Source organism: Paroedura picta, chromosome 1 (genome assembly GCF_049243985.1).
Source record: "Paroedura picta isolate Pp20150507F chromosome 1, Ppicta_v3.0, whole genome shotgun sequence".
Classification (NCBI taxonomy): domain Eukaryota; kingdom Metazoa; phylum Chordata; class Lepidosauria; order Squamata; family Gekkonidae; genus Paroedura; species Paroedura picta.
The window spans coordinates 135,950,008-136,094,186 of record NC_135369.1 but is presented as its reverse complement, the minus strand read 5'-3'; the positions used below and the strand labels follow the sequence as shown (position 1 = coordinate 136,094,186).

The 144,179-nt window shown below is 42.3% G+C and overlaps 2 protein-coding genes across 3 annotated transcripts; one reads left to right on the top strand and one right to left on the bottom strand.

Moving 5' to 3' along the window:
• Positions 1-3,622: 3,622 nt before the first annotated feature.
• On the top strand, positions 3,623-36,670 carry SPACA1 (sperm acrosome associated 1). Its single transcript, XM_077349890.1, has 7 exons — positions 3,623-3,860; positions 8,161-8,217; positions 12,730-12,831; positions 13,803-13,909; positions 16,622-16,757; positions 34,006-34,126; positions 36,194-36,670. The coding sequence occupies exons 1-7, from the start codon at positions 3,704-3,706 to the stop codon at positions 36,387-36,389; spliced, it is 876 nt and encodes a 291-aa protein (XP_077206005.1). The 5' UTR covers positions 3,623-3,703; the 3' UTR covers positions 36,390-36,670.
• Positions 36,671-86,060: 49,390 nt separating this feature from the next.
• CNR1 (cannabinoid receptor 1) lies at positions 86,061-128,000 on the bottom strand. 2 transcript variants are annotated; one of them, XM_077304756.1, is made up of 2 exons: positions 127,372-128,000; positions 86,061-94,561 (listed from the first exon to the last, which is right to left on the bottom strand). In XM_077304756.1, the coding sequence occupies exon 2, from the start codon at positions 94,508-94,510 to the stop codon at positions 93,089-93,091; it is 1,422 nt and encodes a 473-aa protein (XP_077160871.1). In that variant the 5' UTR covers positions 94,511-94,561; positions 127,372-128,000; the 3' UTR covers positions 86,061-93,088. The 2 variants fall into 2 exon arrangements, with proteins under 2 accessions (XP_077160871.1, XP_077160878.1); XM_077304763.1 differs by lacking the exon at positions 127,372-128,000 and adding an exon at positions 117,120-117,250.
• Positions 128,001-144,179: the final 16,179 nt, after the last annotated feature.

Sequence of the window (144,179 nt, the reverse complement as noted above, 5' to 3'; positions counted from 1 at the left end):
CCTCCTAGATGAGAATTGCAACCCCACTTTCCCATCCTCTTATTCAGGATTGATGAAGGACCATGTAACCTGGAGGAGTTAACTGAATGAAAGAGACCACCTCATCAGAGCATACCCAGGTTTCAGTCAGGCAAGCTAGATCAAAGCACTCTGCAGTATAACATCACAGAGGGAGGCAGCCATATTCTTAATTGATCTGGAATTGCACAACATCAGTGACAAAATAGAGGGAATCAAAGGAACCTGTATACCATCATTCCTATATGTAGAACAGCCTACAAAAGCTCATGTCACAATAAACCAATTAACTCCAAGATACAGCATTTTTTTTTCTTAATAAGAGTCTGGTTCTCTTACTGAATGCATTTATCATCTCCTGCTAGCTATTCAAGCACCTCTTGATGAGTTTTTAAATATGCCATAATCGTTCTCTTCTTCATTTCCTGCAGGAAAAATGTGTTCAGTTTTCAGAGGTGTTTGTTTATGTCAGTGAGATGGAGCTTTGCTTGCTCTTGTGTGGGAGAAATTACTGACAGGAAATTAAGTTAAAGAAATTAGCTTTGCATTCTATAGAGAGGTCTGTGTTCCTTCCCATCTCCCACTGGAGAGAGTTGTCTCGTCTTGATCCAGCTTTCAGTCAATGTCCTGTCCTTTGTAGTCAGTGATCCCTTTCTATTGGTTGACATTTAACTACTCCAGAGGACAATACCTGATGTGGCTATTGAAAGAGATTATAGATTGCTAGTTGCAAAGGATTATGCCTTCGTAGGGATTAGATTTATCAGCCAGGAGACTTCAGAACAGGATTCTGAATTCAAAAGAGAAACAGTGATGAGAAAGGAATACATGGGCTTCATTATCCTGAACATTTTACAGCACCTCTAAATTTTATGCCAGTAGCTGGAAATTTTTCCCACACAAGGAGTGTACCAACTCCTTATAAACTGTTTTTCTCCTATGATTTCAACTGTACATTATTCTCCTCCTGCGCCAAAGACTGCAGCATTCATCATAATAACAGACCTTTAAAACTTGTGAGAGCATTCACAATGTAAGTGCCTTATCAAGGTGACAGAAGAATTAGAACCTGTTTACAAGATATTATGTCTGTCATAGGGAGATTACTTTAAACTGCATTAGGTGGTAACTGTTACCACAAAGTCGCATGCAGCATTGCTCTCTATATAATTGGGGCAATTTCTGTTATGCAAGCAAAAGAAAAAGAATTTGTGATAGTGTGGAGAAAACCATTGCAATGCAAGGTAAATTATTGCCACACACACACAAAAAATATAAAGCCTCCCCATAGCAGACATAATAAAAGTAACGTTTGGCTGTGAGGAAGAGAAGTTAAGAGACTAATTGTAGAAGCAAAATGCTTGGTGTTTGCCACATTAATGAATAAATCTTAAATCCAAAGTTATTAAACTCAACATCGGTAGGAATATGTGAGTGTGGGGAAGAGGGCAGTTTGCCCATTTCTTTGCACTTGCCTGCTGAGCAGTGGCTGTGAATGTGCACTTGCTACAAAGAGCTCCTGTCCCTCAACGCAGCACTGCAGAGTTGTATGGATTAAGGAACAGGCACCTGTCCAAGATATTCAGGAGCAGTGTGGATCGGTCCTGTCCCTTGTGCTATAGAAGAGAGTGTGGCGTCTTAGATTAATATGAGAAGTAGGAGAAATGGATTTAGAAGCAAACTGCCTAGGATGTTAAGTCTTCTGTATCTTCTTTTCCTCTGCTCAGAGCTAGTACATTATAATAAAGAGAGGGTGACCAGCTTGTGTGCTGCTGCTATTGACAGTATTAACACTGAAAGGCTGGAACTGCATCATTCTGACCTTTTCAAAACTTTTGGTATGGATTTGAGCCTTGGTTGCATTCAAAACAACCTGGTGGAGTTCTGAGGACTCTGTGAGTGAAGCTAGAGAATGGTGTTTCTGAAGGCTTTCAAGACAAATGATAGGGCATTTAAGGAGAAAGGCATAGAAGTGGGGTGTTTTACAGATTAATGCACAGTGGGTTATTTTTGTTGTTGCTGTCAGCTATTCAGTCATGTCTGACTCTTGGCAATCCCAAGGCACAGCTGTCACCACAATCCCCGATCCCGCACTACCTCCATCAGCCATGCATTGTTCTGGCCAGTGTCCACTAGCCATGCATATCTGAGCATGCCGGAAACAAGCCCAGGTAAATGGGGAGGGTTGAGGAAAGACGTGGCAAACTTGTCTTTTAATTTTTTTTGCCAAGAAAGTCCTAGGGTATAGCTCTCAAATGATTATCTATTTACTTCATTTATATCCTGCTTTTCTCTACAATGGGAATCATTTGTCACTCCTCACAACCCTGAGGTATGTAAAACTGAGTCAGACTGGCCCAAGGTTAGCCAGCAAGCTTCCTTGGCAGACCAGGTCTCTTAATCTGACAGACTCAACCACTACAGTACAGTACAGTGGATGAATTATCAGACTCTTGGACATCCAGACAAAGAGCAAACTTGCCTATACAGATCCAAAGGGTAGCTCTGAAAAGTTCTCTAAAGATAGGGCTGCCAAATCTGAACTGGGAGATGTGGAGGATGGAGCCTAGAGGGGACAGGGTTTGGCGAGGGGAGGGGAGGGCCATCACCAACAGCAGAGAATGCCATAGAGGCCACTTCCCAAGGCAGCCATTTTCTCCATTTTCTTGGTAATCTGGATAACAACTGTAAGGGCAGGAGATCTCCAGATACCACCTGGAGGCTGGCAACCCTACCTAAAGAGACAATGTCGTGGAAAGACATCTTAAGAAAAATCTGGGGCTAACTGGGGCTAGTGGGATTATTACAAAATGCTTCTCTGGAGAAGATCCAGGAGGGGTGTTGAGATGGTCAGGGGATTTTTTTGTTTGTTTTTGCTGTCAAGTCACAGCTGCCTTATGGAGATCCCATTGGGTTTTCAAGGCAAGAGGCATTCAAGAGGTGGTTTGCCATTGCCTGCCCTTGCATCACAACTCTCCTCTCCCTTCAAGTTCTCCCATCCAAATACTAGCCAGAGCTGCTCCTGCTCAGCTTCTAAGATCGAACTATATCAGGCTGGCTGGGGCTATCCAAGTCAGATACACCCAAAGAAAAAGAAAAAAAAAGGGAATCTTCTTGCACTTTGAAGGCTAACTCAAGTGGACCATAAGGTTTCAAGGGCCCAAGCTGATGTCTTTGGATACACTGAGTGAATTCTCAGTCAGGAAGATTTTTATCCACAGATGAGGAAAACATTATGAATAATAGTGTAGGTCCTGAAATGTCCATGTAAAGCGCAAAATTCTACCAATTAGCACAGTGATCACTCGTAACAACTATAACCATGAGAATACAGTCTCCTTTGCCACGCGAAGCGATTTAACACCTATGGACTCAGACGAGGAGAAATCCTTTGAGGTGCTCCACCGAAGGGGTGGCTGAGGGGTCTGGGAGAGCCAACCGATCGTGGTGACCGGCGAACGGGCCCTGTTTGCCCGGACGCCAGTCTTGCAGGCAAGGCGTGTGGGAGACGCCTGGCGGAGGAAAGCCCTTGGTGAAAGCGGCGCTGGTTTGCGCTGCCCGCCGGCCCTCGAATTCTGAGCGGGCTTCATTGTGACGCCTCAATGGTCGCCGCGGGTTCCACTCGGCGGCCTCCGCGGAGGCTGGGCTCAGGAAAGGGCCGCAGCAGGCTCGGGGCGCGGCTGAGATGGGGCTTCGAGAGGCCGGCGGTGTGGGGAAGCTCCCTCTCTTCCTGGGGCTGCTCCTCTACCTGCTGGCCGAGAAGCCCGCCAGCTCCATTAACGACAGCGCCTCTCCTGCGGAGGATGCCGGGAGTGAGCCGGTGGTGAAGCTCGTGGACGCGGGTGAGGGATTACAAAGGGGCTGCGGTGCAAGGCCGAGGGGTGGGCGGCTCGTAAAGGTCAACCCTAGAGCGCGAGAAAGCCGCCCCCCCCCCTCAAAAAAAGAAGTCTGCTAAACTCATTGCGGGTACCAGTCCTAAACTGTTACTGAGAGACGGGCTTCATTGAACTCCGAGGGGCTTACTTCGGAGTAAATCTGTTTAGAATTGCGCTTTCGCCCTCAGCTGCTACCGCACTCAGCGCCAGAAGCAAAAAACAGAAGAACGTGCAGCCTCTCCCCTCGTCTATTTTGCAAACGACTCTCCGGCCCGCTTGAAATTTGCAGCCTCCTTTGCAAAACATGGGACTAAAATCCCCCAAAGTGAACAGCCTGGCAGAGATGAGGCTCCGGAGAGCCCACCCCATCATATCCGATCCGCTTTTCCCATCCAAATTCTAATGAATGTTCACTGTCTCTTGTTGTAGTGCCCAGCTGTTCCTTGCATATTATGGCAATCCTCATTCACACTGTCTTTTCCTAATATTTCACTTGGAAGCTGAAGCGTGTTTGGTCAGTGCCATCGGATAGGCTAAGAAGCCCCGTGTGTTAGACCAGATATTTACAAGGCTGAACAAGAGTCGTGACTGTTGAGCAAGAGCTAATCATCACCTGGATGTAATGAATGTGTTTTTTTAAAACCTCCCTTCCTCAATTTGATTTGTTTTCACTGGGAAGGAAGCCAACTTAGATATGAAGTCAGAGAAAGCTTGAAAAGCTCCATGTGGCCATTGCAGTTGGCAAATGTGGATGAAGGAAATGTACTGCATGCCTTTTAATTCTCTTTCTTACTTTGAGAGTCATGCTTCAGATGCTGTGCATCAGAACAAAAACGTGATTTGGGCAGAGGTTTCCACAGGTCTGATAGATGAGGCACATGCCCCCTCCATTTGAAATGAGAACTGTGCTTCATCTTTGGAAGGGTTTTCATTTATAGGCTTACTGGCCCTCAGGAGTTTTGCCTCTATGTTTCTACAAAAATGGTGACTAGTGTACAGGGTCAAACTGAACGTGAAGCAGAGTTGGTTTTTAGAGCCTGATTTTCACTACCTGAAGACGTCTCAAAGCATCTTACAATCGCCCTTCCTTCCTCTCCCCACAACAGACATCCTGTGAGGTAGGTGGTGCTGAGAGAGCTCTGACAGGACTGCTTTGTGATGACAGCTCTAACAGGGCTCTGACTAGCCCAAGGTCACCCAGCTGGCTGCATGTGAAGGAGTGGGGAATTAAACCCAGCTCACCAGATTAGAAACCACCACCCTTAACCACTACACCAAGCAGGCTGTGGCAGTGGAAAATGAGCAGGCCTCCTATGACTTTTCACAGAATGTAAATAGAAGCTGCAGGGCCATTTGTACTGGGATGTGTTACAGAATGAGGAGCGGCGAGCACTTAACCTTTTCCTTGTGTCAGTCATAAACACACAGTTACTATTTGCTTTGCGAGGGAACAATATACAAGTGCTCATGGGGGTTTGTGCACATTTTCCCTCACAGACTCCATAGTTGTTCATGGAGGACATGTCTGTGGCTGGCTACAAGCCATGGTGAATAAAGGGAGCCTCTAGGTGCACAGACAGTAAGCCTCTGAGTGCCAGTGCCAGGAGGCAGCATCAGGGGTAGGCCTCCAGGCTTGTAGCCACAGTGTTCAAAAGGAGTCAGGTCCAGTCCATCATTTGTCTTGTCCCTAGGGGTCGGTGTGAAATCTGCTAGAAGTCTTTCGGGTGTGAATCCCTATGTACAAAGGAAGATGTTGAGGTAAAAAATGTGAATCCTGTCATAAATTCAGAGCTGAACATTCTAGGAGAGAAAAAGATTAAGGAATAAAGGAGTAAAAAGGTGTTGTGGCAGGCTTGGAATTGCTTACAGCATTGTTTTCTTTTTTGTAATTGTATTTATACATTGCATGACATAGTATGTCTGATACCTTTTGTACTTTTCTAATTTTTGTGATCCTCATCCTGCTGCAGTGCTTATTAGGTTTGTCGTGCTATTTGATTACAATGTTTTATGCCATGTAATCCACCTTGGGTCTCAAGTAGAAAACTGCAAAATAAATATTAAAGTTAGTGGATTATGATGGGATGACCAATGCTGTACTCATTTCTGCCCCTGCCCCCCAATAATTTTTTTCTGGCTATGGTCTCCGCCTCTATTCCCTGTTGTTGATCTCCAGAGATTAGCTACTGTGTGAGACAGGAATCAAAACTAGCTGGACCATTGGTCTGATCCAGTGTGCTGTCTTTAACAGTGCTACCTTCTCTTCCATTTGGTCTCATGAAATAAACAATTGTTTAATATAATGCTAATGTAATGTAAACACATGTCATTTAAAATAATTATTCTGTACTCTACACACATGCATTTGGTGTATTCACAGCATAGTCCTAAACAGAGTTACCCCCTTCTAGGCCCACTGATGTCAAGAGGTTTAGAATGGTATAACTTTCCTTGTTGCATACTTGGGTTTACAATAAAAGGGCCTCAGCTTGGAAAAATCAGCCCTTAGTAGTGCATAGCCATGTTGTTTTAGCTCTGTTGCCTTTGAAAAAGAGTTATCACAGCTCTGTCACTACCAACCACAATGAAGGAAAGGGTACCTATCAAGGTAAAGGTCTTTGGAATTGCTGAGAGGGAAAGAGAATCCCCCTCCACTCATTTTCATTCAAGAAGTCTGTGGTACATTTTGGAATCCAATTTGCACTCATTACCATGTAATCCACTGAAGTCTGTGTTACCTCCTGGTCTGTGGTATAAGTATATTAAAAAGTGGAGACAGACCTTGGAGTCACCCATCATGTCAAAACATGTTTTTGTAACATCCATCCTGGGGAACTTGAAAGGTTGTTTAATTATTCTATGATATTTTGGCTGACTTTCATAGAAAAGTGTTACACTGCAGCTTTCCCACTCTCAAACTGATCAATACAACTGTGCACAATTTGGATACTAATTTTCCCTGTTCTTCTGTTTGAATCAACAGTAGTTATCATTGGCATAGTGGTTAAGAGCAGCGGCTTCTTATCTGGTGGCTAGGTTTCATTCCCTGTTCCTCCACATGCAGCCAGCTGGATAACCATGGCCTAGTCACAGTCTTGATAGTGCTGTCCTCACAGAGCAGTCCTGTCAGAGCTCTCTCAGCCTCACCTACCTCACAGGTTGTCTGTTGTGGGGAGAGGAACGGAAAGCAATTGTAACCCACTTAGAGACTCCTTTGGGTAATGAAAAGCAAGGTATAAAAAACAACTCTAATGATTAAAACTTCCATCTGTGTGATCTCTGAAAATAGACTTGAGGACAAATTCCCCTGGCCCAATTGGCTAGATGGAGTGGGATTCATTACAAGTTTAAACATGGCTGTGAACCAGTTAGTTGTGCACTTAGCTTGCAGTTCACTCTGTGTTTTGCCATATGCTCCATATTGTTTGTCTGTTGTGCCATTTGCAAAGATTCTGCATCATGTTAAGAGCCGGAATGCACATTAACTCTGTTGCATCAGCTCTTCTTCTGCACATGTCCTCCAGCACCCCAGCTCACCCATGCTAGGATATGCTAGCATGGGAGGGGGGTGGTCTTGGAAAATAATAATTTTAGCATGATGGTAGCTGTAAAACCTTGTACTGTGCAGAATTGATATGTAAATAACTCATCTTTGAAAAATCTGTACTTTGACATATCTTTGATATATTTTTAGACTTACTGTTTTACTTACTCAGTTTATTTTATCATATTTTTGCTGTCTAAGAATGCAACATTGGTTTATAGACCAGAAAAATAGTAAATATATAAATAGAAACATAATCTTACAATATAGCAGTGATCACATCTTTGGTATGTGCTTCTAAAAACAGCTTTGCCCTGCTAAACAGAATCTTAAAATGTAGTTGTGTGAAAAATGCTACCAGACAGAACAGGAAGGAAACGAGCTATATTACCTGTTCATATTCATAATATGCTCTATTATCTAACAGAGAAACTGTTAGAATAAAGATAATTCTGTTTTTTAAATTTACCTACTGGACTATATAAAATAAGTTATTTGTGCAGGCTGGAATGTAAACTGATTTTTAAAATCATCACCTTAATTTAAAAAGAGTCAGGTTCATCATACTGGATTTATTTGAATATGATATGTTACCTAGAAAAGGCCAGTTGTGTCCATATTATCCTCAATGTTACAAATTTTGTTTTATGTTTCAAATGAAAGGTTTGAAATGCTGACTCATTTTACATGTTGTGATCACTTTTGGCAACTTTCTTGTTTCAGATGAAAATGCGACAGAAACCAAGGAGGTAGAATATGGACCATGCACAGTTACATGCGGTAAGAAGAAAAGAAGATAAATAAAATGTAATTTGGTCGGTAAAAAAAAACTTTAAGATTAATCTGCTAACGTTAACTGTTCAGCTGTGATGATGTATACATCCTGGTTCAACTCTCATTGATTTCAGTTGTTGGTAAAGACAATTAAGAAAAATAATCTCCTTAGCTAGCACAGTTCCTCAGGAACTGCAAAATGGAACACTCTTGGTTGAGGCTAGTGAACTGAGAACACCTATTGGACACTCAAGAACCCCTTCCCACAAGATATGCCCACGGGTCACAATTCCAATCTAACCACTCTACTGGGTTAGTGGCTAAATAGTTAGTGGCTAAATAGTAAATAATTAAATGTTTCAATCCTGTTGATGCTGTTGTTGAGTTCATGTACATCTGTTTTATTGGATTTGAAGCTCCTTGTTAAACGCTCTGAGCTGCAAGGGGGGTGGTATAAAATGAAATAAATAAATAAATAAGAAATTCAGCTTTTAAAAAAAATGTAACAGTCCTTCAACTCCTTTTTTAAAAAGCCCTCTTCTCTTATTTATTGGTTCATAAGAGCCTCTTGTGGCGCAGAGTGGTAAGGCAGCCGTCTGAAAGTTTTGCCCATAAGGCTGGGAGTTCAATCCCAGCAGCCGGCTCAAGGTTGACTCAGCCTTCCATCCTTCCGAGGTCGGTAAAATGAGTACCCAGCTTGCTGGGGGGTAAACGGTAATGACTGGGGAAGGCACTGGCAAACCACCCCGTATTGAGTCTGCCATGAAAACACTGGAGGGCGTCACCCCAAGGGTCAGACATGACTCGGTGCTTGCACAGGGGATATCTTTACCTCTTTTATCTTTAAGCTGCCTTCACCAATCCATTTTTTCTTGTTTGTGAACATCTGTGAAGCTTCCAGAAGCTAAAAAACCTTCTGATATATTTCACAGGTGATTTCTCACATACAATATTGCTAGCTAAGTTAAACCGCTACCCTGCAACAGTCTCTTCTGTATTCAACCCTTCATACAATTTCTTTTAACGATAAGATCTCACTGAAAAGTGAAAAAACTGTTCAGTAGTGGTAAAGTGACCATTGTTTAGTAGCAAATGCCTTTTTAAATGACTACCAAATGGCCCTGAGGTACAGCATGGGTGACTCTCTCTGCTGCTGCCAGTGGAGTAGGAGGTAGTCTGCAGTGGCTGACAAAGCCCTCAGATCACCACCAATAGGTTTACAAGCCACCCCTCGATGCATGTCTGTTGGCTGACTGGCCATGACCCATCCTACAGCTACCAGCCACAGTAGCTGCCCCCTGAGCCTCCATGAGGCCCTACAAACACTGCTGATCCTGGACCACACTCACTTCAGATCACAAGCTGTTCCCTCTTGATTGCTGCCAACATGAGTGACAGCATGGGAGACATGCAGGCCAGCGGTTCCAGACCCTGGCTGCTACACCTGACACACAACTGTTCATCTTGGGAGTTGCTAGTACCCAAGGTCTGGAGGACAACTGTCCTGGCCTCCATGTCTGTTGTGAAGGAGTGAGGACATGAAGATGCTCCATGCCTCCAGCATAGAAGGTCATTGCAAATGAGCCTAAGGGTGACAGTGCTCAAAATTGTAGATGTGCTGAATCCTAAACCCTTCTAACTGAGAGCCAGTTTGGTGTAGTGGTTAGGCGTGCGGACTTCTAATCTGGCATGCTGGGTTCGATTCTGCACTCCCCCACATGCAGCCAGCTGGGTGACCTTGGGCTTGTTCACGGCACTGATAAAACTGTTCTGACCGAGCAGTAATATTAGTGCTCTCTCAGCCTCACCCACCTCACAGGGTGTCTGTTTGGGGAGAAGATAGGGAAGGCGACTGTAAGCTGCTTTGAGCCTCCTTCAGGTAGAGAAAAGTGGCATATAAGAACCAACTCCTCCTCCTCCTCTTCTTCTTCAGTGTGCTTAGAAGATTATAACTTTGCTTAAGATTGCACTGCTAGGGGACTTTCTTCAGAACTGTTCTTGTTTGAATTAACAAACATCCTCTCCACAATCAGATCTGGGTTTATTCTACTGCCCCCCCCTCAGGCCCCACCTTGATTTAGGACTAAGATTTCCTTTTGAGTTCAGGTCTGGAGTCAGAAACAGGAATAGAAGTTTATATAAGTTAGTGTTAAAATTCAGTGGAAGGGGTTGGTCCAGTATAACACTATCACCCTTTCACTGATCACTTGGGCCTTAGAAGAGTATGCATCACCATTGTATCTCCCTTCTGCCATCCTGGTAGACTTCCTTTTTTCTTATTCCCTTCTTTTTTAATCATAAAATTTCTGTACCCTTTATGTCTGTTGAAAAAACAACAACCCTCAACCTCCAAAGCGAGAGAAATGTCTTTAATAAAAGTGTCATTTCATTGCCATGTAGACCTCTGTTTTCTTCATCTTTGAAATGAGATGTTCTCAGCAGTGGAGCATGATCCTTGTTTTATGACAGATCCAGCAAGAGTTTCCTGCTTACCTCTGTCACTTAGAGTAATCTTTTGCTAGTTATATGTCACTGAAGAAATATTACAAAATCTGGTTGTATTATAGGAATTTTAAATGCAAAATACCTCATCACAAAGTGTGTTTTTTTATATGCTTAGTGTTTAATTTAATATTCAACAGTCTTTGTTGTGTTTATCTCTGGGTCACAGGAGATTTTTTTCCTGAACTCGCTCTTTTCTCCCTTCCTCTGCTGTTCAGTAAAACAAAAATATTTCTTTAACGGATGGCAATCTATCCTGTGTTTACTGGGACTAAACATACTATTCTCTCCTCCCTCGCATCCTATGCCATTTGAATGAGCTGGGTACACAGTGTTTGGCAGAAGAAAAGGAGAAAAGCAAAAGAAACACAGCAGTTGTGTTGAATATGTTTATATTTTTGAAAAAGGCATGAGGTTTCTAAGTGGAATGCTAGTGTCTGAAATTCAGTACGGTTATCTAATTTGAATTACACATGGTAGCTCTTGTTTTCTTTTGGCTGCAAGCCTCTGTGCAGTTATTAGGAAGGAGTACGGTTGGACTCAGTGGGGCTAGCTTCTGAGGAAATATGCATCACAACAGTACCTGAGACTTGTACAGTGCAGTGTCCTTTAGTCTCATGGTTTGGAACAGATGAATAACATTTGAATAAAGTAAAGACTGGTTATACTGCAGTGAAGTGTGTCATTAGCATGAAGCTAGTCTACAGTAATGCACCAGAATTCAGACATGGAGAACAGTTATTGACTTTGGATAATGGTGATTCAGTGATATGGGTTCTTTCTAGTATTTCCTTCTTCCAGCTGTATCTTTTATTGAGCATTGCACATTGCTCAGGAACTTCCACTGATACATGTCAGACATTAACGATGGTTGCCTTGGAAAAAGAGCAGCACCCGTCATCATCATCACAGAATATAAAAACAAGGCCAAGGCCGATGGTGCAAAATCAGATAAAAATATTTCATTACTCAGTTTACGTCTCCAAAAATTCCCTATGCATTTTGACAAAAGGCTCTGTAGTATTATATTCAAAGTTAAAATATCAGTAACGTATAAAACTATTTGAGCTTATTCTGTCCTTGAAAGAAGTTAAAAATTAATGGTTTACATTATGTAATGTTAATCACACCTATGTGACCTCTGTATTGTTAGTATATCATATTAAAGATTTCTCTGAAACACGTGGGGAATTTTTGGATATGTAAGCTGAGTAATAAAATATTTTTATCTGATTTTGCACCATTGGCCTTGGCTTAAAAAAAAAAAAACCCTGGTCGGGCTTACATTCTAAGTAAGATTCCTACGACAGAGGCTCATGGTGTGCATATCTTTTTGCAGTGCATTAAAAGGGTTATCACAGTGAACATGTTGGACCAGGAACTTGTACACGTGCATGTGTTTTCAACCATGGTGGAAATAATCTCCAGAAGAGTTTATTTGATGAGGGTTGCTTAGAAAGGATGTGCAACTCAGTTTCTGGAGACTTCTTTTTTTAACAACTAAGAATGGTTACCATCTTCTGGAAATTCCTGGGTTCTGGGACGTGTTCAGCACTGTAATTTTCCATTAGTATTGATAGAGTGAAGGATCCTCAGCACCTGACTGTAATGAGCTCATCAGAGCAAGAATCCTCCCGGCACCAGATGGCAGAGGCGTTGAAAGGCCAGGTTCACCAAGTCTGCAAGCTAGCGTTGATATTTAAATTTTAATTAACTTGTTTGTTGTTAGCAGTGGGGGAAAAATGAAAATGCATATTGTATTTGTCTAAAAGGAAAGTGTTAAGAATGATTTTCACCCTGTTGATGGTGGGGCTAAGAACCGGAGAGATCTTCAGACATCTCGGCAATTGCCTGAAATTAGATTGGTAGTGCTTCTTAAATTTGGTAGTGCTTCTTAAATTTGGGGCAAGAAATGAAGGTTGTTAATAGCATCTGCTTCAGTGGATTATAAAAGATAAACTAGAAGAATATTATTCAAGTAAAAATACACATTTACTTTTTATATTTTAATTAAAGGTATTGGCATCCGAGAAGTTATATTAACCAGTGGATGTCCTGGCGGTGAATCAAAGTGTATTGTTCGTGTTGAGGAATGCAGAGGACCAACAGACTGTGGCTGTAAGTAGAACCCATTAAAAATGCAGAGTATGTCTGAGTTAGCCTTAGTAGATATTCTGGTAACAATTTATGCACCATTGCTATGATGATATTTAGACTTATAAAAAAAGCTAAAAGGGATGGGCTTCTGTACTACTTTTTAGATTATAGATTCCTTATATGAATTTTAAATATCAAACAACCAGGATGCAATTTTTAATTATTCTGATACTAGGAGAAAAACCCATTAAAAAATGGGCATTAGAAGGCACCTCCAGAGGTGGCTAGCTGGCCCACTAAGGGCTCTCGCCATGGCAAAAGCCCTTTGCAGGCTAAGCAGGGGGGGAAAGCCTCCTCCCACCAGCGGTGCTCCTTGGGAGCTGCCACTTGGCCCGTGAAGGGCTCTCTCTGCGGCAAAAGCCCTTCACGGGCCAAGCAGGGAGGGAAAGCCCCCTCCTGCCGCCGGCAGGATCTGCTGCTTGGGCCACAAAGGGCTCTAGCCACGTCTGTGATGCAGTGAGAGCCCTTTGTGGGCCAAGCAGTGTCAGGACATCTTCCCCCACTAGCTGTGCACCTCCAAAGCTGGCAGTTGGCCCACGCTAGTTGTTGACGGTGGGTCTGAGGCTCCAGGAAGGGTGCAAGCCGTCAAAGCAGCCTCCTTGCCAGCCAGGAACCTCTGGTCTGTGAGGCTGGGCAAGAGGCTCATGCTCAGTTCATGGAGGAGGGTGTGCCAGGGGCCAAGCCAATCCGGACGTGGAGTGGAAGAGCTGACTGGCCTGGTGGTTCCAGTGTCCTGGACGGGGTCCAGACACCATGTGGATAGGGCTGCCCAGATGGATCTTTCAGAATTATAAAGAGGAACTTATGTTAAGGATGAATCATAATTTTCAAAGTCCTAGTCTGCAATTCTGAGCATTATGAGGTATACTGTAATTTAAAAAACAAAACAAAATGAAACAATGTGAAATTACAATTAATGCTGTCTTCTCTAGGGGGAAAACCAATTTCTGAAAGTCTTGCTAGTGTGAAAATACCCTGCATTTTTGTACCTCCGGAAGACCGATTTACATATACTTGGAAAATGTTGATTCCAGACCAGGTAAATAATTGTGTTCCATTCTGTGCAGATGTATATTTAATGGATGTATTAAATCTTTACCAATTTCATAAACACATACATTCACCTATACGAAAGAAGAAGAGAAGCAAAGGAGGGAGAGAGACAGAACTTTGGGTTAGTAATACTAATTAGACCTAGACACTTTGGTATAGCCATCTCGGTGTAGTAGTTAGGAGCATAGCCTTCTAATCTGGTGAGGTGGGTTTGATTCCCTGCCCCCCACATGCACCCAGCCCAGCTGGGTGACCTTGAGCTCACCACAGTACTGATAAAGCTGTTCTGACTGAGCAGTAATATCAGGGCTCTCACTGCCTCACCTACCTCTGTTGTGGGAAGAGGGAAAGGAAGGTGATAGTAAGCTGCTTTGAAACTCCTTCTGGTAAAGAAAGGTGGCATATAAGAACCAACTCTTCTTCTTCTACAATATGTATCCAGAGCACCTATGTGTATCATAAATAAAGCCGGACACAGATGGTGGGAGGAGTTGAGACTTATTGCGTACCTGATTGGGGCCTTGGGGAATCACTCACCCTGGAGTACCAATCAGGCAGGGGATGGTTTGCCCCTAACTCACTCCAACTCCCTGATTGGCCTTTAGGGCCAATCAGGTAGGGGACACATCCCTCAGAGGGCCAATCAGGTAGGGGACACATCCCTGACTGCCTCATCCTTCACCTTCCAGCCACGCTAAGAGGTGGCAGTCAGGTAAAGCCTGGCGAGGCCTTGGCAGGGCTGCCTGGGTAGTTGGTGGTGGAGGCCAGGAGCACCTGCCTGAGCTTGCCCCACCCCAACCAGCCTTGCCACAGCCTGGCGAGACATCGGCAGTGCCACCTGAGTGGGTTGTGGGGGAGATTGGGAGTGCCCACCAGATCTTGTCCCTGCCCCAACCATCCTCACCGCAGCCTGGCGAGGCCTTGGCAGAGCTGCTGGGGGGGGGGGGGGAGTTGGACACTAGAGCCCATTGTACTTTTTATACAATGGGCTTTTCTGCTCATAACCAAAAAGGAGAAAGAGAAATTATTCAAAGCATGTAATTCAAAACACATGTAAAAATAAAATGAAACCAATGAAAAAACAAAACTATTCTCAATCTTTGTTCATTGCCCTGCTGGCTTAGATAACATTCTCTTTGCACCTGTTCCCAATCTGTGTGGAGCTAAAGCTGTTTTGCCTTGCAGGGGGAAAGAGCCGCACCTCAATAAAGACACTGAAGCTTTTCTTTGGCATGAATATGGCCACAGCCGTTTATTAACCTAAAGAGGTGGCCCCCCAAGCATGGAAGCGGATCTTGCCATCTTGTGATCATCCGATCGCAAGGCAGCCCCAAACTTTAGCAGATCCCTCAACGGGTGACTTGTTGGAATCCTGCACCCGGCAGTTCTGCTAATATGCGGGAGGTGGCATGCCATGCAAAACCCTCTGGGCGTTTTGCCTCTGGTGAGTTTTGCCTGCCACCCGGAAATGCGAGCCTTTTAACTGGCTCCGCATCCACTCGGCCCCTTATAGGGGCCCCCATCCAACAGGTAGGCCAGCGCGCAAGCTTGGCCCCTTCTACCAAATTCCGCTTCCAGCGTACCATCCGCCGACTGTGACAAATTATTTTAACCATAAATTCCATAAACCACAACCAGAACATTCCGGCTTTTTTTTTTTTTAATACAATAGCCAACCAAATGGGGAGGGAGGGTGGGTGCCGCTTCAGGCGCCGAGGGGAAAAGAGGCCAGGGCTCTTCCCACGGCTCCTTTTACTGAGCCGCTCCTGGCCCCTCCCCTCGCCGCCGTCGCTGCTGCGCCGCCCCGGGGAAGCTGGGAAACGTAGTCCCCAGCTCCCGGCAGCGTCTTCTTCGCCGCGTCTTCCCCCGCCGCGGCAAAGGCCCCTTCGCCCAGACTCAGGTGCTCTTCTAACCCAACAAACACCTCCATATAAACAGATCTATCTGCCATTAAACATCTTACCTCATGCTGGAAGAATATAGATTGATTACCACTCCTTTAAGTTCATACTGAGACTCAATTTTTTTCAATAAATATATTAACCAAGGAAGGCAAGAAAGGGGAAGGAATAATAAATATAAAATTCTAAAATGGCCTTGTTTTTTTGTCAGTTTCCTGGAGCAGTTTGGTGGCTACCTCTTACATTTTCAGATCCCCAGTCTTCCTTATTGGATTAAAACAAACAGTGATGTGAAAATGGGCTTTCGATAACATTGGAAATTATATGAATAGAATGTTGATTTTGAAGAAAGAATATGGAACACTTGTCTGAGCAGGGTTTCCAACCTGCAGGTGGTGGCTAGAGGTCTCCTGGGATTACAACAGATTTCCATGTGACACAGATCAGTTCACCTGGAGAAAATGGTGGACTCTATGACCTCATGGCCCCAATAAATCCCTCCCCTCCACAAACTTTTCCATCCTCAGACTCCATCTCCTAACCGAGAGTAGGCAACCCTGTTTATCAAATTTGTGATTCGTTTTACATTTCTTATTCAGAGGAAACCTGAGGCTAAACCATAAATAGTTTTACATTTTAATCAAATAAGGAAGATTGCCAGTTTAAAGAGTATTACTGATACAAAACATCGTAAGAGGACCCTGTAAGTAAAAATGTTTTAAAAACTCATTTTGGTCTAGTGATTTCCTCATTATGAGATAATACAATTTTTCTTCTGATCACTTTTTAATTTATAGCAATCACTCATTCTTCCTAATGATTCAGCTATTCTGGAGGTACACAGAGATACACACCCAGTTGCCTTCCAGTGTGATACATCCGAAAATGATGATTTGATAGCATCTGTAAAATATACAGTGTATACAACAGCTGGTAAGTCCATAGAAAGTTTATAAATGTTTTGCTAGATATTGCTTATGTTAAGAAGATTTTTATAAGATTGCCTCTGATATACTATTTGCTGAATGATGCACAAGCATGTGTTGATAGGCTATCGAAAGAGCAATCCATTAGATCCTGTTGTTGCTTCTCCTCTGAGGTTTGGGATGCTCCTGTTAAATGTATGCTAAAAATGAATGAATGCACCAACACTGAATGGATTGCATTCCAAGAAAGCAAAAACTTATTGTATCTGCAGGGCAACTGATCAAATGTTAATTGCAAAACACGCACGAATAAATATTTTAATTTAATAGCGTTTCTTCCTTATCTGTTAATTAGCTTCTGCACTGCATTCAAACTACATATATTTAGAGTTTTTTCTTCTCACTGATATCAAAAGACAGGAAGATCAGGTCGCTTAACAGAAGCAGCTGTTGACACCTTGTTCCGTTCTCCCCAGGCCCTCTGTTATAATCTTGCCATGCTGTGTAGTAAGTATTTTGCTGATGTACTGCCTACAGCTGTCAACTTGAATGTTGCTACTCAGGCTGGATGCCCGTTTGCAGGCTTCAAAACAAGCCTGAAATCAACATAAAAACACTGCAGTTCCCCCACCTCTCTCTGGCAGCATTTGTCTTCCCTGTGTGAGGCAGCAATGGTCACAAGAGAGCACTCCTGAACATTTTCCTTTGTGCTTAAAATCCTAACAGCTCAAGGAAGGTTTAGATATCTGTCTGCTTGCAAGAATGACATGAAGATGGTGCACTGAACCACTCCTGGAGTAGCACGTTTTAGAAAGTCCATGTGTCCCCTACATGATTTTTCTACAGTTTTAATTCCCAGGTGTTCAAGGGTGCAATTCAGATGTGGTTTTATGGTACATAAGGAGAAGGGGGCTTAGTTTTTCCCCTGCACTGCTTTCCTGTCCTGAATTGGCTTGGGGATCTGCTCTTTCCCCATTGGAGAAACTTGCATGTACTCATAGTTATGTGTAAGTTTGCCCTGTGGGACAAAGAGTGACTCCCTGGAGCCATTTCAGGTCAGGAAAATACTGCAGGGAAGAAGGCTGAATAGAGCCCTTCTTGACTGCTCTGGCCCCAGTCCAAACCAGGTCTGGACATGCCTGGGAACTGAGTTCCCAACATAGAAGTCTAGGACTATGTCTGACCCAAAGTTCATGAGATATAGTGGCCATGTGGATTTTATAATGTGTGGATGGATCAGCCCTTATAGAAACACACCCATACCTGAAAACTGCTAAGTTGGAAACAGACCAGAGGCTACTAAACCAGAATTTAAAAGAATGAAGCATTTTCTTTGAGGAGAGACAGTGACTGATTAAATTAAGTTATGGTGTTACTGCTAGAGGTATTGTTTTTCTGTTACAAGGTTTTATTGCTATTTTATTTTGGTTTTATGATTGTACTATTAAGGGGCTTTTTATTCACAGGGGATTTTTGTTTGTTTGCTGTGTTCTAAACATGGGCTATAGGTTGGCTCCAGACAATTGCAAGCAAAGCAGAACTCATCAAAAGGATCTTTGCTGTATTCTTTCTTCTCCTGCTCCCTAAAAAAGCTACTTCCAAGGGTTGAGAAAACCTCAGGAATACCATGGAATAATGCACTGGAGCTGAAGAGAGGAGGGAGAATTGGCCAGGCTCATGACCCTGAAGCTTTTATGCAAGCTCCTGCTTTCTTTTCATTAGAGGTTTTTTTTTGGGGGGGGGGATTTCCACTGATTGGCCCTCCCTGTAAGAAAGAAGTGAAAACTGAAAAGGCAGACATGATGCCAGAATTGAGAGGGGTGGAAATATTTCTCTATCATAAGGCATTGTCCTTACCCAAGTATAAAGATGTCTGGGGGTGTTTTTCCACTTTCATTGATTTTAAAGACATTTAATTGGATCCTTTTGTTCTTTTTCAAGTTTCCAGCACAAAGGTAATGTTTCCCCATACTCTACTAAAAAGAACTAGACTCAGAATATCAGTGGCTGTTAGTTTGATAAATTGTCATGAATTTTCATGTTCATGTTCTTGATGGGAACTAGGAGTTAGATGCAAGGAATGACTTCCTCTGTTATTGCCTGATGCTATTAGGTAAATGGCCACTGTCAAGAGACTACGTTCCGTCAATTTCTATTAGCAGTGTAGCCTAGGAATTTTTGTCTTTGCTTTTTATTGTTGAATGAAACAGTAATCACAGAAAGAAGAAGGATATATATATATAAGATTGCTATTTGGTATCTTGTGATCTTTGTAAACATTTACCAACACCCCAATCTTATTCCAGTGCATTAGTTCGTCTGCATGTGAGATTAGAGTAATATCATTGCAACTGTTATATGGGGTATTCAACTGTCATAGGTGCGATCCATCTTAAGCACTTACAGGTAGAAACGGTAAAACTTAGAATCAGGCAGTATATGATGGAGGTTACTATCTGGGTTTTGGATGATACCATGTGCAATGAGAACAACTTTAAAAAAATAAAATTATTTGGGAGTAAGAAAGCTGTGTCAAGAGAATCTGCTTTCTTTTCCCCAAATCTCCCAAATGTCTCTAGGCTTTCTATTACTTTTTAGCTTTCTAGCATTAGGACTCCTATACTATCTTGGAGACTTAAAGGGTCCATCTGGGTATGCTTCTTGCTTAGTTTATAAGCAGAATTTCCTCAGTAGGACAAGAACAGCAGTCAGTTCAGGTATTGTGTTGCAGCTATGGAAGTGAACTGTGACCCAAGTTAAATTTTGCTTCTGCCACAAACCCATTAGGTTAGTGCACCTCTGCCTTAGGCATCCCTCCCCCATATGCAATAGGGGAAGGATAATACTGACCCTACTTTACAGAGGTGTTATAAGGGTTAAATACAATAATATGTGTGAAGAATGATTTCTTCAGGATAATATGTGGTTCAAAGTCTGAAAGCCTTGTATAGGTGGCATTATTATGATCAGTTCAGTTGAGGGTCACCTGATATTAAAAACTGTAGATAAAAGGAAGGAGAAATAATAGGCTTCCTAGAGAAGTAATGGAATTGCTTCATGAGGCTGTCTGTAACAATATTATTTTCTCTAGATAGGACTTTGTCCCTGCAAAAATGTAACAGCTTTCTGGCTCAAAATGTTCTCTGTCAGAGTTTTTCACTGGTAGGGATGAGTGATGGGAGAATGAGAACATGGAAGACATGTATGTTTCAAAAGAGTAGAAACAAATCCTCATGAGTATAGTAGCTGTGTTAACTAAAATATACTCATAGGAAATATTTTCCACACGGTCACCATTTGCCTAACTAATATTCAGTTGATTACTTATAGTGGCTGTCAAACTTTTTGAAGGGGGGCTGATTTCGAACTGTACTGTGCTTTTGAGCAGCCTCTTGAAAAGTAACTTTATGCTGCTTCCCCCCCCCCCTCACTGACATTAAATGCTAGAGTATGACATCAGTCTGCACTGAACAAGTGTATATTTTTTATTTCAGGTTTCGTATAAATAAATACATAGCACTATTTGATACATTTATGTAGAGGCATGTCCAAAATTGCCACTGAGTCTCTTAGCTCTCGCCCTATTTTTCTGCTTCCTCATGGCCTTGCAGCTTACCTTCATGAGAATCATAGCCCCCTTTTGGGTCCTGACCCACAGTTTTAGAACCACTGTCTTTCACGTGATGTAGGGTTTAGAGTGCTGAATTAGGCTCTGGGAGACCCAGGTTCGAATCCACTCTGTCATACCAAGTACTGGGTGAATTGGGGCCACTCACTCATTTTCAGCCTAATCTACCTTATAGAGTTGTTGTGAGGATAAGTTAGAAGATGGGGAAAAGAACAGGGCATATGTTTTTAAAAAGCCCTAGTAAATACAAACTCTCCATAAATGGGATTTCTTCTATGAATTTTCAACAAACAGATCCTGTTTCTCATGTGTGTGTGTTTTACATGCCATCAAGTTGCTTCTAACTTACTGCAGACCTATGTATTAGTGCCCTCCATAACATTAGCAGCTTACAAACGAAAGGCCATGGCTTCCTTTGCTGAGTCTCCTGTGCAGAGACTGAAAGCACATTTTCCTCTTTTTTCTTCAGTTAATTCCTGGTCACTGCAAGGAAAATCCCCTACTCGTTAATCATTGCATTCTGCACCTGCCCTTTCTAGTGCACCAGAGCTCTTTTCCATACTCCAGCCTATTTTGGTTCTTGACTTGCTTTTGCTAAACCCAGTGACATAAGGCCGTTTATTCATGTTTTCTGATAATAGTTCTGCGGGGGAAGGAGTGTGTTGTAAGTGAAAGGGATGATTCTTCTCCTCTTGCCATGTGAAGACAGAGCCAGACAAGATCCAGAGTGTGCTTCTTGTTCTGTCACCCGTGTGAGTGAGTGTGCTGGCAACAACAGGAGAGGAGGTGGAGGCAGCAGCTGGCCAGTTTTCAGAAATGGCAATGAACACTAGACAGTTGGCTGGGCTGAGGCAATGCTGCAGTGGCGGTTTCATTAATTCAGCTTGTTTCCTTTGTAGGCAGAGGCTGTTGCATTGCAAATCGTTTCCCTGTAAAGTGCATGTGACACATTAGCTGTTTTCACTGCCTGCTATGGAATAAGAAATGTCAGTGGTAGTGACTGCTGTTTAGAGTGTAGAGCAGGGGTCCCCAACCCCCAGTCCGGAGACCGGTACTGGTCTGTTGATCAGTTGGTACCAGGCCGCAGCTCCTCCTCATCCTCCTCCCTGGCTGCTGCCTCAGGGGCTTCCCTGCCACTCTACTGCTGGCTCACCTTAGAATCATAGAATCATAGAGTTGGAAGGGGCCATACAGGCCATCTAGACCAACCCCCTGCTCAACACAGGATCAGCCCTAAAGCATCCTAAAGCATCCAAGAAAAGTGTGTATCCAGCCTTTGCTTGAAGACTGCCACCTTTGGTGCTCTCTGGCGGCCGCCATATCTGGGGCTCCCCTACGGCGTGGCACTGAGTGAGCAGCTGCAGCTTGCAGTGCTGCCCAGTGGGCGGCGGGAAGTTAAGGGTGTCGGCAGGAAAGCAAGCAGAGCAGGGGCTCAGGCAGCAGTGGCGACATCCCTCGGCAAAAGACTACCCCCCCCCTCCAGGCCTCTGTAAAATTGTCAAGCGTTGACCAGTACCCAGTGATAAAAAGGTTGGAGGTCACTGCTGTAGAGGATTCACCCACTTTGCTGATGATGAGGAGAGACTAAACACTCCCACAACTTCCTGCCATCCTCAGATAGCAATTCTATGCTAGGACATCTTATCTTTCCCAGGAAACCCTTTTTTAATCTTTGTTTCCACAAATCTGGCATACTGATGGACATCTCTTTTTCCTATGATGGGGGAAAGCAAGAGACCCAGGAGACTGGAACATAGCCTTCTTCTCTTGACCCAGGAACTAGTCAAAATTGGGTTTTCCTACAGATGATGAAAACCATTCCTCCACCAGCTGCTTTTGGACCACATACTATGATTGTTTGTGTTGGAGAAGTGAAAACCCAGTGGCCAATTTCACTCCAGACTTATTCCCCTCCATTAGAATGTATTCATAGATCCTTGTATAGGCAAGGGTACATTGATACATTCATGGAAACTGGATATACATTCCAATGGACACGAGGATAAACATGGAGTTGGCAGCCACAATCTCCCTTTCTACTGATAATATGTTAATTTTAGATTGTCTGAACATGGCCACTGTTACAGGCAAGAAATAGGGGGGAGAGATGACAGTGAGTCAGGGCTGGATTTTCCTATAGGCTAACTAGGCTTCAGCCTAGGGCCTCAATATCAAGAGGGGCCTATATTCCACATTTTTATAAAGGTTAGTACCAATCACAACATGTTTCATTTAACATATTGATATATAACACAGTAATGATGTATTTTATTATCTCTCATGTAATTTACAAACTTAAAAATGCAAAGTGAAAGGGCCACATAAGTTGAATAGCCTAGGGCCTCTTTTCATGTAAATCCGGCCCTGCAGTGAGTAATGCAGAAATCTGTCAGAATGGCTCCTGGTCTGGTGGAGACCAAAAAGGAGAAAGAAAGGGTGCCACTCTTCTGGAGTGACCGTTGGAATCCCCCCTGATCCAGGGCTATGCTACTACTGATCAAAGCAGCAGCAGCTGTCAGTGCTCTGCCTCCATGACTGAGGTTGGTAATAAAATGATAAGCTAGGAGGAGCTTCTTTCAAATGCTGAGGGGAGGGGTAACCTATTTGCTTCAGCAGCAAAAGGAGCCTTATAGCCAAAAAAGAGAAATGCAGCTCCTTAAAGAAGAATAGCTGTTTTTTTAATGCTCTGTTTTTACTACCCAGAGGAGTCCCAAAGTAGCTTACAAACACCTTTCCCTTCCTCTCCTCACAACAGACACTCTGTGAGGTAGGTGGGGCTGAGAGAGCTCTGACAGAAGTATTTTGCGAGAACAGCCCTAAGAAAACTGAGACTAGTCCAAGGTCACCAAGCTGGCTGCACGTGAAGGGGGGGCGAATCAACCCCAGTTCTCCAGATTAGCATCCACCACTCTTAACCACTGCACTGCATTGGCTCTTCGACTGATGTATTGTGGCATAAGCTGTCATGGATGAGACGCACATCATCAGATATATGAAGTATGTCCACAATTGGCATACTTACATATACATGGTCATCCAAATAAATTGTACACAGTGAGGTCAAAGGGCAATAAAAAGCAGTATAATAATAATAATAATAATAATAATAATAATAATAATAATAATAATAATAATAATAATAAATTAAATTTATTTCCCGCCACTCCCTGTAGGCTCGTGGCGGGTCACAATAGTCTTATCCCCATTAAAATACCCATTAAAAGACTTTAAAAACAATCCCAACATGGCGGAAGCTCTCATTATTCCCATCCCCTGCTATCAGAGCGGCAGGGAGGGTGGGGAGGAGATCTAACTTACTAGGTCCGGGGGGGGGGGATGCTGGCATTCGCTGACCCCAGCCTCAACCAAAAACCTGGCGGAAGAGCTCCATCTTGCAGGCCCTGTGGAAAGCTGGTAAATCCTGCAGGGCCCGCAGCTCACCCGGGAGCTCATCCCACCAGGTAGGGGCCAGGACCGAAAAGGCCCTGGCCCTGGTTGAGGCCAGGCACACTTTTCTAGGGCCAGGAACGATCAGGAGATTCTCCCCCGCTGAGCGTAAAGCCCTGCGGGGGATAAGGACAGTTAACAGAGTTTTTGAGTGTGTGAAGGGTTACCCTTGCATGCCTCTATGTTCTCTGTATTTATTTATTTATTTATTTGGAAGCTTTCTAGGTTGTCTCTCCAGACCTGCTTAAAGAGATATGACCAGGACCCTGCATTTGCAAGGGTGCCAGATTGATTGATTGATTTGATGTCAACCATGCGGTCACAGTTGTGTAACTTCTTATTCACAAGTTATAGCAAATGTATGCTGAAGTAAGAGTGAGGCCAGCTAGTGCAACCCCATTCTCCCCCTAAGCACATTCACTCTTCCTAGGCTGTAACTTTTGACAATCTTAAAGCTGACTATGACATTTCTATGCCAGTCCAGTTGTACCGAAGGGAAACACTGTGACATTTCACAACAGCGGTGTTTGGTGGTAACATTCCTGGACCCACTAAGCTAATTTAACACCTGTAGTTTGATAGGAAATCATTGTCTTTATAGAGTCCTGATGAGATAGTGGCATGCTCCCTGATGGTTTCTAATAGACCCGTTTCATGCTGGAGTCTCCCTTTCAAGTTCTTTTGCTGAAGAATGGCAGCTCTCAGGTCAGTCATCATTCCTCAACAAAGGAATTTCAAAGGGAGACTCCAGCATGATACTGTTCAATTAGTGTCAAGTTCCTTGATTAATTCTGTCTTACCAGACTTCAATAAAGACAATGGTTGCTGTTCTGCCATATACATTAAATTAAACTTGGCAAGTCATTGAAATTTATTGCTGCTGTTGTGAAATTCTGCTATGCTTTTCTAGTGTACAATAGAATCTTGCATAAATATGTCATAGATACACATCTTACAATTTATTGCCTTTGCCTCTACTGTTTTAACCCCCCCCCCCTATTTTTTCCCTTATGCCCATTTATCTCCCAACTGAAGGCCTACCTCCTGCATCTGATGAAGTGGCTCTCCTCAATGAAAGCTTATTTAAAGAATACAATAGGAAGAAGCATTTTGTTTTTCAGTGTATTTATGCAAGCTATTCAATCTGTTCACTCTTAGCATTGGCTTGAAGGCTACTTTAAACAATCGGGAATGAAAAGCCATCAAAACTGGAAACTGGAGAGATAAGCACTTTGGCAGTTGGATGAAAAAAATTAATCCCCAAGAGCATTACAGTCTAGTGATCAGAATGTGCTTAGGGTCCCAGCCTTAAAGAAATAAAACACACCTCAACCAGGACCAGGGCTTTTTTGGCTCTGGCCCTGTTCTGGTGGAACACTCTGCTGAATAACATTAGAGCCCCAGAGGACCCTACATTATTCTGCAGGGATTTCAAGACAGAACTATTCCACCAGGCTTATGGTTGAAGTAGGCAGGGACCATCAAATTGCTGGCCTCCCTAACCAAGAACCCACCTCTTTAGAACATTGCTGGAAGGGCATATGAGCTCCTTCTTCCACCCCCAGAACAGAGATGAAGCATGCAGCAACTGGGATTTTAGAATTTGTAATTTTAATATTTTTTCATAATTGATGATGATGATGATGATGGTTTTCATCTGTAAGCCACCCTGTGTCATTGGGAAAGGGCATTATAGAAATGAAATAAATAATCATAATGGCTAAAGAAAGATGGAGGAAGCTCCATCGAGGAAGCTCAAAGTGGAAAATGTGGGGCATATACTCAGGCCTCAGCAACTGATGCTGATGGCCTATATCCAAGGGTTCTTAGGGAATTCAAATGTGAAATTGTTAGTCTGTTAACCAACATGTGTAAATTGTCACGGTAGAAAATGTTACACCAATTTTTAAAAGGAGATCCAGAGGGAACCAGGAAATTATAGGCCAGTTAGCCTAACATCTGTCCCAGGCAAATTAGTAGAATGAATTATTAAAGAGAGAATTATTAGGCTCACAGAGGAACCAAACCTACTTAGGGGTTATCATCATGGCTTCTGCAAAGGGAAGTCCTGCTCACTAACCTTTTGGAGTTCTTTGAGAAAATGAACAAGCGTAGATAAAGGTGATCTGATAGTCTTCATGCACTTGGACTTCCAAAAGCCCTTTTGAAAAGGTACTTCACCAAAAAATTCCTAAGTAAGTTCAACAGTCATCAGATAAGAGGAGAGGTCTCTTATGGATTAAAAATAGATTTAATGATAAGAAGCAAAGGGCAGGAATAAATTGACAGTTCTCTCAATGGAGGGAAGTGAGCAGTGGACTTCCATAAGAATTAGTATTGGAGCTGGTGTGGTTTAATTTATTCATAAATGATCTGGAACTAGAAGTGAGCAGAGTTGTAGCTAAGTTTGTATATGACACAAAATAATCAGGACAGTGAAAACCAAGGCCAACTGTGAAGAGCTCCAGGAAGCTCTCCACAAATTGGCTGAGCGAGCAACAATGTGGCAAATTAAGTTCCTTGTAGTTAAGTGTAAGGTGATGCACATTGTAACAGAAAATCCCAGCTTTAAGTATATGCTGAATTTGCTGAGAATGAGAAGAACCTTGGGGTCCTAGTGGAGAGCTCAATGAAAATGTTTCCAAAGTGTGCTGCAGCTATGAGAAGGCAAGCTGTTTGCTGGAAGTTCTTAGTAAAGGGACTGAAAATAAAACAGGGACAAAAAAACCCAGAAAGCAGTATTTCTTTACTGAACACGTGACTAAAATGTACAACTTGCTGCCTGAGGTTGTAGCAATGGTCACAGGCATAGATGGGTTTTTTAAAGCAATTAAACAGATTCATGGAGGATATGCCTATCAGTGGCTATGAGCCATGGTTGACTAAAGGGAACGTCTACATTTAGCAGCAGTAAACTTTTGAATACCAGTCAAAAACTGGGAAAGGCATTGTCCTCTATGCTCTGTGGTTGGCTCTACAGATAACAGACTGGCAACCATGTGAGACAGAATGCTAGACTAGATGGACCACTGGTCTGACCCAGCAGGGCTCTTTCTGTGTTCTTACATTTAAAGGCCAATAAAACCCTAAGGCCAAGAGAAAAAGCAGAGTATAAATATTTTAATAAACATAAGGAAAATTTGAGAGCAAAACTAGAAACAGAAGTAAAACCATTTGGTACAAAGCCTTTAAATAATTTAGAACAGATACAGAAACCAAAGCCCAAGAAACCAAGCAGTTCAATAAGATGGGTTCTCATATTGGTTTGTTTGTTTCCATTCAAGAGAATGGAAGAAGGAGAGGAGGCTTTTATACTGTTGCCTTTCTTTGCCTTAAGGAGCCTCTAAGCAGAGAGAGTTCTGAGAGAATTGTGGCTGGCCCAAGGTCACCCAGCAGGCTTCATGTGAAATAGTGGAGAAACAATCCTGGTTGTCCAGGTTAGAGCCCGCCACTCTTGACCACTGAATTAAACAAAGATGCTAGCATGGCATCTTTGTTTAATTCATCAGTGGTTTGGGGGTTAACTATGTTGGCAAGTTTAACGACCGTGTATAAGCTGAGTTTTTCAGCACAGTATTCACACTGAAAAAGTCCTCCTCGGCTTATACGCAGGTATATACGGTAATTGAAATAACAGCCTGCTCCCAGCCAGCCAATCGTTACATTGCTTTGCAAACCTCTTGCAAGCTGAAGGTTGCTCTGGCTGCTTTTAGGATAGCAAAGGTTTGACTGAGGGACTCTGATCTTTTTTTCCTTTTGCCTTCCCTTCTTCCAAACTTATCTTTTGGTATCTGTGGGTGGGGAGGGGTCGTGTGGGTTTTGAGGGTGCTTTGTGATTTACTGTTTCTCCTAGTGTTTATTTCCTCTTTTCTTCTGAGGGGCAGCATTGTTTGCCTTTCCTTCTTGGGGTTGCGTTTCTTTTAAAAGTTGATTTTTACAGTTCTTTCAGTGTTGAGTTTTACAGCTCTTTATTTCAGTGTTTTGTTCTGGCAGGGAGGCACTACAGTTGTAGCTAGAGTAGTCCATTCTCCCAGTTTGGTAGCTGTTGTAGTTGTAGGAGGTTGCCAACTTTGGGTATTGTTCTGCTCTGGTTTGCTGGCCCTCTTTTGCACTTACAAAGCTAGTTTACTGTTTTTCTTTGAAATAAATATTCAAAAACATTTAACCTACTGGTGCCTCAATTAATGTAAATTTACCATTAACTGCTGCATTTTCCACCCTCGGCTTATATGCGAGTCAATACGTTGGCCCAGATTTTGTGGTAAAATTAGGTGCCTCGGTTTATATGCAGGTCGGCTTATATGCGAGTATATACAGTATGTTTTCCATTGCTAAGGAAGTTCTATGTAGGATATTTTTTACCGTACTGGTCTCTTTTGAATACATGAATACATGATGATTTCAGGAGATGGCAACATGAGCACTATCAACTAAATTTCACTTGAAACAACTATATATCCTTTGTCATTGTTCTATTGTCTAGGTGTATTTGATAACGTGCATGTTGCAGTATTTATGTTGTATTCTAGGAGAGAGTTCTTGAAACATTTAGTGAAACAGTTGTTGTAAGCTATGGAAGCTTGACTTTAGCCTCCAGCTAAAATAATGAGATGGTGATACAGTGTGGTTTTTACTGCCTATCCCTCCTAATCTTCAATATGAGGACATTATCAATGAATTACATTACGTGATTATAAACTATTACCTTTTGGCTTCCCATCCCCAAATGTTCAATATATGTGCAATATATCACAGGATTATTATGAAGTCATATCATGGGTGTCAATCTCAGACTCCCCACACCCCCAAATCTACAGTGGGGGGAATAATACTGACCATGGTAATAACATGGCAGTGTTGTCAAAGCTATACTTTCTCACTGTCATTCCCTGATGTCCAGCATAATATTGTTCAGCTTTATGCCCTAATGACCTGAAATAGGAGGGAAACGATATTTGGTTGTTTACTTCTCCCTTTTTAGTAAGAGAATGCTTTAGATTAAAAAAAAATTATAGGAAGTAAATTAATGATAATAAATTAACATTTTTTCACAACACACATATTTAAAAATGAACTTTTCTGTTGAGTTTATGTTGGGGAGAGCGGAGGTTGATGTTGTGATTCATCTGATACACCATTGAAGAAGAAGAAGAAGAGTTGGTTCTTATATGCCGCTTTTCCCTACCCGAAGGAGGCTCAAAGCGGCTTACAGTTGCCTTCCCATTCCTCTCCCCACAACAGACACCCTGTGAGGTGGGTGAGGCTGAGAGAGCCCTGATATTACTGCTTGGTCAGAACAGTTTTATCAGTGCCGTGGCGAGCCCAAGGTCACCCAGCTGGCTGCATGTGGGGGAGCGCAGAATCAAACCCAGCATGCCAGATTAGAAGTCCGCACTCCTAACCACTACACCAAACTGGCTCTCTGTCATTGTTATTTCTTGCTTAGAACATCCTGAACACGTAAATATTTTAGGTTGTGGCCTCTTTTTGGGTGATAAAGTGACTGCTGAGAACTATTGTTCTTGAAATGAAGTTATCTGCAGAGCAAGGGAGCAGAGGGACACGGCATCTTTATTGGGAATTCTTTCTAGGCTTTATTTTACTGTTCTGTTACTTTTTGCCTTTCTACTATTAGGACCGTATGCCATGTTGGAAAACTGAATGCTCAGTCTGGATGTTAGAAGCACATGATTTCCCCTAGCAGTGAAAAATTCCAATAGTATCTAGAAGAAGAGTTGCTTTTTAATATGTCACTTTTGTCTACCGGGAGTCTCAAAGCAGCATAGTATCGCCTTCCCTTTCCTCTCCCCACAACAGACACCCTGTGAGGGAGGTGAGGCTGAGAGAGCCTTGATATCGCTGCTCGGTCAGAACAGCTCTATCAGTGCTGTGATGAGCCCAAGGTCACCCAGCTGGCTGCATGTGGAAGAGCAGGGAATCAAACCCAGCTGGCCAGGTTAGATGCCACTGCTCTTAACCACTAAATCAACTGGCTTTACCCCAGTTGGTTCCCTTTGGAGGTGGAATGTATTAGGTATGTGAGTTCATAAACCAGAACACTGGGGGTTCATTTCAGCTCTTTATTGTGACCCCAACTTGATGGTACAAAGAGGCAAAAACTGAACCAATGAAACCCACAACCAACCCTAACTGACATACAAAAGCCCCACAATAGATCTTCCCGCCAGTGTGCGCTATTGATCAGTTTCACTTTAAACTAACTGGATCCAGCAGATGAGATCTAGCCGTGCATTCGTCAGTTATTGCAGGCTTCTGAACCTGCCTTGGACCTCAAGCTTCGTCCCCAGCAGAACTACAAACAGAATGTAGGGGATTTTTGTTTTGTCTATTTACAAATATACGAGTGTTGCATAGGTGGAAGCTAGAAAGGCACTTCTACAAGGCAGCAGATCTGCCTCCCCATATAAGTCTCTAAATCTTGTAGTCCTGGATCTGTCAGCTACCTCCAGCAGTAGCTGTCTGCTTCTTCTTCTTTCAGCATTCCTTCTAACATCTAAATTGTGCTTCTTTTGTGCACAGGCATACATCAGTTTCTTTCTTCCAAGTTAGGGGGGGGGGATTAGCTTTTCCAAATGCTCCTAGGCACTGGAACAAAAGTATTTCTTGACACTCAGGGCTCATCAACAAGATATCTGTGGTTGTTAAGTCCCTTTTTGTCATTTAGGATAAATTGATCCACAGAGGCTGAGAATATGACGTGGGCATACTTGCTATTTTTCCATGTAGCAATTCTGGTATGGATATTATCTGAACTTGTCATGTGACAGCCAGTATTTAGTGTATGTGCAGCTGTCCAGTGGGGGAAGTAGCAACTTCTGAGACCACTAGTAACCCAGTAGGGGAAATAGTGCCCCCTGGGGCCATTTTTTATAGCCCACAGACAAATCTTCCCATATACTAGATAGTCTTTGGAAGAATCAAGTGCTGGTTTCACAGATCTCCAAAACCCCATTTACCATTTAATCTTTATAACACATTAAGTGGGTAGTGGTTGTTTCCTAAAGAAACAACTTTTGAAGAATTCATACTGCACAGCATTATAGTATTATGGACAAGAGTAAAGGTGCCCTGCATCCTACCAAACAATGGCCCACCCCAGCTGAAGAACATCCTGTCATCTTTTGGTAAACAGCTCATATTTGGACTCCCGCCTCCCGTTGTTTGATAGTTACACCCTTGGATCATTTGGTGAATCAGAAGGTGGATGGTGCCAGATCTTGCATTAATCACTGAGGCAAAACTCCTACTGACTGAAGCTTCCTTTAAGTGGCAAGCACAGGATTCCTTTTCACAGTTTTCTGGTATCTTGTTCTCTGGAGTAAAATGGTGTGTAATCACAATGCATTATGGCAAATACCAGCTTAACAGGGCTGCTGCACAGAATCACATTTCATTGAGGGGGAGGTTTTGTCACTGGTTCTTCTGGGTCCTGCTGCTGGACTAGCCTTGCAGAAATCCTCCCCTCATTTTCACTGCAGAGATTTATTGGGACATTCTGCTGGGCTCGTGCTGCTCCCCCAATGGAGACAATGGAGGATGAAAGCACCTTCTTTGGGTACTCTCATGTCTAAATTGGACCCCTGTGTCTAATGTTTTCAATCTTGTAAGTTCTTTTGAGGAGAGGCTCTAGCAGCTCTCTACCTCAGACCCCACCCTCACCAGATCACTTAATGGATTGAGGTTAGAGTTGCCTTTGACTGTAATGGCCTCAAAGGCGATAATAGAGCCAAAGTATTCTCAAATATTTTGGGGAGGGGGTTGCATTGACTATATTGATACTGAACACAGATTACAGATTTCCGTCCCCCCCCTCTTTCTCAGGCATTGTCAGAGATAGCAGGGGGAGGTATTCAAAGGGCCTGCCAAGTAGCTGATGTGGCGGGCCCTTTAAATCCTCCCATGGCCAGCCTTCTCTGGCAGCGGAGAACCTCTCCACTGGTGGAGAAAGCGGGGGGAGAGGCATTTAAAGGGCCTGCCAAACAGCCGATGCTATCATATAAGCTGTTGGGCGTACCACTCTCTCCCCACCGCCCAAGGTCACCCAGCTGGCTGCATGTGGGGGAGTGCAGAATCGAACCTGGCATGCCAGATTAGAAGTCCACACTCCTAACCACTACACCAAACTGGCTCTGAAATGATTAGAGATGGCAACAACTGAAATGATTAGAGATGGCATTCTAAGATTGTCTGCCAAATTAAACCAAGTCTCCTGGGTTCCTAAGGAATTCAAATTTATTGACCTCTTAACCGGTATATGTAACGTCACTAAAATAGACCTCTGTTTTGGATTATTGGAAAATATCAATCAGTATATAAGGGAAACCAGGAAATTACAGGCCAGTTAGCCTTACATCTGCTCCAGGTAAATCAGTAGAAAAACTGTTACTAAAAATAGAATTATTAAGCAAAAATACAACTTGTTGAGGGGAAAATTGGCATGACTTCTCCAAAGGGAAGTCTTGCCTCACCAATTTGTGGATTTCTTTGAGAAGCTTAACGAGGGTGTAGATAAGGGTGATCTAGTAGAAACGTTACATTATTGTCAAACTCATGTAATTGCAATTTGTTTGCATTCATACATCTGCATTAATAATTATGCAGTTAAGTAGTTAGAATAGGCAATTGTAACCTCATATTGCTTGGCATGTCTGCTTTTTGTAATGTAGAGTTCACTGAGGGTTCAGGCCCCTTAGGTGTTTGAGAACAGTCAGACCTTGGAGCCAGAGGCAATGCTGAGGCTAACTCACTTCCGTTGAAGGCGGTGGGAGAATGGAGGTTTTTAGAAAGTGGGCGGGGCCCTCGTCAACTAGGACTTTTAAATGAGTGGCTATGCAAATTAAAATAATATTGTTTCCATGGCACCTGCCACCACAATATTTGTTTTACTTTTCCAGTTGTTTTGGATGAAGTGGTTTGTAATTTTTTCATATACGGTATTTGTGAGCCATCTTGTATGCATACCTATAATAGAAATGCAGGATATAAATATTCCAAATAAATAAATATCTTAATGTAGATCTCCAAACCTAAAAGAATGTTTCAAAAGGTGACAAGTGCCCAATGTAGCCAGGTGTATTTAGCCATATGGAATAAGTGTGGTAAATGAAAACATCTCTTGATGGTTTATCTAGTTTCACGTGTCAAGTAGCTGACACATGAGTGTAATATTTTTAATGTGTTCCACCTGCTGGTGGGCCTCTTGATGGCACCTGAGTTTTGGCCACTGTGTGACTCAGCATGTTGGACTGCGTGGGCCATTGGCTTCTCTTATGTTCTTATAGTCCTTTGCTTTCTTTTTACCCCATTAAAGTTATTTTCTGGTTGTCTAAGTATCTTTAAATTCTACTACTTTTCTGTGCTCCAGTTTTATTATTCCCTGCCTTTATTAAGGTCAGTTTCCTTAACTATTTCCTTAACTATACACATTCAAATGCTGTATTATTGCTATTGTTTGAAAAAAAGGATAGTGTTTTTAAGAAGTAGTACCACTGTTGTAAGTGCTTATGCATGTTCACTTGTTTGATCCCCCCCAGGTCAGTCCTTTAATGATTTATTCCTGGTATGTTGCAGCCTTTTTTCCCGGCTGTACATATAAAACGATATTCAGAACTCTCAGCTCAGTTTAAGCTGGATTTACAGAAAAGGAGAGCCTGCTTTGTGACTGATCTGCCTATTAAAATAATGCTTCTTTACACTGTTCAAAATGACTTTGATATTCTTTTCGTGAGAGAATTGCTCACCTTTAATCTAGTTTCCTTTTCCCTATGAAACTTCTAAAACTTGATTTAATAGTGGTGATAGTGATAAAGAAGAACTTACCCACGCATTCAACCTCTTGTTTGAGCAGGGCTGTCAAGTAGTACATGTGCAAAGTTAGCATACTAGAGAAGTAGCTTGCATGCTATTGTACACATGGTGGCTGCCATGTGTAGTGTTCCAGTTTAAATGAGACAAGGAGTATGTGAAAATGTTCATGTGTAAGTATGTATACCTGCTAGTGTCATGTTTATTTCTGGCCTTAGTCAGACTCTGGTGTAGCATTCTTCGGTATAGCTATATATATCGCTATATATATCGCTATATATATATATATATATATATATATATATAATAAAAGGTTAATAAGAATGCCATTAAAACTATTATTGTTTTTCTTTAGAACTGGAAACAAGAAGGTTAAAGAAGCCAGCTACCGATATCGTACTGGTGTTTGTACTTATAACTGGAGTTATTGTTTGTGTTGGCGTGCTCTTTGCCATAGTGTTCATCATTCTTAACTGGTAAGTAGATAGCATCAATTACGTTACCCAGTTGTAAGTTCTAACTTTTACCTTATTTATTTGTTCAGGGAATTTTTATGCCCTCTCTCCAGAGACCTGCTTGAGGCGGGGGAGTAAAAATGATACCATAAAATCATAAAAATGTCCATATTTAAACCAAGCCATTCAATATTCTGATTGACCCCAGAATTGTAGCACTAATCAAGACAAGGCATGGCATGATGTCTAAATGTGCTGGCTCAGGCTTGAAGTGTCAGATCCCAGCAAGAGAAGCTGGCTTGTCAGAGCAGTGATGGTCTGGAAGAACCAGGGTCAGAGAAAGCTGTCAAAAGCCAGGAGGGTCAAAGTAGGCAGGCAGAGCAATCCAAGAATCAAAGACTAACAGGCCCGATCCAAAGTCAGAAGTTCCAGGCATCAAGTCAGGCAGGCATCTAGCAAGGCAGGAATCAAGGAAGGCCTGTGGCAGCAAGCACTATTCACAGTTGCATCCACATCTATCTGCCATCCCAGCTATGCTTAAATAGTTATTTGCATAGATGTTATCCTGAGATGACTCATCAGTCTCAAGCAGGCAGTGATGGGCCAATAACTGTGCACTGTGCCTTTTAGTTTGCAGCTTACTTCTAAGACATTACCTGCATTGTTCTGTGGGTGTCTCTGGTAAACTGACAGGCTATGGAGCCTCGGCTGGTTCCAGGCTGGAAGGCTGGGGTGAGCTGCAAGGCTGAGGGGCTTCAGCAGGCATTTACAGCTGTGAGTCTTGAGCAGCTTGCCCTTCCATCTCACTCTGTTGGGATCCTGCCTGTGCCAAACTCTCCCTGCTCATCTCTTCTTCCGAGGAGTCTGCACTGACCTGAGGCTAGCCCATGACACTAGATGGCAAAAGATTTCTGCAGTATGTCCAAGTACAAAAATGGAGGAAGGGGCCTGTTAACATAGATAGCTTCTAGATATGGAGGGAGATAATAGGATATATAAAACAACATGTCCATATTAAAACCAAGCCATTCAACATTCTGATCGACACCAGAATTGTAGCACTAATCAAGACAAGGCATAGCATGAAGTCTAAATGTGCTGGCTCAGGCTTGAAGTGTCAGATCCCAGCAAGAAAATTATGTTTTAATGGGTTTTTATGGGATTTTATTTTTTTATGAATTTCTGTAAACCGCCGTGAGACTTTGGAGAGCAGCGGTATATAAATATAAAAATAAATACCTAAAAGTGCCAGTCATAGACATATTTTACACCTTAGGTAAGAAGTTAAAGTGAAACACATGAACCTATGTTTACCATTTGAATGACTCATTCAGAGAGCAGTGTCCTTTCTGGAACTTATCATTCAAAACAATGGCTTCACATCATTTCATGATTAAGGATGGCTCTGCACTTTAAGATGTGGGAAGATATGGTTTAATTGGTCACAGGCAATAAAGGTATCCTGAATCCATGGAAGTCTAGGAAAGGCAATTGAAGGGAGGAGAGGAAATGGTATGATGACACTCTGCGAAGTTAGGAGAAGGAAACTGATCCATGTACAAGGAACAACATGGCAAAAAGCACATGGGGCTGTAATAGACTCTTGCTATTGACAGATTCACTCCTTGCACTTTGAGGCCTGTGTCCAACCATATGATGTGGTTAACCCTGAGCACACAACCCCTTTCCCTCTGGCAGCTCACTTCATATATATTAGTGTGAATTCCAGTCCTAATGCATTAAAACAACACAAAGAGGGAGCTGGATATTACAAAGCAAGACCAGTTGAAAAAAGCTTCAGTGGAGTTAGTTCAGTGTCAGCATAAAATACTTAGAACATCTGTTAGAGAGGCTAAATGTGCATGCAAACAAAAGCTTATACCCTGAATAAAACGTTTTTTGGTCTTAAAGGTGCCACAGGACGCAAACTTTGATATAAAAATTTAGTTCAGTATGAACTGAGAGGACATGATAGATAGAAACAAACAGGGGGTGCCTCTTTCAGCGCTTAGAATCTATTTCGGGCTCTAGGCTTAGTAAAAACTACCCCAGATATGATTCTGATTTGGTTCTGATTTGCCTTTGCAGGGAAGCAGTAAAAAACTTCTGGCAAACAAAAATTTGGAAGAGCAAAGAAGAAGTATTACACACCTCATACGCTTCAACAAGATCTACAGAAGACTCAGGGCAAATTCCTACATCACAGAATTCTCAGATATCACAAGTAGAAAATTTTCAGGAACGGGGTACCTACCAGGAATGGAATGCAGAAGGAGAGAATTAGAAGGGAGAAGAAAGAGATTATTTTTAAAAAGGAGATTGTATTAAAGTATGCCAAAAATATTAAGAAAACCATTTCTGAGAAGTGTTTTTGCAAATCTGGTGAAATCTTGTTTATGAACAAGGTTGGTGGGAAACTGCAGCAACTATATTTAAATATTTATTTCAGTTGTTGTTGTGGCAGCGTCCTGGGGGACTCTTCTGCTCTGTGCTCTTGGAAACCAGGAATGAGATTTGTCATGAGGTGTTTACCAAACTCACAAAATAAATACAGTGGAACTCTGATTCCTGACATTCATGCTGCTGCATCTGTCTGTGAGGTATTTCTTGCTTTGAGATTGTGATGCTGTTGTTACAGACCTGCAGTGTCCTAAAAACAGTCATACTAGTGCAATGAACACACAGCTGTGCACCCTAAGCTTGTTAAAAATTAGTGGCCTTGTATGCTTAACTTTGTATTGGATTGCAGGGATGAATGTTTCATGGTCTGCATAAAGAATATCGTTTATTTTTTTGCATAGTTCAACTGTATCACCAATCTGTCTTACGGAGAACCAAAGTGATGTAACATAAGGGTAGCATGTCTACCTGTATGCTAGGATGAACAAATAACTTTTCTCCCTCCTGTAAATGTCAACTCCAGTTGCATTTGCAATCACAAAAAGATGTCCTTGAGAATAATAGTGCTTATGCTTTTATCGTTACATATGTACCTAATTTAGTTGAATAAGTGCCTCTTCTTTATAGCATTTTTTGATAGATCAGGTGGAACACCGATTCGAATATTTGCTCCCCAGAATAATGAATAGTGCTAATGTTTTAATTCTTACAGCAGAACATCTGAAAAAACATTAGGCTGTAAAAAGTAGAAGCTATTAAAGCTTAAAGGATTTGAAGTAATTCTGGAATTAATAGCCTTACTATAAAAGTTTATTTCAAAAACTCATGCCAAATATACAACAGTATAGATAAAATTGTTTCTCAGTAACCATAAAACTCTCCACTAAACAACTGTTAATTTAAAAAGACCCAAGAAATTTATCCATGGAATCAGACTTTATTAGTTATTCCAAATTCAGCTATTGGTACAGATGTTCTCGTTGTTCTCCTCCTACTCTTTAAAACAATTTATCAACAGTTTTAATGATACCAATTCCTTTTTAGAGAAGACAAACGAACACTAAACATCATAATCGTCATCATTATACATCGAACCGCATTTTTAAACGGCATATACACCTAATTAATCTCTGGGAGATTAAATCTGGTGACTGGAGCTGTGAATAGGCAAGATCAGGGGTCCTCAAACCTTTTGGCACATGGGGGGCTGCATTAGCGTGCCCAGTGCCTAAATCTTAAACCAAAATGAAACAAAATTATTAACTGACTTATTTAGATTCAAGGTAAGCATTCAAATGTAATGAAGACCTGTTAACTTCAATGCAATCCATTTTGTAACAATACTTTACTGTGGAATCCTTTTATTTAGCTACACATGCCTACCTAAGTGTGATTTTGTGGCTGTTTTCTGATAGCCAACGCACTGATGGCTTAAGTCAAGGTTTGTGAGAGACACTCTTAAAATGTCATGCAAATGTTAATCTGTAAGCCTTGACCTATACTTCAATTTCACAATTTTCGTCTTGGAAAATGTTTGTTCACAGATATATGTGGTGCCAAAGACTGTGAACATGCCCGCAGCAAGTTTCTTTCTTTCTTTCTTTCTTTCTTTCTTTCTTTCTTCCTTCCTTCCTTCCTTCCTTCCTTCCTTCCTTCCTTCCTTCCTTCCTTCCTTCCTTCCTTCCTTCCTTCCTTCCTTCCTTCCTTCCTTCCTTCCTTCCTTCCTTCCTTCCTTCCTTCCTTCCTTCCTTCCTTCCTTCCTTCCTTCCTTCCTTCCTTCCTTCCTTCCTTCCTTCCTTCCTTCCTTCCTTCCTTCCTTCCTTCCTTCCTTCCTTCCTTCCTTCCTTCCTTCCTTCCTGGTTTTATACAAAATAATAAAAGTTATGTAAAAATAAAACACAATTTGGTAGATTTCACTTCACCAAAGTAAATAAATTGAAATGGAAAAGGGAATGGCTGAAGAAGAAAAGGCAGAGCCAAAAAGAAGGGGATGTTTTTAGGGAGAAAGGTGCCATGCCAAAAGGAAAAGGGCCTCCAGTTTATCGCTCAGGGCCCATGCAAACCTGGAACCAGCCCTGACTTGTGGTTACTTGCTTGTTAAATCTGTAGGTGCTTCTATTATTATTCATTACATATTTCAGAATTTTCTGCAAACCTGGAGCTTTTCTCAGGTTTGTAAAAAGACTTGTATGTCTATGACTCCAATCTCTGGATTTCAGTATCCACATAAATGGATCATGCTGAGAATTAAATGTATTAGAAGATATATTGATGATGATTATATTTATCAGTTGTTAGCCATCTTGTTGCAAAATTTAGGCTCAAATTGAAGAAAGTAGGGAAAAGCACTAGGCCACTCAGGTATTAACTAAATCATATCCCTGACGAATATAAAGTAGGGGTGACAAATAGATTTAAGGAATTAGATCTGATATACAGAGTGCCTGAAGAACTGTGGACGGAGGTTCACAACATTGTACAAGAGGTAGCAATTAAATCCATCCCAAAGAAAAAGAAATGCAAGAAAGCAAAATGGATGTCTGAGGAAGCTTTACAAATAGCTGAGGAGAGAAGGGAAGTAAAAGGCAAGGGAGAAAGAGAAAGATACACCAAACTGAATGCTGAATTCCAGAGAATAGCTAGAAGAGATAAGAATGCCTTCTTAAATGAACAGTGCAAACAAATAGAAGAAAACAATAGAATAGGGAGGACCAGAGATCTCTTCAAAAAAATTGGAGATGGATATGATAAAAAATTAAAATGGTACGGACCTAACAGAAGGGATTTTAAAAAGTGGCAAAATTATATAGAACTATACGAGAGTGATCTTAACATCCCTAATAACCACGAGGGGGTAGTCACTGATCTGGAGCCAGACATCCTGGAATGAGAAGTCAAATGGGCCTTAGGAAGTCTGAGCAACAATAAAGCTAGTGGAGGTGACAGCATTCCAGTTGAACTATTCAAAATCTTAAAAGACGATGCAGTAAAAGTGCTATACTCAATATGCCAGCAAATTTGGAAAACTCAACAGTGGCCACAGGATTGGAAAAGGTCAGTTTATATTCTAATCCCAAAGAAGGGCAACGGCAAAGAATGTTCAAACTACCACACCATTGCACTCATGCTAGCAAAATTATGCTCAAAATCATCCAAGTTAGGCTCCAGCAATATGTGGACCGAGAACTTCCAGAAGTACAGGCAGGATTTCGAAGAGGCAGAGGAATTAGAGATCAAATTGCCAACATACGCTGGATCATGGAGAAAGCTAGGGAGTTCCAAAAGAACATTTACTTCTGCTACATTGACTATGCTAAAGCCTTTGATTGTGTGGAGCACAACAAATTGTGGCAAATTCTTAAAGAGATGGGAATACTAGAGCATCTTATCTGTCTCTTGAGAAACCTATATGCAGGTCAAGAAGCAACGGTGAGAATCGAGCATGGAATCACTGATTGGTTCAAAATTGAGAAAGGAATTAAGCAAGGCTGTATACTGTTGCCTTGCTTATTTAACTTGTATGTGAAACACATCATGAGAAAGGTGGGGTTAGATGAGTCACAAATTGGGATCAAGATTGCAGGGAGAAATATCAACAACCTCAGATATGCAGATGATATCACCCTAATGGCAGAAAGCGAAGAGGAACTAAAGAGCCTTTTGATGCGGGTAAAGGAGGAGAGTGCAAAAGTTGGCTTGAAACTCAACATCAAGAAAACAAAGATCATGGCATCCGGCCCTCTCAATTCCTGGCAAATAGATGGGGAAGAAATGGAGATAGTGACAGATTTTATTTTCCTGGCCTCCAAGATCACTGCAGATGGGGACTGCAGCAAAGAAATTAAAAGACGCTCCTGGGGAGGAAAGCTATGGCAAATCTAGACAGCATCCTAAAAAAAGCAGAGACATCAGCCTGCCAACGAAAGTGCATCTAGTTAAGGCTATGGTCTTCCCAGTTGCAATGTATGGCTGTGAAAGTTGGACCATAAGGAAGGCCGAGTGTCAAAGAATTGAGGCTTTTGAACTCTGGTGCTGGAGAAGACTCTTGCGAGTCCCTTGGACAGCAAAGCGAACAAGCTGGTCAGTCTTAGAGGAGATCAGCCCTGACTGCTCTTTAGAAGGCCAGATCCTGAAGGTGAAACTCAAATACTTTGGCCACCTCATGAGAAGGAAGGACTCCCTGGAGAAGAGCCTAATGCTGGGAGCGATTGAGCGCAAAAGAAGAAGGGGACGACAGAGAATGAGGTGGCTGGATGGAGTCACTGAAGCTGTAGGTGCAAACTTAAATGGACTTTGAGGAAGACCTGGAGGATCATTGTCCATGGGGTCATGATGGGTCGGACACGACTTCGCACCTAACAACAACAGCAAGCCATCTTGAGGGCTTCTTGTGGAGCAAAAAGGAACCGTTAACTAAAACAAAATACTTGTTTGTAAATAATGGAAGTTTTTCCTGTTTTAAGGATAAGGTTCCTAAGGAGATTTAGCTTTCTGCTAGAGAGTGGTTGAACTTTTTGTTCATGAGTTAAGTTTCCCTTTCTTGCGTCTTTTTTATGCTAAACAGCATATTATCAGGAGGCATTTTATTTACCCCATAATCAGTTCTTATGGTATCTGTAAATTGCAACTCCTAAATCCATACATGTGTTACTATTTTGCTGTATTTTTACTACTGATTGTAAGATTTTATAAATGGATTGACAGGTCCTCTGAGGCCAGGACAACCAGTTTGTGGGAGTGATTGAGTCTTTTAAACAATCCCTACTTTATCCTGGATTTCTGCCACAACAAGATGAAGGCTGGAAGTAGAAAGGTAACATGCTTCTCTGCTAGAAAAAAATGACTGGAAAAAATGCTGGAAAGTTCAGTAAAATGTTAATGTTAGCATCTTTCTGTGATGGAGGCAGCCATTTCCAAATGTGTATTCCATGAAAACATAAAGATGATATATTCTGGGCTCTTCTGAAGCACTTTGTTTACCAGTGGACTAGAAGAAAGCCAGGATGGGCTCTTTGTGTTGGGAAAGAATTGCTATGGGGAAGAAGCAAGGTGATTCCAGGAAACACTTTGACAAGCACTATGGTATTTATGGACACAGAATTGGGGATGGGCATGAACTGGGAAAATGTGGTTCATTGCATGCCTGGTTCGTAAGCCACAAACTGTCGTAAACTTAGAAAAGCTAAACAAACTGGTTCAGTTCAAGAGCTCTGTGATGTGGTAGAGTTGCCCCTCAGCATGCTAGAGACATCGAACTCATATTTGTAAGTCCAACAAAACAAGTGCGGTATACTAGAGCTCAGCAGAATCTAGTGTCATTGTAGCAATGCCAACTCAACAGGACTGATGTCTAGCACAGAATTACACTCCAAGAAATGAGAGGCGAGCTCAGCAGAACCAGTGCTAGTGCCCAGCCAAATCCAGGACCAATGTGGTAATGCCAGCTCAATCACAATCCAAACAAGGGGGGATTTTTGCAAGACCAGCAGAATGAGTGCAAGATGCAATACCAGTGCAATCACAGACTGCCCAGCAGGACCCAGTTCCATTGGCAATGCAAGCTTAAAAGAACTGATCTCGAAGCACAGAGTCACAAAGACCATTTATGCACTAGAGGTTTCATGCTGGGCTGCAGGCTGGAGTTTTAGTTGTGGCAGGTTGCCCCACCTCTGCCTGCACCAACATGGGGGAGCATTTGGCCTGGTGCACCTCATCCGCCCCCGATCTGTGCTCCTGACAGGGGGGTAGGGCAGTGAAGTTCCCAGTGCATAAACGGTCAAATCTAAGCAAGGTTCTTGGGATTTTGCAAACCCTATGCCAGAAAATGGGGAGTTGAATGCAAAGGAACACAGCCCTCTTGAAATTGACATAACTAGTTTGACTAAAGTGTTTCCAAGGCTAGATAATTTTACCCCCTCTGTTGCTTTTAAGTTTGGTAAACATTTTGTTTGATGGAGACAATCTGTCTAGAAATGTATCCATTCACAAACCTGCAAGAGAAGTTTGTCGAAAGTTCATGCCTGTTGACCTGCCACAAATTTCAGGCCATGAACCATGAACTTGCAAAATGGCAGTTTGTACCCACTCATATACCCTGAGGTCACTGACCTATACCCCATCCAAACATTATGTGAAAGCAAGTCACTGCTTACTCATCTTCCTGGACCCCAGGGTAAATAGAGATGCCAGAATATTCTCCCCTTAATTTTCCTTCTTGGTGGTTCTCTTAATTTATTCTTGTCCCACCCTTCACCTTCTGTCTGAAGTAAGTGGTTTTTGATGCTTCATTATACATACAAAAATACTGTTTATATGCATAGTTCATCATATTTCTGCAGTGCTTATGTGGCAGACTTTCATGCTACATTGATCCCATGTCTGCCCATATACTGTGAGACCAAGCTATGGGACAAGCATAAGCTCTGCAAGTGTAAATGGTTGGCTTCCAAATGCTGGTACTATTCTTACACTTGCGCACCATACAGCTACTCTGGACTTGGACATGACAAAATTAATTCCCCCTTCCTTCCTACTCTCATTTTTTTGGATGATCTTTTAGCAATTCATAGTTCATCTGTATATGACCCACTATCTTTCTCAGGAAATTGAGGGTATATTAAAATATTTTAAAGATTATAATGTACTAGCCAGTTTCATTTAATGTGCGATCTAATAGCATAAGTGATGGAAATCATTATTTTTTCTTTGACAGTTTTATGCATCCTAACTCAAAATGAAATCTTGATGATGAATCCCAGAGATTGTCATTGTGTTTTATGACTTCATTTAGTGAAGCATATTTGACAAAATATCAAGAAGAAAGTGGATTTCCACACACACCCCCTTGGTGGTTTGTGCCATTGATTTCTTACCAGTGTGAAAAGGCAGACATTTTCAAAACCATACGCTCCCTTAAATGAATTATAAAAGGTAGTTGAAAACAGATTTAGTTCACTATGATTAGTGCTGATATTTTCTCCAGAGTATTTATGATGCAAGAGGCCAATGATCTGATTTGTAAATCAGAGAATAGTTCCAGATAAATGTTAAGTGAAATTTGCAGTATTTCATCTTTAGATGTACAATTAATTAGCGGTATAAATAACAGAAAGAAAAAGTTCTGCCCCCACCTCACATTTTTAAAATAGCCTAATTTATCAGATCTATTGGGGCATCATTATGTTTGTGGTTGTATTATTAAGTTCAACCATGTGATTAAGGGAGTCACTAGATAGCTAAGCAAGCATGGCATAGAAATGTCGCACACAGCTTTTCCATGTAGTTTACTGTAATTAGTAGTCTGCTAGGGTCTCAGAAAGAATAGATTCTGGAAACTGAGAAGTGCTAACATGTAAAAGGTGTTCTTTTGCTGAATCCTCTTCTATGTGCTTTTGGCTACTGGCCATATTTCTTTTTTATATACAGCAAACTTTGATATTTGTTAAGGTCAACTATGAAATGTCAAAGCTGCTTTTTGCACTACATAGAGCAGTCCCTGTTTAGAAAAACAGCATACTTTTGTCATGTATGCTGTGGCATGTTTTTATTTTATGCCCTTGGTAGGCACATCAGGCATTCATAACATTAATACACATAATCTATAGAGCAGCAGCTCCCATTCTGGCTTCTGGAGACCCTGGGGGGGGGCATGGAGTGATGGCAAAGGGTCTGTGCATAAAGCATTCACATTTTTTGCCATTAAGTATTTTCTCAATCCATGGATACTTATAGCACTACTACTATTGTACAGGGAGTCACCATTTATTTTTATGTCAGAAAGTGGTCCCCATACTCTAAAAGGCTGGGAACCACTGTCTCCAGGCAAACTCAAATAATGCCAATCTAGACATCAGGGATGAACATCAAATAGTTTGACTGAAAATCTCATGCATGAAAAATATTTCCAACTCAGCCCAGAAAAGCATAATTAGAAATGGTTAAATGAGGCTCTCATGCAGAACTGACTTCCTCATTAGGCACAGTGCCTAGGGCCCACAAAACTTTTAGGGAACCACAAAAATGTTTTTATTTCTTTTAAATCAAGAGGAAAAAATAAATGTTATGGTCAAGGAAGAAAAGCTGGGTTTTTTGTATCCCATTTTTTTACTACCCTAAGAGTTTCAAAGTGGCTTACAATCACGTACCCTTCCTTTCCCCACAACAGCCACCCTGTGAGGTAAGCAAAGCTGAGAGAGCTCTGAGAGAACTGTGACTAGCCCAAGGTCACCCAGCTGGCTGCATGTGTAGGAGTGGGGACTCAAACCCATTTTCCAGATTAGAGGTCACTGTGTTTAACCACTACACCAAACTGGCTCTTAGCACCAAGCTGGCTCTTGAAGAAAATATTTTAATTTTTTTTCACATCATAAAAGAAAGACATTTTAGGGCCATTTGAAAATCTATTAAATTTTACCTAAAGCAGAACATGTTGAAGTGTTTAAAGTTATATGAGAACTAACTTTTAATATCGCTATTTTTATGGTGGGAAGGGCCCACAAAGGCCTAGGGCTCACAAAAGTCGTAATGCAGTCCTGCTCTCATGGTGACACATCAGGAACTGTAAAGTTAACTTTGTCCAGTTTTCACTCCTGGATCCCATCTTGTCTTTCATCTTCGTGGACAGGAAGTTAGGGCCTGCTCTTTTAAACACTGTGTTCACTTGCTATTGGATGTCACAAAAGGACAATTAATTATTTCAAATTTACATTTCCTCCCAGACTGGCTGGCTTGTAGTGGGTTACAAGTAAAAGATCCCCACAATAAAACATAAAAAACCCGACCCTTAAGAACAACATCAGTGGCAGCAAAACCAATCTCCCTGCCCCCCCTTGCCCACTACCCAAACTCAACAGACCCCTGCCACATTCTGTGCACCCAGGAGGATAAGTAGGGAGATAGCCTGATGTTACAGCTATGGTGAAGAGGGCCCATAGATACTAGTCGCTCCAGCCTCAACCAAATACCTAGCAGGAGAGCTCCATCTTGAATGCCTTGTGGAATTCAGAAAGCTCCTGCAGGGGCCTCAGCTCTTCAGGGAGCTCATTTCACCAGGTCAGGGCCAGGAATGAAAAGGCCCTGGCCCCGGTTAAGGCCAGATGTACTTCCCTTAGGCTGGGAACCACCAATAGTTTGTACCTACAGAGCAAGGGGCATAAGGTGATAGGCAGTCTCATAGTTCAGTGGTCCCCAACCTGCGGGCCGCGGCCCGGCGCCGGGCCGCAAAGGCCATGGCGCCGGGCCGCGGCTCCCCTTCCCCGCCCCTCCCCCCCCGCAGTAAAAAACTTCCCAGGCCGCAAGCTTGCAGCCCGGGAAGCTACTTACTGCGGGAGGGCGGGGAGAGGGAATCAGCGCCCGCGCGGCCCGCGGGTGCGGCCCGATCCACGGGTGCGGCCCGCGGGCGCGGCCGGGCGCGGCTCGTGGGCGCGGCCCGATCCGCGGGTGCGGCCCGCGGGCGCGGCCGGGCGCGGCTCGCGGGCGCGGCCGGAAGCGTGGGCGTGGCCTGCGCGGTCCCTGCGGGCGCGGCCAAATGCCCTGCCGGTCCCCAGCCTAATAAAGGTTGGGGACCACTGCCATAGTTGATGTCTCAGCTTCAGGTTTCTCTCTTCCCCTCACACGGATCCATATTTTTTTAATGAACAAATATACTTATTAAAATATTTTCCCTCGCTGTTTATATGTGAATTCTCTGTTCCCACAGATAAGGTCAATTTGCAGTGTTTGAGAACAACAAGTAGAAAGCCCACTCAGAAGAACATGGAAGACAAAGCACTCAAAGATGGCCATTCTTCATTTCTGTTGTCTTTGCTCCATTATTTGATTGTTCCCTCTTCTTAAGATTATTGCTTTCCAGTCAAAGCAGCACATCTCTTTGAATATCCTCCGCATCTGAGCACAACAAGGTGGATATGTTAATTCAGCATGAGAGGAAACAAACTTTTCCAAAAGCTTTATCTGATTCAAAAGTAGCAGGCTAGATCTGGTGTCAGAGTCTTTATTTATTTATTTTTAAATCAATTCCACAGAATTAGTATCAAATATATGCACGAGGCTGAAGAATGAAAATCTTGTTTCTTAAAACACTAAACCTATGTTCTCATCAGTGTTAATTTTTCAGAACTTGTGGTAACTGCATTTGTAAAACAATGCAATTTTTAAATAGAATTGTTTGTCTCTAGTGCACTGTGTTTGCCAAATGACGTATGCCTGCTCAGGACAGACATACTATAACTTTAATATTTGGTTGTTGTGCATTTTCCGGGCCGTGTGTCTGTGGTCTGGTAGTTTTAGTCTGTGACCTTTGGCCAGTTACAGTGGCTCGCATCCAGGCCACACCTGAAGGTTGGCAACCTCCTGGTGTCTCCAAGCTGTGCAAGCTTGAGTGGTGATTCCAGAACTTCAGTCAACCCCCCCAGTCAATGGTGTCCCTCTTTACCAATCTTAAAATCTGGTCACCTTAAAGTAGTAGGAACGTAAGAGCCTGCTGGATCAGACCAGTGCATCTTATCTAGCATCCTGTTTCACACAATGGCAAGCCAGTTGCCCTAGACTAGAGGGCAAACCAAAGATAGAGGCTGAGGACCTTCCCTCCCGCTGCCTCCCAGCATTGTTATTCAGAAATCTGCTGTCTCTGGCTATGTCTCCCTCATGAATCTGTCTGTTGGGCATATTAGTAAGTATAACCCTTTGTCATGAAGGGGTTAAATTAAAATCCTCTAGCTCAGTGGTCCCCAACCTTTTTGAGGCTGGGGACCGGCAGGGCAACTGCCTGCCCGTGCATGCCGCGCATGCGCGCCAGCGCATTACACATGCTCGGACAGGCCGCGGATGCGCACATGCGCAGTGCGCAGCCAAAATCGTGCATGTGCGGCACTTTTGCGCATGCGTGCATGTGCAGCAGTGCCACGCATGTGTGATTTTGGCCGCGCATGCGCAATGCGCGGGCGCGGCCCTGATTCCCTCTCCCCCCCCCGCAGTAAGAAGCTTCCTGGGCCGCAAGCTTGCGGCCCGGGAAGTTTTTTACTGGGGGTGGTGGGGAGAGGGAGCCGCGGCCCGGCACCATGGCCTTCGCGGCCTGGCAACGGGCCGCAGGCCGCGGGTTGGGGACCACTGCTCTAGCTTAGCATAGAGTTAATTGAGCAGGGAGTCTTTCTGCTAAACGGGCACAGCCTATGGGGGAGGGCTGCTGGTCCTTTGTTCTTGAGAATTAGAGTCTAAGTTTGAATCTTGAAGAGTAAGCACAGAGAACTAGATAATAGTAGAGACAGATAGTAACAGATAGTGAGACAGATAGTGAGGCTGTTATTAGAATCATAGAATCATAGAGTTGGAAGGGGCCATACAGGCCATCTAGTTCAACCCCCTGCTCAACGCAGGATCAGCCCAAAGCATCCTAAAGCATCCAAGAAAAGTGTGTATCCAACCTTTGCTTGAAGACTGCCAGTGAGGGGGAGCTCACCACCTCCTTAGGCAGCCTATTCCACTGCTGAACTACTCTGACTGTAAAAAAACTTTTTCCTGATATCTAGCCTATATCGTTGTACTTGTAGTTTAAAGCCATTACTGCGTGTCCTTTCCTCTGCAGCCAATGGGAACAGCATTCTGCCCTCCTCCAAATGACAACCTTTCAAATACCTAGAGGGCTATCATGTCCCCTCTCAACCTCCTTTTCTCCAGGCTGAATATTCCCAAGTCCCTCAACTTATCTTCATAGGGCTTGGTCCCTTGGCCCCAGATCATCCTCGTCGCTCTCCTCTATACCCTTTCAATTTTATCTACATCCTTCTTGAAGTGAGGCCTCCAGAACTGCACACAGTACTCCAGGTGTGCTCTGACCAGTGACGTATACAATGGGACTATGACATCTTGTGATTTTGATGTGATGCCCCTATTGATACAGCCCAAAATGGCATTCGCCTTTTTTACCGCTGCATCACACTGCCTGCTGATGTTTAGTTTACAATCCACAAGTACCCCAAGGTCTTGTTCACACACAGTGTTACCTAGAAGCGTATCCCCCATCCAGTAGGCATGCTTTTCATTTTTCTGACCCAGATGCAGAACTTTACACTTCTCTTCATTAAATTGCATATTGTTCTCATTTGTCCATTTTTCCATTGTGTTCAGATCTCGTTGAACTCTGTCTCTATCTTCTGGAGTATTTGCCAGTCCTCCCAATTTGGTGTCATCTGCAAACTTGATGAGTAGTCCCTCCACCCCCTCATCTAGATCATTAATAAATATGTTAAAAAGTACCGGACCGAGCACCGAGCCCTGAGGCTCAGTTTTTCTCCTTGTAACCCTTCCCTAAGTTATTGGTTTATTGGGGGTTTAATCTGTTTTTGTGTAACCCGCCATGAGTCCATGAAGAGTGGTTGGATATAAATTGAGACAATTAATGAATGAAGTATGCATCTTTTCTTAAACACAAGTGATAGCTATATTACTAAAATTGCATTACATTTCACTCTGCTAAACCCAATTTTTTCTACACTAAAGCTATCTATACTTGTGGCCATCTGTATCTCTACTGGCAGAGAATTCTCACGGAGTAAAGAAGTAGTTCCTTTTGTCTGATCTGTACCTGTTGTCCATCCGCTTCAGTGTCTCTGAGCTCTAGTAATATGTGGGAGAGAGAAAGGGCTCCCACTGTCCACTCTCTCCACATCATGCCCAGTTTTATAAACCTCTGTCATGTCTTCCCTTACCTGTCTTTTTTCTAGACTGAAAAGTCCCAGACTCTCCACTCTTTTCCTTATAGGAAAGACACTCTAAGGCCTATTCTGCACGGGTAGAAAAGGCTGGGCCAGAATAATCCCTGCAGCCATACGACATCACCGCTGTTCCGGATTCAGGCTTCGTGCAGATCAGGACATCCATTGCTCCACAGGAAGGGAACGCAGAAGTATTCACTTGCCACATGGTTGCCTGCTTAGATCCTCTGATAGGTTTTCACAATCTGCCATACTTTTCACCATCCTGAATAATCTGCTATCAGAAAACTTAGCTACTACACTGCTCAGCCCCAATTCCAAATTATTTATGAAAAAAATTAATAGCACCATCTCTATTCTGATCCTTATGGAACTTCACTGCTCATTTACTTCCACTAAAAAAAGCTGTCCATTTATTCATACTCTCTGCTTCCTGCTGTTTAACCAATTTTTAAGCCACGAGAATACATCCTCTTAGCCCACGCTTGCTAAACTTACTCAGGAGGAGTCTTTGATGAAGTACATTGTCAAAAGCCTTTGACAGTCCCAAGTCTGTGTTTCTACTGCATCACCCTTATCCACATACTTATTAACCTGCTCAAAGAACTTAATGAGATTGGGCTTCCCTTTGCAGGCGTAGTTGATTTTCACTCAACATACTTGGTTCATCAATATGCTTAATAATTCTGTTGTTAATATCAGTTTCTATTAATTTACCTCAAACAGATATTAGATTGACTGGCCTGTAATTTCCTGGATTTGCTCTGGACTCCTTTTTTAAAAACTGAGGTGACATTTGTTATTTTCCTGTCATCTGGCACAGGGGCCAATTTTAGCAACAAGTTACAAAATTCTGGTTAGTAATTCAACAATTTCATATCTGAGTTCTTTAACAACCCTCAAGTGGGTGCCATCTGGATCTGCAAACTTACTGGTCTTATTTTGCCAAGCAGGCCTAGAATAACAGTGGCTCCAGCTTGGTATGTGTGTTGCATTTTCCACCGTGAAAAGATGCAAAACACGCATCCAGTTTCTCTGCCATCTTCCCATCTTCCTTTCCATTCCTTTGCCGTGAAAAGGGCCAACTGCTTTCCTAGCCGGTTTCCTGCCTCTGATATATTTGAAGAAATGCTTAATCATCTTCTTCCTTTCCTTTCCTTTCCTTTCCTTTCCTTTCCTTTCCTTTCCTTTCCTTTCCTTTCCTTTCCTTTCCTTTCCTTTCCTTTCCTTTCCTTTCCTTTCCTTTCTGCTTGCCTTACTGACTTATGCTCTTTTTGGTTCGCTTTGATGGCCAAATCCACTTTTAAAAAGAAGCTTTTAAAACCTTTTATGACTTCCTTGGCAAGGTTAATTGCAGGCATCCTTTTGGACTTGTTGATATCTTTCCAGATTTGAAGCATGCATTCTATCCGGACCTCAATCAGCATAGTTTTAAATAGATTCCAGGCATCATAGGGATTTGATTGTCTTAATTTCTCAGTGTTTATTCTTAGTCAGTTCATTTTATCAAATTTCCCTCTTTCAAAATCAGAAGTGATTTATTTGCTCTTCCCAATAGGTTTAACAACTTTTATATCACCCTTCAGGTTTCAAACCCTAGTCAGAACCAAGTCCAGAATTGCTGCATCTATAGGTATTCTGTGACTAAATACTCCAATGCATTTATGGTGTCTATAAACCTTGTTTCTACAGCGTAATTTGTCCAGTCAATATGATGGTAGCTGAAGTCACCCACTATTACAACAGTCGCCTCTGGAATCACTACCCTCAATTCCCCCTCCATCTTGAGGTCTGCCTCCTGGCTTTGGTCGGGAGGTCAACCATACATCTTCATTTTAAAGTATCCTCTTCAAGTCCTATATATCCACCCATCATGATTCCATGGGGGAGTTTCTTCCCCAAATCTTTACTAGCTCACAACTCCATATTGTCTTTAATATACAGAGCAATACCACTCCCCCCATCTCTCCCTGTTCTAACTGCATAGTCTGTATCTAGGGATAACAGTCCCATTGATTCTCTCTATTCCACCAAATTTCTGAAATGCCCACTGCATCTACATTGCAATTTAGTAGCAAGCACTCCAGCTCCCGGATCTTGACTTGGAGACTTATAGCATTGGCATACAGGCACCTGAACCTCGTTTCCATCTGTGAGGATCCCTGCCTTCTTCAGCCCTTTGGTTTTATCATATGGCTATCCTTTACTGGCCAAGGCTCCTTCACACTTTCTAGTCCTCTTCCATCTATATTTTCCAATAATTTACCACACCATCTTCTTGGGGGGAGTTGTTCCTATTGGTTACCCCCCCCCCCCCAATTTAGTTTAAAATGTGTTATGTCACCTTTTTAATATTAAGTGCTGGCAGCCTGATTCCATTTTGATTTACATGAAGTATATCTCTTGTTGGCCTCTCATGGTGCAGAGTAGTAAGCAGCAGACATGCTGTCTGAAGCTATGTCCATGAGGCTGGGAGTTTGATCCCAGTAGCTGGCTCAAGGTTGACTTCCGTCCTTCCGAGGTCAGTAAAATGAGTACCCAGCTTGCTGCTGGGGGGTAAAATGGTAATGACTGGGGAAGGCACTGGCAAGGCCACCTTGTATTCAGTCTGCCATGAAAACGCTGGAGGGCGTCACCCCAAGGGTCAGACATGACGCGGTGCTTGTACAGGGGATACCTTTACCTTTACCTTTATATCTCTTGTACAGGTTTAGCTTGTCCCAGAAAATTCCCCATTCTCAACAAATCTAAAGTTTTAAACTTTTCCTCCTGGTACCTCCTTCTCATCCATGCATTGAGAGCCAAAATTGTGCCTGTCTAAATGGCCCTGTGTTAGCACACATAAAAATTCTGAGAATGTTACCTTGGAGATCCTTTCACCTACTGCCTAGTAACCTAATTTCTTCCTCCTGAGCCACATGAGTGCATTTTCCAGTGTCATTGGTGCCATTGTGTACCATGACTGCTGACTTCTCTCTTGCACTGGCTATCAGCCTCTATCAGCAAGTGTGGATCATATGATCTTAATGCTCATTGCGGCTTTACCAGAAGAGGCAGTCCCATAATGAACAATAATATCTGGCTTCTAATGACCTGTGTAAGATATAAAGACTCTTTTGGCTTACTGATCTGCTCCACACTGCATTGTCTGCAAGTTAGTCTGCATACCTCAGCCTCTTTGCCCATGTAGACTGGAGGTTTGATACAAACGTTGAGGAGAAGACAGGAAAAAAGTTATTTTGTGGGAGAGGGGTCTTCTACATTTCTTGAAATCAAAATGTCAGATCATTTCTTATTAATTATGGATTAGCTCAACATGCCCCCTTTCGTAAGTGGAAGGCCACTTCTGCTCACAGAACTGGGAACAGGATATTTGATGATTCTCACTGCAGACCCCCTGTGCATTTCCTGAGGGAGGAGAGCCAGGAAGATCAACAAAGAAAGCTCTTCTCAAGGTCTTTTGGATGATTCTCTTTATCTGGACTTATGTATCAGAATATCTAGACAACTCTGGACATGATATAGAAGTGTGGATTTCAGATGTAATTATCACAGATTCTTAAAATTTCAGAAGTACTGATGTCTGTCACCTTCACATGACTGCACTGCCTCTGCATCAAGCCAGATTTTTCTAGATACGGCTCACAAAGAGTGACACTTCTTCTGTATTAAGTCAGGAAACTCTTAATGTCTTCAGAGATTTTCTAAAGCAGTGGTTCTCAACCTTCTTAATGCCGTGACCCTTTAATACAGTTCCTCATGTTGTGGTGACCCTCCAACAATAAAATTATGCATAAAATTATGCTGGAGATTTTTGGTGATCACTTAGGCATGAAATTGGGGTCACTGTGGGCAGGTAGTTGTGAGTTCCTGCATTGTGCAGGGGGTTGGACTAGATGACTCTGGAGGTACCTTCCAACTCTATGATTCTATGAAAAGTAAACAGTAAGCAATTAAGTAAGCCAGTCAGTAATTATAAATAAAAAGTGTACTTTTCTTGTTTACAATAGTCTTGTGGTTTTGATTAAGTCCATGTTATTATGTTCATTTATTCCCCCCCATGTCATTTAATTAACTGGCCCTAACCAGCTCTGACCCTGGGTATAATCACATCTCTTACTGCACAAAAGCCCCCACATGATCTTTAAATAGGACAGGGTCCTATTAAATAAAAGAGTAAGGCCACCTGGGGAGGAGTTAGGGCGGGCCCTGTCCAGGATAAAAACTCAGAGGGCCCAATCAGGAGCCGCAAAGCGGCTCCTGATTGGGCCCTCCGAGTGTCCATCCAGGGCGCGCAAAGTGCCTTCCTATTGGCCCCTCACCAGGACAGACCAAAATTCCATTCACCCAGCCCAGTCTGGCTGCCAGTCTGCTCCTGACCACCAAAGGGAGAGGAGGTCAGTAGGGCTGCCAAGGGGGATGCGAACAGAGGCTTGGACAGGCTGTGCCAGCCCTTTTCTCCCCAAGGCTGTCCTAACTGCCATGTCCAACTGTAAATTGCCTCAGAACCCTGACAGAGCTGGCAGGAGGCTGCAGAGTGCTCCCCCTCCCCCCTCCCTTCAGGCCTGCTGCGAAGGAGCCTCTGACAGGCCCTGACTGAGGGGAGGGAGGCCTTTCCAAGAGCAATGCAGGGGAGACTGAGGGCGTTCCTTTTGAAGGGGGGGGGGGACTTTCCCCTTCTGCCAAACAGTTGCCTGACAGGGAGGCCACAGAAAAGCCCCTTCTCACTTAAAATACTGCTCTGGCCGGGGGTTAGACACAGCCAAGCCATGTGTCTTTCTTCTTTGCAACTCTCTGCAGATTTGAGGCCACTGCACAGCATTATTCTGCAGAGGAAACTGGCTCTTTTGTCTCCTGTTTCATCTGCACAACAACCCTGTGCAGTAGGCCTCAAGTCTTTCAATTCAACAACAACCTGTGTGGGAGGCCTTAAATGTTTCTTCTCTACCACAACCCTGTCCAAAGTAGCCGTTTCTGCCTGGGGAGCTGATCTTTATACTCTGCAGGTGAGTTGTAATTTCAGGAGCTCTCCAGGCCACACCTGTAGGTTGGCTAACCCTGGGTTGGAAATATTCCTGGAGGTTTGGAGGTGGGACTTCAAAATCGTACAATGCCTCAGAGTCCAGCCTTCAAATGAGCCATTTTTGCCTGCAGTTGGTAGGGAGTGGTGCAGGAGTGTCCCTCCTGGCCTATGGGTTATGGCCAGCCCTTATCAGCAACTGTTTGTATTCTGGGGCGCAGACAGGCAGACCAGCATCAGTCCTGTGAGTCTGGAAAGTGCAGGAAGATCTAAATAAATATTTACAGCCTTTAGGTAGTAAGCAATAGAGTACATAAATCCGTTCTTCTAAGGAGCAACCATGAAAGAAGCATGTGGACACATAACATTTTATCAACAGTGAAAAAATGGAGAAGAAGGAACAGGGTGGACACCTGTGTACTGTGACTACCCCATGTGTATTAGGGCAGAGGGGCATTTCGGTGTCTGTGGCCTGATTCCCACAAGAAGGAAAATGACGCAGAACTGGGGGGAATTGGTTGCCATGTAATCTTCCCCTAAGAAGAGTCTCCAGTCTGATTTTCCCTTCACATATCTGAGGACATGGCTCTGGAAAGCTCATCTGTAACCACTATGCCACAATTCCCAAAGGTCAGTCCTCTCCCACAATCAACAAACATTCCACACCACAGGTTCTTGACAACCCCATGCCCTTACAGACTGGACAACTCCTCCCCTTCCTCTTCCCACTGCCAAGCTCTAGCGCCCGTTGTATTCTTGGAGACAACGGGCTTTGCCCCTAGTAAGGAAATAAAACTCTATCACCACACCAACAGAACAGCAGCTGCAGAGCTATTTGACAGTGTTTGATGCGAACAAGAGACAGGTGAACAAATCAGAGGTTTAGCTCAATGGTCATTGTAGCTGTCGAACACATACTGTTTGTCTGTTGCAAATATTAATGAGATCTCAACTGCTATTGAATGTCTGCATCAGCCTTGAATTAACTCAATATCCTGTACATGGATAGTGCTAAATAAATGTTCATTACTTTGAGTAATTCAATTACCAAAGAACTTCTCATAAGAAATTGAATTTCGTGTTGATTATCCTACAGTGACATCAAGTAATTCCTATATGTAGGAAACCACATTCATTACCTGAAAGCAGAAGCAAGAACACTGGAGGAGGATTGAAATTATTTCCCAACAATGAACCAATTACTCTTTTTTATTATTTATGTGCATATAATTCAAGATAGCAATTGATATCCAAATGAGATTTTCACATGGACTAATGAAGTTTCTACGAAGAAAAGGGATTATAAGCATGATGGGTTGCTGCTAGCAAACAGAAAGTAATCAAATTTTCAAAAGATGACAACTTAACAGTATCAAGAACCATTTCTTACATGCAAGTAGATTATGTGGAGGGGACATGGATCAGAGGTAAAACACATGCTTCACATGGTGCCACATGTTCCAGACAAAGATTTCCTTGGGACTCTCCTTGAACTGCCCAGCCATTTGTAATATAGATATTTGCTACACTAATCTTCTTCCCTTTCCCACACCAAGCTAATTCACATGCCACTGTAAATTCCATTCTACACAATCAAAATCTGCCCAGCAACTAACTGAGCTGTTTGTACTATAGTAGAACAATATCTGAACATTCAGATATGGCAAAAGAAACAAGTCCACCATTTTTCTCTCGGCTCCCCATTACTAAAAATGTTTAATGGGGACGGAATGAAGGCTCTCTGGTGAGAAGTCGTGGGCGATAGTGGAGGGTATTTTAGTGCAACCCTACCTATAATCCCACACACTGTTAAGCAGCTTGAATCCCACTGAACTCACATGCATTTAAACATGCTGAGGATTAGAGCAGACTGTGGCAGGAAGTGCTACTTGCATGAAAGCCTAAAATAAGACAAGTGCCATCTTTAAAAAAAATGACAAGGGTCACAAAGGTCTGTACAAATGCAATGTCTGCAGTGCTGTTACGATACAAGTTTAAAATTGGACACAGAAAATTCCCTTGTGATAATCCAATGACAAAACAGACCTAGATTTCAGAAACTGGGTGCCTAAAATTAGGATCCCAAGTCCCAAGTTACATACCTAAATAAGCAGAATGTTTTCCCCCCTCCAAAACTGCTGAATTGCCAGTATCTCCTCCTGACTTTGGAGACAATTACTACATAATTTTCCATTGTAGCCACAACCCAAGAGCAGTTCATTTTCTCTTTCAGTGCCTCATTGATAATTATCTACAGTGTAGCTGATATTTAATGAACTACTTCACAGACTAACAGTTTTGAGCATTACAGCATTCCCTAATGTACAGGCATGTGCCTCGCATGTTATATAGCAGATTCACACTTCCCATGTATGTTACCCAATATTTCATAACTTAGTGATTCTCAGCTGAATGTGGAAATCCTTTCTTGATGTGGTGATGAATGTGCATGTGTGAATTCACATTGTATGTTAATTTCTTTGGGATGACAGGGCAGTGGGTGTTAAAAGACCCAGAGCTCGGTTTTATCAAATTCTATATTCTTCCTGTATTTAATTGCTTGACTCTCCCCCCTCCCTCCCTCCTTTCATAAATGGTCATGGTGCCACTGGAACAACCCAGATATACTCATTATAAACCTATGGATGACAATCTACCAGTTGAAAGTCAGGATTGCCTTCCATTTTTTTGTGGACCCCAAACAAGGAACAGTCAGCATACCACCCCTAATTGATATTCACCATTCATGCACACACACAACAGAGGCAGCTGCTTGGCTGAGGCTCACTCATTTCTGCTCTTCCTTCCCCCTAATAGGATTGCCACCCTTCAAGTAGTGCCTGGAATTCTCCAGGAATCACAAGTGATCTCCAGACTACAGAAAACTGTCATATTTGTGTCCATTTATTCTTTGGCAGGAGGTTTGATCGATTTGTTCTACATAGAGAACAGGAGGGCATTGCTGGCATTTAATGGCATATACAATATTAGAAGATGAACCTGAGATAATGTAGTTGATGTTGTTAGTTACTTTGATGTGGTAACTTTGTGAACTAAGCTTGTTTTTCCTCTTTGGTTCTGGAGTCTGTTAAACATTTTCATTATGCTGTATGTTAATTTGCTGCTCACCCTCTACCTCTATGTATGGACTAACAAATTATGCATGCATATGAAAGCTTATCTCTTTGTTGGCCTTAAAGGTGTTACTGCACTCAAACTTATTTCTAGGTTTTTAGAGTGTACTTTATATTATTCTCATAGAAAGACGTTCCCATGAACAAAAGGTGCTCAAAGGTGTAGATTTTCCAAACCTTCTTTTTCCTTCAGCAGCCTTCACAAGATTACAGAATGTCACATGCAACATTTTTGCACTGGCGGCACTGTGCCAGGCTGCTGCTAGGCATTTGTGATGCAGTAGGTTGCCCTGCCTCTTTCTGGGTCTAGGCAGGGGAGAATTTTTCCCACCAGACCCAGTCCACTCTGGATTTGTGCCTCCAGAAGAATCTGTGTTCACTTGCCATGGGACAATGGAGGGCCTGAGTTGGGCTACCCCCGGGCCAGAACTGATGTCATCTGGAAGTGGGGATTAGTCCCACAACCAGATGAGTGCCAGCCTGGGGCAAATTCCCCATGTGGAAAAAGTCATGGGGGCAGCCCTGATGAGGGGGAATGAACAACTATCACCTCTTTTCATGATGGAACCTCTTGTGTCAGTGGAAACTCCCATGCCATTCAATGTATGTATGTGTGAGAGAGGTTAAAGAACACCTGGAAAATATAACACCTGAAAATACTCTTACGTAGAGCCCACAAATGCAAAGGATGTCTAAACAAAATCTAAAGAGTAGCAGAAGACAACTTAAAAATAAATGCTGGGACCCAGACTTGAGTTTCTGTGGTGCCAGGGGCATGCATTTCTCATTTCTATTCTCCCACAGCATTCTGATCCCCCCAATAAAATCCTATTCCTAGGATACAGACCTCAAAGAAACAGAATTTCAGGGGGCATTTCAGATTGCCACAGGAAGGAAGAGGTAGGAAAACTGCTCTCTGCAAGTGAAAATCCTTGGCCTTTGTGGAAGTGCCATTAAGTTACAGACGACTTATGGCAACCCCATAGGATTCCAAGGCAAGAGATGTTCAGAAATGCCATTGCCTGCCTCTTTGTAGTGACCCTGGAGTTTATTGGAGGTCTCCCATTCAAGTATAAACCAGAGACAACCCTGCTTAGCTACTGAGATCTGACGACATCAGGCAACCTGGTCTCGCACCAATGGAAGTCGTCAGAACCTTAAGAAAAACCACAACATCTATAGAAGGAAAATTAGTTGCCAAGTATAGTTTTATTACCCTTTACTTTCCAGTTTAGTGATATTTGTTGTTGTTGTGGACAATATAGTGATACTTTCATGACATATCACTTCCTTCTTCCCTTCACTGTGTAAAGATCAGGTAAGGAGGAAAAACTGTTTTCAAATTCTGGAAAACAGAGTGTGATGCTCTCAAGGAAAAGAGAAATGCCAAGAATTCAGAGAGGACAAGGTAGTTCTCAAGTGCTCTGCTACATATTGCTTTTATTTTGGAAAGCAATTCTTCCACTCAAATGTACGGTTTTCAACATAAAAGTAATTACAGTTATTTTTTTTAAGTCTTTGTACCATAAACAACTTTTGCCTTAAATACTGCAACAAGGGTACTATTTCCCAACATTATATTTCATAGATGGTTTGCACATTAACCAAATATATAATTTATAGCTGTAGGTAGCAAAAAATCATTGTTGATATTCGTTGTAGAGAGTTTGTATTTAAAAGCAGGGATGGAAACTGTAATCAGCGACTTGTGCCCAGACTTGTGCCCACTTATTTTGACTAACAGTTAATTGGGAGGAGTGTTTTCATTGTTAAAAACTTGCCTGCTGAGAGCATGTTATCAGTCTATATTCACCTTGTAAAGTCAGGCACTATATTGCTGCACTGCATAAAAATGAGGTGCTTACTCCTTCAGTTCAACAGGATGTATAAATCTGTGTGCACCTCTACTAAATTATTTTTAAAAGAAGATGTATGCCATGAAGAAGTCACATTAATAAAGGCTCCCTAGAAAGTAAACTCCCTGTGCTAGACAGCATTTGTCTGTCACCCACAACAACCATCCGAAGTCTGGGCATAATTCTGGATGCATCCCTAACTATGGAGACCCAGATCACAAAAGTTGCTCACCAGGCTTTCTACCATTTTCGCCAAGCCCAACAATTTGCATCGTACCTGTCGACAACTGATCCACACAACGGTCACCTCCAGAGAAAGACTTTTGTAACTTGCTCTACACAGGGCTGTCCTTGAAACTAATCTAGAAACTCCAGCTGGTCCTGAATGCAACAGCATGAGTCCTCACTGGGACTAAATGGAGAGCCCAAATTAGAATACTGCTTTCCCAGATTGGAGAGTAGATCAGATTTAAAGTTTTGGTGCTAACTTTTAAAGCCCTGAATGGTCTGTGACTCCAGTATTTATATATCCTCTTCCCCTATACCCCCCCCCCAAAGCACTAAGATCCTGTGACCAGCACTTGCTTAGGATCCCCAGCCCCACAGAAATAAAACTGGCCTCAAAAAGAGCCAGGGCTGTTTTGGTGCTGGCTCCAACATGATGGAATGCTCTCCCTGATGAAATCAGGGTAGTCCAGGACCTTGAACAGTTCAAGAGGGCCTGCAAGACAGAGCACTTCTGCCAGGCCTACGCTGGCCTCCCTACCAACAAAACAACAGTACACCATCCACAAGAACACCACCTCATCAAATAGAATCAAGCTTCCTCTACAAGGTTTTTAAGAAGTCAGTTTAAGAATATGTTAATATAATTTATAATCAATCATTTGAAACATTTGGGGATTGTTTTATCAATGTAAAAGTTAATTATATATGTCCTGTTCTCACCCGCCCTGAGGTAACCAGGAAGGGCGGGCTATAAGAATATTATTATTATTAATAAAAACAACTCAAGGAATTTTCAGAAACATGATTAGTATCAAGATACATAATTCTGAGTTCAAAAGACTAGAAGTAAAGCAATTAATTTGTCAAACATTCCATTTTATAATATAATATAACATTCCATTCTATTTATAATAGAAATTTCAGAGGAAATGGAAAATATTATCATAGAATCATAGAGTTGGAAGGGGACATACAGGCCATCTAGTCCAACTCCCTGTTCAACGCAGGATCAGGCCAAAGCATCCTAAAGCATCCCAGAAAAGTGTGTATCCAACCTTTGATTGAAGACTGCCAGTGAGGGGGAGCTCACCACCTCCCTAGCCAGCCTATTCCACTGCTGAACTACCCTAACTGTAAAAAACATTTTCCTGATATCTAGCCTATATCATTGTTGTTTAAATCCATTACTGCGCGTCCTTGGCCCCAGATCATCCTTGTCGCTCTCCTCTGTACCCTTTCAATTTTATCTACGTCCTTCTTGAAGTGAGGCCTCCAGAACTGCACACAGTACTCCAGGTGTGGTCTGGCCAGTGCCGTATACAATGGGACTATGACATCTTGTGATTTTGATGTGATGCCCCTGTTGATACAGCCCAAAATGGCATTTGCCTTTTTTACCGCTGCATCACACTGCCTGCTTATGTGTAGCTTACAATCCACAAGTACCCCAAGGTCTCGTTCACACACAGTGTTACCAAGAAGCGTATCCCCCATCCAGTAGGCATGCTTTTCATTTTTCGGACCCAGATGCAAAACTTTACACTTCTCTTTATTAAACTGCATCTTGTTCTCATTTGCCCATTTTTCCATTGTGTTCAGATCTTGTTGAACTCTGTCTCTATCTTCTGGAGTATTTGCCAGTCCTCCCAATTTGGTGTCATGTGCAAACTTGATGAGTAGTCCCTCCACCCCTTCATTTAGATCATTAATAAATATGTTAAAAAGTACCGAACCGAGCACCGAGCCCTGAGGTACCCCGCTTCTCACCTCCCTCCAGTCTGATGAAACACCATTGACAACAACTCTTTGAGTGCGGTTCTCTAACCAATTCCCTATCCACCTAGCTATCTGAAAATCCAGATTGCACTCCTTCAATTTATCCATCAGAACATCATGGGGAATCAAAAGCTTTACTATCAAAAGCTTTACTAAAATCCAAGTAAACAACATCAACCGAATTTCCACGATCCAGCAAACCTGTTACTTGGTCAAAAAAGGAAACCAGGTTGCTCTGACAGGACCTGTTGGAGACAAATCCATGCTGACTTCCTTGGATCACCAAATTGTCCTCCAGATGTTTGCAGATCACTCCCTTTAATATCTGCTCCATTATCTCCCCCACAACAGAGGTCAGACTCACAGGTCTGTAGTTTTCCGTGTCATTATTCCTCCTTTTTTTTGAAGATTGGAATAACGTTTGCTCTCTTCCAGTCCTCTGGGACATCTCCAGTCCTTAAAGAGGTCCCAAAGATGATGGACAAGGGTTCTGCAAGTTCTCCAGAAAGTTCTTTGAGCAGTCTTGGGTGCATTTCATCCGGCCCAGGGGATTTGAACTCATCCAGTGCAGCTAAATGCCTCTCGACAACCTCTCTGTCCATGTCAACCTGCCACCCAGACACTATCCCTTGGCTACTGCCATCTCTGGATGTGCCTAAACCCTTTGACTTGTGGGGAAAAAAACAGATGTAAAATAGGCGCTGAACCTTTCTGCTTTCTCTGCATCCTCCGTTAGAGTTTGTCCATCCGCACCCAACAGTGGGGGTATTGCCTCCTTTACTTTACGTTTGGGATGTGAGGGCAATCTGGCTGCGACATCTGTCACCCCATTGATCGCCAGGGTTGATTCAGCTGATCTGGCTTTTTAGGCAGGTGTCCCCTACCTCCCTCACCGCTCCATGTGTGTTCCTCCTGAAGGTGTGCACTCGGTGGAAAAGGACGACCATCCCAGATAGAAGGAGTATACCGTTCTTTGGTTAAGGGTATACTTTACGTTTGCTCCTCACATAACTGAAAAATCTTTTCTTGTTACAATGGGCTTCCCTGGCCAATCTTAGCTCACTCTCAGCGTTGGCCTTTCTGATGATTGATCTACAGTGCCTAGTAACCTGTAGGTACTCTTCTTTAGAGCTCTGTCCTTCCCTCCATTTCCCTCCATTTCCCTTTTCTTTCTTAGTTCCTCTTGAAGTTCTCTGTTCATCCATTATTGACCATATATGTATGCTGTTCTGATTTCCTAGAAGAAAATAATATTTTTCTAAAGACAAATTCCGTACTCTCATAGTTTGTGTCATCATGATGGACATTGCAATACAGAGAATATTTGACTGCCATTTCTCTGTTTACATTCAGAGTATATCTTTTATAACCTTTAAATAAATTCTCAAGGTCTTCTGCCCCAAAGAACTTGTCATTGATAAATAGCTTCAAACTCCCAATAGATCCTGTTGGTAAGAGCAGATTCTCAACTGGCTGTAACTGTAGAAGGTGAGTGAAAAAATCATTAACTACCATGAGTGGCCCAGTGAGTAGTAGTTGGCAGGGAACAGTCAAAGGCTGAGGTCAAAGTGGGTTTAGGCTGTTTTGGCACTAGTTGGTACATATAGGTAAAGCATGGTAGGGGAATCCATCTGTCCACTTTAATTTCCTTCCTGTTGGAAGGGGAAATGTGTGGGATTATTGAACAGATGAAGTGCACCTGTGGTGTTAGGAAGTTACTCTCTCATTTTGGTTCTAGTAGCAGAGGGATTAGGCAGGAAACTCGGCCAGGAAGTTGTAAAATAAATGTAACACACAATGTATAGTAGGAAACAGCAGATGGTGACTTGTCAACAACCAAGGGAGTTAAGTGATAGGCAGCTGGTGTATATGTGTGTGTAGTAACTGGCTGGAAGAGTTGAGAGAAGAAGGCCCCTTTCAAATCTGAACTTATTGTTATCCATTGCTGGCCCAATTCTGATTAGTTCAAACTTTACCACTTATCCCCCCTACTCCCTTGTCTTTATCTCAGCACATTCTTTTTCATCTTAAAAAAAATCTAACTTTTGCCCTAGTGTGCTAGATTAAAATAGCAATTCAGTACTATAATGACACCATTCAGCTGCTTGTCATGGTCAATTTTTGTAGAAACAATAGGTTAAAGGTGTCTCATTGGGCAATGAGTGCCCAATTTGGAGGTCTGAATTAAGTGTGAGGTGGGTAACTACAGGATCTCCGCCTATATATACCAGGTTATTCTCTTATGGTATTCTAAGACCATTTCTGTACATAGGCATAAAATACCAAATACCTCTATTTTATTTATTTATTTATTTATTTATTTATTTATTTATTTATTTATTTATTTATTTATTTATTTATTTATTTATTTATTTATTTATTTATTTATTTATTTATTTATTTATTTATTTATTTATTTATTTGGATTTTTGTACCGCCCATTCTTTACAGCTCTGGGCAGTTTACAGCTTTGGCTTCATGTCTTTGCATCTGTGGAGCTTCAGTTCCAGAAGGCCTATCACATTACATTTTATCTTGACCTCTTTATTCAGAGCCCAGAACCAAATTTCTTGCAACACTTTTAGTGAGCCTAAATTCTTCTTCAGACTCTGAGAAGCTGCTCTTTCTTCTCTCCCATGTTAATCCATTTATGTCTTATAGAGTGCCACTCTTTGCTTTAGCAGCCAAGAAAATACAGGCTAGAGCTGCAGCTAAAGAGGGCAGTGCTTTTATTTGATTAGTACTTTCTAGTAAGATTATTTTAGATTGTTTAATGTTGATGTTTGTAATTATGTTATGCTGCATGTGTCAGTTTATAATGGTTTTGGCCACATACAATAAACTTTACTGTATTGTTTCACAAAAGTATATGAAATGTATACACAGTATTATCTAAGAAAAGGCAGGGGATTGTAAGCCACAACATCTTTGGATAGTAAAAAGTTCCAAGAAAAGGTAGGGGTGAAACGGAATAATATTTGGGAAAGAAGGCATATTTACTATCATAATGTAAGGAGGGAAGTCTGCGTATTAAGCTAAATGTCCAGAGCTTTGTGTAAAAAAGGAAGAATTCCAATATGCCAATAGGCAGTGTATGCAAGGCACCCATAAAATGCACACTCTGAACACAGGTCCACATGGAAGTGGGGTGTACAGAGAGTCCCAGAACGCACACACTGATTGGCACTGGTTGCTCTATTTTTATAGGAAAAATGTAACCTCGGGCTATGGCTGACGTGGTAGCCCCTAAAATGATGTACTGTGCTTGACAAAGAACCTAGGAAACATGTGATGGGTTTGTCTGGGTGTGGACAAGGTTTGGGAGCAACCTTGAGGGATTCTATCTGTGATTCCTCTACAGGGGTAGAATTAAAGATGATAATGTTTTTGATGGCCCCTTGATTGCTGGATGGAAAACTTTCTAGATTGGGCAGTTGTTATGAATTGCTAATTGAGATAATGAGTGGAAGAGGAAGGGAGCAATTGGGAAGCTAATGAGATTGGTACCAGTTCTTTGGAGATTGGTACCAGTTCTATTGTCCCAAAGTTATGCATCTTGTTTGGGTGGAGAGAGAAAGCCATTAGTCAGTCAGCCCCTATGATCTCACAGAATCTAATCAAAAATTTATTTGATTTATTTGATTTTATGCCACCTCTGGGATCTCAGCCACCCCTGAGATCTGGCTGGTGTCATCTTGGCAAAGTCCAGGCATGTCCTGGAGATTGAGATCTGGCTGGTGTTCATGTTTTCTATGGTTGGCATCCATGTTTTCTATGATTCATGTATTCTGCCTATAAACTGCTCCTCTATGACCGTTTACACACTGTGAACTTCACTGCCCCAGCTCCCATGCAAGAGCACAAATCGGGGGTGGATGAGGTGCACTAGGCCAAATGCTCCCCCATGTGGGTGCAGGAAGAGGTGGGGCAACCTGCTATGACTAAAACTTCAACCTGCAGCCTGGCATGAAACCTCCAGTGCATAAACAGTCTATGTGAGGAGGGATCTGGCTGCTAACATGAGAGCATACAGTCCTTTCAACCACCATCCTGAAGTTATGGATGTATTCAAATTCTATCTGTGCTCACTGAACTCATGCAGAGAGCTATGCAATCTTCCCCATTACGCAGTAGTGGAACAAACAAGTGTTCATGTCCATCAGCAAGACAACAATCCTGCACCTTCAGCACTGGGGAAATCTCATAATGAGAAAATGGAGAAGGAAAAATGCAGGCTGACCAAGGGAAGCGACCCTTATCTAATCATGTGTCCTATACAGTATTTGGCCTGTTTCCACGCTTTTGAAATGTTTCCATTCCTGCTGGAACTCTCTTTTTTGTGTTCCCCTCTTTCAAGTTACATTTTTCATTAAGTAAAAATTTTAATATAGAGTATATTTTCCAAAATATTTTATAGATCTTATATTTTTCAACAGGGCATGCTACTTCTGTTTCACAGAAATAAAATCTCACTGGTGATACTACATCACTATGATCACCCATAGCATGTTGAATTCTCCCAGTGCAATCCTATGCAGAGTTACACCACTGAAAATCTTTTGAAATCAATGGGCTTTGTCTACATAGGATTTCACTGTAAAGAGGGAAAATCTTTGTTTGCACAGCTGAACTGAAAATCACATCTCAGGGAAGGCTTTTAAAAATGTCATATAAAACATGGATTGCAAAATATTAAATTTTAATGAACAACATTCATTAATAATAGAAAACTACTTATAAGAAAATATTTAAATTCAGCTATGTAGAACTCAAAGCAAAAGAATTAACGTTCTCACCCCCAACAAGTCCAGCCAGTGCCTCTCTCATGAATGTGATATCATTCAGCTTGCTGTTGATTTTTTACTTACATTTCCACATGCAAGAGTCAAATGCTGCAACTGTTGAGATAAAGGAATATATGTGTTTGTAGCTGGACAGTTTAAGCCTTCATTTACAGTACCTTCTGGCATGTTTCACTTATAGGTGATCACCATTTGTTCCTTCACTGATTGTTCCTTCACTCAATGACCTCCCACGGTTGTTCATCTGGGTAGTGGCCACTGATTGTCTTCCTGCCTGAAGTAGGGTTTTCAGTACTTAGGGGCTTTACGCACCGGGATCTTTGTTGCAAATTGGTCACTGAACGAAAAATCGCCATTTAAAATAGTGGAATTCGTCGTTATGCATACCTGCCTTTGTAGTGGAATCCAGTTGCGTTTTGTAGCGTTTCCCACAGCTTCCGGTCTCGGCAGAAAAGGAAGCGCTATTTCCAAGCTCGTCCCGCCCCTGGCCGTCAAGCAGCCAATGGGCAGCCGTTAGCATGCTCCCAAACAGCCCCTTTCCCTTTAAGAAAGGTTTTTTTTAAAAAAAACCAGACCCATTGTAACGAATCTGTGTAGATTCGTTGCAATGGAGAGACCCATCCAGCTGCCTAATGTGAGCTGTCGTTTGATCGTATGATCGTTGCCACGCTGCCTCGAGTGATAACCCCCCCCCTCTCACGGGCCCGATTTTCGGCTGAATTAATGTGTAAAAAATAAAGGGACTTTATTTCAGCAAACGGGCTTTTATGTGGTTTGTGCTTAGTGACTAAAGGTGAAGGACTGAAGCCAGGGAAGCCTCTAAACAGAAAGAGGCTCGCTGGTGCGTTTATCCCCGCTCGCTCAGAGAAAAAAAAATGGCGATCGCTTCGCCGGAAGTTTGGAGGACAGGCTCAGGAGGAGGGACTTTGAAGAAACCGCAACAATGTTAATGCACAGGTCTTTATCGCTAGTGTTGCAGATTGTTTGCAAGAGTGTAGCGCTTTCCGGAGGGTGAATCCACTTTTTGGGATTCCCCTGAAAGCGCTACAACGAAGCGCTTTTTGCTGATCGGTTTCAGGAGTGTTGCAGATTGTCTACGACGTCGTGCGTTATGGCAAATCAATAGCGTTTCCAATTGGCAACCATTGTGCGATTTTGAAGCCGTGCAAAAAGCCCCTTATACTGAATCAGACAACTGGTTCATTAAAGGCAGCCCTTCACATGCACATGCCACCAAGTTCCTAGCTTAGGAGAGGGACCCGCCAAACAGTTTCTGAAGTCTAATCAATGGTCACATTACTGAAGGGGAGATTTAGAAAAAACACCCCTTGATTTAGTACTGGAAAAAAAGGAGAAGACAGAAAAGCTTGTTGGAAAATAAGAACCCAACTCTTTACTCAGAAATGCATTTATGTTCATACACATGATTGCACATCATTACAGAAACTGATCTGTGCAATATGTTAAATGCACACAGTGTAGTCCAAAATGAAAAAAAGAGAAACTTAGGTATATCATATTCAACATTCCAATTTCATTGTCAGGCCAAACTTTTTCCTCAGGAGTTCTGCACAGCTCTTTGCTGATGATGGAAGTGGTTTAAAAAAAAGGCTTAGCCCCAGTTAGCAAAGAGGACACATGACTTTGTTTGAAATTTAAAAAAAAAATCTGTTAGCAACTGTAAGTCAAAATAGTTGTGTCTAAAATGACACCAAAAATATATGTTAGCAGTTGGTAGCTAAAACTAATGACAAAAGCTGCTTGAAAGAGGCCAAGGTTCCATGATGGAAAAGATGAGTCTCATTGAACAAGCATGAGGAAGGCTTTCTTGGCCTAACCTGTCATACAGTGTTATGAAATGAGTAATGCCTCGTGTACTGTCTTTCGCTAATCAAAATAAGGTAGAACATAAAAATTAAAAATAAAGTACAATGTTATGTGGGCAATGTTATGCAGAAGCTTCTGACATGTTATTTGGTTGACGACAATATTTGAGAAACGGATCCATGCAAGAAGCATGATCGAGGAGAGCTACATATCCTTTCCCCCCGACCGGGCCCAAAGACAACATATACAGAGCAGACAACTGGCAGCAAGGGACTCTGATGCACTTCCATTCCTGATCACAGCACTTAAATGGCAACTTTTCAGTTTTAAAACACCCACTATGATGTTCATGTATCTCCCATATAACACCAATAAAGATTATTAATTCAAAGGTTCTTTGATTGAATTCACATTTATGGCTGTACTTTGTGAGGGCACAGGGATAAGGGTACTACTGAATTCATGGCTGGGCAGTAGTCCCATAAGGAACCATTTGTTAAGACCAGGATGTCTACAGAAGGACTTTTACATGTGGCCCCTTCATATTGGGCAAGATCACATCAACTCTTTAAAGCAAACATGCCAAAACTATGAAAACACCATTTTTCACAATGGCGCTGCTAGACTATAAGCCTGAAAGTCATACCAGTATACGTCTGAGTTGTTTGTATGTGGAAAAGAGTAAATATGAACCATCTAGCCAATCTTCTGAGAAGAAGAAAAGTTTTCTCTTCCATACTTTGTCTTCCAACTAGTCAGTTTGAGTTCCCATGCACCATCCAGTCTGAAAAGAAGAGACTTGTTTGAAACAACTGAAAACAGTTGGTATTGTTGTTTGTTACCACTCATCAAAGCTTTAAGGTGTTTTATTAAGGTTTAGGAACAGAAAATGGTTATTCATTGGGGGGGAGATAACCAAACATAAGTAGGCAAACGTTTTGGCCACTAAACACAATGGGGGGGAAGGGCTGGGAGATGAGGTTGTACTTGGACAGATGCACTTGAAGTAAACCAGGCTCCTGTGGCATTGACAGGATCTCACAAGTTTTGTTTTTGACTTGGCTGGTGGTTTTACAGGTCTGTTATGATCAGCATAAGCTATGCTTGTCAGGTTCTCCTGCACTGTTGACCCTAAATGTGCTACTAGTTGCTTGGGTGAAGATCTGGCCAAGTAAAATGACCTGGTGTGCCACTGTCAGCATGAATGCAGAGGGTAGCACACTTTTATGCCAGAACCTGAGAATTGCCAGCAGCATAACACCAGTTCTGGGCTTAAGATCAAGACCGGCACGTCCAGCCCCATTCCATCATGTAGTAACATAGAAAGGTAAATAAATGATGAAAACATGTCTGAGTGTTTGAAAATGTTAATGAAGATTAGAGAAGAAAAAATATCACATGCTGATATGTCCAGCAGGTTGTTTTTATGTCTGGCAGGTTGTTTTCCCCTTAAAGAAGATGTTTACATGATCTGGAAGAATGGCAGCCTGAATTCCATTTCTTTCATAAAAATCAGATATTAAATGGTTGGTCCAGGGGAGGTGGAGAAGAAAGATCTCAAGGTAAGCAGGGTGTGAGAAAGAAGAAACTGAAATTGAAAGATTACTGGAAAAGGAGCTGGCAGCCATTGTTGGGAGTAGGAAAGAGGGATGAGATGAGGAGCAGAATAGAGAAGAGGGGGAGAATTTTGTGTGTGGTTGTTTGCAAACTTTCACAGATCTTCATTTCTCTCCGTATTAACTGTCTGATATAAATGCCATTTCCTCCTCTTGTTCTTTTAATCTTTCCTTTCTAGGACTTCACTATTACACTATATCTTCCATTACCATTAAATTTAATATAATCCATCAAGAAACCCCACTGGGGATCTCCTTCATTCTAGATTTATTTGCTAATACTCATGACAGGCGATTATGGCTCTCTATTTTGGTGAGATTATTAATTGCTAATGCCGTTTTATCACTGCAATCATCGAGTTGCCAAACATGCATTCACTTCTTTTGAAAAGCTCCAGTCTAAATTATGGCTTCATCATCCAAGTTTCCATGGGAGTTGAAAGTGCCAATATAATCTTTGGGAAATAATTGAAAGGCATAAATTTAAGCATTGTGTCTCTCCTTGTTGAATGACTCCTAGCTCTTCATTTGACACAATTCAGTTCTGAACATTTACATTCCCATTATTCTCCTTAAAGGAGAGTTCTCACAGCAAATTCTTTCCTTAGATACGAAAGCCTGAGTCCCATCAATAGAATGAGACAACTTGAAGAAAGGTTCAGTCCATGGTTGCTTTAGCTATCGGGGGCTGTCCTGGGGATGTGTCTGACACATTTGCCTTAAATGCAAGTTGATGAACGGGCACTCAACTCTATAGATTTTGTTTCCACATAAATGTTTTAGCACATTTCTACAAATGCATGCTGCATATTGGTAGGAAGTGTGCAGAACTATGGCCTTGTTGCTATAGAGATGGAATTGTGAATGTGTGCATGGCTTTGGGGGGGCAGCCTTCTGTCCATGGGGCTGCTTTCAGCAGTGTACACAGAGCCCCCCCCCCCAACACAGAATAGCTTGGCCTGTATTGCCTCAGCCACATTCTTTTAAAAATCACCCTGAAGTAGATTTACTGTGTGGATTTTATTGCAGTTTAATTTGTTTATAATAACACTTCATTTAATTGAATAATTGACCACATGCTTAATTTAAGTACATAAGCAGCCCCACTGGGAATGATCAAAATGTGCCTTATGGCTGGCAAGGAACATTCTTTATAGCATCAGCACACGCAGTTAACTTTCTTCTCACATTTTCCACTGCTGTGGCTAACCCAGTCATTCTTCCTTGTACTTCTTCCAGAATGAACACTATCTTATTGAGTGTGGGTGGACAAAACCATTTCATAAGGTAATTGTCAAATGGTTCTTCCCTTTTCCTATTATAAACACCATGCACAAATGTTTATTATTCATTAAGTGCACAACGATACATTTCCAGCTACTGTAATTTCATTCTGGTTCTGTTATGTGCTTTGAACCCAAGGAGGTCAGAAAAGCTCCCACTCTCCTGCCTTTACACAAACTGTGCAAAACAGAATAATTCAAGAGGGCAGGTGGTAGGGTTACACTGTTCAAAAGTGTTTACAAACTTCCTTGGGTGAATTATATAGTGTCTGCGACCTATACTGCTAGATATATATCATTGTAATTAGATTCCTGCTATGTAATTTTGTGCCACTTAATATTCTGGGTTAATATTATTATTATTAGATTTATTTCCCGCCGCGATCGGCAAGCTGTGTCATGGCGGGTTACACAGTAAATAGTAATAGTTATGTGATGCTTCTTTTCTTTCTGGTGGTTCCAGACTTCTAACATCCTAATGCTATTACATGTCTCATTTTGTGTAATCCCCCTTGAGTCCCTGTGAGGAAGGCAGACTACAGGTAATGTAAATAAATAAATGTTCTTCATCAGTATTAATACTGAATTAATTAACAGGCTGTCTTGCCAGTTGTTAAAAGTAGTTTACCCAAAACAATCACAACATGGTTAGCATAATTTTAAAAAGCAATTATAACAAAAGTAAAACCACTACACCTGTAACATTCACATGAAACCAAAAAGATCCCAATTTCAATAACTTTAGGGTGTCTTAAGAAATTTCACAAAGGTATTGACGGAGTATTATGGTTAAGTTGGCCAAAAGGCTGATACTTGGGGAAAATCTGTTGATCATTTGAAAATGGTTTTTCGATCCACCTTTTTTCTTTTTCTTTATTAAGAAGGGTGTGTGCCTCTGTGGAAGAGTGCTGTGTTACATGGAGGTTCCAGGTTCAATCTCTGGCACCTCCTGTACTGCAAATCTTGTATCAAATCATTTTCGTCAGAATGACTTATATGTGAATTCCTCACTTATGCACATTTATACTGTTACTAGGGGCAAAGCCTGTTGTAACCAGGAATACAATGGACACTAGAGCTTGGTGGTGGGAAGAGGAAGGGGAGGGATTGTCCAGTCTGTAAGGGCATGGGATTGAATGTCTGTGTTGTGTGGGAGTTGTGGTGGCATAGTGGCAAATGAGGGCGTGGGTGTGGAGATATGGGTGTCAAGAAGGTGTGGTTTGGAATGTTCATTGCGTGTGGGAGAGGACTGATCTTTAGGAATTGTGCCATAGTGGTTACAGATGAGCTTCAAGAGCCATGTCTTCAGATATGTGAAGGGAAAATCAGACTGGACACTATTCTTAGGGGGAAAGTACATAGCAGCCAATTCCTCCCTGTTCTGCTTTCACAACCTCATTTCCCTTCTTGTGTGAATTAGGCCACAGATACCAAAAAGTCCCCCTGCCCTAATCCTGATGGGGTAGTCGCAGTATACAGGTGTCCACTCTACTCCTTCTGTCTCCATTTTTTTTTAACGGTTGATAAATTGTTATGTGCTCACATGTTTCTTTCACTGTTTCCCCTTAGAAGCTGGAATTTGAACCTTGTTGTTCACTACCCAAAGGAGTCTTAAAGCAGTTTACAAAAATCTTTCCCCTTCCTCTCACCACAGTAGACATCCTGTGATGGATGTGCGGCTGAGAGAGCTCTGAGAGAACTGAGAATGGCCCGCAGTCACCCAGCAGGCCTCAGGTGTCTCAAAGAAGTTTCCAATTGGCTTCCCCTCCTCTCCCCATAATAGGCACCCTGTGAGGGAGGTGGGGCTGAGAGAGCTCTGATAGGACTGCTCTGTGAAAAGAACTCTTACTGGACTCACTAGCCAAGGTCACCCAGCCAGCTGCATGTGGAGCTGCGGTGAATCAGACCCAGCTCTCCAGGGCAAATACTGATTTTTATTTACCAGGTCAAGCTTGAGAAAAGTCACTTCAGTTCCCATATCTCTCCAGGCCTTTACTTTTCACCATGTATAGTTTCAGGCTGTACATATTCTTTATTTAGATCTTCCTGCACTTTCCAGACTCGCTGGACTGATGCTTGTCTGTCTGTCTGCGCCCCAGAATACAAACAGTTGCTGATAAGGGCTGGCCATAAGCCATAGCCCACACCACTCCACCCCAACCCCAGTCTGCAAGCCTCTACCATCGTCTCTAAATTGCTGCTCATCTCTAGATTAAAATGATCAGCTATGCAGGCAAAACTGGCTACATTGGAGGGTGGACTCTGAGGCATTGTACATTTTGCCAAATCTCCAGGAATATTTCCAACCCAGGTATAGCCAACATCCAGGTGGATCCTGGAATGCTCCTGGAATTACAGCTCCTTTCCAGATTATAAAGATCAGCTCCCCAGGCAAAAATGACTGCTTTGGAGGGTGGACTCTGAGACATTGTACCATTTTGAAGTTCCACTTCCAAACTTCCAGGAATATTTCCAACCCAGGGGTAGCCAACCTCCAGGTGGGGCCTGGAGAGCTCCTGGAATTACAGCTCATCTGCAGACTATCAAGATCAGCTTCCCAGGCAGAAAGGGCTGCTTTGAAGTTTTGACGGGGTTGTTGTGCGGAAGACACATGTAAGGCCTTCCTCGCAGGTTGGTGTGGAGTTGAGACACTTGAGGCCTACTGCACAGGGTGGTAACAGGAGGCAAAAGAACCTCTGCAACAGCATCCAGTTTTGTCTATACAACAACCTTGTGCAGTAGGCCTCAAATCTACAGAGGGTCACAAAGAAGAAATACACATAGTTTGGCTGTTTCTTCCCTCCAGCAGCGAGGCCAGCCACAGCAGTATTGTAAGTGAGAAGGGGTTTTTCTGTGGCCTCCCTGTCGGCCAACGGTTAGGCAGGAGGGAAAAGCTTCCCCCCTCAAAAGGAAAGCACACCCATGCCCTCAGATTCCCCTGCATAGCTCTCAGAAACGCTTCCCTCCCCTCAGTTGGGGGCTGTCAGAGGCTCCTTCACAGCAGGCCTGAAGGGAGGGAGAACATCCACCAGCCACCTGCCAGCTCAGTCAGCTGTCCTGTCTGAGGCAAAGTGAGTGAAGACGTTGGACATGACAGTTAGGGGCAGGAGATGCAGCATGATTGGGCAGGCGGCCATTTGGCGGCCAGCCACTCAGGTGGCAGGTTGACATAGACAGGAGGATTCATTGGCCCTTACATTGTGAGGCCCAAGGCAGGAGCTCATTGGCTTTTAAATTGTGAGGCCCAAAAGGTCATTAGGTCTTTTATTAGAAGTACAGATCTGGCAAATGGCAATGAACATGGATATACATTTTGCATTGCAGCTGGTGGCTGAAGAACTACAAATATGTTTTATTTATGCTCATTCTGTAATGTCCTTTATATTTAGCAAAGCTAGCATAGAAGAAGAAGAGTTGGTTCTTATATGCTGCTTTTCTCTACCAGGAGTCTCAAAGAGGCTTCCAAAGAGGCTTCCCTTTCCTCTCCCCACAACAGACACCCTGTGAGGTGGGTGAGGCTGAGAGAGCCCTGATATCACTGCTCGGTCAGAACAGCTTTATCAGTGCTGTGGCAAGCGCAAGGTCATCCAGCTGGGGTGATTTCTGGGGTGTTTTCTGCACCTGTTAAATGTAGCATCAGGCCAGTAGAATGTAGGTATTATATTCCAGCCCCTTCACATGACGTTACCCACATCCTGCATCTTGTCCAGCTGACAGCTTGCTACATCCTCCATTTTAAAGTGGAAATAGTATTGTGGATTCACCACCCTAAAAAGTGCTAGCTTATGGAAAGCAACTAGCAGGCAACCAGCAAAAGGAAGGAATGGAGGCTAAAATGTGCTAGAGTCATCTGTATCATCCCACCCTCGCACCGCCTCCCTCTCCTGGGGATGTGAATTTCTTTTAGAAAATGGCAATGTACCTGGAGCAATGAATAGGTGGACATGCGTGTAGGTGATGCCAGAAATAAAGCACCTTGAATGGAGACAGATAAGGTGGGGAAAGTAGGTGGCGGGGGGAGGGGGGCGGTCAAGCAGTGAATAAAGACAAATAAAGATTTGCTTGTGGCACAAAGTGTGGCTCTCAAAAGTGGCATTCTAAAGCACTATGCATCTACAATTCCATTCATAGGCATTGCAATAGATAAGTTTGAATTTTTAAAAAAATTAGCTGGCATCGCAAGACTTTTAAACTGCTTCAAAAATGGAGGAAGGGGATTGGTTGCCTGGATTGATTGACAGGCAGAAGCGTAATGCTATAAGTTCCGTTGCTCTCTTCTGCCTTTTCCAGCACCAGATGAGGAAGATAAGACGCATCAAAAACAGCAGACAAAGGCGAGACAAGGAAAAGGTGAGGAGGGTCTGGGAGGCACGACATAATTTTGCGCTTTGCCAGTTGATGTTGATATTGATGTTACCATGGGCGTGACGCTATTTTAGCTAATGTGTGGAAATACCCTGGATCTTCTTATACTGGTGGAAGGTAATCAGTGATAAATGATAAGTGGGTGGGGTCTAGTAGATGTCAAAGTTATATATCTCTTGGAAGAAAAATATATGTCTCTTAATCACAAATATGGTATGTTTTTATACTGCACATGCCAATTTTACTTAGAACTTAAAACATAAGCAAAAGGCTAACCTGGTAGTTAAAAGAAAAAGATACCCATTAACTTCTACAGGTTTCATAACAAGGATTTGTCAGCCATCACGACTTTCCTTTAGATCAAAAAGAATAACAAAAATTTTCATACTATGGATGTCTAGGGGATAAACACAGAACAGATTTGCCACAAGTAAATATATGGAAAGCAATGTCTACAGCCTCCCCCACAAACATGTTGTAGAAAATCAATGTGCTTCTCAAACACACTATCATAAATTTTGATTGAAATGAAAAAATCTGCTATGCCCTTTGCAAGCAAGAACCATCAACATATGGCATTTGTTTTCTCTCTTCATAAGGGAGAATCTGAATCCTTCCTGAGGTGTATTTATGTACAAAATGTGTCTTTCATTGTAACCTCAGAAATGTAAATGTGATATCAACTCACCAAGCCCAGAACAGCTATTCTCAGGATGGAATCACATGACTCCTTTTCACTTACTATATGTTAATGTGTCCAGAGGAGGGCAACGAGGATGGTGAGGGGTTTGGAGACCAAGACATATGAAGAAAGGTTGGGGGAGCTTCATCTGTTTAGCCTGGAGAGGAGATGACTGAGAGGGGATCTGATAACCATCTTCAAGTATTTAAAAGGGTGCCATATGGAGGATGGAGCAGAATTGTTCTCTCTTGCCCCAGAGGGACAGACCGGAACGAATGGGATGAAATTAATTCAAAATAAATTACATCTAAACATCCAGAAGAAGTTCCTGACAGTTAGAGCGGTTTCTCATTGGAACAGGCTTCCTCGGGAGGTGGTGGGTTCTCCATCTTTGGAAATTTTTAAACAGAGGCTAGATAGCCATCTGACGGAGACGCTGATTCTGTGAAGGCACACTGTCGATGGTTACTGTCGATGAGCGATAGGGTTGTGAGTTACTGTCGATGAGCGATAGGGTTGTGAGTTTCCTTCATAGTGCAGGAGGTTGGACTAGATGACCCATGAGGTCCCTTCCAGCTCTATTATTCTATGATTCTATGAATTTCCCCCCACTCATCCCATGGACTTTGGCTAACCACAAGCAAGCTTACTCACTGAGATAAATGGGCCTAACTTTCAAATTAAATATGGTCTTCATGTCATGAATGAGGACACTTGCCTATGGTACTTCCCTTAAGTTGGTACCTGGGACAAAATCATCTGAGGGTGTTTTTTTTTTTTTTTTACATGGCCATGATGGAAGAGGAAAGCATTTGTACTAAGAGCGGTTTGGATATAATTTAAGAAGTACAGCCACAAGGGGATCTCATGTAGGAGTGTCATTCAGAATGTAGATTTTGATTAGAAAGTTGGACATGAAGCAAGTTGGATAGAAAAGATCCATTTGTGGTGACTGAAAGCCATTTGAAAGCCATTTCATATGACCAGGGTCACTTACCTTAAGCAAGCCCTTCAGAAATAAGTAGGGCTTCCGTGCTACAACTGTTGAAATTACTTCTTATCATAACTTCTTATTCATACCATTAGATGAAAAGCTATGGAGATGCTTGTTATACCTTAATTGTCAATTCTTGACAGAAGAATAAGAAGTATGACAGTTGATTTCAATAGTCTTTGGGTAGTGAAAAGCAGGGTATAAAAACCAGCAGCTAGTCTCTTTCTTGATAGTTCTTTTTGGTGGGTGGGAGAGGCTGGAAGGGAGAGCCTGTGATGAAGGAAGCATGGATTCAGTGATTAGGCCATCCTGAGTTCCTCCGCAGGGGGAAATTAGGGTTGGTGCATGCACTGATCCTGCTGAGGAGGAGGGTGTCCATGTGATGCTATCCCCCCCAAGAGGCACCTCCCTCCTTTCCAGGGGAACTCAGGTGAGCTCTGTGTGGACTTCAGTGGGCCTCCAGTTCTCACCTGGTGGCTGACACCCAAGCATTGCTTGGGCAGACAGCCACAGCTATCCCCTGCAGTTTTGGCATGTAGTATTCCTTTTCCCCAGCAGAGGTGATGGGAATGGGAGCTGCACTCTGCATGGAGATGAGCTGCAATTCCTGTTTATTCCCATCATCTTTTGCTTGGAGAGTGGTATCTGCATGCTAAACCTAAGAGTGAGAGTGAGTCCCCTCTCTGCTTTGGCAATTTTTAGATTTCTGAAGTCTCCATGGCCTGGGGGGGGGGGGGGTTGAGTTAGAGGCTCCAAACTTTCTGTGTAGCTTCAGGAGCCTCTTTTCTGATTTTCCTCCAAGTTTCAAGAAGATTGGACCAGGGGGTCCAATTGTAGGGGCTCCCCATCCTACCTCCATTATATCCAAAGATTAGAAAAAACAGACTTTCTGTTCTCACCATTGGGAGTAATGGCCCATTATGTCCTATGGTGAATATAGAGTTTGTTTTTTCTCATCAGTGGATATAATGGAGGTAGGACAGGGCACCCCTCTTTGGGATCCCCTATAATTGGCCCCCATGGCCCAATATTCTTAAAACTTGGAGGAGAATCAGAAAAGAGGCCCCGAAGCTACACTGAAAGTTTGGAGCCTGTAACCCAACCCAACCCAACTTTAAATTCCCCATTAAATGGCCAAAGGGCTTCAGAGATGTCCAAAGCACTTCAGCCAAAGCCAGATCTGAATCAGCTGATTTGGACAGCCTTTTAACAGTCCAAATATTAGGGGGATGCACATGCATAGTGAGAATCATTCCCTTTGGAGACCAGTTGGGGAGCAACAGTATATAAATTGAAAAATAAATAAACAAACAAACAAACAAATAAATATACAGGATCTATAGTGTGCATGATTCAAAGGGATATAAAAATATCCTACAGGGGACATAAGAAAAGATGAGTATTAGCATAGTGAGATTAGGAACTTCCTGATATTTTTCAGATACTCTCCTCCTATGTCCTGATTGGCTCATTGAAGACTTCCTGTTCCCTTGAGCACACTTCCTCCCTGCTTGCATAGACAACAGAACTATTAGTTAGGTTTCTCTCTCCTCTTTCTATATAGAGTTGTTTCTTTTCTACATAAAATTATTTTACTATTTTAAGTAGTTTTGTGCTTTACCCCTCTCTTGCATATTTAAACTCAGCCAACAAGTAAATCTGCAAAGAACTGCAGTCTTAAGAGAGAGAGAGGCATAAGTCGGGATGAGGATCTGGTAACCAAAGCAGGTTGTAAGCAAATTGTGGACTCAGCCTAAACAGAGTTGATTACAGCTTCTTGTTGTATTTATATGCACACAGTACAATAATTCGTTGTGTAGCCAGACTCTTATTACTATGATCAATACATCATTTCTATACCACTTAATCATCTGCAGAAACTGGTATGATTTTCATAATTGTTTGTCTGCTTCTGAACAGTTGTTCAGGGAATTTTAGCAATGCATGTCTTTATGCTGAGAATGTTTTGCTGGATGCTCAGCCATTACGGCACTGGGCAGATGGAGTACTTCCTCCTGTTTCCGGGCCCAAGTTCCTAATTCCTCCTACTCTAAAAGGTATCATATTGTTTCACCAATAATATTAAAACAGGCTATTAAAAGTTTCAGAAACACTTTGAAACAAAGGCAGCAGGGTCAAAAAAAATTATGCGTTTAGTATAGGATGGCTGGTTACAGCTGCGATTCTAGTGTCCAAAACTGGCCATTGCACTTCAGCCACAAACAGGAAAGCAGATGGAAGAAGAGGGTGGGGAAAGGGGGAGTTCTGCCAGTAGAAGACACAAATCCTAGTGCTAAACACAGTGGCCAGTGGTCAGTTGAAGCCGGGGAGCCATGTTAATTTGTCTGTAGCAGTAGAAATGAGCAAGAGTCCAGTAGCAACTTAAAGACTAGCAGTATTTCTGGCTCATGATTATCATGAAAGCTTATAAGGTAAAGGTAAAGGTATCCCCTGTGCAAGCACTGAATCATGTCTGACCCTTGGGGTGACGCCCTCTAGCGTTTTCTTGGCAGACTCAATACGGGGTGGTTTGCCAGTGCCTTCCCCAGTCATTACCGTTTACCCCCCAGCAAGCTGGGTACTCATTTTACCGACCTTGGAAGGATGGAAGGCTGAGTCAACCTTGAGCCGGCTGCTGGGATCGAACTCCCAGCCTCATGGGCAGAGCTTCAGACTGCATGTCTGCTGCCTTACCACTCTGCGCCACAAGAGGGTCTTACATGAAAGCTTTTGCCCTGTCTCAAATTTCCTCAGTCTGTAAGGTTCTCCTAGACTTGCTCTTCTCTACTGCTACGGTTTTAGCTGGACTCATGCTGACAGATGGCTCCTCAGTTTCACTTATCTGTACATTCCCCCTCCTATTGCCATTATTTTGCTATTTTCTTATGGTTCCACTTGAACAAATAAATTCTGTAGGTTGCTGATTTTTTTAAAGCAATCCAGGGATGTTTTAAAAATATATTTTCAACCAACTCAAATTCATATTCAGCAGTAAAGAGCAAGTTTTAGACAGGGGCCAGCTGATTTAAAGACTAAGATTAGATATCACAAGCAACTATTTTAAAACCTCTCCTAATCAGCAAGAGGTGGACAGATTGGGAATTGGCAAGAACAGCAAAGGCATGTGAAAGCTAGCTTTGCCTCTCCTTTTACAGTATAAATCAGACCTTCATCATTGAGAAGGATGCTAGCCTGCTTGGTTGTTAAAGGAAGCTCTACAGATTTTAACATATGGTAATAGATAAAAAGCTTCCATCTGTGAAATGCTGATACTGTGTACCTTCAGCTTCCACTGAGAGGAACTCGGTCTTGAAGAATGAACATTCTTGTAGGAAGTCAGTATGAAAGCAACAACTTACCTTCCTTGTATCAGGTACAGTCACTGAAATGGAGGGCTGGGAGAGAGTTCTTCATCTCTCCTCTTTTTCTTTTCTTTTCTTTCATTTTCTTCTCCAAGAGGAAATGGCTCCACCAATGTATCCAATTTCTTTCAGTCTTTTGAGGTAGGCAAACCACCTCTTATTGCCCATTCATTCCATTTTTCCCTAATCGGATCCCTAATTTTCTCTCAAGCACCAGTCCTGGCACTATGTTGGCATGCTGATTCATAGAGCCACTTAGCTGCAAATTATGTCATTAGGCAGGTGAAGGGGGAAAGAGCAAGATCAGCACAGAAGGGCAGTCCTCACACCTACAAGCATTTGCAATACATTGGCAAAGTTTAAATATGCGAGAGGAGCAGAGCACTACGCTGCTTGAAAGAATAAGAGAGTTTTATTTCAAAGAGAAACAAACTTTGTATAGAAAGAGGAGCGGAGAGGGCCCTAACTAACTGTTCTGTTCTGCATTCAGTCTGTTGTGTTTGCAAGCAGGGCCAATCAGGACACAGGAGGAGATTATTTGAAAAACATCAGAAAGTTCCTATGCTAATTATGCCAGATACACATCTTCTCTAAAGACCTCTGTAGGAATTCTTCTTATACTGTTGATTCATGCATATTACACATCTTAGATATTTCCAAGGCTTTGTTCTTTGCCAGAAGGAACCAGTAAATAGTGCCCATGCCTGAGACAATTAGGTTTAGGATTATAAACCCAACAATTTTACCAAGCTAACTTCAGGACTACTTCTGCAGTTGTGATTCGCCTGTGCATTCTTAAAGCACTGAATTCTTAATGCAGACTGAATGTGCGCCTGGCATTCTGCATTTGTGGTTTTCTCCATCACTGGTCAGGACCCCATTCATGCCATGTGTGTCAGGAGAGTGGGCGGTCCCCCCCCTTTTTTGGTATGAGCATGCATAATAATGCAATCGCATCCTGATGCAATACAAATAAGGAAAATGCCTCTCCTCTTCTCACACACACACACACACACACTTCAAGGAGGGTTGGCAGGGACGAGGGCGCAGATTTAAAACAGGGGGCCACAGATATCTGCCCGTCCAGGTGCGTGTGGCCAGGCACCGGAATGTACCTTCCTCAAGGTTATTCTCACTTCTCTCCCTGGCCACTGCCACTGCTGCCACCACAGGGGGAAAGGGCAAGCAGGCGCCTGGGGCTCAGGCAAGGATGGCAAAGCAGAGTTCGTTGGCACCTGTCGTCCTTCAGCATGGCTTCTCAGCTGCAGCTCATCTCTCAGGCCAGGCAAGTGGAGTTGGGAAGTGAGCATGGCAGCAATAATGAGCTTGCACTGTCACACAGTCAAAATAAAGAAAAATTTAAAAGGCACTTCCCCATCCTTTGGTTCCCACAGCACTCAAATCAAGGAGTGGGGGCTCTTGCATTGATGTGTGCTCAGTCACCATGCATGCAGGAAGACATTGGCTGCCATTACAAAAACATTTTCCTGTGTGAAATGTACTAAGTGCCCTGTTGAACCTTAAATCATAAGATGTGTTTAGATGCTGGAGGGGGAAATGGGAGAGGCAAGTGGTAAGTGGAGTTGATTTTCAATTTTCTAGAGCATCCCCAGAAAGCCGATGCTTGTGCTACTGCAGATTAGTGTTGTAATGTCATCATGTTCAAAATAAAAATAAATACGAAGGGGAGGGTAAGGGCGGGATCAGAGGCAGACTATTGGTCAGAGTTGATACATCATCCTTTGCGACAGGAAACGGAGGAGGAAGCCAACAAGACTCTTGAGCTTCCTCATTGGATAAATGTGAATTCCCTCCCAAGGGAGGTGGAAGCATTCACAAAACATATGGCAAATAGGGAGTGCATCTGGATCTGCACCTGAATAGCAAAATGTCTGTGTAAAATTCTTGTGATTCCACAGAATATTAAGGTAGCCATTGCCCTGTTTTTAGCAGGTGTGGAAACAGTCCAGGGGATAAAGAAAATGAAGAACAGAAAATGTTGCGATCCTTGTATTAGCTGTAATCCATTATGTGCTCAGCCACACAGTAGCTGACCTCTACCCTTCAGTGGAATGCTGGTCTGGCCTAATCATGTATAAAATGGGAAATGAGGCATGATTTGAAATTTAGAAGGAACACAAGTGTGAAGTTTAACCCAGATGGCATCGTGACTATACAGCAAGTTTAGAACCAGGGAGACCATTGAGTTCAGCTGCCCATTGAGTCAAGAAAATCAATGGGTGACTTTGTGTCAGTCACACTTTTTCAGCCTGCTCTCTCATAGGATACCAAGTTCAAGTGTTTAGTTTATTCAATTTTTAGACCACCACTCCCAGCATGAGCTGGAGAAATGGGGGAAGGGGAAACAATATTTGCCGCTCTGAGCTCCTTGGAGAAAGGAGTAGATAAAAATGTTAGAAATATACAAAGAAAGTTGTTTTTTGTCCCCAGTTTTCCTGCTCATATTCTCTCTTTTACTGGCTGGGTTCACTTCATTTCCAACTAGGGAATAAAAGATCCATGTCAATGACTGGGAGTGGTGGCAGTCAGAGAACGATTTAGTATGCACACTCCCTTCCCTCATGTCCTTTTGATTCTTTGGAATACACCCATACTAATAGCTTTCTGCAAGTTTGGGATAGTCTTATCTTTAAAGACCCTACTATCAAGTATAGCCTGACAGTTAAGAATACCTTTCAAGAACCTTTTAAGCAGAAAACTGATTTGTGTTTAATGTAAAAATGGCTGTAGATTAGGTCTCATGCATGCACCGTGGTACTGATGGCATTGCTTTCCTACCGATGGTGGTGATGATGTGTTTGTTAGGATTAGTGTTCAGTTCCTTCTTACGATTCCATTTGCAGTACACTTAATTGATGGATTTATATCAAGCACAGCTTTCACCATTAACTGATAATGCCAAGCCCACTGTTCTCATTTTTAGCTTAAAACCAGGCAGTTTTCAGAACCTGTGTTCACTGTTCTTTATCAGTAAGAACATGCATCTTCATGAGTATAGCTATTTGCTTGTTACATGGCATTTATTATAACATTATCTTTTTAGGACTTGTCATTTTCTAACCCTCTCTGAGGAAACTACCTGAAATGGGATAAAAAACTGGTTGCACTATCAGTATCCAAGAAGTATTGTTTCTAAGGTACATTTTACACAAACATTTCCCCATATATATATACTGGAACACACTCTCAGAACAGAAGTATGAGAGTAGTACATATGTCAGAGAAATAATCTGGCTCAGTTTCTTCTTACATAATATTTTATTTGTGACATTTCCTGCATCTGCTATCACACGTTTTCTGCCACTTGGAAAGGCTCAGTGCTGCAGATTGTAAAAGAAGTAACTTTCTTCATATGATTGACCAGCGAATTATTACCATTTTGCTTTAATGTGGTATTTTAGAATTTTGCTTTAACTCATCTGGGTACCAAGTTTATGTTCGGCAATAATATTTAACACTTACAGGATAGCTCTTGCAGTATACCAGCTATGCAAGTGGCCTAAAGCTAGTCATGCAAAATGAAGCTTACTGTTCAAATCCAAACAAATAATAAGAGATGTGTGAATACTGTCCTTTTTATTTAAACTGAGAAGCAGCCATGAGAGGCTGCCAGTTTGCATGATGCGTTTTCTCGCAAATAGCCATGTATTTTCTTTCATAACAAGTGCAATGAAAACCCACCCCTTTCTCACATTAACTTCAGGATATATGTATATATTTTGAGGAATATGGGTCATGCCTTATAGAAAAAATGTAATACCTTTAAAAAACTTTTTAAAATCTCCATGTTTTGGGGAACACCTCTGATGATCTCCTCTCCCCTTCATAAAAGGCAGGTTGAGCTGCAAGTGTTTATTTTCTTTTTCTTAAAGCAATGAACATGAATAAAATTGGGTAGAAATAATGCAATACCTTTAAAACCTTTTTTTAAAAGTCATCCTTCAATAATCACCTCCCCTCTACTGTATTAATTTCAGTAGGAGACTGGTTCTTGCACCATCAACTGGTGTTATCATTTTAGACACAAAAAACTGCTCATGTGGGTAATATCCTGCCCAGGAAATACTGGGCTGTTTGCAGTTTTAAAATAAAGCAGGTGTAACAAACAGTGTGCACAAATAGAAGACAACATCATGTGGAAACAGCCACTACAAATTCGGTGGTTGAAACCTAGAAAAGTCTTGTTGTGGATGCAGCCTAAAACAAGAACATTGCAGTATGTTCTCATGGTAATTATAGTCTATCCCTCAGACTTAAGCAGTGGTTCTTTTTTGAAGTCAACATATGTCTATGTAGGTTCAATGGTATTATTGCTCTGTTGTACCCTGGTGATACTTAACTGTCTGTCCAAAGTTGTGACTTATAGAGATTTAAGAATGAATGGCTGAAATGGCATTTTGGAGTTAAAATACTCCTTTAGTACATGTTGTTTTCTTACAATTTAAAACATCTCTTTTACTCCTTTGGTTATAAAAAATGTTATCATGTTGGTATTTTCTTATATAGGTTTGCCCCTGCTTTCCAGGGGAAAAAAATCTACTGTGAATCTGTTATGTCAATTGTCAAAATGTCAAATCTTTTCTCAAAGTAAACAGGGATGATGTGGCCCTCCACAGGGTATGTCTTAAATTAAGGTGCAGGTTTCCAACGAAAAATAGAAATCATGTAATACCCTTTATTATGACCAATCAAAATAACATAACACATTGTACAAACTTTTGCTTTAAACCAAGGGAAATGGTGGGAGGAGAGGAATCTTTATAACTTGTTGGCAGGTCTCCTTGTATGTATCTTATATAGGATGCTTTGTTGATTTCAGTGGGCCCAGCACAGAAGTCACACCCTCAGTATGCTGGGAAGCAAAAAAATGTCATCCAGCTGTTCCATCCCCCCACTCTTTATAGACCTAGACAGATTCAGAAATCTAGCAGACTCAGGAGATTGTACAATGTACAACCACCACCACAAAAACCAAACTACTGTGCAATGAAGCTGAACACATGGAATGGGGAAACAAAACCAAGTTGGTTGGCAATTTCATAGGGAAATCTCTTGAAAACCATATGCAAGCAGGACAAGAGAACATTAATAAGGGTGGATGGCTGGTTTTTACTTTGAATGGAAACATTTTGGGCACTACTTAGATCGGACAAATGCACAATAGCCTGACTATCTTTAAGCTAGTAGCAGTTAAACTAGGAGTCAGGTTGCCAGGCCTTTTAATAAAGAACAATATGTATTAATGATAGGGAGCAAACCAACATGTGAAGTAAAAGTTTAGAAAATCCAACTCTCCTGCAAATTACACATATGCATTTGCAGATCAGGGCCCTGCACAAACTCTCAAGCAAGATAAAAACATCTCCAGAAATAAAAGTGTAAGATCAGACTAGTAATCCATATGGACTGGCATATTGTTTCACACAGGGACCAACCAGTTGCCCTTGAGGCTGAAACAAGCAGGGTACAGAAGCCATCAACATGATGCTGCCTCCTTAGCACTGGTATTCAGAAGTCTGTTCCCTTTGTTTATGGAGATTCTCTTTAGTTACCATGGTTAGCAGCCAGTGATGAATTTCTTCTCCATCAATCTGTCTAAATAAGGGAATTCCAACCTATCCCCAAAACTAAGCTCAGCATTGTTCATGGTTAATGATGATGTTGCTATCTGGAATTCATAATACTGAACATTTCCCATCTCTTAAAGAAATGGCAGTAGAATGAGAATCCAGAAAGCTCAGTAAAAAGAAACAACCCAGAAAATATCCCTTCTGAGACAGAAAAAATGAGATTTGAGATCCACGAACATATAATCTCTCAGAGCCAGCATATGATAATTTCCTAATGGTTGCACATTCAAACAAACAGAACACTTATACTTTGAATAAATAACAGTTTAATTACATTGGAGAAATAAAAGATGGTATGGTAGTAATACATTGGTAATATTACAGAAGTACTATTCCGCTATAGGTAGTTTAATGTAGAAGCTACTTTTAATGACAGTCTTACTGGTACTTTTGTACAAAGTAATATACAAGTTGCCAACAGAAACATATTGCAGCAGTTGCAAGGATATTACTAGCTCAAACAAACATCTAACATTACAATATACTGCAAAGAGAAAGTAATAATGTTAGATTTACAGACATTAAAAGAGATAGGCTCTTCACTTGGAAACAATGGAAATAAAAAGATACAGAAATTCAATTTTGCTATTTCATATTATCACAAGGAAAGACTTTCCTTTCTCTGACACTGCATCCCTTAAACGTTTTCAGATGTCACAGCAACTTAATTGTTCTGTTCTGCAATTACAGACATTTTTAGGCCACTGCTTGTATATCTGATATTTTAAATGCTTTTAAATTTTATTTACATACATTCAATCCTATATCGCCAGATGAAAGGTTTTCTTTATCATACAAGAGGCATTTAAATCAGTGCAAGAAAAAAAAATCCATAGTGATTGCACAGCATTGAGGAGGCAATATACAAATATACATTAAGACTGTTGAGAATCTAATTTTCACATAATACAGATGGTCTCTGATACAGATATACACAACATTTAAAGTTAATAAATACACAGAATTGTTAACCACAAAGCTACTTGTTTTATGAGAGTGGGTGGATAAGTATGAGACAGTATGTGAATAAGCTTGCTAGGCTATTACCAAGGGAACATGGACAAGTGGAAACAGCATTATCTAAAGGAAGAGTTCTTGTCATAGTAAGTTTGCCAAAGTGAAGAAAACTGCTTACTCTTGCTGCAGGAGAACTGGCTTGGAGAATCACTTAAAAGGCAAGCTCGCCCAGTGCTCTGTCTAAAGATGACATTGGTAAGGAATGAATGGCACTGGGTTAGCTGCTCTGATTTCTGGCATGCACTGATCGGAGAACAACTTGTGCCTCCGTTTGGCCTATTATGCACGGCCGCCGAAACGGCGATTTCGATTCACATGGAAAACGCAGAGGGGGAAGACACGAAGCAAACCATTTACGCACGGGATAGGATGCAATGGCGGCAAAACCCAGAGTAACCGATTATGCATGCAGCAACCCAGGCACCGCTTCTGGTTGTGCCCTGGTCGCCCGGAAGCTCCGCTTTCTTCCGCGTTTCGCTAATGCGGCTTTTTCGGCGGTATGCACCGAATCTGCGGCCGGTTGCAGCCGGTGCCGTGTGTTATCGGTGATTTTAGGTGACGCCATTCCACCCAGAATGTGGACCTTCCCCTCCGTGCATAATGGGCCTTTGGCAGGACTGCACAGGCCTTCCCAAGGGGTGCGGAGTGGCTAGCTAGCTGCTTCGGGGCATCAGGCTGGTAGTGATTTGTTCTCAGCATCTGATTACCAGGTGTATACTTCCTCGGAATATGGAGATCATCCATTTCAGCAGCTTGTGAAATAGGCAGTAAATTGTCAGCAATCCTAAGAGGGAAGACAGCCCCCACTTGAATTGCCTCCCAAACAGGATTTCCCACCTGTGAAGTCGCATCGCATTATGGCAACCCCATAGGATTTTCAAGGCAAAAGATGGTCAGAAGTGGTTTGCCATTGCCTGCCAACAGATATATGTTGGTAACATTTCAGGGCTTCCTTGTATATGTACATGCCTGATTAATACACCAGAGCACACAGGCTGAGCCTGGGTCTCCATCCCTGTGTAACAGTCAGGCATGAATTGCAGGTTCCCTTCAGTTCCTACAAATGCAGTGCCAGATCTCCATTGGGCATAAAGTCTGTGAACAGGCTTCAACTTCTCACACCATAATTCTACTTTGCATCCAAAGAAACGAGGCATGGCACAAATAATTAAACCTGCAACTCATCTTTTCACTATTATGCAGGATATCTCAGGTGTGAACAAATTTCAGTGGCAGCCGTCACAGGCTGCTTTAATTTGCACCTTAATAATCACTACATTTAGGAATCACTTAAACTGATAACCTGCTAAATGGAAACTCCATACACCGGCATTATACCCCCTAATTAAGCCCAAAAATATCCCAGATACCCAAATGTGGGAAAGGTTGTTTCACTGGAGCACATAACAGGGAGATTATATATATTTGGAGGAGCCTCCTCTTTTCACTCGAAAAAGAGAATCCTGTTTGCATAGGAGTGTTGTGTATCCACCAGCATGTATGAAGGTCTGGTTTTGGGCAGGCAGATCATCAGGAAATACTTATTATCTGTCTCAGCCCAAAGAAGCAAGTCCAAAGAACATGGAATAACACAAGCATGTAGACCACAGCATGGCTTAAGGCCCAAATAACAGAGGCTGAAACTATGTTTACTTACAAAACATGCAAGGAATAAAGAAACAGGTGCCCTAGCAGTCCCTGGCACTGACAGCAAAAGCATCTTTTAGGCACTATAATATAAATAGTTGGCAATGGACTAGCTATTTTGATATCTGCCCCTCTCTGGGATGAACCAGAGAGGAATTTAAACCTGTCTTCAGCAGAACTACACATCTTTCTTCTAAGTGTTTTTATAGCATTGAGAACAACTACTCTAAAGTATGGGTTTAAGTCTAGCTGATCTAGCCAAACTTTTAAGAACTATATGTATATTTAGAATACATTTTGTAGGGACTTCGTAACCAGCTTGGTTGTAAAATGGCATTAGGACAACAAGCACAGTTAAGAGCTTTCTGAATAGCTTGCATATGTAAATGAAATATATTGATGAATATATAATACTATTTCACAGGATGTTGTTATATCAATAAGCACCATGTTTAGTGCCAAGACAGCCCCATTGTCCCAGTTTTTTAAAAAAATTACATAAACTTGCTACATAAACAGAAACCTATACAATATGCATTGAAATCACAAGAAGACAGTTTCAAAAATGGCTCTTGAAATACATTTCTGTTGTACTTTGGATTTTCTCTGCTCTATAACTATTTTGGAATTATATTAAATATATTGTTATTGGTTGAAAAAAAATGTTTTAAATAGAATAACCCATCCCACTATGGGTGCAGAAACCATGCACAGGTGTTCCAAAAGGGCATATAGCATAGCTACTCTCAGACACCTTTGTGTAGGCACTGGACCTTAGCAGCTACACTATTATCTGGTGCTCACTGGATGAAGTAGATGGGTTGGGCAGGGATATGGAAAGCATACTCAGACCTGTTATGCTCGTTAGTGGCATGGCACACTAACTACTTTTATATCTAAGCTAAGAGGAAGTGGAATGACACAAGGATCTACCAAATTTTATGGTTTTACGCTCACTGTGGGCTGGATCAAGGCCATAATATTCAGTAATTATCTTCTGGAAACCCCTAAATGATCTTTAACAGGAAAAATGATAAAAGATCTCCCATGTTCATTGAAGGGACACACATCCAGTGAGATCAAGCAACCCACTTCAGGTATGCACATGTTGGGAGTGTTTGTTTATATATACGGAGGAAGCCTGCCTGCAAGAACTTGCTCATTCCCATCAATGTGCATGAGTTACACAGGCAAAGTTGTTCTCAAAACTGTTGGGAAGTCCTCCTGTGCTGGAGTTTCACGCATGTCTTCACACATACATAGAACAAACTAGTCCTTTCAATTATAACATCATGGTCTTGTAACAAAATGACACTTTTTTCAAGTAGGCCAAAGGGGTATCCTGTATTCAGTGTACCCTAAGTCAATTAATGTAAAATGCTAGCTCCTCAATTCACCTTCAGTGTATACTGATCAGATATGGAGGAGGCAGATCCATTTCTATTATTAGCTTTCATTTTTAGCAGAGTAAGTAGCATGAGCAAAATAGTCACCATAATTTTAGTCAAGGATGGCAACCTTATCTAGCTTGCTGAATCTTGTTTAGTCAGATAATTTATAACACTCACCACCCTCCAAAAAGTAACAAAAGAAAAATAAATCACTTCAGTTGCCCTATACTTTTTTCTCCTTTGGAAGCTTCTCAGGATTATTGACTGGAACCAAAAGGAAGTTTCTAAAACATCATACTGACATTTAAGATATATGTGAAGGGTTTTTTTTATCTTAAAAAAAAATCCAGTCTCCAAAGAGCTCTGTCAGTGTAGTATATCCAGTATTCTTCTCCCCACATTTCCCCCTCACAAATAACCATGTGAGGTAGGTAAGACTGAAAGAATGACTGGCCTCATGTCCTTTGTTAATGACTTGAATGAGGATTTGGACCTCCTCAATCTTAATCTGATACTTTAACCATTACAGTACAATGGAATTCCACATTAGTTTTAATACAGATACTGCTTGGCCCCATGAAAGTACATTCGGAAATATAACTTTCAAAATGCAGAGTGAGGGAGAGAACTGAGATGTGGTCTTTGATCATACCATTTAGTGAAACTATGATCACTGTTGACCCTCCTCTCCCTTCCAACCCAAGGGCAATCTTCAGCACTATAGGCTTATCTTACACATTCTAAATGCGCAAAGCTGCTCCAATAACTTCATTATAATTATAAAATTATAGCAGTTCCAAAATTTCAGTTTTGCATTTATAGCCTTAATCATACTTTACCACAGAATGAAAAGTAGTTAATTTGTCTTTTCTCTCTTTGTGATAGCTCCAGTTTCCATTTATTATTGTCAGTCAACTCAGAGTTTACTCAAGCACAGCAGTAGGCTCTGCTGCATTCATGCTGCTGAATACCCTCTCTCATACAGTTTCTTATTAGTTCTAAGCAAATTATAAAAATATAAAGAGCTAGACCACATTTGCTGCTGAAAATAAGGATCTACATGTATAAGTCTGCTCCTCTCCTTCACACCATACAAACTATCTGACACTATGCAGGACGTTACATCCCAGGCAACAGGAGCCACATCATCAGCTCTGGGTACAGGATGCAAGGATTCAGAAATTGAAACAGACCACACCATGTCTTTTTTCATGTGCAAGACTAGAGCAAGGAGATCCAACATGCTTTGACATGCTGAACTTCTTTCCTGGACCAGAGATGCCTTTGCTTTAACTCTGAAAACTCTTCTTCCTTACAATGAAAAGATGCACATACCCCACTCTTTCTTCTCTCCTACAGCTTGGTGTAGTGGTTAGGAGTGCCACCTTCTAATCTGGTGAGCCAGGTTTGATTCCCCACTCCTCCTCTGCAGACAGCCAGCTGAGTGAGTCACCACAACACTGATAAAGCTGTTCTGACTGAGCAGTAATATCAGAGCTCTCTCAACCTGACCTACCTCACAGGGTGTCTGTGGTGAAAGGGAAGGCAATTGTAAGCCACTCTGAGACTTCTTCTGGCAGAGAAAAGCAGCATATAAGAACCAACTATTCTTCTTCCTACATTCTGATGGAGAATGTGCATGCAGGAGAGAAGCACTGGTCCTCACCTACAAGAGTTGGACCACAGAACAGTGACTGGCACAAAACTCTGATGGGAGGAGACTTCACTTCATGTGATAATTTTCTTATTAAACTCCACTGCTATATCCATATATTGGCTCACTGATACAGCACATTTCATTTTGATTATTTTCATAATAATTGTGGTAAACAGGTCAGTCTCATAGGCCTTAGCAATTTTGTCTATCTTCTACTAGTTTTCTTTAGTTATCAAATTTAGTTTTCAGTATGGATTTTTAAATGTACTCTGAACTGCAATCTCAATTTTTATTCCTGATTGGCTGGAAGAACTCACTTTTAAAATGGAATTCATGTGCAAAGAGTGCAACATGGAATATAAGGAAATATAATTTGGTTGCAGTTGTTTACCTTAGTAATATTAATGTAACCGACACTTATTTAGGATACATATACAACACACACAAAATACACAGATATTATTTAACTATATACACACTGACACATTTTTTAAAGTATAATACTAATACTTTATCCTCTTGTTACTGAAGACTGATGCTTGGCATCTCAGGCTTGAAATCTATTTAAACCTGGGATTTAGAAATGCAACACATTTCAAGTATACATCACAGTGATAACATTGTACTGTACACTGAACTGACATATCCTGTCTTTAGGGATTCAGTAAAGACAGTTACCAGTTGAAGAAGACACGGTCCTTTGGGATAGTATTTGCATTCAAATAGGATCCCACAAAAAGCCAGCCACTAATAAAATTACAGAAGGGTCTCTGAAAAATACAACCCTTTGTTAGTCTGAACCAGTGTATTACATTCTTTTGCAATGGTATTGTGTTCTTTTGTTGCTGTTATTCCCATATTTACATGAATTGAAATCTTAATAGGGATTTCAAATGTTATCAGAAGAAATACAAAGCCTTTCCTTTTAAAGTCACTAAAAATCACTAAGAATGTAAAATTTTCAAAATACCTTATAGGAGTCTTCAAAATATGGGAAGTGTTTTCATGGTTGGGGAAAAGGTGTTACATCATCACATACTTTACATTACTTTCACACAAGTCTATCTAATCACTTTGGTTAGACAAATATCAGGAACATACAATAAAACATCTCACAAGACATCATACAAAACATCTACAATCCAGTACGGCTGCTTGGGGAGAATGAAAACTTCTATAAGTTACAGATACTTAATACATTTCACACTGGAAATCAAACTATAATTATAATTTAAAATTTTGATTTGATTACACATTTCAAATTTTCAATAGGTAGGTTTTTCCTACTGATTCATGTCTTTTTTATATCATAGGATCTAGTCATTATTATTCAATTAGAATTTTGCCAATGGAAAGCCTGCTTTTTTAAAAGAACAACATAGTTTGAATTCTTATTTGCAGAACTTGGAGAAAGGGGCTACTGCTTAATCACAAAAACAGTCACTTTTTAAAAAGATGACAACATAGTCAAAATGGTACATTTGAGGAAACACATACTTTTGAAGTCATTGATTTCTCTTGCTTTCTCTTAATTTGTTCTCTCGTGATGCTGAGAGGTCTTTGTTTTACAATGCCTCTGCAGTAGTGTCTGAGGAAACAGACATGGTCACTTTGGCAATCTTAACTGTATTTTTAATACACCGTTCAGCAGCCTTGTGGACATTACCTGGGTTGTTAGCATGTCTGTGCTGGCAGTCAGACTCCAAACTGTTATCAAGAGGTTGTGCTGTCCCTTCGCAAGTTGGAAACATGCTCCTGAAAGCATGTCTTAGGTCCTTGCTCCTGAGAGCATAGATAATGGGATTCACTGTGGAATTCAGCAGACAGAGCATACTGCAGAAGGCAAAGATGGTCTTGATAAGCTTGTTCATCTTCCCAAAGACATCGTAGACCATAATTGCAAGCAGAGGACCCCAGCAGATAATCAAAACCACGAGAATGAGGACCAAGGTTTTGGCTAACCTGATGTCCATTCGTGTTTGTTCAGGTCTAGTGATTTGCTGCACTTTACCATCTTCTGATGTATGAATTATTATGCTTTTTTGAGTGCCACGCTGGATCATTCTAACAGCATGGCTATGAGCCTTCCACAATATATACATATAGGCATACACAATAAAAAGCAAGAGGACAGTTGTCACCCCAATCCAGAACAACAGATAGTTCTCATCAATTAGGGGAAATATATCTGAACACACTGAATTGAGCATTTTGCAGTTCCAACCAAGCAGGGGAAGAACAGCTATCACAATAGCTATGGTCCACATCACACAGAATGCTACAACAGCCTTTGACCTCGTAACAATCCTTTTATAAGACAAGGGCCTATGTATAGATATGTACCGGTCTATTGCAGTAAGAAAAAGACTACCAACTGAGGCAGTGAATGAGGCTGTTACTCCACCCAGTTTGAAAAGGAATACATTAGGACTATCTTTCCGATGAAAAACATGGAAGTCAACAAAACTGTAGACAAAGATTACACTACCCAGGAGATCAGCCACTGCCAGGCTGCTGATGAAATGGTAGGAAGGTCTACAACGCAGGCTTCGGGAGTGCAAGATGACAACCAAGACCAGAAGGTTTTCCAGAACAGTGAAGGTACCCAGTGTAAGGGACAGTACAGCTATCGCCAGCTGCTGGCTACGGTTCAGAATCATAAAGCACTCCATATCCATGAAGTTTTCCCCACATTGTATATTCTCATCATTTTCCTTGAAGGTGGACAAAGTTTTATTGTAAAAATCTGTAAGATTGATTTGATCCGATGGATGGACACTTAAGACAGCGTTATCTCCAGCAGTCATTTTTGGTCGGAAATCACTTCGGAAAGAAGAGAAGGGTAATTTCTGAGGGTAGTATCCTAACTTGGAGGCCATGTCGCTTTTAAAATCTTCGTACTGGATATCGTTGGAACCCATGTAAAGAAGATCTGTTGTAATTGTTCTGAAGGTCGTATCTGCGAGGCCATCCAGGACTGACTTCATAACCTCAGATTTCAATTATGCAGGTTTTGAGCGAAAGTATATGAAGCAATCCTGGTAGAAAGGGGAGAAAAATCAAGCTGAATTAAATTTGAGCAGGGATGAAAAGAGACAAAAAGGAAAAGATGCCTTCAAAATTAGTAGAGTACGATCAGTGATGTCATTCTCTCCTTCTACCTAATGTTGGATCATTTTTACTTACGTGCAGCAGATGTACAACCTTTCAGCAACAGAATGTCTAGAATACAATGCATGGCTATTTAATAAAATATAGAAAGATGTTGAAAAAATATGTGATAAAACATTGGATTTTTTTCTAAGTTTAATTGCTAGATCTCTTGGATACGCTGCCTAAAATAAACATTTTATTCTTTCTTAAATGAATTCCTCTGCTTTAAAAATATTGGCCATACTTATGGCTGTGGCAGAGGATTAGCACAAAACTAAGTTCTTAACATGACACTTTTCTTTCTGCAATGCAAGTTCTGGCTATGATTCAGAGGGACTCTTGGATCAATTTTTCATTGTCTCCAAAGTTATTGGATATTCTTTTTTTTGTAACTATTGGTGAGTGATGTGTGTGATGAAATTGCTGCTCAGCTCATTTAACAGCAATTAGATTGAGGCTTTATTCCTTGTCAAAGTTGGTCAATGGTGTCAACTTCTTTACACAGTAAGATACCTGGACACTATTCATTCTGGGCTATTAGTCACAGTTAGAGCTTCATCTGATATAATAGTTAGTAATCATGGCATGACTTTGTCAAGCAATCAAGAGTGCAAGCCTTTTGAAGTTATATGAAAACTGTCCCCATATTCCTGTAACTCTTTCTAGGATGACTCAGTAAGGAGGATCAGAAAAGACTATAGGATTTCATCTGGTACATCAATCAAGTTTCTTATCACTTTTCTACATACATGTACTCACAGGATAACTTTAAGAAGGTTATATATGAATATCAAAACTTGCATCAAACTCTGTTCTACATGAAATTCCCCTATTTTTTTTCATGGATTGAGACACTTAAATCAAACAACTAGATGATTTCTAAATGTGTTAGCCAACCAATATAATACAGTATAATAATACAGCATAATACAGGGAATTTATTTTCCCTGATGGTTTGAAAAGAGCAAAAATTTCACTCTGAGTTTTTAAAAGCCCCGCCCCCCTGTCTCTGGGCAGAAAATAGGCAGGAAGGGGAAAGTCAATTTAATGGTTTTCCAGTATCACCTCAGCTACCTCTTAATAAATGCTAATAGGTATAGCTCAAGACAACATGATGGTCCAGTCTCCCCGTCCCCGCACCCAGCAGAGAAAAGAGATTTGGGATTATGAAATATTAGAAGGACATCTGGAAGAAATCTATGAACACTTCAGCCAACTTTTTTTGATCTAGCTTCTTGGTCAGTTGGGGGGGGGAGAGAGATGTTTAAAGTCCTGGAAGCAGAGAGGAAGTTCTTTTTGGATGCTGATTCCATAGAAGTACAGAGCTCTTAACTGAGGTCTGCAGGAGGTGATCATTCAGTTTACACAGCTGGAAGAGGCTTGAAGGTAACAGGACTCCTGTAAAATATCTGTAACTTTCTAAGCTAAGGAGCCTGCCTTATATTTAACAACTGATAGGGCGTGTATACAGGGAGGGGCAGAGGAACTGTGTTTTACCACTTCCTTTTTTGAACTCCTTGCCCAATTATTGTAAGCATTTTCTCTTTAATAAATACTTTATCACTTCTGTTGTTGGTAATGATTTTCTGCATCACACAGACATCCACTGTCTTGGATATGGTTTTTAAAAGGAGCTCCAGAAAGAAGGGGAGCGCAATCAGTTAGCAAGTGGCTACTCTCTTTGTGGTGCAAAAAGCAGCAAACTGTTCTCTGGTAACCAGACTCTGGGTAAAGGGAAGCACAGAGGCAAGGTCTGTTAGCACAGAAGAGAAGCTGGGTGTTCTGAACCTCCAAGTGGGCAATTCCGACAAAGGTGGCAGTGGTTGAACAGGGGGAGAAATAAAACCTCTGCTGGTATGAAGAAAATCCAGGAGTACAAGTTGGAACTGGGCTTGCACGCCAATATAGTTCTGTTCTGCCCCACATCAAACATCTACATGCACTCATTGAAGTCTGAGTACAGAACTCATGAACATACTATGGGGGGAGGGGTGTCAATTGCCAGGAAGGGCTAGCTGCATAATTAATGGAGTGATTGTCACTGAGACTGGATTAAGGCAGTTGTCAAGATCTGTGAATGGCAATAACTCTGCATACAAATACAAGAGCTGTAGAATTACAGCTCCAGAGATTCCCCTTGAGAAAAAAACCCCACACCTTTTATCTATTTATATGTAAGGGTTGAGGGAATTCTATTTCACTTTATCTAACAGAGAGTGCATGCACATGAAAGCCTATCTGTAACCATAAGCATCTAAATAAAAGTGGTAAGGGGTCCTGGGAGGAGTTTGGTATAAAGGGTTATGGGCCAATCAGGTCCATCATTGGTGCCTGTAGGCCTCTGATTGGCTGTCCACCCACTGGCTGACCAATAAGATTAGAACTCCCCCCCGCAAATGGTCTTCCCACAATTTTGCCACTTCTTCGCAGTCTCTGGCCCCTCAGACACTTCTCCTGAGGTGAATGAGCTGCCGCAGTGCATGGGGGCTCTTCTGCTTCGCCCTCTTGAGGCAATGGCTCCTGCCTACAGAGCTTAGGGAAGCCAACCTGTGTCTTCTCTGAAGGGAACGCCCACCTTTCCCCTCTTACGGATCTTGAGGCACACCAGCCACTAGGCCATCCCTTCCACCTGACATGGAGGCCACCAGCACTGGCCTCCATACCACCTCCCACCAACTCTGAGGCATGCCTGCAGGCCAAGAAAAGCCAGATAGCCCCAGCCTAAACCACAAACTGGGGGGAGGGCCATGGGGGAACGCCAGGGAGCAGGGATGGCCCCCAGCTCCAGACTAAAGAGATCAGTTCCCGTAGAGAAAATGGAAGCTTTGACGGGAAAACTCTCTGGTACTGTAACTGGGGATGACAGTATCTAGGTAGGACCTGGGGATCCTCTAGAATTACAGCTCAAGAGATTCCCCTTGAGAAAATGGATATTTTGAAGGGTGCACTCTCTGTTATGGGGAGAGGAAGTCTTCCCCCCCCCTCCATCCACCTCCCCAGAAACCAACCCAACTCCCATTTGCATCATTCCCCCCAAAAACATCTCCAATCAAGCTCACCTGTAACACAGCTAACACGGCCAGGCCCCAGGCCCCTTTCTCCAACAAAATTCTGCCATGGCTTCCAAGATGGGCAACTTGGTAGCTGCATGCTGCCCTGTCCTGCTGTCCCACTCTCTGCAAAAACCCTCCCCACCACCCTCTGCCACCCAGCCCCCTTGAAGCCAGCTACCATTCCCATCCAATCTTCCCTACTACACTTTCTTCACACCCATGTCACCACTACCATGCCCCCATTTACCACAACCCCCCACACACAAAAAAACCCTTCATCCCCTTGCCTTTGCATGAAAGACAACCCCCCCCCCTTCCTCTTCCCACTACCAAGCATTAGTGCCCATTGTATTCCTGAGTATAATGGGCGTTACCCCTAGTACTTTGAATAATACTCAAACTTCAGAACACCTGATACTGAGAGTTTGTACAAGTGTATGATATCTGTGCTAAACATATGTAGGTATTTATGGGTTTTCACATTATTCTCCCCTCCTCCACTCTATCCTCACCACCACCATTACCTTCTGAGGTAATTTTGGCTGAGAGAGATTGTAGCAGGCCCGGGTCACCAGGCAAGCTTCCATGGCAGAGCAGCCATTCAAACCTATCTGTCCCAGGTCCTAGTGCATATTCTAACCATTACACCAATAGCTCTGTTTTGAAAGCACAATATTACTCTGCAGTCTTTTGCATTATGTGCAGTTGCTACATGGTTCTGTAGGGAGAATGTGTAAAGTGCTTCACTGAGTTGTAGGAAGAGAGTTAAATTTTCTCCAATTTTTAAACTATGGATAACTGCATTCCCCCCATGTATTTTTAAAGAGAGGGATGGAAATCTTGGAACAAATTAAAATACACACAGTACATAATTTCCTATAAAATCTAAACTTATTTTACTTATTTAATACAACAAAATGTATAATTATACATATAAACATGTACTATTTGACATATTTATGGTATTAAAATATGTATTTCTGTTTCCTATGAGAAAAACAGAAAATTTACCCAGTATTTGAAAAAGTGTTGCAAAGTCCTGCATATTATGCTACCTTAGGACTTGCATTTTAATTTTTGTCATCTGAGAGATGGATAAAATAAAAACTGGAGATATTGAACAAATTCTGTAGTAAAACAAAATTAAGAGTATTATGTGGACAGCAATAGGTTCATACAGTCACCATGCATATTTAGATATAAGTTTAAAAAAGGTAAAGGTATCCCCTGTGCAAGCACCGAGTCATGTCTGACCCTTGGGGTGACGCCCTCTAGCGTTTTCATGGCAGACTCAATACGGGGTGGTTTGCCAGTGCCTTCCCCAGTCATGACCGTTTACCCCCCAGCAAGCTGGGTACTCATTTTACCGACCTCGGAAGGATGGAAGGCTGAGTCAACCTTGAGCCGGCTGCTGGGATTGAACTCCCAGCCTCATGGGCAAAGCTTTCAGACGGCTGCCTTACCACTCTGCGCCACAAGAGGCTCAGATATAAGTTAATAACCCTGAAAATACTGAAATTTTAAATAATGTATTGTCACAGCTGGAGACTGTGAGAAATTCATGGGAAAATTCCCCAAGTCACTGCTTAGTCCTCTGGCTTGTGACATTCTACCTTTCAGTATCCTTTTGTCTCACTGCTATCTCATTGCTCTGCTTACCAAACTCCATTCATCTCTCTACCCTCGCTGTTCTGCCTACCTGTGAGGTGCCAGACGATTGGAGGCGGGCAAATGTCCCCATCTTCAAGAAAGGGAAAAAGGAGGATCCGGGTAATTATCAACCCATCAGCTTGGCATCTGTAGCTGGCAAAATTTTGGAATAAATAATCAAACACTCGGTCCTTGAGCAGCTGGAACTGAGAGCTGTGATTTCTAAGACTCAGCATGGGTTTAATATATAACTCATTTACAAATGCTCAGAACGGGTTTGATAATACAAAGAGGCAATAAAATTAATTTCTTGTTCACTAACCTATAGTCAACCCTGAGGGAATATATGCCAATTTTTTTACCAGATACAAAGCAAGTATAGGGCACTACAATCTTATTCCCCTATAATACAAAAGAAATGTTAACAAGACTTTTCCAGTTAAAACGATTGTTTAAACTTAATCAACTCAGCTTTTTTCTATAACAGCCTTATTTTTCTGTAGTAGGCTTTAATCATTAAATTGTAGAGAAAGTTAAGACAGGTTCTTAAAGTTTTCATGCAAATAAACAATTCAGAGACAAAATTATAGAGATTTGCTAGTCAACTGATGTTAATTACATATTTTCTCACTGTAAAAACAAAAGGTTATTCAAATGTAAATAAACACAAATAAAACCTCCAGATTTTCTGTGTTTTTTGGGGGGAGAGGGGGGATCCGTAGGGAATTCTACAAAATACAACTCTGCATGCACATATTGTGCCTATATCCTGGTTAATGGGATCATGACAAGCAAATCTCAACCTGCATTTCAATGATTCCTGCTCCTGTATTTCTGCATTTAGATTATTACAGTAATTTTTAATTTATTGTACTTTGAAAAGAAAAATTCTGTGAGAGTACTAGAAAGTACATTAGTTGCAGACTTTAGACTTTGGATGATGTAACTGACAGGAATTTTGTTTTTGTTTTATAGCAGAAAGAACATAACTGCAAATCACTGGCAATGTGTGTAGATGCACCTATTTTTTAAAAGTTGGATTTTAAAATGAAAGCTTAAGGAAAACAGACATTCAAATGACAATGAAATCTTTTATACCAAGCACATTATGTACCTTGAAACATTCATATTGGAAAGCTGACTGACTGGACTATGTAGCACATGCCTTGGGTCAATTCCAGATAATAATAATAAAATTTCATAGTGCTATGTCCACGCTGGCATGACTTAATGCCAGTAGTGCTATATCATATTTCCAAATTGGATGATGAGTGGAACATGGAAGAAAGCCAGAATCTTGATTGCTGCTGTAAAGGAAATCAGGGGAGAAGTATACGCCTGCACAGGAGTGGGAGCATGTGCAGCTTCTAAGGTATTAAATTAACTAAGAAGTGTTATAAAATGGTAGTGCACTGTTGTATGTGGTGGGGCAGGATTTCATGTTCACTAGTTTTAAAAATAAGGCTTGATGCTCTTTTTTTAGTTTGAACGATACAGTAGCAGAACTTTAAAAAAGCAAACAAAAAGACTGAAAAATGAAAAAATGAAAAGGGAAATTAAAACTGCAATGTTGGTGTAAGTGGGAGGACACAATGAGACAACAGCACAAACCAGTAGTGTTCCCTTTCTATATCCTCATCTGTACTAGATCTTCCTATATTCATAATTTGGTGCTAAAAATGAAAGGGAAAGTTATCCCCTTAGGTGAACTTCAGTCCCATTCTTACGTGTCAGGCATATAGCACCTTGCTCAACCATGCAATTGCCTCTACATGGCAGGACGCAAGGAGGGACTATAAGTGGCCATAATGAGGATTGTAATCTGAATGAATAGCTAACTCTCTAATGACTTACAACCTCTTATAAATCAGAAAGATTAAGAGAAAAGCATGTGGATACAGAGTCCATGACAGCAGAATCTCAAACAACACCAAACTGATGAGAAATATAGGACTTTCCTCTCCTGCTTTTGGCACAACTTGTTTCATTTATGAAGAGCTACATAAATAAATAGGGAGCAGCAAAGATAGGTCACAACTTCACAGTTAGAAAAATTACAGGTATGGAATAAGATTAAATCCTGCAAATTTCTTTTGTATCCATGCCCTTCAATTGTAAAGCAGCTGTCACGGATCACTTCTGCATCTCAGAAAATAAGTTGTTGAGTGAATTATGCCCTGGGTACACATGAATCTGCTTTTGGACAATCCCATGATTATATGAATGACCTGATTATATGATGATTACTAGGGGCAAAGCCCATTATATCCAGGAATACAACGGGAGCTAGAGCTTGACGGTGGGAAGAGGTAGGGGAGGAGTTGTTCAGTTTGTAAGGGCATGGGGTTGAATGTGTGTGTTGTCTGGGAGGTTGTGGTGGCATGGTGACAAATGAGGGCATGGGTGTGAAGAGATGGGTGTCAAAAACCTGTGGTTTGGAATATTCACTGAGTGTGGGAGAGGACTGACGTTTGGGAATTATGGCATAGTGGTTACAGAGCCATGTCTTCAGATATGTGAAAGGAAAATCAGACTGGACATTCTTCTTAGGGGGACATTACATGGCAACCAATTCCTCCCAGTTCTGCTTCCTTTCCCTTTTTGTGTGAATTAGGCCATAGACATTGAAATGTCCCCCTGCCCTAATACACATGGGGTAGTCACAATACACAGATGTCCACCCTGCTCCTTCTGTCTCCATTTTTTCACTGTTGATCAAATGTTATGTGCCCACATGCTTCTTTCATGGTTGCTCTTTAGAATAACTGTTTTTTGTACCGTGTTGTTTACTACCCAAAGGAGTCTCAAAGCGGTTTACAAACACCTTTTCCTTTTGTCTCCCCTCAATAGATGACCTATGAGGGATGTGAGGCTGTGAGAGATCTGAGAGAACTGGGAATGGGCCACAGTGACCCAGCAGGCCTCAGGTGTCTCAAAGCATTTTCCAATCGTCTTCCCTTCCTCTCCTCATAGCAGACTCCCCGGAAGTAGGATAGAGAGCCTCACATGGAAGCTGGCAACCCTAAGATGAGGTCTCTCTGTGCACAGCAATCTTGACCTTAGTAAGATTTTATATACTGTTTTTTTATTTGCCAGGCCAAGCTTGAAAAATCACTTCAGTTCCCATGTCTCTCCATCCATTTACTTGTTCACTATTTACAGTTTCAGGCTGTAAATATTCTTTACTTAGATCTTCCTGCACTTTCCAGACTCACAGGACTGATGCTGGTCTGTCTGCCTGTTTGGGCCCCAGAATACAAACAGTTGCTGGTAAGGGCTAGCCATAGCCCATTGCACAGGAGGGACACACCTGCACAATTCCCCCACCCCAACTGCAGTCTGCAAGCCTCTACCATAGTATCTAGATCACTGCTCATCTCTAGATTATAATGATCAGCTCTGCAGGCAAAAATGGCTACTTAGGAGGCCAGACGAAGCATTGTATGATTTTGAAGTCCCACCTCCAAACCTCCAGGAATACTGATAACCTTGGGGTAGCCAACCTCCAGGTGGGGGCTGAAGAGCTCCTGGAATTACAGCTCATCTTCAGAGTATAAAGATCAGCTCCCCAGGCAGAAAGGGCTACTTTGGACAGGGTTATGGTAGAGAAGAAACATTTAAGGCCTCCCACACAGGTTGTTGTTGCATTGAAAGACTTGAGGCCAACTGCACAGGGTTGTTATGCGGATGAAACAGGAGACAAAAGAACCTCCGCAACAGCATCCAGTTTCATCTGCAGAATAATGCTGTGCAGTAGGCTTCAAATCTGCAGAGAGTTGTGAAGAAGAAATTCACATGGCTTGGCTGTGTCTAGCCCCCGGCCAGAGCAGTACTTTAAATGAGAAGGGGCTTTTCTTTGGCCTCCCTGTCAGCCAGTTGTTTGGCAGAAGGGGAAAGCTCCCCCCCCTCAAAAGGAATGCCAACACCCATGCCCTCAGACCCCCTGCATTGCTCTCAGAAAGATCTCTCTCCCCTCAGTCAGGGGCCATCAGAGGCTCCTTCGCAGCAGGCCTGAAGGGGGGGGGGGAGGGGGAGCACTCTGCAGGCTCCTGCCAGCTCTGTCACTGTTCTGAGGAAAGTTACAGTTGGACATGACAGTTAGGACAGCCTTGGGGCGAAAAGGGCTGGCACAGTCTGTCCAAGCCTCTGTTCTCATCCCCCTTGGCAGCCCTACTGACCTCCTCTCCCTACGGTGGTCAGGGGCAGACTGGCAGTGATGTCTCCAGATTGCCCCTGGCTGGGCCGGGTGGGCAGGCCCTGTCAGAACTGCCTACCACCCACTTAGTCCTAAGGCTCCATGGGTGGGGGGCAGGTAGGTGAGGGCCCAATCGGAAGGCGCTTTGCACCTTCCGATTGGGATCTCACCCAGACCAGCCCTGTCCATTCTCTGCCAGACCCTTAACCAAATATGATTACCGTTCACTGAGCGGTTACAGATATCAATGACCTATTCATCCCTATATAATGACCATGGTCAACTAAAAAAAAAAACACTGAGCTTCAGAATACAAGCTAGACTCATTCTCAAACATAGTTTGGAGATCAAGAACATCTTGTCAGTGCTACAGTTTATTCATCTCTATTTCCATCATACACTATCATGCAGAGATTTCCTTACCCTTGCACAATAATGCATTTAAGCATAGCTGCCCCATGACACCTGTATCCAACAAATGATGATTAGTGGCTAACTTTGTATTTTCTCTGAGACATGATTGGAACTCATGTATAGAAGTGTCTTTGCAACCTTGGTTTGCATTTGCTTTTGAAACCAGCCACTTGTGTTGATCAAGGAATAAAGTATTGTTGGAAAACAAAGAATAAAGTGAGAGATTAGCGTGCTGTGCTGTGAAGAAAGTTAATTTATGCAAAGTTTCTGATACAATTTCAAGAAATCTGCAGGCCAATTTTTCTTGATATACAATGCATATATAAGCGTTTAACGATAATCTATGAGCCTCTCGTGGCGCAGGGTGGTAAGGCAGCTGACATGCTGTCTGAAGCTCTGATCAAGAGACTGGGAATTCAATCCCAGCAGCCGGCTCAAGGTCGACTCAGCCTTCCATCCTTCCAAGGTCGGTAAAATGAGTACCCAGCTTGCTGGGGGGTAAACGGTCATGACTGGGGAAGGCACTGGCAAACCACCCCGTATTGAGTCTGCCATGAAAACGCTGGAGGGCGTCACCCCAAGGGTCAGACATGACTCGGTGCTTGCACAGGGGATACCTTTACCTTTAACTATAATCTAAACAGTGAGCAGAATGGAAGGTGAAATGGAATTTGTGATGATGCCAAATATTGGAATGGAGGCATTGCAAGAAGGAAAATTTCTCACGAGATTGCTGAGGACAGAGCCTTTCCAATCTCCCCAAAATTCTTAGAAAAAGCCAATAATAATAAAAAAACCCTGAAAGGACAAGCTTGTTTGAATCATGATGCAGACAATAGATTTACTTATCTTTAAAAAGAATGCAATGGCTGTTCAATTTACAGCTGTGACAGGACAGGATTAACTATCCCCATACAAAGTTCATCTGCTCTGAGCAATTGGATTTCACAAATGAATCTAATAAATATTTCAAAGCATGCTAATTTTAGGCTGTTACTGGGTCATTATTGCTGTCTGTGAAAGCTAAATTTCCTGTATACATTTAATAGTTTAAATGTAAAAGAATAAAATATTGGATCTTGTCAAAGTCTAGCTCTCCAGCAGTGACCAGCTAGATGCTCCGGGGAAGTCTAAGGGTGCTACTGTATAGAATGCACTCTGTCTTCCATTATACATACAATGCCCTTTTCCACTACAACAAATTATGTCAGTTTTGTAGACCAGGAAAAACTGTGTTGTGCTGATTTTCATACTGATATGCTCATTATTATTACATTAGATTATATCCTGTGCCCTGAAAATCAGTTGAAAATCAGCTCTAAGACACAACATCCACTTTACAACATGAAACAGTATGTGAAACTGTTTAAAACACCAACAGTAGCTGTTGTTTATCGACATGTTCTGCAGAGACACACACTGGGACTGTGGCTGTGCAAACCAGCCATAGAAATTTTCTTCCTAGCTTGTAAAAGCCCCTAAAATGGGAGTGCTTCACCTGTTGAAGCTGGCTCATGCTTTGATGCTTTGAGCATCATGTTCTCTATGGGCAGGATACCCCTTTCTCTCAGTTTCCCCATGCCACCTTAAGCTCTCACCATAAACAAAGCCCTAAGGCCCAACAGTATATCTCTATGTATTAGAAGTATTATTCATTTATTTTTGAGCACTCACCACAAAGGTGAGTAGGTAGGGAATGCTTGTCTACACATAAGAGATCAATGAACAGCAGCTGCTGTTTTCATCTTCCATCTTCTATTGCAGCTCCACACTGGGACCAGTAGAGAGCTTCAAGCTTGTCTGGAGGCAGGGTGAGACTGTTTTCCCCACATCAGGCTCCATTATTTGGTCCAATGCTATCTGGTCATCCCTTGACCAGGCTGCAGCTTTACATATGTCCATTAATGGGACCTTGCAACTGTGCTGCAAATGTGGCAACAGCTCGAGTTGAATGAGCATAGAGTCCTTCTGGACAATCAACACTTGCTACTCAATAGCAAGACCTAATGGCTGATGTCACCCACTGTGATATCATCTGCTCTGGTGCTGCTTTCCTTTTCTTCAGGCCCTAATAACAGACTAAAAGTCAATTAGACTTCCTACATGACTTTGATCTGTTTAAATAATAAAGTACAGCACACCTAACATTGTAGTGCCAAAATGTCCCCTTGGAGCAGGTGTACTCCCTTGGCCATCTGTAAACCAAATTTGGCCTGGCCAGAATGGGGCAACCAGAATACCCCTGGTCCCCCACTTTTCATTTTCCCTATTACTCTGCTGATAATCAGGAATAGGGAAAAGGCATTGGAACTAGAATGCATCCCCTACTAAACCTGAATTGCTTCCAACTAGGGAGCCAAAGATTAGAGCCTTTGTCAATTCCCCTCTAGCGAATAGGTCTACATTTGGATACCCCCAACAATCAAAAAATTCCCTGACATAAATGGGATTAATGGCCCATTTGTAGCTTGTGATATATACCCTGCTCAGGGTATTTGCCCTCATACTGAGGGATCACACAATGTGTATGGCTCTCAGTCTGGTATCCATTATTAAGACAAACTCCCACGTGCTACAGCATTTGCATACAGAGCCTTTGAGCCTGTGTCACCCTGTTTGTTGAAGAAGAAGAAGAGATGGTTCTTATATGCCACTTTTCTCTACCCGAAGGAGGCTCAAAGCGGCTTACAGTTGCCTTCCCATTCCTCTCCCCACAATAGACTCCCTGTGGGGTGGGTGAGGCTGAGAGAGCCCTGATATCAGTGCTCGGTCAGTTTTATCAGTGCCGTGGAGAGCCCAAGGTCACCCAGCTGGCTGCATGTGGGGGAGTGCAGAATCGAACCTGGCTTGCCAGATTAGAAGTCCGCACTCCTAACCACTACACCAAGCTGGCTGATATAGTACATCGTGGCCAAGTTGTCCATCTGTACAAGCACTCTCCTGCAACAAACCATATCTGTAAAGGAAGTTAGGGCACAACACACTGTGCAGTTTCAAAATATTGATGTATAAAATCCCTTGGGTCTGGACCCAGCAGCCCCAGACAATCAGGCTATTACAGTGAACTCCCCAACCCATAAGAGATGCATTTATAGTGAGGGTGCACTGTGGTTACCAGAACTCAAACTGCAGCCCTTGGAACAAATTCTCATCCAACCACCACCACCTCAGTGAATATATAATCTGTCTGGGAACAGAAAATCTTCATTCCGAGGAATGAGCCTCCAGGTTAAATCTTTTCACATAACTAATATGAGGACTCTGCATTTGTAGCCGAGCAGTCAGAATGACTCCCGTGTTCAAGTCCATTAATTCTAATAAGCATTGGATGCTCTTCACTGACAGCTAATGCTGCTCCAAAAACTGATAGACTAAAGATTTAATAGAAACTGTTGTCTCTGGAAAGGAAATCTGTCCCTTGGACAGAATTCAATACTTCTACAACAAACAGGGCACTTTGCAAAGGGTTAGGTGAGATTTGTTTGTTTATTATTAGATTTCTAAACCACTCCTATCGGCCTGCCGTCTCAGGGCGATACAATATTGATGGATAAAATAACAATTAAAATCATTAAAGCAATTAAACAGTTAAATCAACTGAACAGTTGGTGACATCCCCATTAGAGTTCTTCTTGTTGGGGCAGGTGGTGAGAGTTATCTGGATTACAGCAGGGGGAGGGTTCATGTGCTCGCTTGTCCAAACTGGCCTCAACTCAAGCCAAGTAGAAGAGCTCCATCTTGCAGATCCTATGGAACTGTGTTAGTTCCATTAGGGCCCTGATGTTGTCGGGGAACTCATTCCACTAGGCAGGGGACAAGTCTCCACCATAAGATGTACCATCTCTGTCCACTGTTCTGTGGACTCAGCTATTAAGAGTCAATCATCTAAATGTGGAAATATAGAACAGCCCCTTTCTCTATGATAGGCAACCACTGCCACCATCCATTATGTGAACACCTTTGCAGCCATCAACAGTAAGGTATTGTGAATCCAGAATTGGATTCTTAAGAGACCAGGAGCATAGTCATTGCCTTGCAGGGGGATATTGACTGCCTACTGAAGTCACTGACAACCATAATTCGGCATAAAATATTTGGCTTCAGCCTTTATTCAACATTGAGCATGGCAAGCATTGGAAAAGGATCTTGCCCTTTTGTGGCCAGCTGACCACAAGGCAGCCCACAGGAGCCTGCTTCTCAATGGGTTGCATTGACTATCCAGCCCAAATTCCCGGACATAACAGCAGGCTGAAAAGAGGGGGGGGGAGGCAACATGGAGTAACCCCTTCTTTAACAATAAATTCCTGAAGCACAGTCACTAGCAAAATCTAAAGATTGTCTGGTGGCAATTTAGCTAACAGGGAAGAACTGATAGATACTATAACAGGTAACCATTGGAAACCACTTTAAGAACCCAAGTGTCATTAGCGCTATTACTTCATGCTAATGCAAAACTGGATAACCTCTCCTTAAATAGCAGCACCTTGAGAACCACACCAATGGTAAATCAGAAATATCTATGTGGGTTCTGCTTAAACCTCTGTCTAGTACTCCCCATCCTGCAGAGAGGACAAAAAGCCCCCTAGGAGGATACTGGTACAGTTGTTAGAAACCCTCATGATGCTGTTGGTGAGGCTGGAACCGAGGTCTGGCACCTGACAGAGCACACACACACACACACACTGGCCATTTTCTGGTTCTTTTTTACATTGATCAGAACATCATTAATTGATTTGGATAACAATTTGTTTATTCTATTTATAGTCCATTTTCCTCCTTGGACTGAAGGTGGATCACAAAATAACACCCCATAAAACCCTATGATATCCCCCTTAAAACCTTGAAACTATAAAAATCACCAACACAAGATGGTAGAAAGCAAAATACTCCAGCCTCCACACAACTGTCCACGAAGGGGTTTTGTCAGATGGAATAGCCTGAGGGGGCCCATTTATCTTAACAAACCCGACCTCAACTGAAGATCTGGTGGAAAAGCTCTGTCTTACAGGCCCTGTGGAACTCTGACAGCTTTGTTAGAGCCCTCAGCTCTCCCAGGAGCTCATTCCACCAGGTTGGGGCCAGGACCAAGAAGGCCCTGGCCAGGTTGAGGCCAGGCATCTCTCTCTGGGGCCAGCAACCATTAAGATAAGCACCTACAGATTGAAAAGCCTTGCGGGGGGCATTAGCAGACAAGCGGTCCCTCAGATAGTCCAGCCCAAGCCTCATATGGCCTTAAAGGTCAGAACCAAAACCTTGAACATAACCGGTAACCAATGCAGCTGCCAATGTGGATCCTCCAAGATGAACCAGTGAGGACCCCAGAAGCTTCATTCTGTACCAGATAGAGTTTCTGGATCAAGGACAAGGGTAGGCCAGCGTAGAGTGAGTTACAGAAGTTCAATCTAGAGGTGATCGTCGCATGGATCACTGTGGCCAAAAATTCCGGAGGTAGGTAACGCGCTCGTAGCTGTGCCTAGTGAAGATGGTAAAATGCCATGAGCATTATCCCTGTGACCTGTGCCTCCATCGATAGGGAGGCATCCAGAATCACCCCCAAATTCCTTGCCATGGGCAAGATGTCTCTTCAAAGGGCAAGTCCTTCCCACAGAGCCATGAGTGCAATTAAATTACAATACCTGATGCTATGGAATGGGTATCAACTTTAATCAAATATTTGTCAGCAATAATTTTCTACTTGGATACCATAAGTGAATAGCCTCTGTCTATCAGATTGGAAAATGACATCTGATCTGGTGTCAAAATCTCTCAAAGGCATAATTGATAAGCACCCACGAGCGTCTAGTAGTTAGCTGTTCTGAAGTTCAATGTTGCCAAGGAGCATATATTTTGGACCATACCATCAATCTGACAGTCCTTTTGATCCACAGGGATGCTGTGCTGCCCTTGACGCTGTTGGTTTTTTATGTCCTCCATGACAACAGAGGATGGCAGAGTACGTCTCTATAGGAAACTTCCTGAATCCTGCAGGATTTTGTGCAATGTCTCTATTTTCTTAGGTACTGCCTGTATCAATGTCAGCTTGTGGTGGCTAGATTCATTCAGCCCTCTAAAACATGGAAACTCTACAGCATTGTAATATAAGCAGCTTTTATCCCTCAATTTCATCTCAGCCTTTGAGACCTTGATCTTCAAGGCCTTTGCCATATGTAGCATCTGCTTCCCATAGAAACTTAGAACCTCACTGGGGAAAGCAGAAGAGGGATCACCCACTGTGTCATGAGGCAGCAATTCAGATGTTGAATTGGATTCACAACAAGATGCCACAGACTACACATCTTATTCTCGGAAATATGGAAAACCCAGATCTATAGGGAGATCAAAAACTGCCTTTGTTCCAGGCCTCTAAACTGGTAACCCCACTCAACTGAGTAGGTTGGTGATACAGTAAATGTCCGGGTATGATTCACTGGGCACCAGATTAACGGAGGTCTGTAATCCACAGGAGGACCCGCTTGACTAGCCTGAATCTGGGATCCATCACCACTAACCTCCAAGAATGACGGAAGCCTCTCTAGGTCACATGATAGTATTTGAGGAGGGACCTGTACCTGTTCAGAGCTAGGTTGAGTAATAGGTGATTGGGTAGACTTAGCAGCTGACTCCCTCTTCTACCTGTGCTTAGCCTTTTTTAGGCTTCTTAGGAGGATGTAGACCAAGCCAAGTCCTTTGAACTTGACACTAATGAAACTGAGGCCATCAGCTTAGCCTCTACTACAGAAGAGGAGAAGGCTTAGGAGTGGGAACTCTTGATTAAATTGATGGATCAGATCAGTTTTGGTACTTGTACAGGTGGAGCTGATAGATTCATTCACCAAATTGATTCATCTGGACCTGGTTTCAGTGGGAGTGACAATGATAGCACCCACTTTCAAAATGCCACTTTTATCTGGGAGGCTCTAGCACAGTGGTTCTCAATCTTTTCTTTGCCGCAACCCCAACTTTGGTGCCGAAGCCCAGTGGGGACCCAGCCGGAGGAGCTGCCAGCTAGCGCTGCAGAGGCACTTCCACCAGCACCCCAGCCATGGCCATGGACAACCCCCTGCATGAGGTGACTGGAGGGGGACGAGGGCCCTGCCCAGGGGAGGGGGCTGCTGCTGCTGCCCCCACCACTTCCACATTGCTCACTGTCCCACTCCAGGCCAGGCTTGAGTGTGCATTTTGCTCCCTTGGCAGGATGCTCCTCTCCTTTCTCCCTTCTTTTAACCACAGGGGGTTCCATGGCGGCCCTACTGCAGAGCAGGCATGGCTTGCCAAACTGAGTCATGCAGGATGGGGCAACTTTGGACCCATGAGGGGAGGGGGTAGCTTTCTTGTCAGCTCTGAAACAGCTGAGTGAAGCGTTTTGGTGCATTCCTCGGCAGACACCAGCACGACCCTCCAGGCAGGCTAGGCAGCTGCAGAAGGAGATAGTAGGGCACTGGAAATGCATGTGCACATGCATGCAACACAACAATCGAGGCAGCATGGAGGCAGCCTCTGCCTCTGCCTCCACCACCCGCCACTGCCCACCACCACACACCTCCACAAGCTGCTGCCTGCCACCATGGTGGTGGACAACCTGACAACCCCAGGGAAGGGGTCAGGTGACCCCAAATGGGGCCCCAGCCCCAAGGTTGAGAACCACTGCTCTAGCAGATCAAGCTTTTACCATAAATCCTTGACAAGTCTCACAGATGCTCACATTGTGGGACTTGCCTAAACACAGCAAACATAATGAAATGGGTATCTTGGTCACACAGTCATCAGGAACCACAAGCCAAGTATGAAAAACATCTCCAGAGCAACTATTCCTCAGTAAAGGAACTGTCCACCCACCAAGAAGTGAAAGACAAAAAAGTGTGAATAAAAACCTTTTCGCAATAAAGCAATCACTAGGAGTGTCTAACTCATGTGGCAGCAAAAAGGGAACTGAGGGAGAGGGGCATCCTACCCATAGAGCACATGACATGAAGTGTGAAAAGCCAAGCACGTGCCTGAACCAAAGGCCAGGGGTCCCGCATTTTAGGAGCTTTTAGGATTCATGGCCATGTTCCAACATGGGGCTGCACTAGAAGACAGAAGATGAACTCACAAAATTCCTATAGTTCCAACATCTCTTATCCTGCTGGGCTTCAGTCCAGACCAAGCAGCACGGAGCATACCAAAACCTGTCAAGCTGTAATCTGTAATAAGAACCTTGTACTTTGTAGACATAGTTCTTAAGCTCTTGGACACATTCAGAACTTGAAGCAAGAGCAACCCAGGCACCAACCCAAAGATGGCCACTGTGGCAGTGTGTGTGGGGGGGGGGGGTAATCCTAACCCTACACATGCATGTTTTCTAAAGTTTGTGTGAACATGAGAGGTGATGTTCTAAATATGGCTGATACTGGGAGAATGGGTGGGATTTCATGGGGAAGAACAAAAGATTTTAAATCCTCTGTTCTTCCCACCACGCCTTTCTTGTCTTCTCTGGCACTTCTCTTTCACTTTTCATAGTGAGAGTTTCTCTTTCCTCTTTACCTTTCTACAGGTAGTGGAGCTGTTGTCATAGCAATGTAGCTTCAAGCAGGCACCTACCCTTTAAACTGCAACTACTAACTAGACTTTGTGGGAGATGGCTAGAGATTAGCTCTTCCCCTCCATCCCTTTACCACCACAATCTCTTCATTAGCATACCTTGAATCTACTTGCAGTAATGAGGTAGGGGTTAAGGACAGAGAGACTGAAGAGAGAAAAAAGAGCAGAGAAAGGGGAAGGAATGTGAAAGATGACAAAGAAAATAGTAGAATGGAAGTGCAGGGTGAAGGAGGACAAAGAGGAAGGGAGAACTTGAAATAACGAAAGAATGTGGAAGTGGGCCAGTAAGGGGATGGATCATGTACAAGTAACAAGCGTTTTTTGATGCTACCAAGTGCTAATGATACAAGGAAACAAAAAACAACAATTAAGCCCATTTGTTTAATTTTTCACTATGTTGTAGTATTTTCCTAATTTACAAGAAGTTTTGTTACATTTATGGTAAATTAAAGGTGAATTTGGACATATACAATTTGTTTAATGTCTACATAAAAATACATATTATTAAAGCTGCCTTGATGCATGAGGAAAGGCAGGGTATAAATTTATTTTATATATTTATTTGATTAGATTAGACCCATACAGCTCATATTTTAATAAATATTTCCAATGTTCTACGTCGCCTTTTAACATGCTAGCTGTTCTGTAATCATCATGTAAAATATAATAAAACACTTATTTTAAAAGCAAGTGTTTTGCTAACTTCTGGCCACTTGGTAGCTTCTGGCCCTGATCCAGCAAAGTTAGGCATGCTTAAACTCAGATTTTCAGTGGTTTGGATTCAAAGGGACTGTTATATGAGTGAAAAATACTTCCACTCATCAAAAAAGGAATCTCTGGATTTCCCATCCAGGTAAAACTCCCTGTCCCATGCTATTCTGAAATGTTTCTCAGTGCTCTGGAATAACTTTCCAGGAGTTCAGGAGACTTAAGAAGAAAAGAAGACAGGAAGTAAATGTTCCATGAACAGAATTCAGCATGAATTCTGTCACCCTGAGATAGTTTGGTGTTCTATATCATCCTCCCAACTGGTAAGGATATGGGGAAGAACATATAGTAAACTAGCCATCTTGGTGTAGTGGTTAAGAACAGTGGCCTCTAAGTTGGAGAACCAAGTTTGATTCTCCATTTCTCCACATTAAGTCAGGGGGGATCTTGGGTTAGTCACAGCTCTCCCAGATCTCTCTCACTTCCCCTACTTCACAGGATGTCTGTTGTGGGAAGAAAAAGAGTAGGCAATTGTAAGCCATTTACACTCCAGGTAGTAAGAAGTAGGGTACAAAAAAACCCACTCAGGTCTTCTCTTCATACATGAGTACTCTGTTCAGTCTTTAGTCTTCAATACTTATAACTATCCCAGAACATTGACACCCCAAATTCTGTTATCACTATGTTAGTTATCTTAGGTTCTGAATTTGTGATGTCTTTCTATCCTTGTTTATTGTACTACTAGCAAGAAAGCCTGTTGCATGGAGCGATGCAATGGGCACTAGCGGGGGGAAGGCACAGTGGCCGCAGCATCTGGGTGGGGCGGTGTTGGTGTTGGCAAAGCGGCCAGCAAGCGTGCGGGCTGGTGGGCGGCTGGAGTGGTAGGCTACGCTGGCCACAGTGGTCCTGGTCTCCTGCCCTCCTGGGAAGGGCGGAGTGGGACCACCAGCCTCCACCACATACCTGCCTGCGGTGCAGGTGGCATGGGTGAGGTTGGGAACAGGTGGCCAGGCTGGCAGGCATCTGGAGTGGCGGCCTGGTCAGGGCACTGCCGGTCCACCATCCTCCATGGCTGGGGAGCATCTGGCCAACGAGGCTGCGAGTGTGCTTCATGTCCAGCCCAATCTGGGTGTAGCCAGCTTTGCTGTCTGCGCCCAGATTGGCCTGCTCAGCTGAAAGCGGTGTCCGGACACCGGATGTGTCTTGGGCACTGGCCCAGAGAGCAATCCGCCCTTAGTGCCTTTTCTCAAATGTTAAAATCACTAATAGTTACAGATGAGCATCCATAAGAAATAGCCTGCTTTTTCAGATATGTATTTATTATACCAATAGCCAGCTTTTCCATACATATCTTGTATGGCTGGAATAACATTCAAATCCCTAACAAACAAAAGTGATTCTATCTATTTGTTGATGCCCTCCCTTCTACTTCTGTAATACTTAAATGACCCAATCAATTTGGTGAATATTGGTATGCAGTTTTCCCATGTTCCAGCCAAGAAGGTTGGATCTTTTAAAGTGGCATGTCGTTTGTCTTTTCTCTCAAATGCTTTCCCCACTGCCTGCATAATAAAGGAACATAATTTCCATGGCATGTTCCGACACTGAGAAAGCAATCCTAAACAGACTTATTACGCTTTTCTAAACCCAATGACTTCAACAGACTTAGTAGGATGTAACTCTGTTTAGCAGTGTGCTATGAATCATTTATCTGCAGCATTGAAGCAGCTGCTATTTCTGAACTTGTTTTTGAGGTTGCTAGATTTAAGAGATTTAGAGAAAGGAACTCTTAAGGGACAAGAATTTGTAAACCCATGTTTATCACTGTGTAATGTGAAGTAGTTCTTCAGAGGAATATATTTCCAATATATGAACACATTAGGAAACAGAACATGAAGAATTAGTTGGTCCACAAAAATAAATAAAAAGGGTGGTACTCAAGTTCTGGGCTTCACATGATTCTGCAAAACAAAAGAGCTCTTAAACTCATAAATGCCCCCTTGACAAGGCTCCAAGAGTTTATTATGGGAAGGTATAATCCAGTCATTAATATCATGTATTTAATTCCCACTGATTTCATTTCTGCCAGTGAAAGGAATGTAATGTGTAGAACATATTCAACAGAGGTCCATATCAGGATAAAAACTGCACAGGGGTAATGGGGAGTGGCTGTGGCACAGTGGCTGAACATTTAAGTGCATTTATTCTTGGGTTCAATCCCCAAAATCTTCAAGAAGAGGAAGTGATGAAAAAAACCTGGAGAGCCACTACCAGTCAGAATGGGCAATACTAATCATGACAGACCAACAGTCTGACTCAGTATATTTATTTCATGCAAAATTCATAGCCTACCTTTCTGCTCTTACAAAGGCCATCAAGGTGGTTAACAAATTAAAACATACATAATAAAGTCACATTTTAAAACTATTAAAACATTAATTTAACACATTATAGTTTTATAAGACTATAAAACATTAAAAATTAAAATATTAATCCCAGAACTAAAAAAAACAAAGACACAAAAACTAGAATCAAAACATCAGGCAATGTAAACCAATCGTGTGCTCATACGATGCAAAAGCCAAGCAGGAATAAGTGATGGTGGAGAAAGGGTGACAGCATTACATAAGTATAACTATTGGTACCTTTTCCTACAGGGAGAAAGCTCCTACGCATATTTGTAAAAGAAATATCAATATTAAAGTTGTTAAATACATACAGTTTTATTTAATTCTTCTTATGAGTTTCTTATTTAGATACATTTCATTTGTTATGAAACTCATTTTTCTTTGAGGGCAGCCTGTTAGCTCATATCACATTTGCTTCTATTAAGTGTGTATTCATAAAGTCAGTTGGAAGCAGATGTAAACATATTTTCTGCATGCAAAGCTGTCAGCTATGTGTACCTATAAAACAGACTCTGCAGTTGTATCCACAGTGTGCACTTTTAACATACCGCTCAGCTTAAGTTAATGGCAGGGTCATGTTAGTGCAAACTCACACACAATTGTAAATGAATGCCATAGAATTTATCATAAAACACCAGCTGTTTATGATTAATAACATATACTTTTTCAAAAAAAAAAATCTAATGCCAGTGTCCAGATGAAGGATCAAGCCTCAGCTACATTTGTATGGCTCACACTAACCAAGCTGTATTTGCCTTTTACGTCCTTACTGAATTCAGAAGTGGTTAAGAGCAGTTGCATTGTACAAAATTGGTCAGTGATCTGGGAAACAAAGGTTCAAATCCCTGCTCAGCCATGACAACTCACTATGTGAACTTGTGCCAGTCACTCTCAGCCTAACCTACCTCATTGGATTTATTCATTCATTTTTAAAACTTAGATCCAATCATTCTGCCCTGATTCAGCCCACTGAGACACTGAACAGATCAAAAACATACATAATAAAAACACACCTTGAAAAACATCATCAAAATAATTTTAAAAACTAAAATACACATATGGTATAGCAAATACACATTCATCAAATCAAAAATTAAAACATAGGAAGGAGGGATCACTAAGGGCATGCCAGATAAAAACATTTTAAAGTCTTCATATGCTGGCAGAGGACAGCAAAAGAAGTTTACAGGCGAGTCCCTCTGGAGAGAGACATCTAGATATTTGGTGTTACAACTGGTGTTACAACTCTTTCACGTTGCCACCCACTTATTTTGAGAGTTCAAAGTACCCAAAGCAGGCTTCACAAAATGAAGAGTTAGTTAAGTTTGAATATGCAGAGAGGGGAAAGCACCAGAGCACTTAAAGAATACAACAGTTTTAATTCAGAAGAGAAACAACTATGTATAGAAAGAGAGAGATAGAAACCTAAACTAACGGTTGTCTGCAGTCCTTCTCTTGTTCAACTGTTCCAGAGGCAAGCAGAGATGAGGTGCACTCAAAAAGCAGGAAGTTTCCTGTAGAGCCAATCAGGACACTGAAGAACATAATCTGAAAATCATTAGGAAATCCCTAAACTAACTATGCTAAATATGCATCTCCTCTGATTCACCCTTTATATTCTGCTCAACACTGCAGAGCTTGCTTATTCAAACACGTTCCAGTCCGATAGAGCTAACAGTCACCCACATATTGGTGAAAACCCCGTCCAGATCTCCAGGTGACCTCACAGGGGATGGGATGGAGTCCTCTGGGACCCCACAGGTCAAAGGAGCAGCGGCCCCTCATCAATCCTTTCTGAACCTTACCCTCCAAATAGGATCAAGACCACCGTAAAGCAGTGCCTTCCAGTCCTAGCCTAGAAAGGTGATCCAGAAGGATACCATGGTTGATGGCACTGAACACTGCTGAGTGGTCTAGATGGTGGTCCCCCACCACCGGGCCATGGCCCGGTGCCGGGCCCCGAAGGTCCTGGCACCGGGCCACGGCTCCCTCTCCCCCCCCCCCCAGTAAGAAACTTCCCAGGCCACAAGCAAATCGGCTGCAAAAGTGGCCGATTTGCTTGCGGACCAGCAAGTTTCTTTTTGTGGGGGGGGAGGGAAGCAGGGCCACGCATATGCAATATGCATGCATGGCCAGGTCGCGCATGCACCTTTGCGCCATGTGCAGCTGCAAACGCGCATGTGTGACACTCCCACGCATGCACACATGCTTATGAGTGCCGCGCATGCGCGCCATGCGTGGCCCGGGCGATTGCCCTCCCCACCGCCGCCGGTCCGCAGCCTTAAAAAGGTTGCGGACCACTGGTCTAGGAGAATCAACAGAGTTCCCCCACACACACCCAATCCACTACCTGGTGCAGGTAATTCATCATGGCAACTAACATTGTTTCAATCTCATCACCAGCACTGAAACCAGTCACCACCCATTCATATTACTTTGCTCTAAAAAGGAAACATGTCTGCTTGAGTGTTACAGAAATCTCCTGGGTACAGGGTTGGCTTCTTTAATAGTGGACATCACAGCCTGTTTCAAGGCTAGGGCAATCGCCCCATTCCTCAAGGAGGCTTTAATTACCTAGATTTAAGTAGCCTGGAAGGTGATACAAATGACTGGTAGGCCTCAAATCTCCATATGCTTATATATACTGAATAAACCACAAAGTATTCCAAACAGCACTCAAGCTCTGATGATAAAAATAGAGGAGATGAGAATGATGTTGTAAGCCATTTTAGTTCCTCATTGGAGAGAAAAATGTGAAATAACAATCTAAGTGAATAAATTTCCACAATTTACTTTATTTACAGCTCTCCTTTCTTACTAGGACTCAAGGTAGATTACACAGTATAAAACAAGATAGATTCACAGTGGATAAGCCTATCAATGGCTACTACCTATGTGATTGAAGGGAAACTCTACATTCAGATGCACTAATCCTCTGAATCCCAGAGCCAGGAGGAAGATCAATGTGTGAGACAGGATGCTGAACGAGATGGACTATTGGTCTGATCCAGTAGGACTCTTCTTATATTCTTAATGCAAACAAATAACATGACACATCCTATAAACAATACAATAGAGTTGGGATTAAATAAATTAAAAACAACACTTTCAGAAGGCTTTGTTCAGATGAGGAGAGGTAGCCCTGCAGATAGATACAAAAGCCCAAAGTCATGAAGAGGTTTGCATGTGATAACTAGTACTCTGAGCTGAACACAGTGAGTAATAGGTCACAAATACAATAAATGCAGAATGGGTGCAATATTCATACTTTGTCTAAATTTTTTGCAGCTACATTAATTCATTTCTTCACTAACAATGCTGGAATCAGTATAACAGCTTAACCAAGTCAGCAAAGGTCAACTGAATCCCATTAAGTGACTCAAGCATAATATACTTCAAGACATCAGTCTTCTCGACTAATGTTACCTCTGTCTTCACTTTCGACTTGTTCACTCTTTCCACTTAACCACAGCAGTCAGGCAGTGGCTCAAGATTTCTACTGCATCAACAAGCAATATGTTGAAGAAATACAGAGATGGTTGTCATCAGCCATATTGATGACTGCCAACTCCAAACCATGAATGATTTCTCCCAAGGGCTTTAGCTGAAGATTGAATAGCCTTGGTATGTCAAAGATAAATCCCACACTGATGACAATTTGACTGCAACACCAACCTTTTGAATCTGATCCATACAGAACTATTTCAACCATGGCAGGGGCCATGGCTCAATATTAGAACATCTCCTTGGCATGCAGAAGATCCCAGGTTCAATCCCTGACATCTCCTTTTTTTTTTAAAGGATCAAGTAATAATGGCATGGAAGTCCATTCTGTATGAGATTCTGAAAAGCTATTGATCATCTGACTAGACAATACTGAATACTGATGGATCAAGGGTCTGATTCAGTATAGGGCAGCTTCAAATGTTCAACCCAAAGCACATCCCTTAATCCCTACTTCTATCTTTAAATGTCTCAACAAAATGGTACGGCCCACAATACCAAAGAGTGCTGATAAATTCAGTAGGAATGATGAAGCATGGCGCTGTGAAGTAGTTAATAGGTTTGTCTCCAATCAGATGGAGATCCTAAACTAAGGCTACCATTGCTGTCTCCATCCCATATATCAGAAAACCAGATTTAAAAGGGTCAAGAGCAGACAAGTCATCCAGAAAGGCCTGAAGTACTTTTGCTATTGCTCTCTGTCACCTTACTCGCAAAGGGCAGATCAGAGACCAGGTGATAATTGGTCTTTTTTCTGTAGCCATGTTTTATAATTGGTATACAGATGACTGCCTTTTAGTGGAAATGCTTCCTCAGTCAGTGACTGATTTATGGACATCAAGGATTCATTAATATGGTCCTTACACGATTTCATCAGCCAGGATGGAAATGGCTTCAGAGAGTCAGTGGTAGCCTTCATTGATCACAAGATCCTGTCAACATCCATCACATAAACTTTGTGCAAAAATCAAACACTCAGCATTTCAGTAACAAAAAGAAATGGATTTTGTTTAATGTAACCATGAGCACATGTAGAACCTGTACATTTTCTGGATAGATCTTTCTGTTCTTTGCAAATGTTTTAAATGTTTTAAAAAGTTTCATTCTTCAGCCCAGTTAGCACACTCCTGTGACAATGCTCCTCTTTTAATCTCTTCATATATGTTCTGATCATAGAATCACTGCCCCTCAGAGATGGTTAGAGTGCAAGCACTGCTCCCTAGCACAAAATCAACTGGGGATATCAATGAATGTTAGGAATCTGAGTCTGCCAAGTGTTCTATTCCATGGTTTTGATGATCCTGCCCAGGCTAGTAACATGAAAATGAGAGATAAAGAAGGAGGTAGAAACATTAAGTTTAAGAAAGATTTTTCTAAATGTTGCTGAATAGTTAGTGAGAATTGCCAGTACAGAAACTCAATTCTCAGCTTGGTAGATAGTTTAGTCCAGCTGTTATAGTGCTGGGATAAGAGATGGTCAAGATCCCTGGAATCACTTAAAGCAAGTACATATAAAACTTTTTGATGGGCATTTTTAACTTGATACTCCAGAGAGTATTTTACTCTTTTTTTAGAATATGCCTCCTTATTTACTTAATTAGATGTACCGTATCTGAAAGGCACAAATGGATTATAATATTTTGGCAACTGTTAAAAAATTAACAGATATACTGAAAAAATAATATAAAAAGACATAGATATACCTAATAAAGATGGAAAGCTATATATATATATATATATATATATATATATTATGCAACTTGCTACAGATTAAAGAGCTAGAGGTTTATAGAAGCCATAATATATATATTCTTTAAGATAAGTTCAACAATAATGATGGAAATATATATAAGGATTTCATCAGACAGGGGAAATGAAATCCTAAATGACTAAAGAAATGGTGATGAAAAAGTGATTAATGGGTTTATGAACCTACAGCTGTGGTAGATGTGCGAAGGGAAAATCTTAAGTGAGGATGGTTATGGACAAGAGAGAGGTTTCCTAAAGGAAATGAAATTATTTTAGGAGCCATGAACATCAGCTAGACCGATATCTGTGTTTTAAAACTATAGGTGGAAAGCTCCTCTGCCTAGACATTTCTTTTTTTACTAAATCAAAATGAAAGTTAAAAGGACTGGATGAAATTTATTTTTATTTCTAACATTTTATTTATAAATAGTTTATCTGTTAGTATCAGCCAACAGCAAAACTGTTATGATTATTATTGATTTTTCCAGAAATTTAGGATAGAGCACAACTTTGGTATTATCCATGCAAAAAGTTTCCATTGAAGAACCAAAAGTATAAAGACAGATAAGCAGGATTTAATGATGGAAAAGTAGAAAGTTGTGTGATAGACTTAAGCTGGAAAAAAATAGAGATTTAATTTTAAAGAGGGTAGCCACATACCTAGGGAAATTATTGATACTGCGTGTGTTTGGGGGGGTGGGGTCTGAGCAATTGTGTTAAATTAAAAGAGATATGGGAAGGATAAAATAAAATCTAAAGTTTAAAAGTTATACAACTATAGAATAGTATTCTGTTTAGCAGCTTTTCTGGAGAGGTACTCTGTGAAAAGTAGCTGTCCAGCATCTAAAATTGTGTTCCTTAAGCAATGTATTGCCAGAGGGGCCACAATCTCCACACTTCATTTGTTTCTTTGCACTTTGCAGCTGGATTTTACTGTGTGATGTGAGAAAATACACTTGAAAACTATTGCTAAAGTGGATGGGAAAGTGGATTGAAAGTGCATTATTCAGCATGCATTAAAGTGGAAAAGCTATATGGTACCTCAAGGTGCTAGATTTGGTCCAAAAACCTGCAGCTGCTGGCCTATTTCTTTTAAAGCAGAGGATGTAATGAGTACAATTGTTACTATTCTTTCCACCTGAGTTTTTAAGGATACGTCAACAGAAAATCTGATGCATTGTCATATTTAATAAAGTCCTAGGTTTTTGTGTTTTTAAACAAAGGTTTTTAAAAACTAAATCTGACATTTTCTATCATAATCATAAGAGAGGGACCTTCTTTGAGATGTTTATCTCATTTTTCTGAACTGAATTCAAGTTTAAAAGATATTCAGATAAATGCCCTAAGGAAAATAAATAACTGGAGAAAAGGATAGCTTTTAGCATTTTTAAATATTATGCCATATTCCTTGGAAGTGATGCATATCTGTATCCATCTATGAAATATTAATGGCAATTATTTAAGGTTTTTTTTCTACAATGAGGACAAGTTAGAAAATGTATTAGCTGTAAGTATCAGCAAATCAAAATTCTTGATACCAAAGTGTTGATAATCAAGCTAACTAATATTTAATATATTTAATAAACTATAAAGATACAAAAGATATGTCATGTGAAATACCTGTTGTATGTGAAACTGATGTACACATTTGCTGAACCGGGTATATAAGAGGGACTGGGCTGGAGGAGCTCCAGTGAGATTGCGTAATATATTTAGTTTCTTCTTAGGATATGGTATGCAGGGTATAGCAAATCTATCCCATTAGCACACTAAATTAAAAACAGGCAGGCTTGGCTAAAAATGATGATTCCTTTCTATAGCATGCAAATTTCACATAGTCATCAAGGAGAGATAAATTTTGCAAGCTTTCCTAAAATGCAGGTGTGAAAATTTACTCCATCTGGGCAAAAACAGATTTTTACAGTGTTTCTTAATCAGCATGATCTACTCATATCTTTCTAGTAAACATGACTAATTCAATCAGAATAAAAGCATGATTGCTGGAGAGAAGGTTATTGCTGGGTCATGCAAATACTGAAATCAAAATGCTATGTCTTCAGTAGGTGCCTTTTTGCTCTCAAACCACTTAGCATGCTCAATCAATATACTGAATTATATAGTAGAAAAACTGTAATTTGTTTATTACCATTATGTTGAATGACCAGACCACCCTAGAACAGGGTTCTGGAAAGGGGAATTTAGGTGGGTGCAGTTTTTCTCTCTCACCTGGATCGTTATAACACAATAAACCATACCTGATGAAGTTCCATAACCAGCATACATTTCTCTCTATTAAGATCCTTGTTTCTACTGTATTTAGAAACATTGGTCAATATGGCATCATATGGTTGGGTTCTAGTGACATTTGAGAAATAAACACAATAAAGGCCACGTTTAACCCACCTAAAGTAAAAATACAGCCCTGCTGACTATTTCTATCTGGATTCATTGGTGATGCAAAAAAAAAGGAAACTTAGTTGGGGGAAAACTAATTCAGATATAGACTTTAGAAGTTAGAATAATTTCATAGAAACAGATGCAATAATCTGTTGAACTAATGCAATCGGTCATCTCACTTTATCTATTCTGATTAGATGGATGTTTTGAGAAACAAACCTATATGTGAACGTTTACAATTACAATGCTAAATGCATGTTTGGCAACAAATACTGGCCAGCAGTATAGGAAGAAAACAGGGTAAATTTCATATACATCTTATCTTCATACTGACAACATGATGCCATTCTTGGTCTGCTCTGGCACATTTGCAAGTACAAGGACCTGGCATGGAGTCCACTACAGATAGGGAAACAAGAGCAGTCTTGTTATGATTAAAAGGGTCTATTTCTCTCTGCCTTCTGTGTCCATCTGTACAGTTGCTTTGATCCTGGCCAGATCCCAGTGTTAGGGTTGCTTGCAGTATTTGGCAGTTCAAAATATGTGTTAACTAGAAATGGGGGAAGCATCCAAGTTATCACATTGGATGAATAGTTGATTATTTTGTTGTGTACAGAAACTCCAAAATATTGGAGAAGAATACCAAACGCTGGAAGGGGCTTATTTCCCAAATTAATAAAGCAAGGAACAACAAAAATGGAAGTGGGAATCTCAGACCTAGCAAGAGAAAAATGCATTTGCAGATGCTTTGAATTTGGATTGATTTGCTAGAAAAAATTTATAGAATCTGTTCCTTTGGAAAAGACATGAATCTTTTACATTTTCCTCCATAAGAAATTAGTGAAGTGTATGGCAGTAAGTGAATGAAGTAAACCTGTACAGTCAGAAAATAGGAGAATAAAGAATTTTCTGGCAGAATTAAATGTATGTAGCCTATCTATGATTTCTGATTATTTTAGAATCTGTTCTCTTTACCAAGTTTCTCTGAAAAATAAAATACAGACTAGTATTCAAAGTTTCAGGATGCAAGCACTGTGGAAATCTTCAGTTTTATCTCAGTCTGTTAGGGTTTTAGATCAAAGCTACATCAAGAATATACACCTAAGGAAAAATCAAAAGCAATATTATAATTAAAATTTAATTGGCTTAAAACTGAATTCAGAAACAGAAAGGCAGACTTTGACTTGGATATGCCATGCTTTACAACTCCTAAAGATGTCTTTTATGCTACTGGACCAATGTAATTATCCAAAGAACAACAACTCAGAAGATCAAAGATAACATATTCTTCTTTACAAATCCTGGAGCCTTTCCAACTTGGATGTTTTCCCATTACTTTCTGATACATCTGAAGTGTTAACTGAATGTTGATTATACATTAATCAGAGGAGAGGTGAGAGTCTATACCTGGCCAACTCCCACCTTCTTTTTAATGTTTAAAAGCTTTGAAGTGCAATTATTGGTTTTGTTAATTAAGGGATAACTATTCAAATTGTTCTACATCTCAATCCAATGTATTTTAAATGATAATCCCATTTTAATTTTTGTTACAAAGCTAATCTCAAATTAATGCAATTTTAAAGTATTTGGCTTTAAATTAATGAGCTGTTCATGCTGTTTCTCCTGAACTTAATTCACACTTGCTGCATAACGTAAACCACCACAAGGGTTTATTGTTTGTTTGTTTCCTGAACAGACAGTGTATGTGTAGTTTGTGCAAAACAATGAATTATGCACAACTAATTGTTACAATGTTAACAATCTTGTTACTTCAGTGCTATTAAATGTCAAAAATGCTATTCTGGTCATTTTTTAGGCCAGACAACAATAGCAATATATACACAGATGTTCCTTCAGGCAGAGAACAATAACATTGAAGAACATACAAGACGAGTAAGTAAGACACTACATCCTTTTCAAAAGTTAATTTAAAATCTCACAAATGAAAACTTTATACAATTATTTCTGAACATATATACAGCTAATTTCAAACAAAAGATTTTTCCATATTCCACGCATTGTCAAATGTTTTCTTAGATAGTTTGGAATATCTACACAATAGACAATTAAACCATAATAACTTGATCATGTAGTATTTTTTTCATTACACTAGTACTCCTAGTGGTGTTCATAGAAGGACGAGGACATTCCAACATCACTGGACAATTTTGATCTAATTTGTACCATTAAAGTGGTGTCAGGGAGCATTGTTTCATCCAAGTATTTATGCATACCTCACACCCTGGAAGATTTTCATTGTTTCTTTGAAAGAAACCCTCTCCCAGAAGTGTTTGTTTACAAAATATCTGATACTGCTTAACACTAAGGTTTGATCACTGCTTGAATGTCAGATGAGTGTTAAAACAAAAGGCCTTTGAAATATATTTAGAATATATGTTTGATAATCATGGTTGCTGGGTTTCCCCCCTTCTGATAACTCAATGGGCTTTTCTGCCTCGAAAATAACCAGTGTACAACCACATATGGTGGTTATTTTCTTCTGTTTAAAATCTTAGCTGTTGAGACTTTGGCAGGGGATGGGGATGATTCAAGAAAAATCAATAGGAATGTCTTCCATTATTAATCACCAAAGGGTTAGGATTAAAGATGAAACCTTCCATGTCAGGCAACATCCTATGGGAATCTAGAAGGTTGACTGCTCAGAGAGCTTCTGCACGGAGAAGAATGGATGCATATATATTAACCACAAAACTACCAGTCTTTAGTACCTAACAAAGCTTGTCAGATCTTATATAGTCCCCCTTTCTACATATCCATTAACAGCAGCAATGAAATAAATTTTCCATGTGCCCAGCCTTGTTAATTACATCTACTCAGTTACAATGCCTTGCTCTCTCTGGCTGAAAGCCAATGACATTTTGTCACAATAAAGGAATAGGAATCCTATATAATTTGCCATGTAGGTGAAGAATATACCAGCACCTGCAAATGTTATCTTTTCAAAATTCCTTGTCTTTGCTGATGGTTTGTTTTAGCAGATAGCAACCAGCAATGGTGCTCATCCAAGCATACTAATATCAAACAGACATGATGAAGCCATGCAAGCCATCATCAAAAAGATAAATAGTTTTGCTGTTTTAATTTCAAATGGGTGAAGTGCACCAGAAGTCTAGGCTAAAGTCTCATGGTCCACAAAGGGCTCTCCTTATAATCATTAGTGACTGTCCACTGGAGTAGTCTCCTTCCTATTTATGTCCCTGCACAATTTAAGCCAGGTCATACATTTCTCTTAACAAAGGACCTCAGCATGGAGATATAGATGTTGCTGTTGCAAATAAACTTTCCTGGTTCATCAGGCGCTGTGAGGTTTCACAAAAGGTCCAGTGTATCGATCTGGATATCAGCAGCAGACAACCATTAGAAGGACACGTGCATTGATTCTATACAATTGAACTACCCAGTTTTAAAATATGGAGTATGTACATGCACACCATACCTGAATTGTTTGTGGGTGCTTCCCCAAAGATTCAACAGTACAGAAGGCATGGTGATTGGGAGAATGCACATAAACACACTCACACATTTCCTAACTCACTCACATAGTGACGCAGACACATAAGCACACAGTACTGACAGACCCATAAACTATCTAAGAGCTCTTAAAGGAAGGGATTATAAAAATCCGTCCACTTAAGGGGAATAGATCGTGCATCAATTGACAAGGCAACCGCATTACTTGCTGGAAGTAACTTCCATTGATTAGTAGGTTTGTGACCTGAATCTCAGCCTCCAACCCAGATACAATGACATCAGCTAGATTTTCGCTCATTCAGTAATATGTTAGCTGGACTCTCAAGTTTCTGTGCGCGCTGAGAAGAGTACGGACTATCCCCTTTAGGCTGTGATTAAAAGGCGCTCGCATCACAACTATAAAGGACCAGTTTCAGGGCTCTGCGTCCCCGGAAGGAAAGCGATGGGACACACAAACGCTAAGCGCGGGACCTGGCCAAGCGCTCGCCGACTGGCGGCCCACAGAAGAGCTCGAAGGACGCCACCCCAGCGCGACCCTCCTTTACCTTTCTCGACATTCACATGGCCCCGTCCCCGGCGAGTCCTCAGCGCAGGAGAGGCGAGCGCCGGGCTTCTCGGCTAGCTTTGCGCGCCTCGTGCTCTCTTCGCCGGCGCCTCCCACCTGACTTGCGAGAGGCGCCACTCGGAGGCTAACACCCAGTGGGGAGCCAGTGAGCCTCTCCGCCAGGCGGCACTGAGGGGAGGAGGAGGCAAGCGTGCGGGGGGTGGGCGAAGAGGGCGGCGCTGCTGCTGCTTGCAGCCGCGGAGCGAAGGTAGCAGGCAGGCAGAAGATAGAGGGTCGGTCACTTTTCTGTCAGTCGGTTAAGGCGTGCGCCGACCTGTGCCGTCAGTCGAGCTCCTCGCCATGTGCTTCCCTTCGGCTCTTGTCGGCCTGTGGAGAGGAGGAGAAGCAGCTGCGCCCACCGCCCTTCCCCACACTCAGTCCTTTGCGTCTTCCTCCGCGGCTGCTCCTACTACTGTTGCTGCTTGCCCAGCGTCTCCCGTTCTTAACAGCCTGCCTCATTGCACAGCCCTTCTTTCCCCCCCGGTCCCATTTATGAAGCTCAGTTGCCATCACGTGTTAATGTGCCTTTGTCCTGTGCCTGGCAGCGACAGAAACGCGGCAACAGTAACTAGCGCAGCGGGAGGGAGGGAGAAGAGCGCCAAACTTCACGCGCACAAGGGGGTGGGACGAGGAGGGATGCGCTCCCGCTGGGTGCCCGGGGAGGGGGGGAGGAGGACGCCGCACACGAGCCCTTTGCACAGGAGAGAATGGCCCATCATGGAAGAGGCGGTGGGGCTGAGTAGGGCACGGAAAGGTCAAGCAAGGGGTGGCTTTGTGTACATGTTACTATGGTCCTGCGGGGTAAGGAAAGGAGAGCGGCCCAGCCGTCATCCGTGTGGGTGGAGAGAGGGACCACGCGTGCCTTGGGCTGCAGATATCACCTTGGGGGACAAGGCGCGCGTTGTGCACGCGCTCGCACTTTGGAGGCTGTGTGTTTTTTTTTTTTAAGGGTACAAAATGTGCCGCGAAGAAACCGGTGCACTGCAGTTGATGGCTGGAGCAAGTGCGTGCGTCGTGTGTGCGCGTTTGTGTTGTTGGAGAGCGAGAGAGTGATGGGGAGGGCGGCAGATGAGCTTAGAGAAGAGGCGCCAGTGAGTGCTGTAGGGACTGAGATATTTGTGCGTTGGGGAGCGAGACATCCCGCCCTTCCATACAGGCGCGTTTAGGAGGGGGAATACTCCCGGCTCGAGCCAGGCTGCAGCCACTGGGGAACGGAGTGGAGTCGCGCCGGATGGACTGGAATATTTGCCTTGGGGCATTGCGCCGAAGGGATGTTGGTGCGGTTGTGCTTCGCTTCTCTTTTGGAAAGCAACCTGAGGCTCCCCGTGTCCTGGACGAGCTCTCAGCCCCTCCCCATATCTGCTTGCAATCAGCAGCCTAGCAACGTATCTTCCCTTCCCCTGACATCCCGATTTCTCAAAGCTGCGTGTCTCTCCCCCCCCCCCCATTCATCTCGTTAGGAGCTTTAAATTATTAATCATTGTTATTGCTACCCTTGTCTGGGCGGCTTTCTCCCTGGAATTGCCGCTATTTTGTTTCTCCTCCCGGACTGGCGCGGGATGACCCAACTCTCTGGGGCCCGGCTGCACTTTCCCGCTCTTGTCCGGCCACTCGTGGCGACATTTTCCCGCGGCAAGCTTAGCCGCCGTCTCACGCCCCACGCGGTGTTTTCCGCCCGTCTCTGGCGCAGCCTAGTAAAGGTAAAGGTAAAGGTATCCCCTGTGCAAGCACCGGGTCATGTCTGACCCTTGGGGTGACGCCCTCTAGCGTTTTCATGGCAGACTCAATACGGGGTGGTTTGCCAGTGCCTTCCCCAGTCATTACCGTTTACCCCCCAGCAAGCTGGGTACTCATTTTACCGACCTCGGAAGGATGGAAGGCTGAGTCAACCTTGAGCCGGCTGCTGGGATTGAACTCCCAACCTCATGAGCAAAGCTTTCAGGCAGCTGCCTTACCACTCTGCGCCACAAGAGGCTCTTTGGCGCAGCCTAGTAGTAGAGCTTAATGGATGTTATGACTCTCCGGCCAGTAGCAAGGCCAGGGCCCAGATAGTTGCCTCACCGCCCCCCCCCTTGTTGCTGCTGGGGGTTTCCCCTCCCCTCCTAGAAGTGCGGCAGAGCACCGAAGGATATCAGGAGGCCAGCGAAGGGCACGAGGCAGGCTGTTGCACCAGCAGGTGGAATGAGGGGGGCGGGAGAGATGCTAATGAAAGCCGGTCACAATGCCGCCAGGCCTCTTTCCTTGTGCACTTATCTTCCCGTCCCTGGGCTCTACATTGATCGGGAACAAAGCTGTGTACAGCCTATGATGTGGAAGCGGAGCGGGTTTTGTTTTCTGGGTTTTCTAATTAGTGCTGTATATTCACTTTCACAACAGCAAGTTCTCCCCAACCCCTTATCCGACTTTGTGACCGGTCTGAGAGTGTACCACAAAGCTTAGCATTTGTAGAATGCTTTTGTAGTACATGAAGCACTTCACATTGTTTCATGTTGGTGCATATGGCTTTCTTAAAATCACCTTGATATTATGTTACAGTCAGCCTTCAGACTAGGGACTTCTGAATTTAGGGCCCACTTAGCCACTATGCTACATGGACTCAGTGCTGTCAAACTGCTGAAAATAAGTAGGTGGGAAGGAACCTGGTTCAATAGGTGCAGAAGACCCGAATTACTATCTAAACAGAAACCACACTGAGCTTTCAGAAGGAAGGGTGAGGCATAAGAAATGAAATATTACAAATAGCATGGTCCTTTTCTTACACTTACTGTTGCTTAACCATAGTAACATTACACAGTGATTCAGTAAATTATAGATTATTCCAGTTCAGCAACCTCATCACCGGCAGCCAGTATAGTGGAGTACATGGACTTCTCATACCTGGCCTGGCAAGACTTGGGTTAAACTGTGAATCTTAATTGGATGGATTGAGGCTACCTCTCAGGACTTGTGAGGAGGGCAGAATAATGTGTACTGTAGTGTAGCACTCTTCAAGCAAAGGATGAGATTAAATTATCAATGAACTACCACCTGTGGCAGGTGGTGTATTGCAGATATAAAATAGAATTATACAAGAACTTGAGGCGACCCCCGGATACATGTGCGGTGCGGAAGAGGGGCCCTCCCAAGGACTTGTTGCTGCCCGATAAGGTAAGACCATGGGAAAGAGGGAACAAATGTTACCAGATTTCACTCTCTTCCCAACCCCTGCTCTCTGCCTTCACCTACAAAGGTGACGTAGATGGCAGCCAGAAACAGAGCCAGCTTGGTGTAGTGGTTAAGAGTGGCAGCTTCTAATCTGGCAAGCTGGGTTTGATTCCCCGCTTCTCCATCAACTGGGTGAACTTGGGCTCATACCAGTCCTGATAGTGGTGTTCTGAGTTCTCTCAGCCTCATCTACCTCGCAGGGTGCCTGTTGTGGGGAGAGGAAGAGAAGGCAATTGTAAGTTGATCTGAGAATCATTCAGGTAGTGAAAAGCAGTGTATAAAAACCCAGCTCCTCTCTTTTGAATCTTATCTGGCATGTTACTTTGTGGTCCTGTAGGTACCAGGCCAAAATATTTCTTGTTTATGGAAGGATTTCCTCTGAGTCGTTAAAGTTTTTTTTTTGGTGGTAGCTTTCTAGCCTGCTAGGATATTGGTTAGGCTGTTTAGTATAGATCTTATATAATTTTACATCCCTTGCAAACTCTTGACTTGATTTTATGGCTTGCTTAATTTTTTTTAATGTATTGTGTTTTTAGTTTATAAACTGCCTTGTTTAGGTCTCTGGAAAGATGGCATATACTATTTTAAAATAATACAGAACATAATAACTTGTTTAATTTATATACCACCCTGCCTAATGGCTCAGGGCAATGAACATCTTAATAAAACATAAAATTAAAACTATCAACATCTCAGTGCCACCATGCAATTTTTATCCAACATAAATAGTCAAAAATAGTTCTCCTTGGGGGTTATTTGGGGGAGGCTCCAATTGATGTTACAGGACCACTGGCTCCAACCAACAACTTGGACGAAAAGCTTTGTTTTGCAGGCCCTGCTGAGTCAGCTCTGATAGGTCCCTGATCTCCTCCAGGAGCTCATTCCATCAGTTGGGGACCCAGCCTGAGAACACCTTGGCCCTGGTTGAGGCTAAACTTATTTCCTTGGGGCCAGAGACTACCAACCTGTTGGAATAGACAGAGTGCAATGCTCTTCAGGGAACATAGGCAGAGAAGTGGTCCCTTAAGTGATATTCAGTTCTCATCCTTACCATTTGTTCGGATTAATATTTACAAAAAGCCCCTGTGGGTGGAGTGCTGTCCGGGGATATGTTCGGCGTCCAGACTGTGCCAAGCCTTGTACCAAGTCTTGCAGCCAGGCACTGACTGGCTGGCAAAGACAGCACTCCTCTGCTTCCCTACCTTACCTGTTGGCCCGCCACGCATGCCAGCAGCCACAGTGGCCCAGCCACCTCTGCAGACATCGCCCCAGCCTTCACCAGGGCAACAGACGGCCCCTGCACGTCATGGCACCCAGCAGCCTTGTCCTCGCCCCAGCTGCCAGCATGACACACTGCTCTAGTGCTGCAGGCCAGCCAGCCAGCCTCCTGACACCTTGCCCCAGCTGCACAACAGGACTCCGGGTAGGCTGGAAGTAGCCCCCTCGGTCACGGCCCTCCGCTAGAGCCCATTGCATTCCTGGATGCAGTGGGCTTTCAGGCTAGTCTTTAAACGTCCCGTGGCGCCACGGGCGCCGCAGACTAAATAAAATCATAAGGGGTGGTGGGGAGGAGTTAGGGCGAAACCCGTCTGGGATAAAAACTCAGAGGGGTCCAATCAGGAGCCGCAGAGCAGCTCCTGATTGGGCCCCTCCGAGTGCCACTCGAGGGCCAAGTGGCCAATTGGGAGGCGCGAGTAGCTCGCCTCCCTATTGGCCACTTGGCCCGCCCTGGATTGGCTGCCCAGAACCGCCATTTCCCCACTTGCTGCCAAGGTGGACGCATCTCCAGCAGGACCTGCCGCCGCCTCCTGTCGCCAGCGGCCTGCCTCGCCAATGCCCGACGCGCCTTGGCCCCCGATGAGACCGCCACCGAACTCATGCCAGCGCACCCCGGAGGATCCGCCGCCACCTATGGCCACCAGCAGCCCACTTTGCCGCCGTCCCAACCGGCTTCTTTTCATCCGCCGACACACTCGGCCGCCGGCCACCCGCCGCCGCTTTCCCCTACCCCAGTGGCCCTGATGCCAGCCGCGGCGGTGGCGCCAACAGCTTTGCCCTCCCTGCGGCCCCGCCCAGGCTCTACCGCCTGCTGCCCGCTGCCACACAAGCAGCGCCCGACCCACCCGCTTTTGTCCTCGTCACCGCCCTGCCAGTGCCTCTGCCGGGACCGCCTGGCGCCGCAGCCCCAGCAGCCCCAACAGTCGAGACAACCCTATAACACAGAGACCCTCGACTCGCTCCTCGACTCGCAGGTAAGACCCCCGCTGGGGGAGGCCTGGCCGTGCCGCCAGCCGACGGGGGAGGCTTTCAGCCAGCCCCATCCACGTCCTCGGGTACGCCGCCACCCGCCGCAAACACATGCAGCCACCATCACCTTCCTAGCGCCCATTTTATTCCTGATTAAAATGGGCTTTCAATCTAGTATGAAATAAATATGTTGCCCTGAAGATTGAAAGTGGTTCTTGGTTTCAGCTTGGCCATGGACTCACTGATGTTTGGTGAATTACTTTTTCCTCAGTTTTCCAACATGCTGTACTGGTTAGAGTGTCAGACTAGGATCTGGAAGACACAGGTTCAAATCCCCACTCTGCCATGGAAGCTTATTTGAGTGACCTTGGGCCAGTTATACTCTCTGTGTAACCTACCTTACAGGGTTCTTGTGAAGATAAAATGGAGGAAGACAATATAAGTCACTTTGGGAGCCCATCTGGAAGAAAGGTGGGGTATGAATGAAATAAGTATACTGTAAGATGAAAAAATACCTACCTCCATGAGATTGTTGTACAAACAAATTTGATTTATCCCATTTATGTAAGGGAATTTTTCACACCAAGAATATGACACATTACTAAATACATGCATTTGTAATAGTAATCCAGTAAATAGCATTTATGCAGACTTCAGGATGTAAAAAATCACTAAGCATTTAACTCAGATGGTTGGCTTGAACAAACACTAATGATCATTTGGCCCTGATCCAGATAATGTTAATCACCACTAATTTTGCCAGTCTTATACCCACTTACATGGTAGAAATCCCCACTGAACACTACAATACTTTTGAGGTCTGTAGGATCAGGCCACACATTCTGTTGAAAGCAGTGGGACTTAACTTTAGACACAGGTTGGATATTATAATGGGATGCATAATTAGCATGTTTTCATGCTCAACGGAATTTGCTCTCTTATAAATGCACACAGGATTGCACCATTGGAGGTGACTAATTTCTGGAGGTAACTAAGACCATTACCCACAAAGGACCTGGGCTGAATTCAATAGATCATATCCTTCATATAGCAATTGCTGTTTCACTGTACATTCCAATATAATTGTCATGTGAAATTTGAGGAAAGGACAAACCAAGGCAGAGACATTGCTTAATTGACAGTGCCCTGAATTCCATCTAGTGGAGCAGGGTATATAATATTGAAGGCAATTTATTTCAAGATTAACCTTTGTGATAAATAGCTGTCCTTTGGACATCAAATGAAGTTCACAAAAACAGTACTAAAATTATGATACTTATTCATTCTGTGCATACCCTTGCTAGTGACACATCAATAGAGCATCGGAAAAGAGAATGAATTGAGCTAGACTTAGTTCTGAGTTTGAGCCACTGGTCCATTAGTTCATGGCTTTCTGCAAGAGTTTCTTATCCTCAAGCTTCTTACCGATGATGGAGACTCAATTATGAAAAGACAAACATATTTATTTTAGAAATGGCATCATTACCTTGAAGAGGGGAAGCCAGCTCATTTTGCCCAAAGAAGAGTATACATATGTTTTCAAATTCTGAAAGGCTGTTGTGCAAAGGACCCGAACATTACTTAACGCTGCAGCAAATTATAACAGATATCTCTGGTTTTATGTTTCTTATTTTCCTGAAGGGACTAGTCATTTTTATTTGATTCTTGTTTTAAAAGTGGATTGCCTGCAAGGTTTGTTGTTGCTTTTAATTTAATTTAAAACCCATTGGCCTCTCATTGCTTTGCGAGTACACCCAGGTTCACCTCTTCCTCTCCTAAGGTAAAACACGTTCAGTGAATACCAGAACCAGCCCACAGAGAGAGCTCAAGGGCATGCACTGTTTCAGTGTCTCATCCCTCCTCCATGTTCATAGCTTGTTAAAAAGCCTTAATCTGAACTGGGAAGATGGATTCCAACAGCAAGATAATTCTTGTTTCTCATCTCTCACGTTTAAATAGTGATACCACAAGGGCTTTTAACTGCAGAAATATATAATCTCACAGATTCTTTCTTGTATTGAGCAGCTGCTATAGGGGGTAATACTACAGCACATTGCTGCTCTATACCTTTGTGAATATTCTGAAAGGATATAGGTCATCACCTACCTTGTCTATTTGAACAGGTATAACATATTTATTTCATTTTCGTGCTTGGTTAAATTACATGCTGACTCTCTGTTTGACAGGAAATACTCAAGGCAGTCTTAGAATACGAGGGTTCCCTTGGAAAGTTTCACAATATGACCTCAGAACCCAGGCAGGTAGTTACAGGGCTCAATTCCATCAGGTACTTTGGACTAAAGCCATTTAAGGCTTCACACTTAATGAAAACCAGTATTCACATTGCTACTGATGCTTTAAGAGAAACTCTCATTTGATGCCTGTACAGAGAAAGAGCTGGTTTACTTACAAAAGGATTTATTTTACTATATATAAAAAGGGACTGTGTCGTGGAAACCAGAGCTTAGCAAATAGGAGCTCAGTTGAATTTAAGAAGAGATTGAGTTCCAGAATTCAGGCCCCCTCTGATGAAAATGGCCAAGGATATTTTGCTTCATTAGACAATGAACTGTTAGCTTTAGTACCTGGGCTGAATACTGCAACTGTCATGGCAACAGACAGAAAAGGAGACATTTTGTAATTTAACATATTCATTCTAGGAAATCTACTTTCTGCATTGATTTGTACTTATTCTTACATTTTTGTCTCTACTACAGGCTTCACAGCAGAATTTAAGCAAAAAAGCTTGGCATTTCACTTCTTTTTATCACAGTTTAAGAAAGTCAGTTTGCTCCTTACCAGGAAAAAACAACAACCACCAACCATTAGCTGCTTATTCTGGCATTTGCCCCCTCTACATGCACATGCTAAAGTGAACAGGAATTGCATAACACCACAATGATGATTTTGTGAAACTTCCATCCATTTCAACTGAGTTTGCACAAGAAAAGTTATCTGTCCAATGGCATCATGCTTTCTATGCCATGAAATACAAACTTCAGAATACTGTTTATTGCAGAGAATGTGCTTTAGGGGCTGCAGCTCTAAGCCTGTGTACTTAGAATCAATGTAGCATAAATATGCTTTAGGATTGTATCTGTAAATTGAGAATACTGATGCCATCCTGTTTGTTCCTCCAGGTTTTTTGTCTGTAAGCCTCTAAGTCTTTGTCTCTCACTTCAATTTGGCATAGTATTTTGGAGGCATATTTTGGGCAATAACTTTAACTACAGCTGCAAATGAAATAACCAGATCAACACAGTACAAAGTAGTTCTGTTTAGAGATAATTTTACTGTCACTCATTGTTTCAAAAGCATGTCCACAAAATGAATTAGCCATAAAAATGGCCCTTCAGGATCTGACTTGCTAATTAATTTTATTACACAAATAGCTCAACCATTTAAAAGCTGTTTACTTTTTATAACATGTTTTGTTATGCCATTTCTTGTCTTTTACTTGACTATAATTTTTGTGGAAAGTATTGCATTCATTAGTATTAAGTATGTGAAAATTACCAAACCAGTGATAGAGACAGCTTTTTGCTCTAATTACAGTCAAACAACTCTTCCTAGACTGGACATGTAGGAGTGATATAGTTTACGTATGCGATGCACAAAGTTCTGCTTCCACTAGATCTCATTCATTTCAGCAGAGCTATAGTGGACTGTGTCCATTGCTCATCTATTAACACTGACATGGAAGTGCCAATTAGGTTGGTGATTTTTTGTGTGTGGGGGGGGAGGAATGCAGATTTCAGCTTATTAAGACAAAGAATGAAACAGTAAAATCATATGGGAAAGGATAGCTATCATATGTTAATGACTTTCTGCTGCTACTGACCTGAAACAAATTAAACCCATTGATGCAAGCATTAAAGTCTCTTTTTCCCATCATTAATTGTGCCCTGAAGGTATCCCATCTCCCCAATATTCTGCCTACTCTTTCTGCTTTGTCCTTTTAAATTGGACCTGAATGCCATTTTAACCACCATTCTTAATAATTTCAGTTGTGCATTGACTGAAATCAAGAAGACACACAAGAGTGTGTGTCACAAGCTGCCTAACAGAGTCTGTCACAAGCTGCCTAACAGAGAAAATGTTCTATGATACATAGAATCATAGAATCATAGAGTTGGATGGGGCCATGCAGCCCATCTAGTCCAACCCCCTGCTCTACACAGGATCAGCCCAAAGCATCCTAAAGCATCCAAGAAAAGTGTGTATCCAACCTTTGCTTGAAGACTGCCAGTGAGGGGGAGCTCACCACCTCCTTAGGCAGCCTATTCCACTGCTGAACTACTCTGACTGTGAAATTTTTTTTCCTGATATCTAGCCTATATCGTTGTACTTGAAGTTTAAACCCATTACTGCGTGTCCTTTCCTCTGCAGCCAAAGGGAACAGCATCCCGCCCTCCTCCAAATGACAACCTTTCAAATACTTAAAGAGGGCTATCATGTCCCCTCTCAACCTCCTTTTCTCCAGGCTGAACATTCCCAAGTCCCTCAACCTATCTTCATAGGGCTTGGTCCCTTGGCCCCAGATCATCCCCGTCGCTCTCCTCTGTACCCTTTCAATTTTATCTACATCCTTCTTGAAGTGAGGCCTCCAGAACTGCACACAGTACTCCAGGTGTGCTCTGACCAGTGCCATATACAATGGGACTATGACATTTGTGATTTTGATGTGATGCCTCTGTTGATACAGCCCAAAATGGTATTCACCTTTTTTACCGCTGCATCACACTGGCTGATCATGTTTAGTTTACAATCCACAAGTACCCCAAGGTCTTGTTCACACACAGTGTTACCTAGAAGCCTATCCCCCATCCAGTAGGCATGCTTTTCATTTTTCTGACCCAGATGCAGAACTTTACACTTATCTTTATTAAATTGCATCTTGTTCTCATTTGCCCATTTTTCCATTGTGTTCAGATCTCATTGAACTCTGTCTTTATCTTCTGGAGTATTTGCCAGTCCTCCCAATTTGGTGTCATCTGCAAACTTGATGAGTAGTCCCTCTACCCCCTTATCTAGATCATTAATAAATCTGTTAAAAAGTACCGGACTGAGCCCTGAGGTACCCCGCTACTCACCTCCCTCCAGTCTGATGAAACACCATTGACAACAATTCTTTGAGTGCAGTTCTCTAACCAATTCCCTACCCACCTAACTGTCTGAAAATCCAGATTGCACTCCTTCAATTTATCCATCAGAACATCATAGGGAACCTTATCAAAAACCTTACTAAAATCCAAGTAAACGGCATCAACCGAATTTCCACGATCCAGCAAACCTGTTACTTGGTCAAAAAAGGAAACCAGGTTGGTCTGACAGGACCTGTTGGAGACAAATCCATGCTGACTTCCTTGGATCACCAAATTGTCCTCCAGATGTTTGCAGATCGCTCCCTTTAATATCTGCTCCATTATCTTCCCCACAATAGAGGTCAGACTCACTGGTCTGTAGTTTCCCAGGTCATCCTTCCTCCCTTTTTTGAAGATCAGAATAACGTTTGCTCTCTTCCAATCCTCCGGGACATCTCCAGTCCTTAAAGAGGTCCCAAAGATGATGGATATCTATGTTCTCCTAATTTCTTTTTCGCTTTATGAGCTGTACATCTCTGGTCATATGCACTAAAAAGAAAACGGTATAAAATTATGACATTGGTTCCCCAAATTTGATTTTCAGTGCAAAAAAGTTGTCATTTGGGGAGATAAAGCATCTGCAAAATTCCTCACTGTTCAGTTGCATATTTCTTTACATCCATTTCTTTTCTTAGCTCCTTCATAGGAGAATCTCAACCAATCAGTTTTCATATAGAGCACAATGACATCATAGCACCACATAGCTCGTCATAGTCAGCAATATGATTACAGGCGAGTGGATTAATGTTTCCAGTTTTGACCCACTGTGCTACACTGCCCCTCACCATGGCACTTTAATTCAGTTGTAGTCATGCCTGACTAGCTGAGGCATTATGTGGCTAGTTAAGAGCAATCTGCTGAAAGTTATGCAGTGCCAGTAGATGACATTTGGGTGAGCCTTTAGATTGGCATGCCACCAATTTGCTTTGCATTTGTTTCCAAGGGATGTACATTTGAATGAGTAGTCCCATGCCAATTGTGCATCAGGGAGGCAGAATAAACCACCTTGCAATAGAGGGCCCAAGATGATCAGGGCCTCTACATCCAGTGGGAGGTTTGGGCTGTGAAATAAGGTCTGTCTTAAGTTTTGTCACTTGGGTTTTGACTATTGGAAGTGGAGATGAGCATTCTTGGCTTCGCTGGCTTTCATATTGACGCTGAAGTATTATCCCTAAACCTTAATTCCCCATGAGATTCCTGGTGCATTAGGTGAGGGAAAGTAGCAAAATGTGGCATTATCTATCAAAGAGAAATCTAGAAAAAGTACTAATCCCTACGAAAGACAACACTGGGCCAGACATGTCAAACATATGTCCCACAGGCTGAAACAGGCCCACCTAGGGCTCTTATCTGGCCTGTGAGCAACTGAGGGAAACCAGGCTGAATATGGATTGGAAGGGTACTACATCCCTTCCTTCCCCAAATGGGGACCCCCTGCCAGATTGTCCAGCCCAGAGTTGGTTCCCATAAAGGATGGGGAGGGCTTATTTGGCCCTGAGTTTTCTGCAGGTAACCCTTTGAGGCCTGCCAGCCTGCCTGCTATGGTTGACCAAGGTGGCAGGTCACACAGCCTGCTGCTGCTGCCACCGCCTCCTCTGGTCGGAGTACCTGGGTTGCAAGAAAGATGGCTGATTATTCATGTGTGGCAGGCAGACTCTCTTTGACACCACCTCTCTGAGCCTGATCGAGCAGCTTTCCAATTGCAGGCAACCAGGGGAAGGCATCTATGGATACAGGAGCCTGTGGAAAGCTGCTGACAGCTCACCATACATGCTTGCTTATGTAAGCATGTGAATGAAGTGACTGAGTGCAGCAACCTGGGAGAGAGAGCAACCTGGTGTTTATGTAAGGGGTGCTACATGTGCGGAAGACCAGGACTGGATAGAGGTGGCCCATCAAGTCAAGTGAGCTGGAGTCACTCTGATTCAAATGTGCGTGGCTCCTCTCCTGCCTCCCTCCTTTGGCAGCACAGTGAGGATTACATGAAATGTGATGCTAAAACACATGCTCACTCCCCTGGTTCTCTGCATGCAAGTGCTGCCATATGTTACAGTCTGAATGGAAGCCGGGGTGGGGCAAGGGGAATGCCAGGGACTGGAGCAGCCATTCAGAAAACCATGATTGCACATGGCTGAGGCAGGCACTGAATTTGCATGTGTATACTTGCACATTGGGAGTAATACTTTGGGTTGTTGGATAATGCTGTGGAGCTGGCAGGAAATAAAAGACTGCAAAAGTCAATTTAAGTGATGGCACTTAAAAACTGCTTGTGCTGGGGAGCATCACAGGTCCCCTTATGGTTCAAGCTTGTTGAATTTGGGACTGTGGGATTGTGTGTCTGTCTGTCCCCCCCTCCCCAGAGGCTGTTGACCATAAAAGTTACTTTAAGGGATGGTTTGTTGGGTTCTCCTGGTTGATGCCACTTGCCACCTGTCTTTGGCTGCCTTACTTGCAGGAACAGAATACATTCCTTCTTACTCCAGGTCATCAAAAGCTTCAGAAATGTGTTAGTCTTTAGAGCCACAAGAGTCTCTGGTTCTTTTACCTTGATTGTCAATCAATAGCTCTCTGTGCTGTGCAAAAGTTCTTGTACTTATTGAGCAAAGGGGGGGGGTAGTTAGGGGCTGAGGAGGTGTGTAGGTCACTGTCTACCTGGCATTACACATGGTCCGGTCCGACAACTCATACCTGAGTTTAAGACCTCTGCAGTAGACTACTATATTTGACTAGAATGAGGGAAAGTGATTTTGGCAATGGATTTCCTTGACCCCTCCCCCTCAAGACTCACACTTTCACAAAATGTTTTGTAAAGTTCATTTGTAAAAAAAAAAATCATGAAACGCCCTTCCTGTTTATGCATAGCACTAATAGTGAAATTGGGAAGAAATCTATCTTTCAACATTCAGCAGCTTTAATTGGCTTTCTGGTATGAAAGAAGCCTTTGATATCAAGTGCTTGAACAGTGCCTGGGTAACAATTAACACTTCATCCTAAATCTGAGGGGCAAATGATAGCAGCAGGTGCACAAGCTGAAAGCTAGCAGAGCTGGAGCAGTCTCTTGCTTGGAAGTATGAGAGGTTTAGCTCCTCTTTCACTTGGCCACGAGTGAAATAAGACTTTTAGGGGGGAAGTGGCATAAGATGCAGAACCAGTTATGAGGCAGAGAAGGGACTGTGGTGCACACAGTGGGCCTCTATGACCTTGGAGGTGCTCATTTCAGACCTAATTTGTGCATTCTTGTAACACAAAGGAAGTTGGTACAGCGCCTATGCAATCTCTCAATGCAGAAGAACTCCCTCATTAGTTTTTTTCACCTTCTCACCTGCTTTCATTAAGGCATACTCTTCACAGTCCCAGTTGAACAGCAGGGAACATTATGAGCTGACTGAGAAGCATTTCTCTTTGTTAACATGTTTTTTTCATCATTTAGTACAGGAATTGTAATGGATGTATATTATCTGTTCATCATAAATCTGTATACAGTATTTCTCCTTTAAATCATTGCTTTAAAAATAAATATGAGCCAAACAAATTCAGAAGTGACAAAAATAAGGTGACAAAGCTTTTCCAGAAAGTATGTAAGCATCAAAGTCAGGAAATTATCCAAATAATTTTGAAAGCAGTGAATAATTTTCAAAAGGAAGCACAAGACTGCATCTCAACATCAACTCATATGTGGAGATATAGATCACCCAGCAATACTGAAAAGAAAAATCCTTCAGCTAAGAAGGCACTAATACATTGATTTTTCTGTATAAATGTAAATGTTTATTGACTTTCAGTTGATCATTCTTAACATTTTCTTCATCTTTTCTTTACAATGCATAAAACCATAATCTTTTGAAATAGAAATACTGTATATCCATCTCCCTCTTGCCTGTCTCTGTTGAACTAGCAAATGGAACTATCGTGGTTCAAGTTAAGATTACTTGCAAGAAGATTACAAGAAGATGAAGAAAAGTTGGGTTTTATGTCCCGCTGTTCTCTAACAAGCCTCATAGCAACTTACAATCCTTCTCCCTACAGCAATCATATTACAAGATTGTTAGGACTGAGAGAGTTCTGAGAAAACTATGACTGGCTCAAGGTCACCCAGCAGGCTTCATGTGGAGGAGTGGGGAATCAAATCTGCTTCTCTGGGGCTTTTTATGCTCCTGGTTTCCTTTGCTTTTACCTTGCATTCCTCTTGGATGTATTTTTCTCCAATACATGCCAACTCACTTTCACTTTCCAGGTGCATTGGGCTTTCTTTTTCCTTCTGCATGGGTTTCGCTCCCATCAGAGTGCAGTTTGTTTTCTGTTGCTGTATCTCCATTTTTTAAATTACTATTGCCCTGGTACTTCCTCTTTCTTGGCTTCCAAAGTGAAGGAAATGCACAAACACAACAATTCTATTAGATTTTCAACCTCCCCCAAGAGGCCACACCTCCAGCACCAACATAGTGTTCCCATCTTTGATTATTGATAAATTTCAGACAGGTGATGCCTTTTGAAATTGTAAGGAGAGATTTTTAAAGCTGCTTCAACTTCAAGATAGCTATCTTAGTAAGCCTTCATCTTGTCTAGGCTCAAGTACTGTGTAAGTATTTGCATTTTTAAGCCCTCCCTTAAGTTTTACAAAAATCGGGGTTCACTGTTAGTGTCAGAATGGTAGACAAACCTTACTTGTGGATTCCCCCCCAGCTCCAGCCCCAGCTCCATCTTCCTCCTGACATGTGTATCATGCAGCAGGGTATGCATGTGTTGAGAAATACTTGTAAGGGTTGCCCTTTCCCTTCCCATTTTGTTAATTTCTTTTTTAAAAATTATGGAAACTCAGTACAATTGGATTCCTGTTTGTTTTTTGTTTCACTTTTAAAAAACAATTATGTGGCATTGCATTGCTTTTTTTAAAAAATCAGAGAAACCTTTATATGCCGTTCATCAGCTTCATGTTTCAACATAGGTTGTATAGCTCAATTATTAAAACACTAGTCTGAAGATCAGAATATTGGAAGTTCAAACCAATTGTGGGTGTTCCCCCCCCCTACAGAATTCACCATGATGATTCAGTTTACATTTTGTTTTGCTTTTGAAAAGCTGTTGTTTTAAAAATGGCTGTACCATTGTTTCAAAAGCAAAACAAAGTAAATGAATCAGCATGGCAAATTCTGCATGAGGAAATAAAATAAACACCCACAGGTAGGTTTGAACCCATAATGTTCAGGCTGGAGTCTTATTAATTGAACTATACAGCCTAGTATAGTTTTTACTGTTGTGAACTGCTCTGAGCCCATATGGGGAGGTATGGTATACAAAGTAATAATAACACTGAACATCAATTATTGCAAGAATTAAGGGGTGGTTATAAACAAATTTAAGTGCTTAAGCAGTACTGGAGCTTATACAAGAGGAAGGTGGGAAAACCTATTAAGATGGCAACCTGGTAGTGAAAGAAGCTGTAAGAATTCCTCCTTACAATTTCAAAAGGCATGCTTGAAGCTAACCAACTAGCAGAGACCAACCAGCAAGGAAAGAAAAGAAAAGAAAAAACTCAGTAATCCAGTTTTTCTTATTAGTAAGGAGAGTTATGTTCTGCAATTTGGAGAATAAAAGCCAGAGAAAAATGAAATGTGCAGAGTGCAGGAACAGGATGTGAGTTAAAGGGATACCAGCAGCTTCCATTCAGTGATAATCAAAATTAAATTATGCATGCAGAAAGAGCCTAGATTAGAGTCTGCTTTTCTTAACCACTACTTCATGCTGGTTCTGTGTTAGAAGATGCAACTGACGAAATACATTAGTCCAGAATCAGACTCACTCTTTGATTATTATAGAATTCAACTGGGAGGCCCACAAGATTTGTTTTTTGTGTGTGGGAGATCCTGTTCCTCCCCCAATACTGAGCTGCTCCAGGCCCCACCATCCAACACAGCTAGCTGGACAGCTCTATGAGACACAACTAACAGCAGGATGTTCCTGACAACCTCAGCTGGAGGTACATATGCCTGGGCCAGAAGGCATTAAGCAAGGGCAAAGGAGCAGCTGGGAACAGATGCTGAGGATGAGATGGGACTTCAGGAGGAAGAGGTATCCACCACAAAGCAGGAGGTGCAGCCAGCAGTGGCTGACAGTAACCGAGTGGCTCTGCAGTGAACAAAGAGCCAAAAGCAAG

Coding starts and splice junctions, on each gene's coding strand:
- SPACA1 (XM_077349890.1), top strand. CDS start 3,704: ATGGGGCTTCGAGAGGCCGGCGGTGTGGGGAAGCTCCCTCTCTTCCTG. Junction 3,861..8,160: donor GGTGAAGCTCGTGGACGCGG/GTGAGGGATTAC, acceptor TTCTTGTTTCAG/ATGAAAATGCGACAGAAACC. Junction 34,127..36,193: donor GTGTTCATCATTCTTAACTG/GTAAGTAGATAG, acceptor TTGCCTTTGCAG/GGAAGCAGTAAAAAACTTCT.
- CNR1 (XM_077304756.1), bottom strand. CDS start 94,510: ATGAAGTCAGTCCTGGATGGCCTCGCAGATACGACCTTCAGAACAATT.